Below are 138,811 nucleotides of genomic sequence, written 5' to 3' on the forward strand. Positions count from 1 at the left end.
GAATGCTGGTGAGTGGTGATGAGTGGTGTATTAGGACACAGTTCAGAACTTTGGAGGAGGTTAATCTGCTGGTTATCTAACCTCAGTCAGAGAGAGAGAGTGAGAGAAAAAAATAATTGACATTGATCTTTATTTTACTAAAATAAAGAGCATTTTTTCCCTGGAGAAGTAAACAGGAAAATGTGTTGATGCCACATTACTGCAGAATGACTCCTCGTGCCTTACTCACTTTACAGGTTATGACTGTTGGGCTACTTAGGTTGTGTCTGTGACTGAGAGAGGGAGAGTGAGATATAGAGAGAACAGAGCCAGCACATCAATGTGTGAAAGTGTGTGTGCATGCCTTTTGTCATTTAATCTGTGTCCAGTTAAATGTCTGTTTATATTTTCACAATATGTACAGTACTCGGCAAAAGTCGCAGACACATGATTTAACGGTTAACGTAAAGCAAAAATACTTTCAAGAATAATTTAATTAAATTTTCTAAATATCAAAATGTTCTATACGAGTAATAAACCATTAAAAACTAATTCAAATAAAGATTTGCTGTAACCACCCTTCGCCTTTAAAACTGCATCAGTTCTCTTTGGTACATTATCTTGCAGTTTTATTAAGAAAATTGGCTGGTAGGTTATACCAAACATTTGCCACAGTTGGATCGTGTTTTTTGGAAAATTAATGTTTGGAAATCTCAAATATGCTCTTTTCTACTGACACGCTAATCCAGACAACAAAATATAAATATCTAAATCCAAATTTATATTTAAAAAATCTAGGGTGCCTAAGACTTTAGCACAGTACTGTACTATATGTGTCTGAATTTGTGCTTGTTTGTCTAAATGTGCAGTATGTGTGAGTGATTGTGTAGGAGAGATAGGGAGCGATAGAGGGATAGATAGAGAGAGATAGCTGACAGCTGTAAGTATGGGGGACACAGTTTGGGGCAATGGCAAGCTCCAGCTCTCATTAAGACCCTAATTCCACCTGGGTGCAGCCTAGGCACCTCTGAGTCCAAGCTGCTCTCTCCCGCTGGGGTATCCCAGAGGGGGAAATGGGGGGAGGAAGTCCTGTTTAATGAGCTCCAGATCCACTGACCCATATTATTGTGCTGTCAGTGCTCACGCAGCAGTAGCTTGCACAGGGCCATGTACAAATCAGAATATTCAACAACATTTGGCCCTCTTTCTCCTCTATGAATCTGACCACCATTCAGAATTAGCAACTTCCCTAGAAACCACAACAAAGTTTACCATTTTTGTTGTTTTGATGGGGATGGGGACTAAGGAAGATGAGGTCAGTTTAAAAAAATGTTGAAAAGATTCTAAAAAGAAACTCATGGCCAGTTTTCAATATACTGTATAAATTGCATTCCCTTCGAAAAATGTAATGAATTGTAATGGAATTGTGCCAAACGTTGCTAGCCATAGCATGGCTATAGCTCCCATTTAACTTCCCACTTCCTGCATTAAAAACCCAGAAAAAACGACCTGCAGCAATGTTCTCTTTTAGGACATTTATATGGATCAAAGGAATACTGTGCTGTAAAAAAGGATGCGTGTTGACACAAAGTGAAGTGGAAGGAAGGAATCAAAAAAGAGATAACCTGAGTGGATATCAAAAATCAGACCCATTCTTAGCATCAAATTCTGTTTTTTGCATGAAATGTACCACTTGTGCACTGAACATTCAAATAATAGTGTTTTCACACTGTAGCAATCTGGCTGAAAGTGATTCATATACACATGTTTTGGACTCGTGCAGTTTTAAGACATCTAAAAGTTTTGAGGCCTCACAATGACTTGACTCTCAACTACCCAAAGATGTCTTGGATTGAACTGCAGTGGGTGGTGAGAGAGCATGTCAGCTTCACAGGAGCCTAAATAAGATAAATGTTTCGGAGCAGTGCAATGTCAGAGCTATTAAATAGATACTAATTTGATTTGCGCATAATTCTGTATTGTGATTTGAATAGGGACATTCTGACATTGCCCAAGTAAAGGGCTGAAGCCACTTCTGGATTAAATGTTATATTTTGAATTGAATAATGTGAAACTTTATGCATGAGCAAAGTACTCACACAGCAATGCACAATAAACATACCTGGTGACCCAGAATTAATGTGTTCATTAATCTGTTTTCAGATAGAACTTTAAAATATGCCCTACCTGATCCTTTGGCTTGTGTGGGATGTTGAATCTTGAACAGTGCATTTAGAAACATTCTGCCATTCTTGAAATAAATAATAACTTCTGAGAAAAATACTTGTGTGTCTTTCAGTGGAGGTTCTCTGAACGCTTTCTTCTTTATTTACCTTAAAACTAATGTTTTATGGTTTTTTCATGTCGTCTCCTTGTTTTTGTGCACTTTGGTGGATCCGTGAGGGGCAGATTCTTTGTTTTGCTTTGATCACTGCACGGTACCACGGCTTCACTCTCTCTGTGTAGTGACAAAGAGAAAGAACAGGATGGAAAGGACAGAAAGGGATGTTAGCAGTGCTAATAGCATCATTTTTGTTTGTTGTGTCATCTTAATTTCTATTTCCACGTAATAATGTTTGTTTTTATGTGTATTTTGTGTGTGGCTGTTTTGTCAGTAAATTGACAATAATTTGTTTCAGGCTGAAGGAAAGATTATTAATAAAAAAATCATTTATTAGTAAGCGCTATAATCTCAGGTCAAAATTATTATTCGATTTTATTTATAAATGGCCAATGTGGACAACATCAAGGCAGAGTTCCTTTTAGTAACAATTATTGAAGTTGGTGAGTACTGGGAGATTTAAAGATAATAGATAGTGCAGAACTGTGTCTTGGTTTAACTCGCTCTGGATAGCCTCTGCCAAATTCCAATAATGTAATGTAATGCTCTGAAGTTGGCCAATCTCCCAATCCGAGAAACAGGAATACATAGAAAAAGGGATGTGGAAGTTGTGGACACACAGGGAAAAGAGGTCCGTGATTCCGTGTCCGTTGATGACAGGGAGCAGCGAACGCACGTGGTGTTCCCTGCCTGACTTGCTTTATAGACATCATACGTGATCTAAACACATTAAATATCCATTCAGCTGCTGAGCTAAGAACATCCGTCTACCATTTACTGCAACGCTAATGAGTGCTAGGTTGTTCCTTTAATGTGTGGGTAATGGAAGTGCTCGAAATGGGAGGAGGCAGTGAGGTATAATGACTAGGAAAATTGACTAGCCCAGAGGAAGGACTGGCGTCACACTCTTAAGCAATGTGCTTCATCCCAATTGTTTCAGTAAATCATGACCATGGAATTATAATGTTCTATCTGCATTCTGAGTGGTAAAACAGTATTCTTGTGCAAAACTTCACTTAGTGCCCTATAACCAACCTATTTATGACACTAAGTAATTTTTGTTCCAAAAATGTCATTATAAGATCTCTAAAATATTCAGTTGTAGAAACAGATTCTTTGAAAGGGTATGCTGTACAAAACTCTCTGGATAAGAGTGTAAATACAAAGTAAATATAAAGAGGACAAATCAAAAGAATTGAAAAGGAGAAAGAAGGTAACAGTCTGCCGATTACGGAAAAAAGAACCTCCCATGATTTACTGCTCAGTCTCTTCTTAGTCCCACCCCCAAACAAGAAGCGGTCTTTTGTGTGAGACACCTTCTCTAAAAGAATACAGAATGAAAAGGGATATCCTCTCACTCCCTCTCTCCTTCTTTCTAAACCAACCATTTTTTTTGTTTGTTTTTTGCGGAGTTCATTAACATGTCCATCCTGTGGCTCGGTCAGGCCGAGCGCACGTCTGAATGAGAGGGTGTTCACAGGCAGTGGATTACACGGTCAGTGGTTTCTCACACTCCACAGGCCCCGTCCTCTGACAGGTGCAGGAAACGGTGATGCTGGCAGCACATCGTGGCTACTCCGACGTTTTCCCGGGGTGCTTTGAGGAAGGCCAGAGGAATGCAAAACTGGGCTGGAAAGCAGCGCCACCTCCACCCTCCCCCCAGCCGTACTGGTCAACACACTCTTCCTTTACGACAGCCACACCTCTCCATGCCTTCGCTGAGATGAGATGCTCGTTCGGAAAATCTGTGGCCCCGATTTTGCACGCCTGCCTCCATTCTGAAGTCTCCATGGCAACCCCGGTAGGTCAGCCAATGAGAGGCGGAGGCGCGGCAGTGTTCTTGGGGGGGAGGGGGAGTGGCGGGGGGAGGGGGGGTGGCTGTGTGTGACCTGAGTGCAGAACGTGTACTGAGCAGTGCAGCCAAGGCTTTGTCACACAAACACACGCACATGTACGCTCATGCACAGTCCTATGCCTTGGCAGCTTTCCAGCTGGATTTATAGGATAATCTGCATAAGCATCGCCCTGTGCTTGTCCCCTCTGTCGCTCTTTCTCTCCCCCTCTCATTCTCTACACATGTTGGAATGGAAGCTCAATTTCAAATTCTGTTGCTCTGGACACTGGCATTGACACCGTCATCGCTTATTGTTATTGTTGCATTGCATCAGTACAAAATGGCTGTCGAGGGAGATGACACTTACCTCAGATAAACCACAAGGCTGACCGAGTGCGCTTTAAGCCCCGTTGTGTCACTTCCTCCTCACATTGCTTGGCTATCTGCCTCTCCTGCCCATGGTGGTTACAGCGTGAGCATTATTTCAATGTAAATAATGCATGCCGTACACAGCCCAGTGTGTGACAGCAACAGGACCACTGCCTTATTCCACTCTCACCTTATTACTCACCAGGCAGATGGCTATAATCTCTAATGGCCTCTTCCTGGTTAATGGAGCCCATTAAGTATGTATGTATGTAACTCACACTGGCAATAGTGCACTTGAGTGGTCAGAGACACCCAACTTACTGGTTTGAAGGGCAATGACTTGTAATCCAATGCCCAATTAACTGAGGGCATTGAAACTCTGCACTGTCAAACAAAGCAAAGGCAACCACATAACAATGTCATAACAATACTGTGACAACAAATTAAATAAATCAATGCTAGTTATGGGAACTGGGGTTCCCTTCTCTGGGCTAAGGAAGGCACTCAGTGTGTTTGTGTGCGTGTTTGTGAGAGAAACAGAGAGTATGTGTGCTTGAGACAGAGTAGGCATTTGTGTGAAGGGGGAGTGATAGAAATGCCTGTATGCAATAGTGAGCTCTTTCTCAATATCTACGACTCTATTCATGAACACACTTCCAAGGGTCCCTGTAGTTGCGCTGATCAGGCCTATCTCAAATCTCTGTTCATGGCCTGGTTCCCACTTATCGACTCAGCACTTTTCAACAGCAGGACTTGAAAATTTGAAATTTGACTTGAAATTGGAGGGCTTCAGTGGCTTGAATGAGTCCTATAGGAGGAGGGAAATGGCGGTCAAGCAGAAAAAAGAAAATTCAACTTTTTGATCTCTTAGGCCATCATCCACAATGTGAATGTGAACTGATCTGAAAACCTTTTGGTTACCTGCTGGTAGCTGGTAATTTCAAGCTGGTCATAGCTAATGTTTTACTGCAGGGTACAAAAAGGCACTATCCCTATTCACTCCCTCTTTCTCCCACACCTTCCCTTTCACCCTCTATCTCCCTACCCTCTCTTTCTCCTCTCTTCCCCTCTCACCCCCTTTTCTTTTTCACAGATCTGTGTAGGAGTGCAAAGAAATCCCCAACAGAGAGGGCGTCTTCAGTTAACAAGTCCTCAGTGTGCCTGAATAATGTCACTGCAGTCCTCATTGTGAAAGGGAATAACTTCAGCACAGTCTCACTGTTCATATGTAAGACGGTACTGTCCACAGCACAGACAGGGGTGCTGTGTTATCACACAGAAATGCCACTTCAGGACAGAGGCAGCAGTGTGCTGCCAGCCTGCCACATTAATGCTGTGCGCACAGAACACAAGCATGCTGCCCCCGCCCAGCCCCCAGGAACGGACTACAACGTCAGCCCTGCACTCCTGCAGGGGTTGGGGTTAGAGGTCAGGGCTGTCGTTGATTGGCAGGTGGTGTCTGTGAATGGTAATGCCACAACCCCTGTTTTTTTTCTCTTGAGAACAAATCCATTGAAGCAAGTAACCTATCCATGTCACTCACAACATCTCTTTACAGGATAACCCCTGAGACCCATCCCCCCCTCCCTGAGAAACACAGCCCTCCTCTCTCTGCTGCCAGTGTGGGTGTGTGTGAGTGTGTGAGTGTGTGTGTATGAGTGTGTGTGTGAGTGTGTTTGTGTGAGTGTATGTGTGTGAGTGTGTGTGTGTGTTGGGGGAGGATTTATGGGCCCACAGAGTATAAACTCATAGAAATATGGATGACTAATGACGTCTGCACTAATAAAAACAAGATTTGTTTCTGTACTTCGACACTGCAGCATAAACACCACCACCCCACCCCCCCTCTCTCTCTCTCTCTCACACACACACATTCATACACATACATACAGTATTTATGCCAACATTTACTCCCATGCGCATATACAGTACATGCCTACAAACAGGCATACATGGCCCCCACGTACTCCCTAATCCCCTCAGAGGAAAAAAGCCCTTCCAGAGATGACGGAGCCCCCATATGTTCCACCACGCGATGCAGAGAGGAGCCTAATCTCTGCATGGGTACCTAAATTATTCAGATGCCACCTCTCCAAAGTGTGACTGTGGGAGGATCATAAGAGCAGCACATTTTAAAGCATTTAAACCACAGGGACATAACCGTCAGCCCAAAGAAGCTGCTGCAACCAAATCTGCTCCTCCATTAACACTGAAATATGACACTTCTCATTTTGAAAGGGACATTAAGACATCACGTCTGTAAAGCATTGTACATTTCTTAGTCTAAAATGTGTAGTGTGTTTCCCAAGATGACCTACTTACCTTTCCTCATTTAGAAGCTTAGGTAATAAATAATACAAATTACAATAACAATTTTATAGGCCAGTGGTCCTGTGTGTACGAGATTTCTTTCCAACCTAAATTGCAAGAGCTGTTAATCATTTCAATTAACACACTTTTAATGTCTAATGAGGGAATTGAAAGGTCAGAATTTGGCATAAGCAACATGAATCCATTGTGTCAATGGCTCAAGCTGGTGGTGATGGAATAATTGTAATTGTATAATTCTAGGCCCCTTAATACCAATTGGGCATTGTTTAAATGCCACAGCCTACCTGAGTAAAAGGGACGCATCCCTTTATGGCCATAGTCTACCCATCTTCTTAGCAATTTCCAGCATGTGCCATGTTGCAAAGCACCACAAGCTTCCTAGAACATGACAATGGGCTCATTCCAATCCATTTATTTTCCTCCTTTTCTTGCTCCACCATTGAGACTAGAAAAAAGAAAAAGAAGTAAAGACTGGGAAATCAGACAATGTGAATTAGGCAAATGGAATGCCCTTGCTCCTTCAAACAACAGTTTGAAGCCACATCATTTACAGACTTGGCAGGTGGGGAGAGGTGGATCTACAGTTTGATCATTTATATGTAACGCTTTAGGAAAAAATACTTCCGCAAAGGATGTGCTTGTGTTCCCTCATGACAAAGATTCCTTCTAGAAGCATAAGTTAACAGGTGTCCTTAAAGATGGTAGACCTCAATCTATTTCCGGGTTAGGAGCAAGAAAAAGAAAAAAGTAGAGAAAAATAAGCGCTTGGAATGAGCCCAACAAGTTCAGTGTACTCCAATGGCCTCCAGTCACCAGAACATAATCGAATGTGTGGAATGGGAGAGTCGCAGCATGAATGTACAACCAACAAATTTGCAGTAACTATGCGGTCATCATAACAACATCTACCAGAATCTATAAGAAATCTGTGTAAAAGACTAATGGCAATGAAACTGTGTTGCGTTAAATGTTGGAAAATTATGGAATTACATTTTTTCAACAACCTTAATTATTCAAGAGATTTGCCCTTCATTAATTAGCCCTCTATAGGTCAGAAAATATAGCTGCAAGCACCGAAACCATGCATACCAATCCAGACGCAATTAAACCAATTTGTGGAGCCATAACACATCATTTCAGATTTTTCATAAAAATATGAAATTAACACCTGTAGATGACCTATAACAAATTTCCTACAAATCCTATTTCATGAGAAGATTATGACTTCTAACATTCAAGGTCTGTTAATATTTTTTAAAGTAAACTAAAAACCCCTTGACATTTTGATGTTGGTGTTTTGCTGTTGTTAATATTGTTGTTCTGTTAATAATTGTGCAACAGTATAACAACAATATGTATTCACTTTTACAACCTTTTATACTTTGAAATATACAGTGTGTTGAGATTCCAGTGAAATGTATTTTAAATAAAAAGTTGACTAACCGCAAAGTTGACTACTTTTGGCACAAATTGATGTTTTAGGGCTCTACTCATTCCAGTAAATTTGGGGAACATTATTGTGATGGAACCAGGTGTGTGTCAGATGCAGATGTGTTTGCCTTTAAAAGTGAAATATGGTCAAAGGAAGGAACACATGCAAATCTATACTCAGTTCACTAACAACACGCTCTACATCATGCAGAGAACAGCCTGGAAGAATGCTGGAAATCATAATTAACACAGGCAACAGAAGGAAACCATTTGGCCAATGCTCTCTGGCTGAATGTCTGGCCATGCATGCATGAACAAACATGAAAGCACATCTGTGCATACGTTTGCGTTCACACATTTCTGCTGGTACACTGCATTTCACGTGTACTTCCTGTGTTTATGTGCATGTGAAACTGGTTCGCTCATGTGTGTGTACATGCATGTCCCCATTGGCTTTTACATGTCCGGATCAAAGAACAGAGCCTGAGGTGAGAGATGGGAACTCAGGAAACCCACAATCACCCAATCAGGGCCTACCGTGTTGTCAGGTGACACAGCAGTCGAATTACATAATGTTGAGGAGACGCCCTCGCCATGTTATCGATTTGCAGTATATTTGATTCGAAGCAGGTCAGGCTGAGAAGTGTTCTCAGTGGTATAGTTACAATGATCACATGGAGGCCATGCTGTACGGGAGTACAACTGCTGAGGCCAGATTGATTGATACCACATTTTGATCATCAACAATTTTATCTGTCTAAATATAATAATAATAATTGTTTTTCATTCATTAAGTGAAGGTTTATGTGAGACCATTGTGAAGTAACCTTATTGGTAGAAGACAGAGGACCTCAATCAATCACATGGGATTGCACATACCTGCAGGGAACCAGAAGGTATAATCATAAAGTTTCCAAAAGTGTCCACTGACACTCCATCTGAACATTATGCTATCCCTAGCTGAGAGAACAACAGAGCACTGCAGTGTACAGCCCTCTTTCAAGGGCAGTGGTTTCTGTTCCAGCAAGCTTAGAGCTGGTTCAGGTCAGGCTTTGATCAAGTTTGAAACACACGTATGCACACACACAAAAAAAACCCAAATAAAAATAAACAGACCGATGAAACCATGAGAAATGTAGGATTTATTTTTTCAAGAAGCAGAAATAGAGATGCATGCATGATAAAAATAAGTTTGGTTCATAAAAAAGAGCCACATAACCCTTAACAAAAATATTTGGGATCAAATGAGGCTAATCAGCACCAGTCTGTTGGTCATTATCACAGGCCAATCACAGTTTCCCGCCGAAACAGAGCTGTGACAGTCACCTCCTGAACAAGTGTTCTGTGGTTACATTTACATGGCACACACCTGCAATTATGTTACCTATACTGCCATAGTAGCTATCGCCACCTGGTGGTGAGAATGGGGTGAGGCAGTATTAAAGGCATAAAACAGAAGCCAAACATTGTGTTACATAGCCAGTGCACACACAGTACTGTAATGTAAAGGCCTATAAATACTGAATGATATACTCTAAGCCTAACCAGTCTCCTGCTAAACATGCTCAGGTCACCAACCATTACAGACACTCTAGTTTTGAAGAGGTGAAGAAGGCATAAGCCAAAACGCGTCCACTGTGACTGCTGCCCTTGTGACTGCTGTTACATTGAGTCCTGGCCTCATTTTGTCTATATTACATTGGGCCATAGCACCCACAGTTTCTGACTCTTTTGGTTAGTGAGCATGTCTTTCCCTTTGCCACCAACCAATACAGACTCCAATATAAAACTGTGAACTGATATTCCTGGAAGAAAAATCTGAACAACAATAATACAAATAACAGTAACAATAATAATCAAATACACAGGTTTCAGTCAGAGACCTCAATCAGCCAAACGTCTTCAAATGCAAGTGGGGACCTGGGGCTCATTTATTTTATCACTTATTTTATCCTTCCTTGTCTACTCGGTCCTCGACTCACCCAGAAATCGATCGGGCCTGCCATCTTTAAGTACATTACAATGTTCCTTGAAGGCACTAGGAGCAAGGAGCTAGGAGGCTCCCAAAGGATTCTTGACCAAGGAAACACAAGTGCATCCTTTGTGGTATTTTTTTCTGAATTCTGAATTAAATGTACTTGCTCCTTCAAACTTATTCGAAGCCACGTCAGTTACAGGCGTGGCAGATGGGGGGAGGTGGACCCACAGGTCGGTAATTTATACGTCATTCTTTCTGAGAAAAATATTCTGCAAAGGATGTACTCATGTTTCCCTGATAAAAGGCAAGCTTAGGAGTTCCTAACTTCTACTTCAAGCTCCTAGAAGGAACATTTCACGGGTTGGAATGTCCTTAAAGATGGCGGACCTCAATCAATCTCCGATTACGGAGCAAGGAAAATAAAGTGGAAAATAAGCATTTGGAAGGACCCCATGGTCTTTCACAGAGGCTCTTGTGTGCGTACCTTGACCCCTGACCGCAGTCTCCTACTGCCCAGTAAAATAAGGCACGCTCTACTTACAGGTTAATATTAGAAGTACTTGGTAATGATGTATAATATATGTATTGATCCAGGAAACTGTGGTCCACAGACCATAGTCCCTCCTGTGGCACAGTCTGAGTGATATGCTGTTCTCAGCAAAACACGCAGTGGGACATGGTAGTTGTTTTCTCACCGCCGTTGGCCCCAGGATCATGTGGTGAAAGGTTCACAACACATGGAGTTCTACTCTCTCATCACTCAGACGGCACCCTCTACTCATGGACTCGCACTCACCCTTTCACATTCTCTCTCCCTGCTATCGCTGCACTGTTATTTCATAGTAAAAACATGAATTTGTGAAATGGCTGTAGGATGTCTGAATGAGAAGATGAGGTATGTGAGTGTGTATGTCTGTGTGTGCATGAAGCACATGCCTTTGTATACTTCTTGAGGAAACAAAAACATAGGAGGAAAAACTGAGGAAGATACATGCTCACTCAAATTGAATAGAACCACACTGAAGAAAATAAAGACAACTGCAGAAAGCTAACCAAGAATGTACGAGCCCATGAGTGATACGATGCACACCTCAGTTCCCATAGAGAGAAATGAAAGGAAAGCGATGAGGCCATATACCTTGCTTCCTGTTGAGAGTGAGATCGATTTGGCAAGTCTCACTGGCACTGAATTGCTTCCTGTTCAGGGGCAGATGGCAGGTGCGAAAATCACAGGAGCAAGGCTTCCACATGCGCGGTCTCGTCCCATCTCTACTACAGTCCCAGCCAACACAAAACGTTCTCACAATGTTGCTGCCACGAAGTGGCAATGTTATAACATCATTAAAACATTCCAGTAACATTGCGAGAACATTTTGTCTTAGCTGGGGTTTTACAAGTACTACTGTCCACACAGAGCTGCTGTGGGCAGGCCTCTTCTCCAGGTTCTGCGCTGTGATCATAAGACTAAGCTACGCGTTACAGCTTCACTCTTTAACCCTTCTGTCACTTCCTCCGCCTCAGTCCTCAGGCCCCCATGGGTGTCCATAATAATAAAATAATATAAGGTACTAGCATATTCCACTGAATAAGGCACAAGATTGGAGCCCCCTGGTTATATCAGATAACACAAAACAAGAAGAAAGCCCCTATGAGGACACTGTACTCTTTACAGGAGCAGAGTCTGGCCCTGAGAAGTTCTTGCAGCCCGGTCTGGTCTGGTCTGCAGGGTTTGGTTTTGCGGAGGTGTGGCTACACCATGAACTGGGTGTAGCCCTCAGCCCCGGTGACGATCACATCCATCCAGATCCGCATGGCCTCCGGGGATGGTGCCACCATGTAGTACACGCGGTTGTGTGTCTTAACGCTGAACGTCAGCACCGGGTTGGGGCTCTGCGACAGGAAATGACACCTTCAGACGGCAGTCGTTTCACACGTTCACACAGAAAACAGCACTTTGTTAAAAACACCATTACTGTCCGGCAGCCAGCCCTGCTGTCGTTCTCCAGATGGAACAGCCGCAGGGGCCTTGAACGGCAAAAGAGAATTGGGTGTGTGACAAACAAGCACTGGGGAAACCACACGTATTTATAGACAGTTAAGTTGAGGGTGTACACTTGTGACAACTTGCCTCGTCCATGGGTAACACTAGGGACCTTATGGTTCTTTTCAGGGACACAAAATATCTGAATCCTAAAAGGATTCGTTCAACAATTTTGTATTTTAAATGGTTGGCATTTATATAGCGCCTTTATCCAAAGTGCTGTACCATTGATGCTCTCATTCACCCATTCATACACACACTCACACACCAACAGCGATTAGCTGCCACGCAAGGCACCGACCAGCTCGTCAGGAACATTTGTGAGGTGTCTTGCTCAGGGACACGTCGACACAGCCCGGGCAGGGGATTGAACCGGCAACCCTCTGACTGCCAGACAACAGCTCTTACGGCCTGAGCCATGTCTCCCCCAACAGTTTCTGCATGTGCGTGAAGCACATGCCAGTGCTAAGTTAGTGCCAAGATCGAAATTCCCAACAAATATTTACAGTTGTGTGCAAAAATTTGGGCGACCCTAGTCAAAAAGCCTTTTACAAATAATACTTAAATAAACAGAAGAGAAACTGACTTCTCAATGCTACAAAGTTAAACATGACACATTTCTTCAAAACTTTGTGGTTGTTTCGAGGTATGCTTTGAAGGTTTGTTCAACCTTCAACCTCAAATAAACCATACATATGGATAGAATAGAATGGATAGATATTCATTTGTGCTATTAATTGTGCTAGTTAGATTGTTACAAATCAGAGAAGATTAACATTGTGGTGCATGAAGCTAAAGAAATGTTGGGTATTACTGATTACTGAGGGACAAGATTCACGGAATTTTAAAGAAAGGGTTTGGTGGGAGTCAGATGCCAGGGAAATCGTGATGATTTGGGTTGTGGGTTTATGGTAAAAGGTTGGCATTTATATAGCACTTCTATCCAAAGCCTGTACAATGTATGCTTTTCATTCACCCATTCACCCATTCACACACACTCACACACCAAAGGCAATTGGCTGCCATGCAAGGCACCAACCAGCTCATCATGAGCAATTGGGGATTAGGTGCCATGCTCAGGGACAGTTCCAACAACCTTCCGACTCCCAGACCACTACTATTACCTCCTGAGCCAATGTCACGCCATTTAGGGATGGAAGGGTTGTGTCTGTGGTTTTTGGTTTTTTAAATGAATAAAAAAATTCCAAATAAATGATTACGTTCATTCAGTAGGTGGCAGTAATGTACTTCTAAGTTTGCCAACCTCCGTTAAACAAAGATGGAGGAGGACGCTGGGTTGTAAACAGGAGCTCATGGCTGAAGAGCTAGTTTTGTGAGGTGGCATTTTCAACCTCAACCTCAGCTGTGAGACGCCTGTGGCAGGGAATAAAACCAGGCCAGTTGGCTAGCAAAGCAAGCACTGTGTTTTCGGTCCCTTATTTGGCTTTAGCTGCTGCCACTTGCCACAATACCTTGCATTGATACTGTTCTTTTGTTGATTAAAAAAAACCTATTGTAGCACTTTACGCACTACAAACAAAACAGCCATTAGGAAAGTTAGGTTGCAAACCAAGAAGCCATATCATTGCAGTGTACTAATTCAGGGTTTCCAACTTTGTTCAACTGGCTGGAGTAAGATTTTTATGATGTGGGCTGCCTCTTTAGCATGTGCGCATGTACACAACTTCAGAATTATTGCACCCTTGATAAAAAATGAAGACAAAAGACTGTATGTAGTAAACAACACAGATACTGATCAATAGGTTATCTTCACATATAGGAAAACTATATACTCTAATTTCAATATATTTGCTCACATTTTAATGTTTAATTAGGCTAAGTAATCTATTTTTTCTGAAAACCAAAATTATTGGCACCCCTGGTTTAATACTTTTTGCAAACAGCCCAGGCAAAGATGTAACAGGTGTCTTCCAAAAATGTATGATAAGGTTAGAGAAAATATTTGGAGGGATTTCTGACCTTTCCCCATGCAGAAGCTTTCACAATTATTGATATCTCTGGGTTTGCACGTCCCCCGTTATGGGTTGTAAGGCTGGAGACTGACATGGCCATTGCAGAACATGGATGTTGTTTTCACCTATTTCTGTGTTGATTTTGATGTATGTTTGGAATCATTATCGTGCTGGACAATCTACATACAACTTCCGAGCAGAGGCATTAACATTAATAAGAGAGATTGATTAAAGGACTGTCACACCTTTTTGACTTGAGCTTATTTGAATTAAATGCTTAAATTATGTGAGTAGGCATTTTTTAAATCACCGTCAGTGTAGGCGTTTCCTAGGTATGAGGCAAAACCTATAAAAAAACAAACACGTCCAATGATGTCACCGAGAAAGTAACGGGTGCTCAAACTCCACCCATGAACGCAGAGACTGGTTTATGGGCGGCAACCCATCCAGGCGATCGCATAACACTCCAACGAATAATTCCGCATATTGTATCTTTAACATACAGATGTCAGAGAACCTACCTTGACAAGCCTGAGCGATATGAAGACAACTCTGATTGCGCTGAGTTACGGCACAGCTTCACTGCAGCAATCCACGTCAGCAATTTATTGATGCAGCCATCAATAAATCTGACAGCCTACTGTTGTGTTTTGCTAGCTCACTTTACATTGGATGTCAACAGATATGATGTTTTCACTCATTACACCTAAGCAACGATGCTCTGGTTCAGTTGTAACCAGCTAATTTAGCAAACTAGATAGCTCCAATCTCTCATAATTCTTTTGAGAGACTGGGGCTAGCTCGCTACCTAGCTAAATTACAGACTGTGATAACGTAGCCGATATGAATAGCCACCCACTTTATAATTTATATGGAGTTCAAGCACAACAATGAAATTGCTTAATAAATTAAATTAACTATATGGGAATGAAACTGCGATTCTCTAACTTTGACGCTGCCATCGAACGTGACGCGTTGGCTACAATGGAGCCGGTGTCATTAATTACAATGGATTCGATCCCACAGCGTCCTCCAATTCGGCGAAGTCAGAGCTGTCCGTCATATCGCTCTGGCTAGCCAAGTTATTTGAATCAAGGCAATAGGGTGTTACGATAGCAAATGTTGCTAGGTTATCATTCCTATTCTACAGGCAAGGGTATGAAGGCGATGAATATAACGTTACTTGTATCAGGTCAGAGCTAAACTATTATCCTTCATATGACAGTGAATGTAACCTAGGCTAGGAAAAGCAGACTCTGTTAGTTATGTGATCACATGGATGGGTGGCCGACTGGCCGTACATAAACCAGTCTCTGCGTTCTAGGGTGGAGTTTGAGCGCCCGTTACCTTCTGGGAAACACAGGCTGGAGAGTCAGTGGACGTGTTTTGAAGTGTGCCCCATATCTAGGACAGGGCTACACTGACGGTGATTTTAAAAATGCCTACATACATAATTTAAGCATTTAATCCACATAATCTCAAGTCAAAAAAGCGTGACAGTGCTCCTTTAACTAAAATTGTATTGCCTATTCCACTTTGAATTTATTTACAGTAATAGTTAGGGGTGGCAATAATTTTGGTTTTCAGAAAAAAATAGATTACTTAAAATCATTGAAATATGAGACTAAATGTATTGAGATAAAAATATATCGTTTTCCCATATGAGATGTGTTTTGGTAGCGTGACATCTGTGAGCACCATGCCAAAAGCATGAGAGTTGGCAAGCCTGAATAATTAAACATCACGATTAAGTAATTCCAGCCTGGTGTAGACACGGTCATATTAACATTACGAAATGTATATGGATGTACTTTTTTTTTCATTTCGACATTAGTTTCCGGTGTGTATTTCTACAGCACTTGCATTTTAATGGGTAACCGAATTCACTTCTCTCAAATAAAGTGAAATAGAAACGTTAGTGTCTGAGGTGGCCGGTACACGTCCCCAGGTCCCCAGTTGATAGTTGCTGGAACGCTAACTTCCTCATTCGATTAAATAGGCCTTGTTGAGTCCCACCTTTGAGAGAACAATTTGCGGTTGTTCAAGGTTTGTGATTCTTTTGTTGGTTTATTTACATACATGCATGTTTTCTTGTCTAATATATTAGATCTGTTGGTCAGATTTGTAGATACGCTTTTATTTAAGACCATTTTTCACACTGTAAAGGAAATCCCTTTGGTTTAAAGAAAGGGTCCGCTGTTTGAGTTGCAGGCTTTCTGTTTCCCTGATCTTTTGTGTCACTCCCCTATAAAGAGAAGCTGAATCAAAATGTTTTTATCCCTTTGTGTATATTACATTATATGGGATAGTGTCTCTTTTGGTTCTCATGGGTTTATATAGATGAGACATTGTTGCATACGGTCCTTTATTACAGAGAATAAAATAAGTAGCAATAAGTAGCTTTCTTGGCACAAGAATAGATGGTGAAACCAAAATGTATAAAAATACCCTTTAGCAAAAGCTGTGCTTTGACCACATATGAATTATTTTATTACAAACAGAGATAAGAAATAAAATATGAAACCAGAAAAAGCAGAAAAAGACAAGGTGACAGATATTTGAACGGTAGTGTATGTCGTCATGACACTCAATCAAATGCTGTTTGTGGCCTGTATCCTGCTTCAGTGGAAATGCATTGGCTCCCTGCTGTGCTGACAACCAAGCTTTTATCGTCCCAGTTCTATTTCCCTGGCTAGAGAAATCGATGTTTATATTGCTCTCCCCAGTTAGAGAAAGCAAACAATTACAGTTGAAGTGGCCATTTTCCAGTAACAGACGTGAATAAAACATATTTTATCCTTATCTTATAATACCATAATGACAATGTCATAAGCACTTCATAATGTTTCATGACGTGCCATTATGTTTAAACATAAACAGTCATAAGAAGTGTTGAATTTGTCAAGACTGGTGTGTCATATATATTTTTGAGTCAGAGGGCCACAAGTTTGAGGCCTTACCTTATGAGCATTCTTTAAGTGGTCGTAATACACCTCCTCAATGGCCTGGAAGTAGATGACTCCTTTGAGCTTTGCTTCATGCTTATCTGTAAACCAGAAGCAGCAGAGAGACCTGGTCACCTCACACACCACAGAACATCTGTCTCACAGCTTCAAGCAGACTCCCCCACCCACCTTTTTCACATCATGTCCAATCCAGGGGAAATTAAATGCATGTCCATCCAAAATGGTATCCATTAACTCCCACATCAAGACTGTTGCTGATCTTGAGCTCTGGCCTCTCTCAGAGGCAGACCTGGGTCAAAAATGCAAGTGTTCTGGAATCAGATGCTTTTCTACACTTTACTGAGCTTGTCTGGTGTATTGGTTCATATCAAATACTCTCAAAAAGTCTGAATCCCACCTTCCGGTCATCTTGGTTGGCCCAATTACACCAGGCAAGACCAATCTAGCAAAGAAAAGTATTTGAATCCAAAACAATTATGTATTTGACCCAGGTCTGCTCTCAAGTGCACAGGAGAGGGTCTCACCTGTGTAATAGGATAGGGTTCGGTGGTTGCGGTCAAAAACGAACCAGCGCTTCTTCCAGGTCTTGATCTTGCCGCCCATCTTGACCAGGAAGCCACGGCAGGTCTTCTCCGTCAGCAACACGTGGTAGCACGTGTCCGTGCTGTGGCCAGCAGACTCGATGTGAGCACGCAAATCAAAATCGTCCTTCCTGACCGGCAGGTAACGGGTGAGAGGCCGTGACTGTGCGGGTGGAAGCAGAGACAAGGGTGGAAAAACCGGAATTCCAAAAACGCAAATTCCCAACACGCTACAAGCCAGCTCAATAAAAAGAGGATAATAGGTGCTCAACATCCGGGACAAACAGTCTATAGTGAAAGACTCATTACCTGAGCAATTTGACAGGGATTCGCCTGAAAACAAGGAACGCTGGAGCACACAGAGCTCAGAGCAACGGACACTGTTTAATGGAGAGTTATATCTATGACATCTTCCTCAGAGTCCAAGACAGTGCTTAAAGGAAACCTCTGGAATTCAGATAATTCTTACTTAATTGACCTATCAGGCTATTAATAAATAAATTAAAGCAATAATCTTTTTATTGTTTTTATTTGAGTCACTTTTAATTCGCTTTCTGAAGCACTCCCCGGCTTGTATTCTCTTTCTTCGCTTGAAGAATATTCAGGCTCAAACTGGTGAGATAAAATGTGGCATTACACAATATACTTTGGCAGACTTTTACGTACAGTGATCTGTCTTGCTTGTGACTGCAAATTGACACTTGTAATGCAGCAACGGTGAGCAACCATGTGACGTCACACTCCCTTGATGCTTTGCGAACTTGTAAATATGATGCTGCACAGGAAAGATTGGATAAGGCCCTACTTAAGGTAAAAAACTAAAGATTAAAGGTAAAAAAAGATTTGCATTGCTTGGATTTATGTATTCATAGTCTGATAAGTAAATTCATTAGGAATTATCTGAATGCCAGAGGTTTCCTTTAACACTCCCAGTTAGATGTAGCATTTAAATATTTGTTAAAAAAAAAAAAGAGAGAAAAGAATAGAAAACATTGGTCAGCATGGAAATTAAATGTAGACATTTTGTTTTGATTTTTGCATAACTGCGACTCAGACTCTAGTAAGTGGCAACATATTGCGCTGCCAGGGCCACACATTCCTTCCCCTTTTAGATGAAATGAAGTCTAGCTCTCAAATTCAGAGCAGATTTTCCTCATTTGACAGGGTCCTTGTCTGTTTTTTCATAAAAGGTTCACCTGAAATGGGTGTAAATACTCAAAGATTAAAGCTGACAGTTTGCATTTTAACCTCATATTCATAGTATAATTTATGGCGAAAAGGGAGGAATGGAGGAAAATGCTGATATTCTGTCACTGTGCCTTTTCTTTTTACAGCCAGATCGCAAACCACTTTGTCATTTTCATTTCTCCTACAACTAAGTGTATTTGTTCTGTATGTATTGTTTCCTCTAAACGTGACATTTCTGTACAACCATGCTGAGCACAACACAGCACAACAGGCTATATGACTTTTTAACCATATTTTAATGGTTACTATAATTTCTTTATATACCCATTTGCATTGTACACACCAGCACTGATGAGTAAAGATGGTTATACCACTGACCAGGATCTCGGAATCAGCTGGTTTTCATTGTTCAAGTTGGTTTACCAGCTTCACATTACCAACTTGACTAGTACAACTAACACTGCTCATCTTGGATCAGCCATTGATCATTGTGCCTCTTCAGCAGGGACAACTAGCTTTGTTTCAGTTTATACACTGAAGCTGGATGGTCCTATTTACTGCCAATGCCTGATTCTGAAAACATTCTTCCAGCAGATCCAGGTTCTGTTGATAAAATATATTATTTCTCTGACACGGAGCATGAACCCAGGAGTAGGAAACGGGTCCAAAACTTACCTGAGCTCTCTGCTTCTCACGCAGCTTCACCTCCCTCTCGATGAGTTTCTGCCTCCTGCTGGTTTCCTCCTGCAGACGCTTCTCCAGATCCTCCCTGCGTCTCCGTTCTTCATCCAGAGCCTGTTTGCGCACCTCCATCTCATGCTCCTGTGGAGGGGGACACACAGCTAAGCCAGGCATTACATCAACACACATACACCAAATACAAGCATGACTAGAGCACAATGAGATTGCGGCCTCAGAATGTCGTTTGTTTTGACTTTTATTTGGGGGAACTGCTTTGACTCCAAGAGCCAAAAAATGCCTGCTTTCCAGAATATTAGAGGCAGCTGAGGTGAGTTCCGAGCTGCATTCAACAAGGCCAATATTTGCAAGCATTTATCAACATATTCAATTGCTTGTAAACATTTTAATATTATTTTGTTCGCTAACATTAAAGTAGCCAACAGCCTGAAAATGCAGGCCAAATGAGTTGTGTTTGTGCATCTAGACAGATAAAGCACAAGCAAGTTGATAAGTTGTAACTGTTGTAGCTGGTCTAATAAGTAGCTAATTCTCAAGTTCCATTTTGGTTCTTCAAGCTAGCTAGACACCAGTTCACAAACACTGCAAGGCTAGCTACAGGACCTTTGTTAGCTAGATAATTATTAGCTGATAGCAGGTGGCTATTGATGCCAATACTGTAGATAGCTAGCAATATCTCTTTTTTTCTTTAGCTGTCTTTTAATATGCATCCACCTTTATTCAAACTGTGTTAGTGCAAACTAAAGGGAATGTTCATTTAGCAATGAACATACTGTATGCAACATATTATTGCAATGCAACAGTTTAACGATTAATGCAATATTTTGCAACTATTTTTCTATTTGCCATAATAAATGTAATATGTAATAAATGTAATACCAACATAGCAAGAAATTATTTGTGCTAAATAATAATAATTACACCTTCCTATACTGTTTGCATGAGTTCATATCTACATAATAAGCCATCTGATAGCTTACCATTGGTAATTTTATAACCAGCCATTTATTTCTTTGTCCAACATTCTTCTACACGAAATGATAACAAATACATTTTTGCCATGTATACTTAATTTCAAACTACTGATGGTCACAGAATCTCATTACCACTCATGGTCTAACTGTTTTGAATACATTTTTTACAGATGGAAATAGCGGAGACAAACAACAGGAGAAGAAAGGACACAGATACAATTTTTAAGAGAACATAAGAAGTGTTTCCATAGTTTGTGCCAGTACTTTAGTTTAATGCAAATTGACACCTTGTTGAGTTCAATGCAGCTGTGGTATTTTTGACCTGATGATTTGCGTGTGGGGTGAGGGTTTTAGTACAGTGTGTATGTTTGCCTGCATTGTAACAGTGAGAAAGTGTGTGAGTGTGGTTGGTGCGTATGTATGTGTGTGTATGTACAGTATGTGTGTGTGCATGTGTGTGTGTGTGTGTGTGTATGTGTTTGTGTGTGTGGTTGGTGCCTGTGTGTATGTGTGTGTGTGTGTGTACAGCATGTGTGTGTGTATGTGGTTGTGTGTGTATTTGTTAGGCCTAGTCTGGCAGTAGTACCCGGTGCTCCAGGAGCTTGTCCTTCTCAAGCTGGGCCTCCCTGAGCAGCCGTTCCATCTCCTCAATCTTGGCCATGTTGGACATGCTGGTGCTGCTTGGTGAGGAAGAGACATGATCAGAACCCGCAAACACACTCCTCACAGTCCAGCACTCCTCACAGAACCCAGCACTTCTAGAACCCCTCCTAACAAACGACTTGGTTGACGGGTCGCTCAAGTGTACTAGGCTGAGGGAGGGGCAAAAGCTTCCCGTTGTTTCCTCGTGGTGTTCTTGTGCAGCTAAAAATATTCTGAAGTGAAGAACGGCAACACATTTACAATATAAATTATTGTTCAAGTTCCTGTAGTTGTGCAATGAGACTGATAATGATTATTTGCTGTCGCTAGTTAGTGATATATTCTTCTCGGTTGCTAGCTTACCAGCTACCGATGTTCTCTCAATACTAGCAATATCCATCGTGTGCCGTATAAAACTCAGTAGCCTATGAGTATTGGGGTACATGCGACTGATTTTAGTAGGGTAAAATACATATATAATTTTTAAGGTGCTTGTCCTGTACTCTTTAAAAAAAAAAATTATTATGACATGGTATCATATTGGTTGGACAAATATGAAACCCAAGGTTCTGATTGGCTATTGATGGGTGATACCTGTGGAAAGTTAAGCCATGGGAAACTTTCATTGTTCACTTGCCCAGTTGCTTATGTTGCTGGCCGTCACTCATCTTCATAGAAAATGAATGGACTTCCGGCAACTGTTCGACCAAATCGCTCATAGTGTGAACACGGGGTGACACTTCATGGAAGGAAGGGAGGCAAAGATTCACTTGCTAGCTTGGGACCAAAAACTACTCGCAAACAAACTACTTGTCTGTTTTGAAAAACCCGAGTTGACATAATGATATTTTATTCACTGCTTGCCGCAAATTTGTGATTTTGAAGATACTGATGTGTTTTTGATGAGCAACCTCAAACATTTAACCAATGAGAGCAAAGCCTTACAACTTTGGAGACTGAATTCAGATATATGGCTCTTTTATGGTCAGAAATCTGGTAGTGGTAAGTGCCGTGGTGGCGCACGGCTAAGGCATCGGACCTTGATGCAGGCATAAGTTCTACGCAGTTACACACCGTGGGGGTTTGCGCCCCATTCCTGCCAAAGCCGGCACACAAGGGGGTGGCATAATTTGGCCACCGCTCCGACGGTGGGGGGAAAGACTCAGCAGGGAGGGTTGGCACATACAAAAAACGTGTCCCAGACTATTGCGGTCCAGGGCTCGAGACGATGCAGCTTGAAGAAGGCATGTTGATCTCTTTCCGACTGTCGGGGGAAGCGGTCGTAGCAGTGTTTCCTCAACTAACATGGCCGATTGAATTAAACATGGTACACGGTACAAAATCCGAAAGAAAAAAAATGTATCTGGTAGTTATTCATGTCACCACTCAAAAGTCACAGAATATAATCAACTGAGGTCTCATTAACACTTTCTTGGGGAGGTGCAGGGGTTTGGGTGGCGAGCATGTCCGGAAAGTGACAAATGCACTGGGTTGATAAAATATTAATATGATATGATTCATAGTCTCAGTGTTCATGGCGACAATAGCTAGCTGGTTGAGCATGTCTAACAAACACATAAAGAGTGAAGCTCATCCAGACAGTGTGGTCCCAGTGCTCCCACTCCAAAACACTGAGCCCATTAAGTCAAGCGGCAGTTCTGAGAGCAGGCTCTCTTCTACTGTATATACAACCATCTGGGAAACAGCTGTCCTACATAAACCAAACAGACTGTCCAACATTTCAATTGATAAGTTGTGTGTTTGTGTGTTTGTGTGCACACGCGTGTGTGTACACTCGTGTGTGCATGTGTGGAGAAAACGACATCATTGTTACATTATGTTAGTCTTCAGTTGTTTATACAGGTTAATGTGAGAATACAGCGACAACCCACATACATACACGTACATATGAACATACACTCATACACACAGGCATACGTGCATTCATGAAAAGACAAACGCTCATGCACATGCAAAAAAACAAAAACACATACACCATAACATTTCCGGGACACTATGATGATAGCGCATCTTGCACATATTTTCCTTCTTGCTCATTCTCTCCATTTCCATCCCTTTTCTCTCCGTCTCTTTCCTCCCCTCTGCCACCCTGTCCCTCCCTCCTTATCTGTAGGTAGAGCTCCACACAGTTCTTACCAGCATGGTGTGCCCTGTGCGGAAGACATGGTTGGACTCGGAAAGGAGAGAGAGCAGAGGGAGAGAGAAAAAGAGGGAAGGGGAGATGCAAAGAAAGGGAGAGAGAGAGAGAGGGAGTCGCTCTGGTGTGTAACCGGACTCTCAGGCCGCTGGGAGCGAGCCTATATTCACCTAACTCAGCGAGGGGAGAGACCCAGAACCCAACAGACACTTCCTATTAATCCCGCATGCCTGTCTCATTATAACCATACCACTGCCTGGAGTGTGCACAGATACTGTACACACACATACACACACACACACACACACACACACACACAGGGCATGAGACGAAGTAGGTACACATACATGGTCACGCACATACACATGCACAGACGCATTCCCTCTACTTCCCAGATGAGTATGCCACATTTCAGGCCCTTAACCCCTCCTTGCTCCATGGGGGAATGTCCCCTGCTTAGTCTAATCTACTGGAAGTGACTTTGGATAAAAGCATCAGGTAAATAACTAATTATATCATTATTATTATTGCTAAAGAACAGTTGAGCACACAAGTATGCACCGGAGCCAGCCACCATTTAAAAGCAGTCCTTCCTTAAATGAAACAGCGCCTCCCCCCTCACCTGGAGATGTTATCGGGGGAGCAGGCGGAGATGCTGGTGTCCATGCTGTCGGAGCTGTCGATGCTCATGGTGTCGTAGGTGAGGCCGTTGTCTCCGCAGTGGAAGTCCAGGTAGACGTTGGACTGGGAGGCGGTTCGCCCGCACAGCTCGTTCAGCCGCTGCCTGCGCTCCTCGCTCACGTGGTGCTGACTGTGCCCTGAACAGGAGAAACCAGCCTGCGTCACAAACAGGGAAACCAGCCCAGAGAAACCAGCCAGCGTCTCACACACAAACACACAGACACAGAAACCAGCCAGTGTCACAAACAGAGAAACCAGCCCAGAGAAACCAGCCAGTGTCACAAACAGAGAATCCAGCCAGCATCATGCAGGTAAACCAAACAGCATCACGCTCAGAGAAACCAGTCAGTGTCACACACAGAGAAACCATCTAGCATCACGTGTAGAGAAAACAGCCAGTGCAATACAAAGGGAAACCACCCAGCACTAGCACATGTCACAAAGAAACCACATGACGTTACAGAAAACAAAAACTAATCTCCAGCACCACACATAGCTAAGCCACTGTGCATCACACAGTGAACAAATATAGTGTCATAATCATTCACAATGCAATACTAACGTTTGATGAAAAATCCAGGCAAAGGAAGCATGAATTTTCTGCTACTATACACAAAACAAATTATGTCTGCATGCGCAATACTCCTTGGTAGGCCACCTCGATAGGTAGGTAGGATGTGAGATATGAGAACACTGTCACGTTTCAGGTCTGTCTTGCCATGTTTTATGTTTATTCATTTTGTCTTAGTCACGTATTGTCTTATCATGTATTATGTTAGTCAAGTTTCGTCATGTTGTTTAGTTTATTTCTTGTTACGATAAATTGTCTTGTCATGTCTAGTTATGTTTTCGTTACGATTATTTTACCTTGTTATGTTGAGTGGTTATCGTCTTAGTTTGTTAGTGTTATGTTTTGATTTATGTTTATTGTTACGTAAACTGGTCGTTGTTTAAACATACACTTTTACATGTCTTTCCGCAAACCTTGCATTCCGGCTTTCTCTCTCTCCCTTTCTGTCACTCACACCCTAATTGTTTCTATTTGTCTATTTACTAAAACTACTAATGCTAGATCAGGATTGGGTAATACTAACAGACTAATCATGTGTTCATGTTACCTTACGTTTCTTGTGCATGTCATTTACTAATTTACTAATGCTAGGGCAGGATAGGTGTATTACTAACGATTACTAATTACCTTGTTAACTTGTCATCCATCGCACCTGTTTTCCATTCCCTTGCTGCTCTCTAACTAATTGTCTACACCTGTCTACACCTGCATTTATAGCCCAGTCGCACTTCTGTTCTTTGCGAAATTGTCTGCCTCTTGTCCGTCAAAGCAACGCTTGAGCATTATTACCATTGAGGTCACGTTTAGATCCAAGCCTGTTTATCGACCACCGTTTATTGATTTCTGTTTCGTTGACCATCGCTTGTTTTTGACCACGTCTTCGCCTACCGTTTTTGTACCTTTGCCTCACTGATTGTTTCATGGTTTCGACTTCCGCATCGCCCTCAACTACGACCCTGCCTGCCGCTCGCCTGCACTTCTGCCCCGCTGACAGCTCTCCTGCTACCGGATCTTCCCGCACGTCTACCGACTACGAGTTTGCTTCTTCCCTCGGCACCGTGTTTTCTGATTATTTATTGTTTTATTGGCTGGATCTACGTGTATGGACTTCGCTTTTTTGACTACGCTCCTGGGATTCGTCCCGAATAAAGCCCTGACGGGACTTTATTTTACTATTGTTTCGGAGTCATGCATTTTGGGTCCAACCCCCACGCACCCGTCTCAAACACGTTGCTGTGATGCACTTAGCACCGATGGTCAGCAAATGACAAATAGCGTTTTGTTAATGCTGCCAGTCGAGGGAACTGTGACTCCTAACTTTTCTCCAGTCAAGGGGATAAGTGTCCAACAATGCAGAAATGTCTCTTAATGCCTCGTTTTTGGCTATATTCAACCAAGCAATACGATTTAGGGCTTGGAGACATAATCAGGGATGTGATCATCTGGGTTGTCAGCCTCAATTTCAGTGATTATTCCCATCTACCAGTTTGGGAGGGTGCAGACCATTGACTGTAGAAAAAATATGGACCAAGTGCCTGTTACATCCATAGACTTTGAAAACCGTGGAGCCAGAGACTGCACAGTAGTGAAGCCAATGACACTTCAGAATTCATTTTGCTACTACCATCAGCAGTTATATCATCAATGAAGATAAGTGAGCCAGTACCTTCAGCAGCCATACATGCCCAGGCCATAACACCCCCATCAGTGTTTCTGATCTGTCATATAGGGGATTTAGTCTGAGGAAATATACCTAATGCATGTACATGTTCAGCATGCCTGAACAAAATGTATTGATAGTTATGACACTAAACACTTATGGTCATTTTCAGAACCTTTTATTTGAATTGTAATCGTAATGCACTCAGCAGTACCAGAATGCACCACATAGTTGCCTATGAAGGCAGTTTCACATTTCCTTCATTATGAAGCATAATCCTACATGATCAGCAACATCTTGACAGTCATTTTTGTCATCTCATCCATAATAATCCCTATATTTAGGCCATGAAGTGATCAAGTGTGTCGCAGACTGTTTTAACTATCGCTTCCCCCAGTTAATTTACTGCATGTAGCCTCTGTAGCCTGTGTGCATCATTCAAGTTAGGCCAATCCATACCCTCTGATGCAACCTGTGTGCTCAATTTCCACGTTTACATTTGGCATTTGGATTTTTCCGTCAAAGCTTATATAAATCGGTAAATGATGGGAAATTTTTGGTTAATGGACCCCCGGAGTTACCCATGTCAGATAAGAGCACTGTTGTTGTGAGACATGCTTCAGACAGACCATACTGCCAAGCTCACAAACAATGACCCTCACATTGCAAAGGCAAACAATCCACTATGTCACAAGGAAAGACAGACTCACACTGGGTGCAAAAATAGCAATGATACTCACCAGCCAATGCCATGTTAGTTAAGGAAGTAGCATCACATACCTTTTTTGGCCTTTCCTGAGGGGTGGAGAAAGGGGGAGGGGGATAGAGGAGGAGTCAGAGAGAGGAGGGGATGAGAAGGTGAGGAGAGGTCAAGTGTAGAAAGAGGAGAGGCGGGCAAGAGGTGAGAGTGTGTCTGAGGGGGTGAAGTCTCACCCTTGTATATGCGACAGGGCTCCATGTCTTTAGATGGGAGGGTGAGAGAGCGGGGGAGAATACTGCTACAACTCGAGCTCTGCACCAGGGGGAGGTGAGCCTGAGAGAGAGAGGAGAGAGAACAGAAAAGAGAAGAGGAGAGTGTGTCATACACTCACTGAGTACTTTATTAGGCAGACCTGTAGACCAGCTTGTTAATGCAAATATCTTTTCAGCCAATCATGTGGCAGGAACTCCACACATAAGAGCATGCAATCATGGGCATGCACACGCATGCACACAATGTCCATGTTCCTGACCTTGGAGATGGTACTGCGGCCAAGGGTAGCACTGTTGAAGGGTGGGGAGATGGCCTGTTGGGTCTTCTTGCGGGGCAGAGTGTCACTCAGGTGGGCAGGAACATCCTTCCCTGCCCTCTTCCTCGCTTCCTCTCTAGCATGGAAATGCTGCAGGAGCACACACCTCAAACTCAATCATCTCTCCATCTCACACGCACACCTCAAATTCAGTCATCTCTCCATCTCACACACACACACCTCAAACTCAATCATCTCTCCATCTCACACACACACACCTCAAATTCAATCATCTCTCCATCTCACACACACACCTCAAATTCAATCATCTCTCCATCTAACACACACCTCAAACTCAAACATCTCTCCATCTCAGACAGACACCTCAAATTCAATCATCTCTCCATCTAACACACACCTCAAATTCAATCATCTTTCCATCTAACACACACACCTCAAACTCAATCAGCTCTCCATCTCACACACACACCTCACATTCAATCATCTCTCCATCTCCAACATTGATGGTTTGAGGTCAATGTGTGCTAGATGATCAAGGAATATGATTACCTTGTTAAATTTTACTATATAGCTTATGTCATAACAATGTACCAATCAATGTGGAATTATGCATGTCATTTCTGATTACAAAAGGGGACAGTCCCCCACCTTGTTCAATTCAGGCTTGTCCACCTTCCAGTAAGTGCTGGAATTTTCCTGTGGAAATAAATACTATTTCTTTGGATATACAGTAACTTGTTGTGACTGGTTATTAAACTGTAAGTGAAGAATTTTCTCTGCTCAACATCTCTCCATTTAACCAAGACCACAACATCAGTCATCTCTCCATCTATCTCCATCTCCATCGCACATACCCATGCACGCACGCACGCACGCACGCACGCACGCACGCACGCACACCTCTCTACATCTAGCACATAAACACATTAAGATCAATTCCTCCATCTAACACACACACCTTAAGATTCTTCATCTCACATACTCACACACACCACAAGATCAGTCCCTTCTCCCACACACAATGATTTCCTTAGTAGAAATCATTGGAAATTTTGTCAGATAGTTGGATAGCTATCTATCAAGTTAGTTAGACTGAGCAAAGTTATCAAAGGTGCACAAACGATGCAATCATTTGAATATAGCCAAATTGTTTAATACATTCCATTTAAACTTTAAGAAAATCCAGGGTCAGTTGGAATTTACATTTAAAACTTTGACCCCAGTACCAGTACCTTCAGCAGCCATACATGCCCAGGCCATAACAACCCCATCAGTGTTTCTGATCTGTCATATAGGGGATTTAGTCTGAGGAAATATACCTAATGCATGTTCAGCATGCCTGAACAAAATGTATTGATAGTTATGACACTAAACACTTATGGTCATTTTCAGAACCTTTTATTTGAATTGTAATCGTAATGCACTCAGCAGTACCAGAATGCACCACATAGTTGCCTATGAAGGCAATCAGTTGAATATAGCCAAATTTGGTTTAATACATTCCATTTAAACTTTAAGAAAATCCAGGGTCAGTTGGAATTTACATTTAAAACTTTGACCCCAAGACTGAAAAATCGCAACACTCAAAATCAACAGTCTTGTATGTGTTCTGTTTCGATCTTATGAAGTGTGGCAATAATTTTGAAGACAATTTACACAGGTATGTGTTTATTGCCCAGAAAAAAGAGCATATTCAGGTTTGTGTCCAGTGCACAGGCCAGTGTTTACACAGTGTGTGTGTTCACAGGTAAGATAATGTATTCAGACAAATACATTAAAGAATGTACACAGTTGTGTGTCTGTGCTCTTTACCTGCCTGAGCCGGCGGTGTTTTTTGACAGGAAGAGGAGGAGGAGATTCAGGGAAAGGCGAAGGGTCAACATATGTCACCATGTGTTCAGGCCAGTGTACAGAGGGGGTCTTGGGGACCAAGCGAGGAGAGGGAGGGCGATAGGAGGACAGTGGGCGATTGCACTCATCGCCCACCAGAGGACAGGAGAGAGTGAGCTTCAGAGGAAGAGGAGAGAGTTAACACTGGAGCAGGAGGAATAAGGGAATATCTCACACACACACACACACACCAAATATAGCGGCTACTGCCGACGCTGAGCAATATCCTGTGAGCTTTGCCCACAATTTTGGCATTCCTACCCTTTATCACTAGTCTGTGGACATTACCAAATACCAATTGCCAAATACAGCCTAAAAACCCTGGGTCAGACTTGCTAGCAAGAGGAACCTTGCGACGTCTCATGTCCAAAAAGAATGAAGCTCAATCAAGCTCTCTAACTGTTTGGTTATCGCTGTTCAGCAAATTTAAGAGATGGGGGAGCCTTGTAGCAGTGTAGATCCATTCCACATTTGGCACTGCTATAGGGTCTGTGAGCTGTTTTCCACAGATTACTTGAGTGAACGAGCCACGATACACATTCTTAACAATGTCAATATACATGTCTGTAGATGTATTTCCTTTAGGGAGCTGATCATAACATTGTGAGCCATGCTTAAAATCATCGACCCCTGTTTTAAGACAACATGTGCATGCACGCACAAGCACACGCGCACACGCACGCGCACACACACCTCGGCCACTTCCTGTGGGGGGACGCTGGCTTGCTGGGGGTTGGTCTCGTCAGGGCTGGGGTTGGGCTCAGACCCATCGGAGCGGCTGTCAGAGGAGGGCGTGGCCTGGCCGTGGGGGGTGTGGTTAACCCCGGTCTGCCCATAGAGCTCATTGATCTCACTGACTGTGACATAACCCTGCAGAACGAACCCAGTTAAGAGCGGAGGGAGGGGTGTTAACCGTGAGGGGGAGAAACGGCAGAGTGACAGGCAGATGAGTGAGTGACAAGGGAGAAGACTACAGGAAAAAGGGGGCAGAAGGAGGTGAAAGAGCAGGAAGAGGGAGAAGGCAGTAGAATGGGGACTGGGGTAAGAAAGTGGGGAATGACAGGAGGGAGGAGCAGGGGAAGAGGGGAGGTAAAGAAGAGGGTGAAGACTAGGACAGAGTTTGGGGAGAGGGAGGGAGCGAGAGAAAGGGAGAGCAGGAGAAACAGTTTGGGGTGTTTTTATTATGGTGCTTTCATTGCATCTCGAAAGATGGCAGTTTCCAATTAGGAAAAGTCCTATTGAAGGGCTATAAATATTGTCACCTCCAGAGAAGACAGACATTTGAAGATGACGACAAACGAGTCACAACTGAACAAAGCATCAAAGCTGAAAATCGTGTTCTTTTGTGGTGACACCCATTATTCAGAGCATGCATGAACATGGTATGGTTGAAGTGACCCTGATTATATTGCCCTTTTATCCAAGTTCCAACCTTCCAACAGGAGCAATGTTAATAAGACACTTAAATGGGATAGAGGAAAGAGATCCAGAGGAGATCTTTAGCTAACAAGCTTGACATTATTCCACACAATGGGCCTCGTTTATCCAACGTGAGCCGAACAAAATTCACCATGAATCCATTGGAAATGCATTTACACAAATAATGTGGGATTTATCAAAGCTTTTTCGAAGGAGCCGAAGGAACTTCACGAGTGGCCTCAGCTGTTCGTATTGTGCGCGGGAATGAAAGTGCACAGCTGTAAAATACGTTTTGTTATTTTATTATTCGATTAATTCATTTTTTATATTGATTTAGAGCAGCTAAATTATTTTAATATGCCAATTGGATATTATAATTATTTAGATCATATAAAAACGCCACAGGATTCAACATTAAAATGGGTTTCATTCCGGTAATCTTGATTAATTAAGTGCAGTTGCACATAAATTCCATAAAACAGGTATGGGGCATGTAGCCTAATTTGGAAAGAGTGCATCTTCAATGACCGATTTATTTGGTGAGGCTCACAAAAGAAACAACGAACAATAACGGCACGTTCAAGTTAGTTACATTACATGTACATAATGGTATTTGGCAGACACTTTTATCCAGAGCAACATACAGTTGATTAGACTAAGCAGGAGACAATCCTCCCCTGGAGCAATGCGAGGTTAAGGACCTTGCTCAAGGGCCCAACGGCTGTGCGGATCTTATTTTGGCTACACCGAGGATTGAACCACCGACCTAGCAGGTCCCAGTCATGCACCTTAAACATTACATTACATTATTAGCATTTGGCAGACGCTCTTATCCAGAGTGACGTACAGTTGATTAGACTAAGCAGGAGACAATCCTCCCCTGGAGCAATGCAGGGTTAAGGGCCTTGCTCAAGGGCCCAATGGCTGTGCGGATCTTATTGTGGCTACACCGGGATTAGAACTACCAACCTTGCGTGTCCCAGTCATGTACCTTAACCACTACAGGCCGCTCCTAAAAGTTGCACATGCAAACATCATGGTAGGCTATAGAAGTGACATGACATGTGGCTAATGTGTTTATTTGTTTATTCGTTTTGGTTTTTGCCTCATGTTTAATGTCAGAAGTTGACGTGAACTGTTTTTCCCCAGTCGGAAGGTGGTAATTTGGTAATTCCGATATGACATAAACACAGCATTAGGCTTTGTTGCTATGGCTGACCTCTTTACATTTTGTGCTTTATTAGAAGATTTCAAGCATGGCCAAATAATCACTTTGTTTGAGGCTTGTGACACCTCCGTCTGGCTCTCTGCAAGGACAAGGAATACGTAACTAAAGGCTATTGTTGTCACCCTCCGGTGGGATTCCAGACAGCAGCGTCTCTCCTATAATTTGTCAATGCGTTCCTCCAGCCCAATGTATACTTTCCTTCCCTCAGTGAAGCCTGGAAGGCAGCAGCTTGTCGAAATGGTAAACTAATAGCAACGGGTTTAGCAAACTAGCTAGATCAGTCAAATAAATACAGACACATTTGATAAAAACACATTAAATGAAAGCTGTTAGCGAATTAATAATATCTACACATAATCTATGGTTGGCAGAGCTGAAACTGCTGCCTTGCAGGCTTCACTGTGGAAAGGAAAGTGCCAAATGTGAAACCATTATCCTTTTACCTGTGGCATAATGCGTGTTATTTGAGAAAAGGTGTACAACAGCTAGGCTATATTGCCAGACTTTAGTCTTTCCTAGCTCGGACAATTCACTGCTTTAAACTGTATACAATAGTCTATACTTAATATTTAATTATATGACATGATTATCTGCTTATATAAGTATGCATAAGTGAATTAATTGCATTCAAAAGTTTCATTTTTGAACGAAAATGGAAATCTTGTAAACTCTTAACATATGCTTAAGGACCTGTAGAATTTGTCATAGTTAACAAAAAATAAAGAACACCCACCATATTTAAAAATGCATGGCATGTAATATATATCAGTTTCACCCTTCTTCCCGCCATTGGAATTACATGGTACTGCATGTGGTGAAACTAATGTCTGAATAGATCCCATGCATTTTTAAATATGGCGGGTCTTTTTTTTTTTATATGAAAAATTGGAGCACCTGTTACGATACACGTGATTATGAATACCCATAGTACCAAGATATTTAAATAACAAAACAATGCATATAGTGTATATAGAATTATGTCTATAATAAAGCATTTTTCATTGGGAAAAACCCGTTTTATGCAGGTGGTTTTTAATGTTGTGGCTGATCAGTGTATGCTTTTGGCTTGTTGTACTTCCAATAACAGAACTTCATGCTTCAGAAATCTGGCAAGTTAGTGACAATGTATTTTTGTTAGTTCGTTTCCAATCACACATACATTTGCACACGGATTTCTGAAAATATTGATAAACGACTGTAATATTTCAGCATTTTAAATGTTTTTTGCTGTTTTAAACAGTGCTTGTGTGGTCTATAGCTAGATAGCCTGTGATAAATGTTTGTTATCTGTATGAAACTTCATGTTATATGCTGCTTCTAGACCAGGTCGCTCTTGTAAAAGAGATTTTAATCTCAATGAGACATTACCTGGTTACATAAAGGTAAATAAAAAAAGACTGCCACTGTCATTTTAGCTTTGATTGTCTGTCAGTTGGTCACTAGGTTGGGCAGTTGGCCAGGGAGTCAGACGAGCAGGCATCAAGCAACATGCTTTGTGTGTGTGTCAGCATGTTAATCGGTCTCAGTAGCAGTAGGTACCATCTCAGTACATTTCTCAGTCCCGCAGCATGACAGTTTGTATACACTTCCTTAAGCTAGTGCCCTCCAGCCTATGCATTTGCTGTTATTTTTATTTAACCAATTTTACCATTTATTTTTTGTATTTCATCGTTTTGTTTGAGTTTTTTTTTACTTTTAGAGTGTTTTGAGAGTGATGTATTTTTGTGTAACAGTTTGGATAAGTGCTATAAAAATATAGTTTATGATTATATTATTTTGCCTGTCTGTCGATCTGCTCATGCGCATATGTAGAGTTATGCTCTGTCAGTCCCTCTCGGTCCCTGTAATTCACTGGGCTCATTCCAATCACTTATTCACTCCTCTTTTTTTATTTTCCTTGCTCCTGATCCAAAAATAGGAAGAGGTCTGCCATCTTTATGGATGTTCCAATCCATTAAATGTTCCTTCAAGTAGTAGAAGCTAGGAAGCTAGGAATCAAACCCAGTCTTGGCTTTGAGCTAGGAAACATGAGCTCATCCTTTGCGGATATTTTCTGGATTTCCCCATCTTCACTTCTATTTTTAGCTTCTTTTTCTAGCCTCTCCCTATGGGTGGAGCTAGGAGTAGAAAAAATTGAAATAAGTAATTGAAATGAGCCCACTGTTATCAGCTCAGCAGCAGAAGTGGGCCACAATACCTCAGCGTTCTTCAGAGAAAGAGAGGACAGGAGAGAGGAGAAGGCAAGCGGGGCGACAGTAGGCGGGGCCAGAAGGACGTGGGGGCGGGCTGTCGCTGTCTGAGACGTGCACGTGTCAACCAATGTGGGTGTATCCTGGGACAAAGAGAGCGGGCATGACCTCTTCCCAGCCCGCTACAGAGCCAGACACACCAGGGTACACACAAAAGACATGGATAAGGTGGTTCACGTGGAGGGTGGGGTGGAGGGCTGCCATTAGAGAAGGCAGGAGCAGACTGCACTGGACAGAATCATTCACACATAAACGCACCAGACTGACACTGATACCCCAATGTGGCCCCACTGTGTAACACACTCTGTGTACCTCACATACACACTCACTCACTGACACACACAGACACATACAGTATAGTCCGATGCACAGAATAGTGCGGCACAGCAGGAAAGAAAGACTGTCTGTTACGTCCCAGCAAAAATAACTTTTGGATTGGGAGACAGCAAGGGTCAGAGAGAAGGTAGAGGTGGAGGGTGAGGTGAGCCAGCTGGATTGGTTGTACCTCTTTCAAGTTGAGGGGGCTGAGGGGGAAACCCTTCCCACCAGTCAGCTGAGTGTACCTCTTCTCCAGGCCAGCCAAGTTCTCGTTACCCTGTGAGACAAAGGCTCAGGCTGGTCACACTCACCTGCTGCTGGTAGCTATGCTTAGCAAGCCAACAATACTCTATTTTGTCATCAGTGCCCTCTCACTTTGTCTCCCTACTAGAGACGTTCTACATGCACCAGACTTGGGTCAGATATGCAACTGTCTTGGATTTAAATAGTTTTCTACACATTACTGGGCTTGTCTGGTGTATTTTAACCTATGAAATGCTCTCAAAAAGTACAAACCCACCTTCTGGTCCTCTAGGTTGGCTCAATTGCACCAGTCAAGATTAAACAAGAAAAGTATTTGAATCCAATTGCAATACGTACTTGACCCAGGTCTAACATGCACCCCACATCACATTCAGAATAAAAAATATTCAGCGCCTGTACCCTTTGTAGCATCATCAAGAGGTTGTTTTTTTCCTTCAGGAATGTGTCCTTCTCCAACTGGGCCTGCTGGGTAATCTGGTTTGACTGTTTCTTTAAGGCCAGGAGTCTTTCCTAGGCAAGACAAAAAAAACAAAAACAAAGCACACCTCACATTAAACCTAGATTTCAGATTATACAAAATAATGTTGTTTTTCAACATGGCCTATAACTTCTATATGAAAGGGGACGACTGGGTGAGCCACATAAAAAAATATCTTACAGGTTAGAAAGCTCCAACTCCTACAGGCCTTCAGCAAGAAACATTACAAATAGGAAGAATGAGAATTTTATTTTCTTATTGAATAAGGTGTTTTTCCTTGCATCTGGCATGCACACATTTGCACAGTCCCACTTAGAGGGTATAAATAAGCCTCATTGTTGGTTTTACCTGTTTTTGAGATGGGTGCGTGGGGGTTGGACCCAAAATGCACCACTCAGAAACAATGGTTAGATAAAGTTCTGTCAGGGCTTTATTCGGGACGAATCCCAGAAGCGTAGTCAAAACAAGCAAAGTCCATACACGTAGATCCAGCCAAACAAACAGTAAACAAACAAAAAGCACGGTGCCGAGGGAAGAGGCAAACTCGTAGTCGGTAGACGTGCAGGAAGGTCCGGTAGCAGGAGAGCCGTCAGCGGGGCAGAGGTACAGGCGGACGGCAGGCAGAGTCGTAGTCGAGGGCGATGCGGAAGTCGAAACCATGAAACAATCAGTGAGGCAAAGGTACAAAAACGATAGGCGAAGACGTGGTCAAAAAACAAACGATGGTCAACGAAACAGAAATCAATAAACAATGGTCGGTAAAACAGGCTTGGATCGTAACGTGAATCAATCAGTAAATAATGCTCAAGAGTTGCGTTGATAACAAGAGGCAGACAATTTTGCGAAGAACAGTTGCGCGACTGGGCTATAAATGCGGGTGTAGACAGGTGTAGACAATTAGTTTAGAGAGCAGAAAGGAAATGAAAAACAGGTGCGATGGATGACGAGTTTAACAAGGTAATTAGTAATTGTTAGTAATAAACCTATCCTGCCCTAGCATTAGTAAATTAGTAAATTACATGCACGAGAAACGTAAGGTAACATGAACACATAATTAGTTTGTTAGTTCTACCCAATCCTGATCTAGCGTTAGTAGTTTTAGTAAATAGACAAATGGAAACAATTAGGGTGTGAATGACAGAAAGAGAGAGAGAAAAGGCGGAACGCAAGGTTTGCGGAAAGACATGTAAAAGTGTATGTTTAAACAGTAACCAGTCTACGCAATAAACATGAATCAAAACATAACACAAAACGAAACTAAGACGATAACCACTCAACATAACAAGGTAATATAATCGTAACAAAACATAACTAGACATGGCGAGAAAATAAATCGTAACAAGAAATAAACGAAACAACATGACGAACCTAGACTAACATAATACATGATAAGACAATACATGACTAAGAGAAAATGAATAAACATAAAACATGGCAAGACAGACCTGAAACGTGACAGTTTTCCTCCAAAAGTTCCCAGATTATAAAAAAGGACAGTTCGGATTTCACCCAGCTTTTAGATTTTCTTATTGATGTTTCTCCGCCTTTTAAATGTTTTTGGATTTTAAATCCATAATAGATTTGGTTCTCTGGATGATTGCCATTGTTGGTAAATGAGAGTATGCAGCTTTAAAAGTGGGAATCGTGGGGGTTGTTGTATTGTTTCTGTTTTGAGTGTTCCGATTGGTCCGTGTGTGTAAGTGAGGCTTGGAGTGAGTGGAGAACATAGTCACAGAGAAAAGCTGATAGTACAAGGGAGTTCATGTAATTTTATTCAGTGCAATAAAGGAAGCAAACGCCTCGGGACTCAGTTTTTAAAAAATGTCATTTAAATGTCACGTTTTTCATCCGTTTTCTAAAACTGAAAAAAGAAACCTGAAAAATTCTGAAAATTATGAGCCTTAGGTATAAAGAACCTCTGTAACTAATGTGTTGTGAATCATTCTAGGTGCATACGGTAAGAAGCAGTGCCTCCGACAGGCTTGGAGAGTAAAGGCATCCAGAAGAGCAGCAGCTCATAAGGGGTAATCAGGCCCAGCCGCTTAAGAGGCCTGTGTGGTTTCATTAAACTGCATTCTGCATTTGAGCTCTGTGTCCCCGTTGCCTTGTTGCCTCAGTGCCTCGCTGCCTGATTAGTCACTATCCTTCAAAGGTGTCTTCAGAGGAGCTTCAGCAGCAGCAGAGCAGCACGGAATAGGAGGCAGAGTCAAAGTAAGGTGATTACATGATTACAAGTAATTTAGCTGCCCAGTTCATAGAAAGGTCACAGAGGCTTAAATACGTTTTTTCTTAAACCTCGAGCTCGCTGTATACTTGCACTTGTGGATGAACATGATTAGATTTTTTTATATTGATTGAATGAGAATTATTGTTTGTCGCTTCATTTCTTATGTTTGTATTCATTTCATTATTTTAGATATTGTTTGATTTGGTGGTTCAATTCCCAACTTTTAGGGGCGGCCTGTAGTGGTTAAGGTACATGACTGGGACACGCAAGGTTGGTAGTTCTAATCCCGGTGTAGCCACAAAAAGATCTGCACAGCCATTGGGCCCTTGAGCAAGGCCCCTAATCCTGCATTGCTCCAGGGGAGATTGTCTCCTGCTTAGTCTAATTAACTGTACGTCGCTCTGGATAAGAGCGTCTGCCAAATGCCAATAATGTAATGTAATGTAATGTAATATTAGGCAAAGGGAAACAAAGTAAACACAAAACACATTTTAAATAACCATTTAATTTATTTAATGAAAAAACCTAAATCAAGTAATTGCCACCTTAAACTGAACTGGTTGCACCAACCAATAATTGTAACCGTCTTTGTAATCAGTCTTTCACATCGCTGTGGAGGTATTTTAGCCCACTCTTGTTTGCAGAACTGCTTTAATTCAGACAAATTGGTCAGACAAATCGGTTACCTCAGAAGTGACATAGGAAAAATAAAGGGAGCTGCAGTGACATACCTTGCCTGTGACAGTGCTGCGCTGGTAGTCGGCAATCTCTCTAAGCAATTGCTGGCTCACTGTCTCTTTATTCTCATCGCGATGGCTCTCACGCTCCAGCTGCTGGAACTCCAGGTCCTCAAACCTCTTCTTCCCCACCTCCAATGCATCTGTGTCCTGTATAGGTCAAGTCAAGTCAAATCACCAGACCTTTGGAGGCGACTGTATATATACAGCATAATGGAAAGCTATGTCCAGTTTGCCGGTAGTTTGAATTTGTGTGTCAATGAATAAACATGCAGTCCTCATTGAACCTTAAGAAACGCCATACAATAAGCCATAAGTGAACCACAGCTACAGATTTGAAACACACCGAAATTCTTTGATAACTATAATTATACTGTGGCATTCAATTCCCTGTGGTGTTTGCATTCTTAACTTCCAATTACGCAGCCAGATTGTTTCTTTCAATTGTCAGACCAATTTGTGCATTCTGTCACCGGTGGTGAAAGTGCATTTCTTTTAAACTGAGCTTATCATTTCACCTAAAAAATTCATTTAAAAAAAACTATGTTTCGGATAACGACTGTTTGCACCCCTGTTGTAAAGGTCATCCAATGACTTGTACTGGTGGTTTACTTTCCCTGCCATTTTGACAGTCCTGGTCAGTTTGTTTTTATTTACTAATGTCAAGTGTCCATACCAGACAGAGATACTAAACACAAGGATGCTCTCTGTCAGACCAATGTAGACCTTTTCCAAAACGTTGCTACAGACCGCAAACCACTTCAATGTCAGTCTCTGGCTGGCTTTCTTACATATAAAATCAACATGTGAAACTCAGTTGTTCTCAGTTTGTATAGGTTGAGGTTAACGTACATGACTGGGACATGCAAGGTCAGTGGTTTGATCCCAGGTGTAGCCACAATAAGATCCGCACAGCCGTTGGGCCCTTGAGCAAGTCCCTTAACCCTGCATTGCTCCAGGGGAGGATTATCTCCTGCTTAGTCTAATCAACTGCATGTCGCTCTGGATAAGAGCATCTGCCAAATGCCATTAATGTAAATGTAAAAGGTGCTTATTGATCAAATATTCAGTACATTAATACATTATGATGATGATGCAGATGGACTATTATTGGTGACGCCACAGTCATTATTAAAGATAATGTAATGGGTAGACTTTCTACATAATGTTTCCTGACAATCACCGACTCATTAGAACCAGTCAGACTCCACCATTCATCATACAAAAACCATCAAAAAGATGGAGGTACTGATAGCAGATCACTGCTATATGTATCTTTCTAGCATTCAGGATCCCCCACTCCCAACACTACTGATGCAATGCGCATATCTGACAGCAGAGTCTAGTGGCACTGTAAGAGGATAGGTTAAGAAAGCACCCTAAAGTTTCACCCTTTCAGTTCCAAGCCCAATAAGAAGTGATTCCACCCAAATCCCAAGGGGTTTTGGCTTTGGTTGAGAAAATTGAGTAGGGTTTTAATATGGGCTCAAAACAATAGTATAGCAGTGATTTTAATTGGTTGAAAAGGTATAAGGTTGAGAGTGTTGTATGGCATTCTTGGGACTGAATGGTTTAATAAAAAGGTGAGAGGAAGAGTAGGGGTTAACTAGCAAGATATAGGAGCAGGGAAGAGGAGTCAGGAGCTACTGACCCTGAAGAATTGGAGCTGGAGCTGCTCCTTCTGGGCCTCGGGGCAGGTGTCCAGCTGGATCTTCTGAGCAGAGACCACCTCAGCTAGCCTCTCCACCTTTGCCCTCTCCGCATCCAGTTGGGCGCTGAACTGAGAGAGCTGGCCGGGATGGACACAGCCACAGGGGAGAGAGCGTTAGCGGCACAGCCAGGGCTGGAGGTATTAGGCATTATGTGGGTGGCCGTTAGTTAGTGATGGAAGACATGTCCACATGGGGAAAAGGGGCATAGGTGAGAGCCAAGTAATTTGAAAACCCTTCTCCAGGCACCTATATGTACTCCAGACCTGAGTCAAATAAATAGTTGGTTCGGGATTCAAATCAAGAGGACCAGAAGGTTGGCATTTTTTGAGAGTATTTCATTGGTTCCAATACACCACAAGTTCAGTAAGGTGTAGAAAATTATTTGAATCCAAAACAATTGTGTATTTCACCCAGGTCTGATGTACACCATATGAACCAATTCCACATGTCCAAAAAGCTGAGACAGCTTCAGAAGTACCAGTATGGTATGCCAAATCCTATGTTCCAATATTTTTTGAGGGTCCCTGTCAGTTAAGGCCTTGGAATATTCTGAAATTCCCACCCCCCCCCCATTTGTTGAAACATGCTTCAAATTAATTGTTCAAACAGCTACGTACAGTATATGAAATAGTATAATACAAATTGCTCATTCAGTAGGCCAATAATAATTGTATAGGCGTCGAATACATTCAAAGCCTACAAAGCCAGAAACTTTCCAAGCAGTCTAAGGTGGATATTATTCAAGATGTCACTAAGTACTGGAAAAATTGGCCCAGTCTATGTTCCATCTAATTATCTAGACAGTAATAATAATTTTAAGAAACAAGTTTAATTGTTAACAGTCGATGGAAAATTTTGAAGAATATCATGAGTAGCGATTAGCAGTAAAAAGCAGAGCATGACAGTAGTGTTACTATTAAGCCTTTCCACTATCACTTCACATTACTGTCACTGTCTGCACTCAAATTAGCACATGAATAAACAGTCGCCTATGATGGGATGATACCAAACCACACACAGGATAATTTAATAAGCATGAATATGTTAAACTATGAGAGGAAAAGGCATTGTAATGCACCACAAGATTGAATCTGTTGATAAATTTGTGTAACGTAGGCCATTGCCTTCTATCATTTCAGTCATTATAGTAGCACCTGACAAAATACTCATATCTAAATACTCTAGTCTTCATTATCAGAACCACACCATCATTAGCACTACTGTCATCATTTAATTTAAAACAAAATAAAAACGTAACTAATGAAATTAAGGGTATCACCAAATCGTCATTAATTATTATTTCTTCATAATCATTATCCAAAAATAGACATACTGCAGCTGGAAACAACATTCATGGTCAAGGTAGTAGAAAATGGTGCTATCAAAATAATCTAGACACTGGATTATTGAATGAAATCTGCAGCATTCAATTCTGTCCATAAGGTTACAAGGCAAAGCCTCCTTCAGTTCAATGCATGACATAGCCACATGTCACTTGCATACATGCAAATGTATAAGCTTGCGCTCACTCTGAGCTTTGAAAAGAGAAAAGAAAAAAACAAAACCACAAAATAAAGTTTTTTGTGTGTTCCTTAAGGCCATGTCCTAAAACAGGCCCTGAGCACACAGTAAGAGAGTTAACAGGCTCTCCCAGCACTTTACCAAACATAAGAAAAAAAAAGAAGAAAAAACACTCACCGAGCACTTTATTAGGTTTTTATTAGACTTATTTTTTAGACTTCTAATGCTGTAGCCTATCCACATAGAGTTATGATGCGTTGTGTGTTCAGAGATGCTCTTCGGCATACCACTGTGGTTATTTGCGTTACTGTTACCTTTGCGTTACTGTCAGCTTTGACCAGTCTGGCCATTCTCCTCTGACATCACTCATTGTGTTTCTGTCTGCAGAACAGCTGCTCAGTGGATTTTTATTTGTTTTTTGCACCATTCCTAGCAAACTCTAGTCTCTAGAGACTAGTGTGTGTGAAAATCCCAGGAGATCAGCAGTTTCTGAGATACTCAAACCACCAACAATCGTTCCAGGGTCAAAGCTACTTAGATCACATTTTTTCCCCATTCTGATGGTTGATTATTTGAAGCTCCTAACCCGTATCTACATGACTGTATGCATTGCACTGCTGCCACACAATTGGCTGATTAGATAATCGCATGAATAAAGTGCTCAGTGAGTGTATATATGAACAAAAAATGGAAATGGGGGCCCACTGCAATTTTCTTTCAGGGGGCCCAGAATTCCGATCTACACACCTGTACTCATACCCCACTGGCACCACAAGTCTGTGCAATACTAAGATGGGCGGCCTTCTACACCGCCCCCCACCTCTCACTCCTCTGGAGAGCGTGCCAGTGCAGCTGGCTCTCTCATGTTGCACAGCTCCTGGTGTTATTCATCTGTTACTACTGCTCTGTCTACAAATAGAACAGCCACCCTAATCACACACAACCCCGTAGGTCAATGTTAACTCATAGAATCCCCTCCTTACCAATGCTCAGTCTTTGAAGGCTGCTCTATGGTATATTTAGCCTTGATATCATGTGAAGAGGACCACTTTACCACTTTACCTTTTACACTTAACTGCTCCAAACCGGAGGTGCACATCATTACACTTCACTGTAAAATGAGTCATCCGTAAATGCCGGTATTTGAAATTGTTGAAGCAAACATTACATGAGCTAGCAAGTCATGTCTGTAAATAGCATGTATCTTTACAGCAGCTAATGTAGTTTCCTACCTTGCATCAGTGTAAACCTCCACAGTAAGCTCATTACCCAGAGTACAAAGCTTTGCTATTGCTTTCCACATATTCCTGAAGGGAGGTGGGTGTGGTTACCTGTGATTTCTCCACCTGAACAGTTTTCTCCAGGTTCGCCAGTTTTTCACCAAGTTGTTCCAGCACCTCTTTCTCCTGCTGCAGCTGGGAGGCCTCTGCCTGCTGCTCCCCCTCCAGCAGAGCGTGCTCCACCTCCATCTGGGGGAGAACCAGAGTGTGATTACCAGCTGTAAATGTGTGAAATGGTAAGGACCAGATCTGGGTCAAATAGATCATTGTTTTGGATTCAAATACTTTTCTAAGCTTTACTAAGCCTGCCTGGTGCATTGGAACTGATGAAATGCTGTAAAACAAACTCCTTGGTGGCTCAGTTGCACCCAGGTAAGATTGTAGGGGAAAATTCACAGAACGAAAGATCTCCCTCCTAAAAGCATGATAAACAATCACAAATCAAAATCAGACTCCACCTTAGTGAGCAGGCTGGTTCCTCCAAAACTCTCGACGATGTGTGCTAAAAGTTTATCAATATATCTGTATTAAAGTATGATATGTACCCTGTATAGTTTCAAACTGATTAACTGCTAAATTGTGCTAGGATTACACAGTGAGCCCAGCCAGCTGGCGGGGGGGGGGCCCCGTCTTGAACTGTGTAGACCAAACTGTCAAGGACACGGGCAGAGCAAGATATGACTGTACAGCTGATTTCTCCGGGACTCTCGATGTTTTATGCCAGGAGTGTATCTATTTGACCTAGAACATTAATTATAGCTGAGCTTATGAAAACGCAAGAAACCACAGTGAAAACTGTTGAAATGAGAGCAAAGAATGCTACGTACATTTATTCCCTTAGAAGAGAATAATTAATCAAATGTTTAGTATGTCTGTATATTAGAAAAGTATATTAGAAGTGAATATTAATTAAATGTTTAGTTTGTCTGTATATTTTCAATGATTACTGCTGCTTAGTTCGTCTTATAAAAGCGAAAGATACAGAGTGACGTGTATGGATGACGTGTTAGAGGGAGGGCATCCAGAACTTTATGAGGTCTGGTAGTTTGCCAAGAGCAGGTGCGGGGTGAAGTGAGGACACGTAGTTGGCAGAATGCCCTGAACTTTGTACAGAGTTGGCAGAGCATAAGGACCGTTGGCAATTTGCCACAATGACGTTGTGGGAGGAGCGTTGGGAGGAGTTACGATAAGAAAAGTGTGGGTGATTTGCCAGAATGAGGTTTGAGGAGGAGTTGTAGGTGGAGTAACTGTGTATAAAATGGGTGTACAAATGCCAGTCGGGGTTCAGTTCTGGAGAGCTGATCCGGCTTTATGCACGTGTGCTAATAAAGTCTGATTTTCCTGAAGATCTTGCTGCCTGGTGTCGTCTTTTCCCTCGCGAAGATGTTTTTCGACAAATTGAAGATTTGGACTCTGTCGTTTCCTAGACACGACAAGATCATTCAAGCACAGAAAGTCTTTGAATCCAAAACAATTATATTTGACCTGGTATGGACAGAGCTGACCTGACCCAATGTGTATACAGCTGCTTGGGGCCCCATGACAGCCAGGGGACGCCATAATTACATGCACCATGCATCCAAAATACATGCACACATGCACATACAGGGTGCCGCCTCAGCCCCCCTGATCAGAACGATAGATGTTGTGCCACTATTATTCTAGACTCACTACGCGATTTTCCCGGTAAAAGCCTTGGTATCAGCACTTTCATTCAGCCAGACACTCAAACTATAAACTTGGCATTCTGCCACCAAACCCAGACATACAAACGTGCCTACAACAGTGGGCGATACAGCAGCAGCCTACTGAATAAATGATGAGACGTGTGAAAACATTTTAGCAAGTCCACCCACCCCCAGTGTCCATTAAAATCTACATTTAGGAAAATCAGAATTTTCGGTTCAAAATACCAGGACCAGAGAAAACCTATGTTAGTAACCAAAGGAACTTATGCTCTGAAACTAGCATGCCACCGGGCAGGTTCATTTAAACAAAGCCGACCTACTTCACCATCTTCGGTGAGATTAATAAGGCAGACGCGTCAGATAGCAGGTTCTGCTCATGCACTGTAAAAAATATAACATGCAAGAATATGCTGAAAAGACACAACGTTGTCAGTAAAAAAATGTCTAATGCCAGGGGAAAAACTGTATGAAATCCTGCTAATTTATTGCAGTTAAATTGTGAGTTAGACATGTTGCCATAATTCTACATGACTTTAGCAGTGTTTTGAAGAGAAAAATAAAACGGTGAAATCTGCTAAATCTCGATGAACCTTTCACCATAATGCAGTTGTTTGTGGTGTGTGTTATGGTAAACACTGTGGATAAGCAAATCATTCACCAGGCTTTACACAACAAAATAATTATTTATTCAGCTCTTTCCAGTTTTCTGTTATTTTCAACAGAACAGATTGTGCTGACTGCTCTGCCACTTCAGCCAATATTTTCTGTGACAAACTCCCAGCCTTTTTGTTCAGTAGGCTAATCTGTAGTATTTCCCCCTTAAAATGCACCAAAAATTATCATTTCACAGCAGTTTTAAAAAATGTATTTGGGGGGCATGCCCCCTGACCCCTGTAGCCAGTTACAGTTCTTGGTGTCTAGCTACGTATTTCAGCCCCCCCCCCATACAAATAAAGTTCTGCTGCCTTTGCGCACCTACCTCCTGGACAGACTCCTCCATCTGGTTGTCCAGGTCTTTGATCTTCTGCTCCAGCTCCTCCAAGTTGTGCAGCACTTGGATTCTCTCCTCTGCAATACGGGCTGCCTCCTGCTTTAGCTGCCCATCATCTGGAGTCTCCACCACCCCCTGCTGATACACACAAATGGTCTGGGTCCGAACAGGGCATTTCAGGGCTGCCGGACTCAATGTTCAATCTTAGTTTCTCATCGCACATGAAAATTCATCCTTCAGTCCTTAGTTCCTGCCCTGATTTGCTTGAACAACACACCAGGGACCTTCATTCCTAGTCATGGTGTGCTGGCTTTCATTGTTACTCAGCACTGAATTAATCAATGAAAGCAGTTAATTACATCGTTAACTCGTCTCACCTGGTTTCTTGGGTCTGAACTGGTTGCTGATATTAAGGCAAAAACAAAAACCAGCAGACCAGGGGTACGCAACCCCTGCATACTGGTTTTTGTTCCAACCAATTGCCTTGTTTTTAATTTGCTGACAGCTCTATAAATTACCCTGGTTCAAGCCTGTACTTGAGCACAGTAAAATCATCAGATACACTTGCAGTCTGCAGCTGTAGCCAGTACTCATACACATGTCAGATAATATATGATTAAGTACATTAAATAAGGAATGAAGATCACTGAACTACACTGACAAAGGAGGTTGTAAAATGAGCAAATTTACACCAGTTAAAGAAGTCATGGCCCTCCAGACAAATACACACTTACACCTTAAGGACCACAATGGAAATAAGCTCTAGGGCTTTATTATGTTTTATCCTTTTGACATTGTCAATAAAGAATTTCAATTAATTAAATTAAATCAATCAATCAATCAGTGTCTTCTTTGACAGGCATCCTCCCTGATGTCCACCCACCACTCGGGACACTAGTCCATTTTTCTCAGCTCAGAACAATATGGATGAGAGCAACACTGTAATAGTGAAGCAGCCACTCAGTAACAATGCCTTGGTCACTCTAAACAATGCCGGTGTCAACCAGCGGCTGATGGGTTCCCCTACTGAGTCTGCACGGTTCTGCTCAAGGTTTCTTCCTGTTAGCCAGGGAGTTTTTCCTTGCCACTGTTGCCCTAGGCATACTCATGGGGACCAGTTTCTCTGTAAAGCTGCTTTGTGACAAAGGCCCTTTGTTAAAAGCGCTATACAAATTAAAACGGATTGATTGATTGATGTCCAACAACTAAAATTACCCAAAGGAATTACTGAATAGACTTCATGCACTCATATCTGAAAACTCCATCACTGGATAGCTATTCAACTTTTTTATTTCCTCACAGCAGTCAAATGTTGGTTTCCACTTCCTATTAATTTTGGATATGAGATACGAAAGCAGTATTTAATTAATTATGGGGGAATCAAAGTCGTGCCGCATTACATTAGATGGAATACTGGCTCTGTGAATGTTTTCTGAATTAATTTGAATGACTTTTTAATTCTAGAAGTGCACAACACACCATTCCTCCCTTCACACACTGCTATGCTGTGCCCTCTCACCCAAAAGAAACACTGCAGACTGACTGCTGTGAGCTGAACTGCTATGACCAGGTCAACAGCTGTCCATCAAACAAGCCAGATATACACCCTGCTTATTGGTAACATATATCTGCCATGAACATAAAACACAGGCCCTTCCACTGTATGGATTACATGTCCTTTGAAGTCAAAAATCAAAAAGAGGAGGGGGTTTTAGCAGGTATCCTTAAATCATTCAATACTGCAGAATTATCTGTGTTAAGCCATTACAGATGGAAGTAAAGCTAGTTCCACAGATGTCTGGGTAAGGACTTCAGAATGCACTGCAATCCCTCTATTTAGTTGTGCTACTGCTGTTCTACTATCACACTTTACTTAATTATTTATATTTGTAATATAAATGAGTGTGTGACTGCCATTGTTTTGGAAAATACACTGTAAGTGTAGTTGTACAAACTCAAAATTACAAGAATTTTTTTTCCTGAATATTTTTTCCATTCAGTTCAACAGGAAAATAAAAACAATTATTGTAGTATCTACTGCATATCTGGCAACAGCATGATGGTTTGAGGCTTATTGGACACCTTGGACCCTTGATGACTTGCTATTAAACTTTATCGGATGTGTTCCATACTGTATCAGCATAATTTACAGACTAATATAGGTCCACCCCCAAATCCATCCCATATAGATGCAAGCAGTTTTAGTACCACTTAGCACAACCTGAAAATAAGATATCCAAACTCTGATGATGTTGTTAGGCCACAGACAAGGATATGCAACCAAATACAAAACATGGCTCTTATTTGACATTGTTAATTTGTCACAAACATTGAAATGGGGGACTACAGTAAAAAGTAATTACTACAGTAATTACTAAATGGTGAAACCAAAATGTATAAAAATACCTTTTAATAAAAGCTCTGAGTCTGTGTGAAGCTTGACCATGTGTGCATTTTTTGATTACAAACAGAAAATAAAATATAAAATGACAAAAAGCAGAAAAAGGCAAGGTAATTCCAAACTTTTGAGTGGGGGTGTACATACATTTGAAAGTTCTTTGTATATTTGGAAGGTTTGTGGTGTACCTGCATTTAGAAGCTGTATGGTGTTGCAGATTCTTAAGGGGGCTGGTATGTTGGAGGGTTAAAATAACATTGTCATAAAATATGTGTTTACACTGACAAATGTTACAGCTACAATGTTATTTTAAAGTGAAATATTTAGCATAAATCAATATGCTACGATGGCTTGCACAATAATACATATTTACAGTTCAACTTATACCAGAGGAAGCCACTCATGGGTGAAAGGTCAAGCATGTGGGTGTCCAATTGCACCCCACCAGAGTGCTCCGGATTTTCACCGCTCTGATTTCTCCCTCTGACACGCACACACAGTAAATGCATGAATGACAGATAGCAGAGCAAACAAACAAGCACACAGAACCATGAACACACATAGCATACACATACACATACTAGCACACCCACGCATTCAGAAATGAACATAAACAAATGCACAAATGAAAAAGCAAGCACGCATTCCTGCTTGCATAAACACGTGCACACAAACATATGCATTAAAATGCACACAAATTGGACAAATGCATAACTGTAGACATATATACAAAAGGACAGGCGCACACATACAAATTTATGTAATTCAAAGTGCAGAAGACTTTCAAATCACACATTTCCACCTCAAATGTGTGTAATTTTTCAAAAATGTGCATGAAATGTATGCAACGTGTACAGAATGCATGGTTCCTAAATTCCAGTGTGTACAATTGTTAACTATGCATGGCATGTGTAAAAAAGTGCTTGACCATGACTTCCACGGCTCTCCCTCCCTCCCTCCCTCCATCCCTCCATCCCTCAATTTCCCTCTCCAAGTTAGATCAGCATCAATGTAAGCGCAGTTCTGACCATTTCACCCTCTGCAGTCTCTCTTACAGGCGTATGGCACCTGCCCAAAAACCTGCCCAGCACAACTGCATGCCTGCCTGTGCACTTACAGTAATTATACACTTACAATATTGGCCATATTGTAAGTGTAAATTGATATTCAGTAAGTGTTAATTGCTCCTACTGCTGGGAACAGGAAGTGACATGTTCTCACACAACGAGCCGGTGCTCACCGTGCGGATCTCGGGGGACTGTGGGAAGGGGGCTGAGCCACGGGGGGTGCTGCCCTCCGCATGCCCGCTGCTCCTGCGCTGGCGGTCCGGGGGCTTGTAGCCGCTCTCAGGCGTGGCGCTGGGAGTGTTGGAGAAGACCGACTCATCGTCAGACACCTGCAACTTCTCAAGCTCCTTGTTGATCTTCTGCAGGTCGGCTGCGACCGAGCCTCCCTGGTCTTTCTTCAGCTCCGAGCACAGGTTGAGGATCGTCTGCAAACGCTGCCTCTCCTGTAACACAGGGGGGAGGAAAAAGGCCCGCTTTTTTTAACGCAAACTCTACATACACATGCACTCTACAACAGGGGTCTCCACCCATGGTCCTGGAGAGCTACTGGGACTGCTGGTTTTGGTTTTCAACTTAGAATCAGCAACCTGTTGAGACCCAGGTAACCAGGTGAGGTAATAAACTGCTCTTATTGATGAATTAAGAGCAGAGTAATAATGGAAACCAGCAGACCCAGTAGCTCTCCAGGACCAGGGTTGGAGACCCCTGCTCTACATACACATGCTATGCACACACACACTGTATGCATATGCATAAACATACCACCCACACATACAGAATATAAAGAGAACACACTGAAGTAAATGATCATGTACACCTGTGGACATGCATACACACATGGAAACACATGTTTCTGCCAGTTACTATAGCCTAGCTGTTAACCTTGCCTAATTGAAGCAAGTACAGTATTTCTCAATAATTATATATAAGTTTTTTGTGCATTGCCAGTCACGGGTGCCAATACTTCTGGAGCCCACTGTATATAGCCCACTAACTATACTTTTAAATCATGTATCGCTTTGCATGCTAGCTATAAAAAGAAAACCATTGGTTGGTCAATTCTACCAAGAATTTGTCATAAATTAACTGCAAAATACCACTTTTTGACAGTAGAACCACATATAAGAAATGGGAAGGAAGGGCTTGCAAGACTAGATTTTCTTTCAAGGTACAATAGGTAAGATTTTTTGTGTTAAAACATTGTTATAAGACCATTGTAAATCCCTTCCTATTGTTGAAAAATTCTCACTGACATGTTGACTCGCCCTCTGCCTGTGTTTATAGTCCTTAAATTTAGGTTTCAAAGTGTACATTTGTTGGACCGTCACTCTGTATCAAATCAAGCTCATTAGTTGAAAATTGGTCATAATTGCCACAGCCAATGGCGTGGGGGCTTATTCTGATTATTTGTGTGTAGCTGCCCAAATTGCACTCCAGAGCAGAGATCACTGAAACTCTGTATACTTTTGCTTATTATCCAAGTGAAGACTACATATCTAGTTATAAAACAATACTGGGGCACAGATAAATGAGTGTCAACTGTGTCCACAAACACACAACCATACAAGCATGTACATAAATACAAAACCCTTAGTGACACTGCAGGTCTCACATACACACACACACATTTATAACCCAAATTTCCTGCCCCATTACATAAATTCCATCTCGCTCCTCCAAGAACACTAATCTCTGAAGATCATGACCTCTGAGTGACAATGTTCCAGCTTGACCTTGGACAGGGAGGTCAGGATCATCTGCTCAGCTCAAAGGGGCTGTATAACAGACCAAGGTATGACTAATCTCAAAAATATGTACCATGTGTGAGCAGTGCACACACAAAACTCGGCACGTGTCTAAAAGCAGCAGTCAAGAAATTACTCTGAACCAATGCTCATATTAACCAATTCACCAGTTTCAAATCAAATATGTTACAGTAGGTCAGTAGCACACTTTGACTGGAGTGTGCTCTGACCATCCAAAAAAGCCACACTTGGAAAAAGCTTCAGCAGTCAGTGTTAAACCTGGCTCTGTCGATCTAGCAACATGAATACACACTTGCACACCAACAAACACACACACACTCACTGACCTCTACACCAACATTACTACACAACATTAAACTTGGTTGTGTTTACCTCACAACAATGAGACACACCTGCACACCAACACACACACACTGACTGACCTTTAAACCAATATTACTACACCATTAGACTTGGCTCTGGCAAACAGGAATACACAGCTGCACACCAACTTGCCTCTAAACCATTACTGTGCCATTAAACCTGGCTGTGACCACAAGAGACAACAGAGAAACAGTGATGTCTGACATCAAAAAGAAAAACGGCAGCAATCTAAGCGATGGAAAATGTGGAAGTCAACAATTCGTAATAAACTAAAAACTTCTCTCCTCTCAAAGCATGCCAAGGATTTACAGTGAGCACAGCAAATGGGGCAAACTCACCAGGCTGTCTAACCTGGGCGAAATTGGGTTGAAGCGCATGGCGACCACCTCTCCACAAGAGTTCACCACAATTTGGATAAGCAGGCAAGAATCCCCCAAGATTCCAGAAAGGGGCAAGAGGACCAGGCGTTGGGATGGAATGGGACGTGGGACAGGGGCTGATGTCGGGACTATGGTGACAGCATGAGCAGGACTGAGAGGGAGGGGACTGGGGGGGACAGCAAAAAGGACATCCCGTCCTGCTTTGAAACTGGAGCTGACGGAGAACGCTGTCCAATTGAACAGGATATACAAATATAGGAGCTGGAGGCGATTTAATCCTTCCGCTCCTCGCAGCCCATGCCTACAAGCCAAACACCAGCTGCCCGACACCCCCCACAACCCCCACCCCCACCCTGTACCCAAGGGAAGCGCTGTTTATACAGACGGTGAACCTCTGGTGCAACCAAAGGCAATGAGGCAAACCAAAGAAGTCAGCCACAGAAATCAGACATGGCCCACTTGTGTGGGTCCAAGTCTCTGCCTCTGTCCCTGCCCCCACCACAAGTATAGCACAGCAACAGCAGTTTCAAGGGTGGAGCTATGTGACCAAGGGTGGAGTATAGTGATGGGGAAATGAGGATTTGTGAAGCATTGAGGCATTCCAGCCAATTGTATCACAAATAGGTTCATTACTTTGGGCCTAATTCAACACAGTGCACACTAGTGAACCTGCCGGTAAAGCTGCCAATTAATTTTAAAGCACGTGCCTAATTAAAAAAGATTTACAGAGATAACAGTTTGTTAAAATTATTGGATGGCAATTGGGGTTGGAACAAAAACAAGCACACATAGGGGTACTCCAGGAAAATTGGTCAATAATACAATTATGTTAAATAAACATTTACTACAAAATGGGGGAACACTAGTGGAGCATGTGCAATGCCTCTGCCAGCAGGAGTTAGATTGGTGCTATGTTTAAAGAAGGTGTAGTGATATGGCTGAGGAACTTTGAGAAGGAAAGCAGTGTGTGTGTGTGTGTGTGTGTGTGTGTAAGTTTGGGATGTCAAAAAAATTGCATGTCAGCGAATAGTGTTTTTTCCCCTTCTTTTTTTTTTTAACATTTCAATACAATATTCCATAAATGTGTACATTTTACAGGCCTCTACAAACATAGGATCTCACAAACGAAATGCGGGATGAAGCCAAAAATTTGTCTTACTCCTAGCTACAACAAAGCTAATAAACATAGCGAAAGTGGAACTCAGAAAAAGATAGCCATAAGAAAAAAAAGAAAAACATTTAAAAGCCAACCTGTGACCGACAACATGTCTATCTGGCCACTACAGTAGGGATATAGGAATACTCTTCCCTGCTCAACTGTCATTTAGACCTGTTTTAGATCTGATTCCAAGTCTCCCAACTTGAAAATGCTTATTGAGGAACACCACTTGATAATAATAACTGCTACTTTTGCATGTCACAGTCACAACAGCTGAACACTAGGTTTTCTAACTCAGGAGAGGCTGAGTGGACTGGCTATAGTTTCTATAGTGAGTGACAGAGCATGGGAGCTGAATCTGAAGGGGATTGTAGAAAATTTTGATCAATGCAAGGCTAGTCAGGTGCCCTTCTAATGAGTGAGCAGACAAAGCGCTTGGTGCGGGGCCTGGAATTTGCCGCCATGCAATAATTGTGTTCTTGTTTGCGTGAGCGAAACCACCAAGCTAACTAAACAGTAATGTTTTGGTCATGATTAAAGGTTGATTAAAGATGAGTGTAGTCAACATGTACTGTTTCTATAAGTGAAAGCACCACATAGTTTTCAAGGTTGAAAACCTAAAAAGGTTGTGATACATGAGTGATACCAGATTTCTGGTAATCCTGTAGAGGAGTAGTGTTAGGTACAGTGGCAGAAAATGAACAGTTGTCGAGGACCGGCCCTAGGCCCCCCTGATGAGAGATTGACAGAAGATGGGTTAGGAAGGAATGCATTGTTAACCCCTCGCACACGCCATTGAGGTGGTAGCAAGAACGCCCGTAAGAGGAAAAATATGTGGTTCAAGATAAATGTACAACCGTTTATGGACACTGAGGAGTCTGAAGTTAGAGGACTTAGATTTAGGGTTTTAGAGAGCAAGGCTAAAGGTCTGACTGAGGCCATGCGTAGAATGTGTTCTAGCATGACCGTGGAAGATGCTGAACATGCTGAACGGGAAATTGGTGACCCAGGGAGTTTGGCGTTCAAGGAGACGGTAGACGACATGCTTGGAGCTGTGAACTGCACCTGGAGGCCAACAGACGGGACGCGGGGTTCCTCCACGCTACAGAACACCTTCCTGCTGGACCCACGCAAGAACCTGAAGCCTCCCCCCCTAACCTCAGTGTCAGTGAGGAGAGGCATATGCTGCGGCTGCACTGCAAAACCCCCGACGTGTTCGAAGACATACCAGTGCACATCCCATACAACAGGCAGGAGAAGTACGAAGTGCAAAGTCACGTCTTTCGAAAGTCTGGGTCCTGATCCTGCCCCAGATTCCCAAACCAATGCAACTGTTCAAAGAGCTCATCAACAGCAAGGAGGATGGATCAAATCCCGCAGAAAACGAGATACTATAAGATACTATATACGATATAAATAAGTAGTAGACTTTAGGGGTGTCAGTACCCATTGTATTAATGGAAGTTCAGTAGCTTTTATCTCCGTGAAGGGGGAGCCATAAGATAAGGTAAAGGCCAAAGAGGATAATGGGTATTTGAGGGGTGTACCTTGAATTTTAACATCATGGTGGAAAGGTAAATTAGAAAGAGCTAAAGGGGTATATGTAACTTGCATGTGATCAGCAAACTGAAAGATGATATATATATCCTGTAATCTGTATAACTCTATTCTTTTGATTGATTATAATAAAGTATATCTTACTATAATCATATGTGATGAAGATTCTTTTAGAGGAATACATTGAATACAGGACATCGTATACCAGATTTGCATCACACCCTTCACTTTGAGACTGGGCTGGAACTTCAGTAGAACTTACCAGGGCTCCAGAACGTTCGGAGTACTTGAGTTTGTCCCCGAGACACCTCATGGTGAGGTACTGCTCGTGGGAACGTGAGGTCTGAGCTCGGCAAGGGGTCCGGGCTCACGACACAGTGACTGAGCAATGGGGAGGCTGTAACACCACTGGGGAGCTAGCGTGGAGAAGCTCCGTGGTCCAGACAAGTCAAACCATTCACCCCGGTGGCAGGAAGTACAAGTCGCCCTGCTGCAGTAGAGTGGAGTGGTCAAGCTGGCATGTAGGGTTGAATTACGTCCTGTTGGTAGGAAGGATCTGTTGGCTGCAGTGCATACTATAGTCAGGACATTGAATCTGACCCTGGAAGCAACCGGCAGTCAGTGAAGTGTTCTTAGGAGGGAAAGGAGGTGTAAGAACTTTGGAAGACACAAGCTGGTAGGAGTTACAGTAGACAGACGAGTAACATGGCCTGTAGGAAGTAGCTGAATTAGCTTTGATTTCATATTGCTTGTGAGCAATTGTAGGCCATTTAAATAGGCGTGACGCTAGCATCGCTCCGTCCCAGTTTGTGATGTTATGTCTCACCCCATCCCAGTCTGCTCTCTCCCTCGAAGACCCCCCCTGCGACGTGGGCCTCCACAGCGTCGGAACCCCTCGACCCTCAGCTACCCCCCGCTGACCCCTTGTGAGGACTTTGCTGTCACAGGGGGACTATGGAACTGCCAGTCTGCCACTCGGAAGGCTGATTTCATCCCTGCGTATGCCTCCCTCCAGTCCCTACAATTCCTTGCCCTCACGGAGACCTGGATCACACCTGACAACACCGCCACTCCCGCTGCCCTCTCATCCTCCTTCTCCTTCTCGCACACTCCCCGGCCTTCCGGCCGTGGCGGTGGTACTGGTCTTTTAATTTCCCCCTCGTGGAAATTCTCTGTTCTTCCCCTCTCTGACCTGTCCAAATCCACTTTTGAATTCCATTCTGTTGCAGTATCCTACCCTACTAACCTTTTCATTGCAGTTATCTACCGTCCTCCAGGGCCCCTGGGAAACTTCCTTGATGAGCTAGACACCCTTCTCAGCTCCTTCCCTGAGGATGGCACCCCACTGATTCTCCTTGGAGACTTCAACATCCACCTAGAAGCCTCCCAGGCTGCTGCCTTCCTACCGCTAATCCACTCCTTCGGCCTCTCCCTGCAACACTCTCCTCCAACCCACAAGGCGGGCAATGTCCTAGACCTTGTCTTTGTGAGGAACTGCTCATGCTCCGATTTCACGGTTACCCCTCTGCACACATCTGATCACCACTTCATCTCATTCTCCCTCCCTCTTCCTCCCCATCCTCATCCCCCTCCTCCCACCCACACTTCCTCAGCCCGCCGTAACCTCCGCTCCCTCTCACCCTCTTCCTTCGCCAGCACCGTCATCACCTCACTCCCCCCTCTTGAATCCTTCTTCAAACTCCCCACTAACTCTGCATCTGCCACCCTCCTTTCATCTCTCTCCTCCGCCTTTGACTCTCTCTGTCCGCCTGTCTCAAAGCCACCTCGCACATCCCCTCCCAGTCCTTGGATATCTGACACCCTCCGTACCTCCAGGGCCAGCCTCCGCGCAGCGGAGAGGAAGTGGGGGAAATCCAGAGACGCTTCAGACCTCACGACTTCTCCTGGCGGCATTCTCTTCCGCTGTCACTGCCGCCAAAGCAAAATACTTTCAAACACAAATTCAGAACTCCGGTTCTAACCCCCGGAAACTTTTCTCTATTTTCTCCTCTCTCCTCAATGCACCGCCTCCTCCTCATCAGTCCTCCTTTGCTGCTGCTGATGACTTTGCTGATTTCTTCGATGAGAAGGTCACAGTCATCCGTAGATCCTTTAAAACCACCGCCCCCCTCACTGTGCCCTTCCCCCCCTCTAGGCCCATCCCTTCCTTTTCCACTTTCTCCCCCCTTACAGACTCTGATGTTTCTCAACTCCTGCTCTGCCACCGCCCTACAACCTGTGCCCTTGACCCTATCCTCTCTTCTCTTCTCCAAACTATCACACCTGACATTCTCCCATTTGTCACCTCCCTTGTCAACTCCTCCCTGTCTTCCGGCTGTTTTCCAGCATCCTCCAAGAGGGCCCACATCACTCCGCTGCTAAAAAAGCCTACTCTGGATCCCTCCATCATCCAGAACTACCGCCCAGTATTTCTTCTTCCTTTCCTTTCTAAAACTATAGAACTTTCTTCTTTCTTTTCTAACAACAACCTGCTAGACCCCCATCAGTCTGGCTTCAGATCGGGCCACTCGACAGAGACTGCGCTCCTCTCCGTCAGTGAATCATTCCATGCCGCACGAGCAGCCTCCCTCTCCTCTGCCCTCATTCTTCTAGATCTCTCTGCTGCCTTCGACACTGTGGATCACTCCATCCTCCTGTCTGCCCTGTCAGCAACGGGCATCTGAGGCACAGCCCTGGACTGGATTGAGTCCTACCTCTCTGGTCGCTCCTTCCAGGTTGCCTGGGCTGGTTCGGTATCAACACCTCGGCCCCTCACCACAGGAGTTCCCCAGGCCTCAGTCCTAGGCCCGCTTCTTTTTTCTCTTTACACTCGTTCCCTTGGCCCTGTGATCACTGCACATGGGCTATCCTACCACTGCTACGCGGACGATACCCAACTCCTCGTCTTGTTCCCGCCGTCTGATACGCAGGTTTCAGCCCGTATCTCTGCTTGCCTGAGGGACATCCAGAGCTGGATGGACAACCACCATCTAAAGCTCAACCCAGGCAAGACTGAAATGATATTCATCCCTGCTAAAACCTCTCCCCATCTGGATCTCTCCATTTCCCTCGGGGATACCACACTCACGCCGTCACCCAGTGCAAGGAACCTCGGTGTGGTGATGGACAGCAGACTGTCCCTCTCCGAGAACATTGTGGCGGTGACCCGGTCATGCAGGTTCTTCCTATACAACATACGGAGAATCCGCCCCTTTCTCACCCCCTACTCGACCCAGCTCCTGGTCCAAGCGATGGTTCTGTCCCACCTGGACTACTGCAATTCCCTCTTGGCTGGCCTCCCAGCGTCCGCCATCAGACCCCTCCAACTTATCCAGAATGCAGCAGCTCGTCTGGTCTTCAACCTTCCCAAATACTCACACGTCACCCCCCTGCTTACTTCCCTCCACTGGCTGCCTGTCATGGCTCGCATCAAATTCAAAACATTGGTGCTAGCCTTCCAAGCAGTTAAAGGGTCTTCCCCAGCTTATCTACAAAAAATCATCAGACCCTACACCCCTGCCAGACCTCTTCGTTCAGCCTCCACAGGCCTCTTGGCACCTCCCCCTCTCCGAACCTCCACATCACGCTCACGACTACTGTCTGTTCTGGCTCCACGGTGGTGGAACGAACTCCCCGTTGAGGTCAGAACTGTAGAATCTCTCCCCACCTTCAAGCGCAAGCTGAAGACACACCTCTTCAAGCAGCACCTCTCCCCATCCCTCCCTACCTCCCTGTGAACCTTAATTGTTGTCTCTGTGACTTGCTTTGTGTATCGGTATTTTTAGTTGGCTAGGTAAGCAGTGTTTGGATAGTTAACTTTGGTCACTTTTGTTTCTTTGTTATCAAAAAAAAAAAAAAAAAAAAAAAAAAAGGGCCCTCCTCCTTATTTTTGTTGTACAGGTAGCAGCTGAAACTGTACTTCCCTCTAGGGTCTTTCAGCGAAGTTATCCCGGGTTATGGGTATGCACTTTGTTGTACGTCGCTCTGGATAAGAGCGTCTGCCAAATGCCAATAATGTAATGTAATGTAATGTGCAGTATGTGGTCAGATATGGTTGAATCCCAATGGCTATAACTAAGAAATATATTGAAGTTTTATTAACCCCTTCCTGCAAGCACCCTAGTGGCCATGACGCAGGGGTTACACGACTGCTTGACATTCAGTGCTCATGATTTGAGGGACACGCCTCTCATCCAGTAGAGTACAATGTGTCATGTGTCCCATTTTGGCTTCCGTACAGCTTATTGTGTGTGCTTTACACATTCTTGGCTGGAAGGAAAAAGACACAGTGGTTGTAATTGTCGTTTCTTGTCTTCTATCACAACAAAATATAGATTTTTGAGAATATCTCGACATGGCTAAGGTATATCCTGAATCAGAAGAGCTACCTAACAGAATACTGTTGAGACAAAACAATAACATGGCTTGTTGTTTATCTGCCTCTTAAGCTACCATAAGAACCCACGAAACACAGATGAGGGCAGAGAATTGGGCTGCTTATTTGTCCTGGGCAATGGGATTAAAATTCAAACCCTTAATTACAAATTTCCCTGAGATTCAAATAAATTTGATTATCAACCAAAAAATTGACGCTCACCAGCTTCACCACCTCTTGCTCGCGCAGCCTCTCGTCTCTCTGCCGCTGGTGGTAGTCCTGCAGCTCCTCTTTCCCGCTTAGCGAGCTGATGCTACCCCTCCTCTCCCGGAACGCCCCTTGGCCTGTGCTCGGCCCCAGCCCAGCCTTCCCGAAGGATGGTCTCCTGTCTCCCAGCCCCAGGTCCAAACCCGCCTTCCCAATGGACGGTCTCCTCTCGCCCAGGTCTAGCCCCGCTTTCCCGAAGGAAGGTCTCCTCTCGCCCTGCCAAAGGTCCAGGAGGGAAGAAGACCCCTGCAGGCCAGCCCGCTCAGAGGGCGAGTAGCAGCCCGTTGACGTCAGGCTCATCTTCTTGGCCACGCGAGGGCTGGCGGGGACGCTGGCCGAAGGGTTGATGTCAGAGACAGACCCCCGAGAGGAGACGGAGCCTCTAGAGGAGAGAGAGATGGAGACCACCTCTGTGTGGCCATTTCGGGTGTGGTGGGGGGGCAGGACAAGCAGCGTCAGTGGGGTTTCGGCTGCTTTGTTGAGGCGGGGTAGCGAGCGGCTGTGGTTGCTGGTCATGCCACTCAAGGACCCCGCCGAGTACATCCTCTGTCTGGGGTTTGGGCCTGGGCCCAGATCCCTCGCCCCGCCGCCGGTGTCGTGCCCCATTGCTTGGGGACGGGGCCGGCGGGAGAGGCGGGGGCTGGAAGGCATGCTGGCTGGCGCTGAGGGGGGGCGGTTGCCTGTGGAGGAGCCGTTCCGGATGGGAAAGCCCCCTCTTTCCCTTTCCACTGCAGGAGGGGCAAACAGGTTGTCCTGGGACAGATTCCGTGTACTGGAGTAGGTGTGGGGTGGGTCTCGCTCCTGGCTCTGGTGGGGCTCTGGTGCTAACTGACCGAAAGCAGAAGACGAACACTCACGCTGCTTCCAGCCCTGCTCCTGGTGGAGGCCTGTTGTCAGGGGCGAGCCCTGAGTTGGGCTGGTGGGTGGGGACTTTGTTAGACTAAAATAGGAGGGGCTACAGTCTCCATTGACCCGATGGCTGCTCTCCGCCAGTACTTTCTTGTACTGCAGCGAGTCCATCAGGACCTGTAGCTCCTCCTCTGATCGCCCTGTCCAGCCCTTAGCCCTGCCCACTCCATGGCTGTAGTCCATGCCAAACTTCAGACAGTCTGATGGGACAGAGAGGAAGAGGAGGGTAGATGTAAGTTGAGCAGTGTACTTTATTCATATTATTTTGATTTTCCACATTATACACCCCACATTTGGGGCGTAAACAGCCAATAGTCACGTCCCATGATGATCAATGTTTTCTTTGTAATGTGATCCATTCTGCTTTAATTCAATTTTAGTTACAAACCCTGTGTTGCAGCACTTGCACAATATACATTTGATGACACAGTGATACATTATAAGTACAACTTAAAATGCAAACTTGAAATTCAAATTCTTTGTAAAACACAGAATCAAATGATTCATTCAAGAATATAAATTGGTAAAACACAAATCCAAAGTGACATTATCTCCTATTGATTTCATGGCACAGTTCCAGTTCCAGGTCTTACCAGATACATGTTTGTGCAATTAACATGTCACAGATTAAAAACCACCAATAGGTAGATTACACTCCATACACTACCATATGTCTTGCAAATTGTTTAATGGCTTACATGTCTACATATTCAGACTGTCGTTTACATCTGAGACACACTGTGCACAGAAAGAAAATCCATGAATGATCTGAACAGGAATCCAAGTTATGCCTGGCTAGCATAGCATGTCTGAAATAGAGCAATAATGACCAATGCAAACTCTGTAATTATTGGCATGTGTCTTAAACCTGTTTTTTGCAAGATCTGATTAAAAAACTGAATCAACAAAATGTTCCAAATATGAAACGTCTCCCACAGTGAAGTCCTAAGGAATGACACCAAATTATTTTAGGGATTGAAGACAGCCAACAATTCCTGAAGCATCCACACACAAACACAAATAGATATGAATACAAACATACACCATCTTCAAACTCAATTTTGCAGTCAATATCATAGAAATAACTTAAAATGAAATAACAGCTTGATTAGGGCATTAAAAGACCTGTGATTTTGAAAAGACTGTTGATTGAAACTTGTGTTATGTATGGGAGGCATTACACATCATTTTACGAATTTATATAGCTGGATGATTACTGAAGCACATCTGGTTAAGCGTCATCCATCCATCCATTATCCTAACCCGCTTATCCTGAACAGGGTCGCGGGGGGGCTGGAGCCTATCCCAGCATACATTGGGCGAAAGGCAGGAATACACCCTGGACAGCTCGCCAGTCCATCACAGTGCACACGCATCATTCACTCACACACAATTTAAGACTCTCCAATCAGCCTATCCTGCATGTCTTTGGACTGTGGGAGGAAACCAGAGTACCCAGAGGAAACCCACGCAAACACGGGGAGAACATGCAAACTCCACACAGAGAGGCCCCGGCCGACTGGGATTTGAACCCAGGACCTCCTTGCTGTGAGGCAGCAGTGCTACCCACTGCACCATCCCTGCTGCTCCGGACAACAGTTATGTTTGTGAAATACTCCCTAGATCCTTCAACCTTGGCTCAGACCACTAAAATAAGTAAACCAAAGCAACAATCTGAACGCAAGTCTGCCCAAAAAGAAAGTGATCTTCTTCTTGGCCACACAGAAAAATCTATGAAATTGCATATTGTTTCGATCGGTGGAGGAGTTTAAAAGAAGGGAAGAACATAAACGGACTGCTGATGTAAGTTACCATGGCAAGGGTGCGGTTTGCGGGAAGGAAGCAGGGCAATCAGAGAACCACACCTACTGGGTAAAACCTACTGGGTCAAATTATTCCTGGTTGTTAAAATGTGTGCTTTTTCCGCAGTAGGTGGCTGAGACTGAGGAAGGAGAACTGTGTGTGTTAAGACTGGAAACACTATGGACCTGAAAAGCTCCGGTTTGTTTTGGTTTTGTTTGGTTTATGTTTCCTTTATTATTTTGTAGAAAACCAGTGAATTTCCCAGAATAAATGTCAACTGTGTGTGCAAGTTTAATAGCCTATGTCCATACTCATTTTTGATATGTGTGGTATGTGAACATTTGCCTAATTAAAATTGTTTTGAAATGTTCAGAAATCAATTCAGAGTATGTTGATTCTGTGAAGCAGAAAGAAAGACCAATATTTCTGAGGTAATTTTCTTGACAAAGTGAAAAGCCATCTAATTTCTTCTGAATCATCACATTTCGGATTTCAGAAAATTGCTGAACGATTCACCCCAACCCCCAGTCCACACTCATATAAATATCAATAACAGCAGCATCCATTGAGACACTGAGCAGATGTGCTCATTAGGAGCGACCCAACTGGTTTACATGTATTCTGTACATTGTATCCAGCTGTATAAATTAACTGTAAGTAATTCTGGGTAAGTACAAAGGAAGGCATCACCTGGAAATTTCACCTGCAACCTCAGAGTTATTTGTGGAGCTCTGCAGCCATTATACCTAGAATCCCTCATTCCAGAATGGGCCTGGCCCTCCAACTGCACAGCACAAAACTGGGACCGTGACCAGCCACAGATACACGATATCAATCACACAAGAGACGCTACCAGAGAAACCCAATCTGCTGCAGAGACCATTAGAGAAAGGTAAAACAGGGCCCCTCCAACAGCACAAAAACCACTGTGCTCCTAGAGAGTAGAGTGAGAGAGTAAGTGCAGCTTCCTGGATGGTCACCTGCCTTGTAAGGGCATGGAGAAGTGAAGCAGAAAGTCTCAAGATGGCGTCCAGTGGTTCTGGCAACCCTGAGCAGAAGGGCTGCTGTGCTCCCTCTCCATATATGGGCAGATTTAAAGTCCACGGGTGCTTTCTGAGCGGAGAACTGCATTATGAGGCGGTCACAGGGTGCATGTACCACGGGAAGGGAAGAGAAGGGGGGGGACCTCTGTTTACAGGAGAGAGCATTCCTCATGTGCTGCAGCTCTGTGAGGGGGGAGGGGGGAGGTATGTGGCAGCCAGGCTGACAGCACCACTCCACACCTTCCTCAAATGCATCAATCACACCAGAAATGAGGACAGCACCATATGTACCAGGCTACCCGCAGACAGGAAAGCATTCCACATGCATGATGTCATACTGAACCACGTACATGCAGGTTTGTGCACATGCATGCAGGTACAGTACTGTGTCTGCGCGCCACCGCGTGTGCTACACCGTATGTGCACAGTGTGCTACAGAATGAATGAGTGCATGTTTGTACTTAATGAGCGTTGTGTGTGTGTGTGTGTGAGAGAGAGAGAGAGTGTGCACAAGTGTGTGTGTATGTGTTCATGTGTATAAGTAGGATATTTTGACAAATAGAAAAGGCCTGGAATAAACACAAACACACCTGTGAGCATTATGGGGAGAGATGAACACCTGTGATGGTAATGCAATATGACAGGAGGAGAGCTGGGGGGAGGGGCTCTGTAATATGAGAATATAGCATAGTACTGATTCAAGGGCAGGGTATTTTTGCAGGTATTTTTAGGAAGCAGGAGGGAGAGAGTGAGAAAGGGTGTAAGTGTGAGGGGTCAGCTTTCAGGAGTCGGGGTGGGGGGCATTCAGATGGGGCAGCATTTCCCAAACTCGCTGTGTATGCACTTTTTCTGTTCCAACCTCAATTGCTATCCCAGAATTGAAAACAAGCAGTTAACTTTTATTAATTAGGTGCTTTTCATATTCAGAGGGATTATTCACCCTCTTAAGCCACATTATGTCAGGAATATACAGCCTCCTATTTTCAGTTTTGCAGGGATTGCGGGCCAAATCACAGAATCTGGGTTAAAAAGTAGAATTTACACAAACACAGAATGTCAAAGAAATCTTTTTGTGAATGATCACATGAAATGAAATAGTTTGGGAACCACTGGGTTAATGTGGTGCTTGAATGAACCCCTCCTGTCTCAGATCGAATCCAGACTGTACTAGTGTCACCTCTAGCTGGTAGCTTATATATAGTTATATATACAGTACTGTGCAAAAGTTTTAGGCAGGTGTGAAAGAATGCTCTAATATAAGAATGCTTTCAAAAATAGAAATGTTAGTAGTTTTTTAAATCAAATTTCAGTATTTTTATCAAATAACAAACTGCATGAACAGAAGAAGTTAATGAACAGCAGAAAAATCTAAATCAAATCAATATTTGGTGTGACCCCCCTTTGCCTTCAAAACAGCATCAATTCTTCAAGGTATACTTGCACACAGTTTTTGAAGGAACTGGGCAGGTAAACTGTGCCAAACATCTTGGAGAACTAGCCACAGTTCTTCTGTGGATTTAGACAACCTCAAATGCTTCTGTCTCTTCATGTAATCCCAGACAGACTCGATGTTGAGATCAGGGCTCTGTGGGGGCTATACCATCACTTCCAGGACTCCTTGTTCTTCTTTACGCTGAAGATAGTTGTTCATGACATTGGCTGTATGTTTGGGGTCGTTGTCCTGCTGCAGAATAAATTTTGGGCCAATCAGATGCCCCCCTGATGGTATTGCATGATGGATAAGTATCTCACCGTACTACTCAGCATTGAGAAGAATCCCCAACTCCATTTGCAGAAATGCAGCCCCAAACTTGCAAGGAACCTCCACCATGCTTCACTGTTGCCTGCAGACACTAATTCTTGTACCGCTCTCCAGCCCTTCGGCAAACAAACTTCTGCTAGGCCAAATATTTCACATTTTGACTCATCAGTCCAGAGAACCTGCTGCCATTTTTCTGCACCCTAGTTACTGTGTTTCCGTGCATAGTTGAGTCGCTTGGCCTTGTTTCCACATCAGAGGTATGGCTTTTTGGCCACAATTCTTCCATGAAGACCACTTCTGACCAGACTCCGCACAGTAGTTGGGTGTACTTGGGTCCCACTGGTTTCTGCCAATGCTGAGCTGATGGCACTGCTGGACATCTTCCGATTGCAAAGGGAAGTAAGCATGATGTGTCTTTGATCTTTATTTCGACCCCTGTTATTACTACCCCTGCTATTACTACCCCTGTCTGCCTTGAAATATCTGCCTGGGAGAGACCTTGCTGATGCAGTGGAACTACCTTGTGCCTTGTTGCTGTGCTCAATATTGCCATGGTATATGACATCTGACATTAAACTGTCTTCAGCAGCCTCACCTTGGAAGCAGAGTCGGGCTCTCACCAAGTTTTAACCATCCTTAACAATTTTAACCTTCCGTTTCAGTTAATGATTGTGTTTCAACCTACATATTAAATCTATGATCATTAGCTCCTGTTTGGTATAATTGGTTAATTACACACCTGACTATATGCCTACAAAATCCCTGACTTTGTGCAAGTGTACCTAGAAGAATTGATGCTGGTTTTTCTTCTATTCACTCACGTTACATTTTGTTAATTGATAAAAATAAACTATGAACATTTCTATTTTAGAAAGCATTCTTGCTTTACAGCATTTTTTCACTCCTGCCTAAATAATTTGCACAGTACTAGATATTGTTGTATTGTATTAGATATTGTATTGTCGTACTCAGCGTATTCGAGCTGCCAACCGTGGTATGCTAGGACTCGGAACAGTACTGTCCTCTAGGGTCCTCTTCACACTTGTCCCTTAGTTGTACGTCACTCTGGATAAGAGCGTCTGCTAAATTCCTTGTAATGTAATGTAATGTAATGTAATAATAATAATGATAATAATAATAATAGCTTTATTTGTATGCCACCTTTCATGCAGACTGCAGCTCAAAGTGCTTGACAGGAAAAAAATAAAAATAAAAGGCAAAAACAGAGGAAAATCACAGCAATCATAATCAGTTATAAAGGTTTAAAACATAGAAACAAAGAGAATAAAATAGAAAAAGAAAACAATGTATATTGAAATTAAAACACAAATAAAATGGTATAAAAGAGTCAATAAGTTATCAGTAAAATAAGTAATATAAGTAAAACAAATAGAATAGTATAGTAAATAAAATAGTATGAAAGAGTCAATGAGTAATAGGTAAAAATAAGTTAAAAATAAAAATAATAAAATGAATAAAAAATGAATTAAAAGCCTACTTAAAAAGGGAAAGTTTACAGCTGCTTTTTAGATTTGCCGACTGAGTCTGCTATTCTAATGTTTTGTGGGAGAGCGTTCCAGAGTTTTGGTGCATAATAGCAGCACTCTCCCCACTTTTTTTATGTTTAACCACAGGTACATTAAGTAAGCCAGCTGTGGATGATCTAAGTGCTTGAGTTGGTACATAAGGTGATAGGCTATTTTTACTATCTTTAAAGCTTTATATACAGTGGGAGCAATAATTATTTGATCCCTTGCTGATTTTGTAGGGTTGCCCACTTACAAAGAATGGAACTGTGTAGAATTTTAATAATAGGTACATTTTAACATTGAGAGACAAAATATCACAAAATAATCCACAATAACAAATAATAAAAATTAAATTAAATGGCAATAAATACATTTATTATCGTATTTTTGCATGTACCTATGATTAAAATTCTACACAGTTCCATTCTTTGTAAGTGGGCAAACCAACAAAATCAGCAAGGGATCAAATAATTATTGCTCCCACTGTACAAGTAATACGACTTTAAAATCAACTCAAACTGGAAGCCAATGCAGAGCAGCAAGGATGGGTGCAATAGGTTCTCTTTTTGGTTTTTGTTAAGATTCTGGCAGCAGCGTTTTGGATAAGTTGACTTCTTGGGCAGGCCGTTAAAAAGTGCATTACAGTAGTCCAAGCCGCTAGAGAAAACAGCGTGTATCAGTTTTTCAGCATGTAATGTAGTTATGCTTGAGATTGCAGCAGACCCTGTGGCTCTCCAGGACCAGGAGTGAGGACCACTGCTGTATATGAAAGTTCTTCCTCCGTCTCCACTCTATGCAAGCTTAGCTGACGACACCATGCATTTCGGAGGAGAAGTGCAGATGTCTACACTCTCCCAAATGGGCAGTGAGGATCATGCACGATCACGGCTTCAGTTGCATCGAGCATATTATATACAAATTAGGGTGAAATTTGGACACATGTTCAGCCGTTGGCTGGGAAATGTTGCAAAATAATAATAATAATATATATATATTTAAAGATCTTAGGAGTCAGGGTTAGTGTGGCCTACCTGAGCTGTAGCCCAACGAGGACACGGGGCTCTTCTGGGGTAGCATGCTCTTCATTCGGCTGGCCTCCTCTGGGTGGTTAAAGCGGAAAAAATAGGAATTCCCCAGACATAGAGCGTACCCTGAAGGAGAAACACATACATGCACACACAGGTGAGACATGATAATCCCATTCATGTCTCTGAAATACAGCTGCTCTACACTCAGAGGAGGGACACTGAGGACCCTGTTAAACACAACTCCTGCAGCTCCTGTCCCTTACACCACTCAGAAATCCAACAGGAGAGGGCTAGAATGTCATACTTATCATGTCAGGCACAAATCCATCAGTCTGCTTTTTCGTGTATAAATAATTTTCAGCCGGCCACCTGCATCGACCGGCAGCACAAAAAATATTATAGCTTAAATACAAGCGTTGCCCAAGTTGGATTACTATCATTTTTAACCTCAATGGTGGCATTACTGAGATGTGGTGCTGCATCATAATCAGCACAATGCACCAGGAAAGGCACTACCAAAGAAGAATGCAAAGCTACAGCAGCTGTTTGCACTGAGTACACGATTAGACATAGCTATGAGTTCACAAAGTTCAGACAGGGAGCCTAAAGCTAAACATCAGTCATATGCTTCATGTATTTTGTGTTTGGCCTTGTAAGGTAGGTGATAAATAGTGAAAATATTTCCCCCTCTTTATTCACACAGTACTTGGAAGACACCATCACGTTATGGCTAATCATTACTGGTCGTAAGAAGTACAACTCACATTACTAACAAAATGTATATTCTCAGTTTAAAATTCAGCCAAATTGTGGTAAGATGTGTTAAGGCCTTATTCTGCTGCGAGTTATCAGCAGTCTGCTATCCAGAGCCTCCTCTGTCAGGCTCTTTCATCCTGTTAAGAGGACAGCTCAGAGTGTCAGAGCCCTCTACTTGCACCTAAACCAATGCACATTTCACAGTAAGGGAGACAGCATGCTGCTCCCACTTAACTTTATTATCTACATATGACTGGGTAAGCACTCTTTATTTTATGTGAGCTTTAAATGTAAACAGGCTTTCAATGCACATACACATCTTTTGCATGGGCAGATGCAAATCTGGGCAAGGTTGTGCAAGTCCATTTTGCACCTATGAAAATACAAACCTCCCATGAGACTTTCCAGGTCACATGAGCCCCGGTCTACCAGCACCCTAGCAGGCCGCATGTCCTTCACACACATGCTAGCCATATGCAGCACTTCGACCAGTCCTACATTGCTCAAATAGCTGGAAATAAATGCATGCAGGCTGGAAACAGGTGCGTAAACCAAACCATATCAAATCTAAATGTTTATTAAATACAGTCTACAAAGGATTTGTCGCAATACACTTCCCAAAACACTCCGGCCAAAACCCAAACAAAAACACGCTAGTGGCACAGAAAACCTCACTAGGAGATACATAATGAAAGAAACCTTGGCTGGATCCAGACTCAGGAGGGGGTGCCCATCCTCTCCTGGCCAGCTGCGGGGGAAGGAGAGGACCATAATTGCGCTGCTCTACCCCCCACTGCTCATAAATATGTCATTAGCCCTGGTAGTTAACTCAACATGCAACACCTTTACACACTGGGTTAAGTTTTACAAGTGCTTAACTTGAAAACTACAGTGTACTGCTAGAAGGAAAAAATAAATCTGTAGAGCTGATTAACGAATGAAGTTCAGTTAAGCTGAGCGTAATTGTCTAGAACATAAAGTCACCAACTCGTCTATAGTACAGAGTACTCAAGGAGTTGAGTTTGCCTGCTGGTGCACAGCCCAAGAGTGCCTTCAATTTTGCTAAGGTATGCAATTACTTTGTCCCAGGTGGCCTTCTGGCGTAACCATACATTAACCTTGGCCCCACCCTGAACAGTCATTCACAGTTCAGCACGAGGCAGACATCATGAATGTGAGGTAATGGAACAATGCCACAGACAGCCAATGCACAAATGAACTACTGATGCAATGCTCAGGTCTGCATGAGGCTGACACCTCACACCAACAAGCCCTGTAATCAAGATTACCCCCCCCCCCCCTCGAAAAAGAACCCAACCTTAGGGATTTTACATACTGACTAAACTGTTTATGTACTTTATCTGAGGTTAGCGTGAATGCACGTGGGTAAATTGCTAGTCCTGCTCATCAGTGACCACACAAATGTCTAAATGGAAAATCCTAAATAGCCCATTTTAAAGAACTTTAAAATAAAGTATAATTTTGGCCTAAAAGCAAAATTTAAACACCACAAAAGTCTTGCTTCTATATTAGTTTTGTTTATTTCTGAACACACCTAACTGCACATCGGGGCTGGGTCACTATTTTTTATTAAATCTTCCTTCCAGGTGTACAGGAGACCAATGGCTTGCTTTGTTTATGCACCCATGCTACTACCATGCTTCATTTAACCTAAAAGAAAATGCACAATGCACACATTTAATTATATTTTACAGAGAAACTCCACTTCACTTGTTGTTTTGCCATTTAACATTACTCAATCAGAAAACAGCAGTACACTTATCACAAGCCTGAAGATTTAAAAAAGTTTGCAAACTGCCCCTCTTTAGAATACAATCACTCCCAAGTGAAACACTCCAGAAGATTTGGAGCTTCTCTCAAAAATAAATCTTCATTTGCTCAATAACTGCATTGAGATAATTTATTACAGTAAGTAGCCGGCTAACAATCTGAGATTTCTTAATTTGTTTTTAGTTCAAGGAACTGACCTTGTAAATTCAATACATTCAGTCTTGTGACTCCAAGAGATCACTATGACAAAGAGATCGATTCCAACGCAGTCGCTCAGACTATGTGTATAATCAAATGTCTTATTTCATTCATGAACTTTAGGATAACATACTGATACTAAGTAGGGCCTCACTTTGCTCTCAAAACCATTCTCCATTCTTCCTGTCATGGATTCCAGAAGATGTTCAAAACATTCCTTTGACACTCCATGTTGACATGATTGCACGTGATTTCTGCAGATTTGTCAGCTGCCCATTCTACGACATCCCAAAGGTGTTCAATTGGATTCATATCCAGTGACTGGTAAGGCCACTGAAGAACATTGTCATGTTCATGAAACCAGTCTGAGACAACTTTTTCTCTGTGATATGGTGCATTATCATGCTGGAAGTAGCCATTAGAAGATACATTGTGGCCATGAAGGGATGCACATCGGCAGCAACAATACTCAAATAGACTGTGGCATTCAAGCGATAATTGATTGGTATTAACGGGGCCAAAGTGTGACAAGAAAATATTCCCCACACATTACAATACCACCACCAGCCTGTACTGCTGATACAAGGCAAGATGGGTCCATAGATTCATGTTGTTGCCGCCCAATTCTGACCCAATGTATCTGCATGATTGTATGCATTGCACTGCTGCCACAAGATGCTGATTAGATAATCGCATGAATAAGTAGGTGTACTTATAAAGTGCTCAATGAGTGTATCTATGTTATCTTATTATAAAGAGTTCCTCTAAGTGGTACTAAAAGTGTCTAGCTAAAACCCACCCAAAAGCTTCATAGACCAAATAGGGATGGGGAGAACTGTTAATTAGAAAAAATGCAAGGTGTAGCTTGTTGCTATGAATGACGGGGTTTCATGAACGCTTAACCTCCTCACTATTCTAAATGTAAGAAATAAAAAAGCAAAACCTTTGATATAGCTATGTAAATACTACAATCTTAATGTACTCAAAATATAGGCTATATGCAGCCTATTGCCCAATGTAAAAAGTTCGCATATGTGGCCCTATGAGTTCCGATATACACTCAGTGAGCACTTCATTAGGTATTTATTAGACTTATTTTTTAGACGTATTAAGTCTTCTGCTGCTGTAGCCAATCCACTTAGAGGTTTGATGCGTCAATAGATTTGTAGATATGTGCTCATATTTGTTTTATATATTCTATTAGGAGGCCGATTGCCGGCACTATTAGCCCATTGATTTAAAACCAACTTGAATTTGACCCTTTGTGGCTAAGGGTAATCGTAGGCTAAGAGTTAATGACATTCAATGAACTTTAGTTTGCGCTATGCACCATTAAGAATGAAAATCGCCATTAGACTCCAAAGAAGAAGAGCAGGGTATTTATTTTTGGCACGCTCATTTCAATCGTGTTAACAGGTAAAATTATGACATTTCAAAAATGAACGTCAAGACGTCAAATTTCAACACATCAGTGTGACGTCTTGATACGTTAATTTTCTGCGTCTAAAGACAAAAAAAATGCCGAGTTAACAAAAATAAACGTGATTAGACCCATTTTGTAAGACGGTTTGTAAGACGTTTTGTTCTATACCATATGCACGGCTCATTGATTTGGTCGGTGAGCACCATGAGTTAAACCCGCGTCCATCAGTTTGGATCGCTAAAACTGATGAACGCACTGATGCCCCGAAGGATTTTCCTGCTGCATGTAAAAACGTAATTTTTCTTTATAATCACTGTTGTCACACTGAAATCAATGACAGAATATATGATTATCCACTGTGCTCGCTTTCCCTCACTTCGTTGATGGTCACTTAAGACTTAAAACGCATAACTTCAATATTATTTTCTCCTTTTGTTTACCAACCGCTGGGAGCAAAGCACGATACTTTTCCCTTATGTTCGGAGAATTTGGAACGATTACTCGCGCGCACAAAGGCGCAATATTTTGAGGAGAAGACGTCTATGTTAACATTTATACGTAACAATTAAATTGCGGTTTTACTTCCCCAAAAGACCAAACTCCAAATTTATAACGTATAGTTTCACGTAGGCTGACCATATTCACAAGTTTTTCAAACTGACACCATTACCTTGCAGTAGTAGGGAAGAAGATAAAGACTGCAGAAGCCATTCGCAGATGTTCTCATCAGGTCATCAGGGCTTCACAGCTTAAATACTGCATGCGAATGCTTACTTGACAGCAAGTTGTTTCAGAGACTGTTTCAAGTAAATACACGGCCCATGAGCTCTCCCATGAAAAGTCCTAAGCTGCATGACATTACAAGAAAGCTACATCAAATATACTGTAATTATATTTATTGTCCATAAGGGAAATTTCATGGATACAACATGAATTTATATACAGTTCTGTAACATATTTGGCAAGTATCTTAAAAGTTAATTCCATTTACTATTCAAAAATATTTCAACATACAGTGAATTATTTTCTCTGAAAGAATCAAGTATCATAACACAAACCAAAATGTCCAGACCTAAATAAACAAAATCTCCAAAATAGATAGTTCTGGCAGTCTCTTCAATTCACCCATCTGCAACCCAGGCTGCCAAAGAAGAGTGGAGCCTCTAGTGCTCTTTGGCATTTTCTATTGGCAGCACAGTGTTTTTGCTTGAATGATTTCTGAGAGCACTCATCCAGTGTCATTGTATAAAAGTTTCACTCTAGTGTTTACACACATGCGCACACACACACACACACACACACACACACACACACACACAAACAGACAAACATGCATGCATTCACACACACCAAGTGCACATACAAGTATACACGCAGTCATACACCAAGAGACACGCACACGCATACTTCTATCTTGCTCCAGCTTCTTTCACCCTGGATCTTGGCACGAAGCCAATACGTTTACATGTCAGTAGTTATCGGGCCCTGCTTGGTCAAATAATTGGGTGGTAAATGTGAGATTAGGTCACTTCTACTGGGTTCTAGTCAATTCCATTTCTGCATGGAGCTCACCCCAATGAAAGCTAGCATTTGTATCCAAAACCAGGAAGTAGCAGAGGTACACACACTGTACAATCCCCTCACTTTCTGTTGCATTTCTTTTGTGATGCCTTTCCAAGCTTTTACTGCCATCTGTTCCAGTTGTTTTTTTAGGGGGGGTTTTCCCTTCAATCTCCTCTTCAGGAGGTCAAATGCAGGCTCAATTGGGTTAAGGTCTGGTGATCGACTTGGCCAGTCTAAAACCTTTCACTTTTTCTCCCTAATGAAGTCCTTTGTTGTGTTGGCAGTGTGTGGCAGTGTCTTGCTGCCTGATGAAGTTCCTCCCAATTAGTTTGGACGCATTTCTCTGTAAATTGGCAGACAGGATGTTTTTGTAGACTTTTTAATTAATCCTGCTGCAACCATCATGAGTTACATCAACAATAAAGATTAGTGAGCCCACTTCAGAAGCAGCCATGCAAGCCCAGCCATGACACTTCCTCCATCATGCTTCACACATGAGCTTGTATATTTTGGATCATGAGTAGATCCCTTCTTTCTCCATTGCTTTGGTAGAGGTTAATCTTGGTCTCATCAGTCCATAAAACTTTCTTCCAGAATTTTTGTGGCTGTACTTCTTTGCAAATTGTAATCTGACCTTCCGATTCTTACTACTGATGAATGGTTTGCATCTTGTGGTATAGCCTCTATATTGCTGCTCTCTACATCTTCAACAGTTGATAGAGATTCCTTCACCCCTGCCCTGTGGAGATTGCTTGTGATGTCACTGACGGTTTCGGGTTTGTGGTTTTTCTTCACAGCTCTCACAATGTTTCTGTCATCTACTGCTGTTGTTTTCTGTGTTCGACCTGTTCGATGTCTGTTTTTCCCCTTTATTTTCAGGACATTCAACAATCTCTTCTAAGCTTCAAAATCGCTTGCTTTTCTCCCAAAGACAGCTGGTCTTCAGGTTGGCTCATCTTTTCTAACACAAATGCAGTCTTCACAGGCAAAACCCAAGGCTAAAACCAAGAGTCGACATTCAGAACTATTTATTGTTTAACCAATCAATGTAACTGGACACATCTGGGCAACAAGAAACACCTGTCAGTCACATGTTCAATACTTTTGCTCACCTAAAAATTGGGTCTGATATGTTCTACGTTGTTTAACAAATCTAGATAAAATTACCAGGAAATAAAAGCTGAAATTTGGATCCGTCATCTCAAGTACATCTTTTGACCTCAAACTCACTTTTCTTCAGTGTATAGCAAAAACAAAGGAATTGACCTTGCTGTTCCAATACTTTTGGAGGGGGTGTATGTGATATGATAGTTTAGCTTTTTGTACTCCTATACAAATTTGCTCCAGCTCTGCTAAGTTAAACATACTTCTGCACTTTCAACAGGATTTAGTTCTGGCCTTTCACTGGGCCATTTCAGAATCCAGGAGCTTCTTGTTGAGCCATTCCTTTTGCCTTGGGCCATTGTCCTGTTTAAACATGAATCTTTATACAAAATGGAAATATCTTGCAGGCAAAAGCAGTTTCACCCCCAGGATTTCCCTGTATTTGGCTCCATCCATCTTGCACTTGATGGCAACAGGCTTTCCAGTTCCTCCTGCTGAAAAGCAACCCAATATAACATGATGCTGACACCACTGTGATTGGAAGTAGGAATGATTCTACGTTTACATGAAACAGTGCTTTGTGTTCAAGCCAATTTTAAAGTTCAATTTTAGTGTCGTAAGACCACTAAATCTTCTTCCAGTAGGTCTCAGCATCTGTCACCTGGCTTTTTCAGAATTGCCTTCCATCTTGCCAGAATAGGCCAAATCTGCAAAGTGCTGAAAGGATTGCTGATCTCTGGATAATTTCTCCCATTTCATCTAATGGGCTCAGCAACTGTCAGTGTTGAAACTGACCTCTTGGTCAGTTCTGACTATTGCCCTTCTCCTCTAGTTATTCTGTTGGGCAGCGTGATCTTGGTAGTGTCTACATTTTGTTACAATGGACTTAACCCTGCTTCTAAGAAGGTTGCCTCTTGACAACTTAATCTGAAAGTTCAATGGGCAGTTCCTTGCTCTTCATGAAAGCATGACTGATCCAATCTGCTGATTCGGTTGTGGGACCTCACAGTCAGTGACATTTATTCCGCAATGTCTCATTTATGTTCATACAAAGGGGTGAATACTTAGCAATTAAGTTATTCTCAGGTTTTTATTTTTAACATAATTCAGAAGACATAAAACATTTCATTATGACATTATGACATTATTTGAGGAGAAAAAAAAAAACCTTTAAAATATATTTTAATTTGACCTTTCAAAATCTAAAAGTGAGACACAAGAGGGGTGGATGTGTATTTGTAAGAGTCATGCACATGTGTGTGTGTGTGTGCCTACGTGCATATGTGTGCACAGCAACTGGAACCAGTTGGTTGGCTTGTTCAGAGTGCTATTGTGTGTATGTATACAATACTTAACTTAAGATACCCAAAAACTTAAGATACACACCTGTGTGTCCATGTTCACATGTGCAAATACAGTATATGAAGTACTGCATTAGTTTGGTGGATTTTAACTGTATGTATGTATGCATGTGTGTTCAGTACCTTGTGTTAGCTGAGTGGGCTCAATAACTGGTACTCCATCAAGGGCACACAAGTTGCCGCAGGGGTCCAGGGTGATGATGCCATCCCGGTTTTCGATTTGGCAGTGCTCCGCTTCAATGCCAGGGCCTTCGATGGTGATGTCCTGGGGAATTGACGCATCCTCTCGACCAATCCGGATGATTCCTGTAAAAGTTGGGCAGAATCTAAGCACAACCATGCTTTATGTCAATTTATAATTCTAGCCTGTGCATCTGTCTGCTTATCTCTACACCACCTTATTTAATAACACCACGGCACATGCCAAGTGACCTGTCTACAAATGCACCTCACATCTATTTATTCGGCCTATTCATCTTTTTTTGCTTATTGGTGGAACTGAGCAACATGACAGTTGCACTCTCTTACACTGACACGTGTAGACATGCATGTCTTTACCTTTCAGCAATGCATGTAATATGTCAAAATGCATTCCTGAGGGGTTTGTTCAGTTGGTGTCCATTATACATTTAAATATGGGATAACCTGCAGGGGACTGAATAAGGATTTACTCAGCAATCAGCAAGTAGAAGCTTGTTTTTATAAATCAGACAAGTCATAGACACAGGCCTGTCTTCGAACAATGTATGTGTGTGTGTGTGTGTTGCATATGTGTGGATACTGCCTTGCTACCTAGCCTAATCCTTCATATGACACTAGCTCTATTGACTGTATTTTTTTAAAACCGATAACCATGTGAAACTCCACAGTGTTATACTGCTGGGCCCCAGCAGGGGGCAGATGATGAATGTAGGGACCATAATTTAATCTCTCTCTGTCATTCTCTCCCTCTTTCCTCTGCACATTCACACTCACTCATACACATACTGTATAGAGTGTAAGTGCACCGAGTAGCTTTAATGATGGCATCGGTTTGTGTATATGTCTATGATTAATCTGTAATGACGTCACGTGTTTGTGTGTGCTGATATATCTACAGTTGTATACTAAAATTTCAGCACCACTGGTTAAACAATTAATTTTACAATTAATATCTTGGGGAACAGAAGATACCTCTAAATGGTACAAAGGACACATTTCTTCACATTTTAAAGCAAGATTACTTTTTATTAAAAAAAAAAAAAATTCAAAATAATAACAAAAAGAAAAAAGCCCTGTGCAAAAGCTTGGGAAACTTGTCAGTTAGTACTTAGTAAACTAACTGTGAGTCACCTTGCAAACACTTCCTGTAGCCTAAGAGTCTTTCAATTCTTGCTTTTGGAATTTTCCCCCATTCCTGGCAGAACACTTTCCTAGCAGAGATATTATTCGGTCTCCTTGCATGTACAGCATGTATCGGCCTCTCCACAGATTTCCAATAATATTCAAGTATGGTGACTGTGGTGGCCATTCCAAAACCTTCATCCGTCTTCCCTGGAGGCACTACATGGTTGATTTTGAGGTATGCTTGGCATCATTGTCTTGATGGAATATCCAATGTCTCTTCAACTTTAATGGACTGGTCTGGACTGACCTTTGAACATTAACCTCTAGAATTTCTTCATATTTGGTGGAATCCATTCCTCCTTCCACTCGCGCAATATTTCCTGTGACCCCAGCTGCCACACAACCCCAAAGCATAATGGTTCCACCTCCATTCTTAACATTTGGCAATGTGTTCTTCTCTACAAAAGCTTCACCCTACATTCTACCAAAAGATACCTGGTGGCCAAAAAGTTCAATTTTGGTTTCATCAGTCCAAAGCACATTGTTCCAAAAGGCATCAGGCTTTTCAAAGTTTTATTTTGCATACTTCAGACTTTAGTTTTGTGTTGAGGTCATAGGAAATGTTTCTTTCTGGCAACTCTTCTTTCTGTAGTGTTGTCCTGTGAACTCTAGACCTGCTACTCCTTTTTGCAGCTCACAATTATAAACAATAGGTAAAAGATTTAAAAACAGGTGCACTTTTCAGTAAAAGTATGATAATATTACAAATCAGAGAATGTTTCAAGAGAGAATGGTACTAGTGTCCATTTTAAGTTGGCTCTGTAGATTATTCCATCTTTTGGATATAAATTATCTGTGATGATGTCATGTGTTTGTGTGCACTTGTGCGTTTAGTCAGCAAGCACACAGTGCGTTAGTGCACTTGTATAAATGCTCATGTCATGAATTAGCATGTACGTACCTTCGTTGAGGGGCAGCACAGTAACGGCCACGCTCAGACGGCCACTCCCCAGGCTCACCAGGTGGGGTGTGGCCGTCTGCACCTTCAGTCCCTTTCCTGTGTCAATCAAGTCCAAGGGCGGGCTGAGGGGCGGGGTCAGGAGCAGAGCCTGTGAGACAGGGCAGTCACCATGAAAAGACTAACTCTGTCCTCTCAATCTCCCTTATTTATCACTGTCACTCTATCACTTCACAGCGAATCATAGTGAGCTAATTATGTTTCACAGGCAGTCCCATGGTAAAAACTGCTCTGATTCAAGCCAAAATGTGCACTCATGCACGCACGCATGCACACATGCACTTCACATGCACACATGCACACACACAAAAACAATAAATAAAATAAAAAATATAAAAATATCAAATCATTTATAACTCCATATTTAAAACGTAATCTTACTTTGTGTTGTTTATAAATTCACATTATACGGGAACTCATACACAATGCGGAACCTTTGTTTTATACAGCTGTACTTAAGGTCCCATTTCACCGGAGTTTTGTCTGTCGATTTGGGAGATTTCAGAGAAAATGCTTCTCTAACACTTATTTATACTCTTAACTCTGGTCAGCTCAGATATTCTGCACTTGCCAGACTGGCCATAGGAGTAAGTGCTGCAGACATGATAATAGGTGGACAGTCTTGCTGATTCAAATCCTTCCTGGACAAAGCTAGTACCTTGCTTAGTAGGTAAGCTGCAGAGAATAGTTAGTAGGGAAGGATTAAATACCAGACCATGTGGACTATCCACACCAGACCTGGGTCAATTCCGTAATTGTTTTAGATTCAAATAGTTTTCTGTGCTCAATTGATCTTCCCTGGTGCGACTGAGTCAACCAAGATAACCAGCTTTTTGAGAGTATTTCATACAATACACCAGACAAGCTCAGTAAAGCATAGAAGATATTTGAATCCAAAACAATTACATAATTGACCCAGGTCTGACCCACATACTTGAACTGAGACTTGGCAGGATTAGCCACCCAACAACCCCATTAAATATCAGTAACTATCCAGCTGATGTGGAAGAAAATGTGGCATATGCATACTGCGTGAGGAAAGGTCTCATTCCAAGCAAACCATTAATAATAAGGACTGCACAGAGGCTTCCTGCATCATGCACCTGTACAAACACACATTTGCTGTCAGAATTCAAGGGATCAGCACTCAGCCAGCAAGCATAAGCCTCCAGATCAGAGCATAGGCTGCACCAGAGATAATAAAATCGGACCCCTCCTCTTCTCCATCTACACGAGATCCCTTGGCCCCGTTATCTCTGCTCATGGCATCTCCTATCATTGTTATGCCGATGACACCCAACTCTTTCTCTCCTTCCCCCCATCAGACACACAGGTCTCTACCCGTATCTCCGCCTGCCTGAGAGACATCCAGAGCTGGATGGGCAACTATTACATTACATTACATTACGTGGTATTTAGCAGACGCTCTTATCCAGAGCGACGTACAACAAAGTGCAAATCAATCACAAGAACAAGTGCAAAAGTAGACCTGAAGCTCAATCCAGATAAGATGGAGGTGATCTTCATCCCTGCTTTAACCTCTCCCTTCTCTGATTTCACCATCTCACTAGGGGATACCACAGTGACCTCATCCCCTAGTGCAAGAAACCTTGGAGTGGTGATGGACAACAGGCTATCCTTCCTGTACAACATCCGGAGAATCCGACCCTTTCTCACCACCTACTCCACTCAGCTCCTTGTTCAAGCAATGGTCCTGTCCCGCCTGGACTATTGCAATTCTCTGCTGGCTGGCCTTCCAGCATCTGCCATCAGACCCCTACAACTCATCCAGAATGCTGCAGCCCGTCTGGTATTCAATGTTCCCAGACATTCACATGTCACCCCCCAGCTCAGCAACCTCCACTGGCTGCCTGTTATGGCTCGCATCGCATACCAGGCAGTTAAAGGATCAGCCCCTGTGTATATTCAATCCCTTATCAAGATCTATACAACAACAAGACCCCTCCGTTCTGCCACTTTGTGCCATCTGGCGCCTCCCCCTCGCCACACCTGCACTTCACGCTCACGACTGCTGTCTGTCCTGGTGGAATGACCTCCCGGTGGATGTCAGAACGGCAGAGTCTCTGACCTCCTTCAAGCGCAGACTGAAGACCCATCTCTTCAGGCTACACCTTTCCTTCCCCAACTCACAATCACTGTGATTAGCCTTAGACCGTAATGGCACTTATGTATAGATATTGTTACTTGTATAGGTATTGTTGTTTTTTTTGGCTGTTGTTGTATTCTAGCTGCCAACAGTGGTATGCTAGTTTGAATGTTGATTGTACTCTTCAAGGGTTCTGAATTTCTGTATGTTTACACTAGGACTCGGAACTGTACTGTCCTCTCAGGTCCACTTTTGCACTTGTTCTTGTGTTTGATTTGCACTTTGTTGTACGTCGCTCTGGATAAGAGCGTCTGCTAAATGCCACGTAATGTAATGTAATGTAAAATGGATTTTGCATTGAAAAGCTCCACCAATCAAGGAGTATGTTTGTTGGTCTAATGCAGTGGTGCTTACTCCTGGTCCTGGTGGTGAGTAAACTGTAATTAACTGCTTCAATTGATCAATTAAGTGCTGAGTAACAACAAAAGCCAGCACGCCCTGTAGCTCTCCAGGACCAGGAGTGAGGACCACTGCCCTAGGAGGTTGGGCTGACCATCACAGGGGAGGGGCTTACTGTAGAGGAGGTGGGGTTAGTGGTAGGGGAGGCAGGGCTACATTGGCCAGTCTCTGGTAGGGAGAGGTCCTCCAGGCAGTTCCCTGTGTCCTATGTGAGGGGAACAAAATGGGTTGTTAAGACACACACAAACACTGAAAACACAAAAGGATGCATTTTTGAAGCACATACACAGGCTCAGTGGGTTCATTAACAGAGGCACGGCCATTTTTTTGCCAGCCCCGTCGTTTCACCGTTCTAGGAACAATATGTATGAAAACTCTTTTGGTGAGGCAAACGCACTGTTCAATGAATCATGAAAATCTTTAGTAGTTTTTATTAAAAAGATGATTGACAATATTAGCTTTTTTTTGTTTGTTTGTGCTCTTCTACAAACATTTTAAATTGTTGTACAGTTTCTCACCCAATTAGAACACTACTTTTGAACTACTTTTTAGAGTTCTACTTTTGAACGGACTAGTGCCTTTTGCAAAAAGCAGGTTTTTCATGTGCCACGGTTGTTATTAAAATGTATATTATCAGGAGCCGTTGAAAATTAGCCAGTGACTCTATAATGTATGCCATGGTGCAACTACAAGCCACGTGACTCACATAACATATGCATTATACATTGCCAGAGCTATGTGGGGCCAAAATGGCAGAACAGTAGTGATGTCCCTCCAGCAAAGAACTTAACGGCTCTGTTGCCTCCTGACGTCCAGGAATGTGAATAGCACGCAGGGATTTCCGTGTCATTTACCTTGTGCGTAATTCAAAGCCATACGTTGTTATCTCGATAGGCTACAAGCAAACGAGACCTGGTCCATATCATTGTTTTCTCATCGCTTGCAACATTACATCCCTGTCCAGCTTCACAAGCCAATTTCAACCCCTGCTGAAAAAGACACCTTGAGCTTGGTTTTGAAACAGCTGGTTTAAAAAAATAAAATAAAATAAAAAAAAACAGCTGGTTGACCAGTTTGACCAGGTCCATAGGCTAATCCCAGAATCCCAATGTGTCCAATCTGAACACTGTGTACTGTAACAGTTTTATATTCTTGGCTATTGTCGGTTGCATTGCACATATACGCTAATTCAGAAACATTTCTTTAGATTAGTGAAACGTAGCCTATGCTTGAGTGTTCGCATTGAAAAACAATTCTTTCCCACTGTAACAAATGTATTGGTAATAAATATTTGGAAATGGTTGGTTCAATACAGTCATCCATGCATGTTTACGTAGGCTACTGAAATAATTGTAGCTGCCCTGCTTGTTAACATTATTGGCATTTGGCAGACACTCTTATCCAGAGAACAGTCATGCTGATTTTATGTAGGCTACAACCAAATACATGAACCCACTTCCCTGTTTTAAATTGCCAAATTTGTTTGTCAGATATGACCCACAAAGGTAAACTGACATTTTGTGTAGGATGATATGCTATAATAATGACACAAAATCTGGCTAAATATTTTTGCATGGCCAAAATTGGGGGAATTCAAGTTCCCTGCCATCTCCGCTTTCTGGATCTGGACAGTGTCAGATATTGTGGGTTGGGTTTTCATAGTAGCCTATGTGGGTGTGAGCATGATGAAGTCACCCAGAAAAGTGAAAAGACTTTTGCTGAAACATACATTGTTGTACACTACGCTGGGGGAGTGCAGGAGGGCGGAGTTTTAGCCGTTTTGTTCCTACACTTTGAAGAATGTGGAGGGAGGGAGTCCACAAAGATAGGTTTCTGGGGCATGGAGTGGAGGAGGATGGTAGTGGATTTAAGAAGTATGCACTTTCCGGCTAATGGGACGCACCCGTTGTCATGACAGGCTATTTCTGACCTCTTTCAAGATGGCAGTTAGCTCAGCTAACATTAGCTATTGATAGTTGCTTGTTCGTTACTAGTAGCTAGCGATACAACAGTACAAAGCTATACTTAAGCTATTCAAAATAAATATATTTGTGTTACCCCAACTAATGTGTTACTTACCTAGCTAGCTATCTATCCAAACTTCAAGCTTAAGTTTCCCTGCTGCTCTAGGATCTGATTTCACAGAATAACTAAGTAACATTGTGTCTTTACATACTCATATTTTACACCACAAAAAACAGCATCTCTGGTTAGTCTGTAGCTATTCTAGCCATCAAATGTCTATCAGTGTGTCTTATTGGGTTAGCTAGCTAGCTCTATGCTTAGCTAGCTAGTCTATATCCGCTTGGTGGTAAATTAATGTTAACATTACTAGCTATCTTCTCTGTTCATTCTCTTTCACTGCCCACCGCTACATTATGGATACCTATCATACCTAGCAAGCAAGATAAACAGAGCTAGCTAGTAACTGGCTTTGAGCATGCTGTAACGTTAGTGTTGGAAAGTTGAAATGTAATAACATCATATTGAAATGTTGGAAATATTAAGTTGAAAACCTCCCTCCGGGTTGGGAACGAGTCTTTGCCCCAAGTGAAGGAGTTCAAGTATCTCGGGGGTCTTGTTCACGAGTGAGGGTAGAAGGGAGCGTGAGATCGACACGCGGATCGGTGCAGCGTCAGCAGTAATGCGGGCGTTGCACCGGATCGTCGTGGTGAAGAGGGAGCTGAGCTGGAAGGCGAAGCTCTCCATTTACTGGTCGATCTACATCCCAACCCTCACCTATGGTCACAAGCTTTGGGTAGTGACCGAAAGAAAGAGATCGCGTATACAAGCGGCCAAAATGAGCTTCCTCCGTAGGGTGGTCGGGCTCAGCTCAGATAGGGTGAGGAGCTCGGACATCCGGAGGGACCTCGGAGTAGAGCCGCTGCTCCTTCGCGTCGAAAGGAGCCAATTGAGATGGTTCGGGCATCTGATCAGGAATGCTCCCGGGCGCCTCCCTTTGGAGGTTTTCCGGGCTCGTCCAACTGGGCGGAGACCCCGAGGTAGACCCAGAGCCAGCTGGAGAGATTATATATCTCTCCTGGCCTGGGGACACCTTGGGATCCCCCAGGAGGAGCTAGAATGTGTTGCTGGGGAGAGGGACGCCTGGAATACCCGGATTTGCCTACTAACACCGCGACCCGACTCCGGATAAGCGGGTGATGATGGATGGATGGATGGATTGAAATGTAATACATCATATACCTGTACGGTAATATGTACCTAATATGCACTCATATCAGAAGCCATATTAATGTGATAATCATGATTGGTAGCCACAAATGTGAAATCGACATACTGTTCTGCGGGGACTCGCGGAGTAAAAATAAAATGTATTCTGCAATGATTTCCCAATACTGGCCCAATTGGTGCCAAACCAATCAGAGTGGGCTTATCTTCATCAAACGAATCGGAGTTGACTTATCGTCATCAAGTATTGAGAAATCATTGGGGCAGGACAGACAGCTGTTGGGCGGGAACAAGCCCGTCTGAAACTGTATAAAAGATGGTGTACAGCTGAACAATGTCGGGTCACTCGGCAGAGTTGCTTTATCAGAATATATTATTAGAGAATAAATATTGATATTCTGGAGGATTCTGCCTCATCCTCGTTATTGAAAAACTTTAAAGAAATTCTACACAAAGTCTGGGAATCTTTGTTTTCGTTTGGAAAACCACAACATTACCTAGTTTGAACAGTAAAGTTAGCCAAACTTCATCTCCTATGGTAGGTTGGTCACGTAGTGAGCTAGCAAACATATGTTTAGCTAATCTGTCTCGTCAGCAGCTATGGAAATGATCTTGTGATGGAGCTGTCATGTTTTCTTTTTCTGTTGTGCTCTGGGGTGAAGTTGCCCCAAAGGATCTAGGATCAGATTTCCCTCGCCAAATCCTAACCTTAACCATAAGTAAATTAAAAAAATAACAGACCCTCGATCACAATGAAAAGCAGTCTGACTTTCTTGTTTTTACCTTGTTTTTTTCATAACTTCATATGCTCACACAACCCTACAGAAGTTTCACCACATGCAATGCCATGTAATTCCAATGGGGGGGGAAGAAGAAGGGTGAAACTGATGTAGGATTAGATGGATGCATTTTTAAATATGACAGGTGGTCTTTATTATAAAAATGTTTGTCCTGGAGCACCTGTTAAGACCTAATCATGAACACCAGTACGTACCAAGATATTTAAATAACAAAACAATGCACCAGTACGTACAAACAAAACACCAGTACGTACCAAGATATTTAGATAACAAAACAATGCAAAGGCTTAGAAGATTTCTATTTTCATTTAAAAATTTAACTTTTGAATGCAATTCACTTATGATTATCTGCTTATATAAGTACGCATATCATATAATGAAAGTGTTCATAGACAATTTTATACAGTTTAAAGCATTTTTAATCATGAAAAGACTGGTTTAAGCAGGTGGGTTTAATGTTGTGTCTGATTGGTGTGTATATTTACTGATTACAGACATCTTTATATCAGTGGTCATGCTAATGCAGTATTCTGCATTATATATATGCAGGAAAACAAAATGCAGTTAAAAATGTATCTTGTGTTCCAAACAAGCAGATATTTTAAGGTTAACTTTGTCATATTAAAATATTAACTTTGTCAACTTCGACCGACCCATGATATTTACATGGTCCTGGGTAGCAAGTAATAGAAAGTAAAGCGCATGCATCTCTTTCATCTCTTCTCTTTTTGCACTAGCTTAGTGACCTAGCTAACTAGTTAGTTTAAAACAAACTGAAAAAAAACACTTGCAATGGCACAAGCCAAATGGTAGCTGAAAGTTTTGCAAAATCAGCCATTGCAATGCTTCTGGACAATTACGTTCAACTATTTCATTTTTGACTCATGGGTTCAAGGCCTGTTGGCTACTTCATTGAAGCTCTTTCTGCTGTGACATTCATGTGTAAGGGCCATTACGTATTTCATAGGTAACAGTCTTAAACTACTAACAGTTCTCTTTTCTTTTTAAATGGTCAAATACAAATTATATTTGTCATTAATAGTTCAAGTTATTATGGCAAAATTAGTGGACTTTATTCAGAACGCCAGTGGAATATTGTAAAACACAGATTTTTAAATGGTTTACTTTCTAAAAACACAAGATATCGTCAGTCAGGGCAACCACTGTTTATATAGATATGATTACATTACCTTCCAGTAAAAAAAAGTCTGGAAATTCAACCCAAAAACAAATTAATGCATTGTGTGTTGGAAGCCTTGGCAGTGCATAGGTCAAGATAATGTTCTCGGTGCTTCTGTGAATTTCCTGTCTTTTTCGGCTTTTGCCAATCATTATGACATTATCTTTCACGTTCAACATAGTTTTTGGGTTGAATATGTATATGTTTGTGAATTTTTACATAGATAGCATCATGGTGGTAACATGGGGAACATGATGGGACATGTACACAGCCCTTGTCTACTGGGTTAGGAGGAATGGCGGTGGTGGGGTATGTGTGTAGGAATGTCTCTTTGAAGGATGTAGATACTCTCCTTTAATTAACTTTGAAGTAAAGCAGTTCCTTGGGAGCTGCCTACAGCTGAAAAAATCCTCCAGATTCCAAAGTCCTTCCACTCAAAACTGAAATAGACTTGTCAGAACTGTGTGCATGTGTAAGAAAGAAGCGTATCTGTCTCTGTCTATGTTGTGTGTGCTTTTCTGAATGTGTATCCATGCTATGTGTGTTTATATGTGTATGTTTGCATGATGTGTACATTTTTGTGAATTCTATGTGTGTTTGTGCGCATCCTGTGTATACGCATACAATTGTGCATGTGTGTGTGCGTGTGTGTGTGTATGTATCTGAATGGGTGTGTTTTATAAAGTTATCGTAGAGGGAGTGGAGTCTTGGTAGGAATACAGGTCTGTATTTATCTCTAATCAGTTATTATGGTCAAAGGTTCTCCTCTGACCCTAAGCAAGCATAGACAGGCTACCATTAAGGACAGTAAGCCCATGCAGAGATACACACACATAGCATGCCCATACATCCACATACACACAAAGCCACAAAGCACATTCCCGGAGCATACACACACAGAAACGAGCACACAAATGTACAGTAAATACAGCATACACATGCGTGTACACACATTAGTCTGACTGAAGGCGATAATTCTTAGGGGAAGACTGTGTTTCAGCAGAGCAGAAGAAGGAATGTTGAGGAGGAATGCTTAGTGTGGGAGGATTTCCCACAAGCCCTTTTCACTATCTGACCTGTGACACTGGTACCAACAATATCGCTCGGGGGACCATTGTGCTACAGTACTTCTGACCCGAACACCATGGTCCACCAGACTGAATGTGAATATGAATGTGTGAGTATAGCTATGAGTGTATATTTAGAATGTGATGCAACAAACAAGAACAATAACAGAGCAATCTTCAAATGACCAGCAGCTTCAGAAAATATTCAGACCCCTTTATTTTTTGCACACTTTAGATAGATAGATAGATAGATAGATAGATAGATAGATAGATAGATACTTTATTCATCCCAAGGGAAATTTTAGAAATCTACTTTATTGTAGATTTAATTTGAAATGGATAACATCTTTGCCCATCAAACTACACTCAATAACCCATAATGATAAACTGAAAATATGTTTTCAGAATTCTTTGCAAATTTCTTCCAAATCTTAAAGCTCTCATTTACATTACATTTACAAGTATTAAGACCCCTTGCTGTGGCACTCCAAATTGTGTGCATCCTGTGTGCTTTAATTATCCTTGAAAGTGTCTAGAACTTGATTGGAGTCCACCTGTGGCAAATTGAATGGAGTAGATGTTTAAAAAGGCATACCCCTGTGTGTATATAAGGTCCCACAATTCACACTGCATATCAGGACAAAAACCAAGTCCAAGGAACTCTCTGTAGACTTCTGCAATAAAATTGTGGCGTGGCATAGATCAGAACAAGGGTAGAAAACCATTTCTAAATCTTTGAGTGTTCCCAGGAGCAATAATTGTGAAATGGAAGAAGCTTGGAACCACCAAGACTGTTCCCAGAGTCGGCCAATCTGAGTAACTGTGCAAGAAGGGCCTTGGTCAGGGAGGTGACCAAGAACCCAATGGTCACTATAACAGAGCTTCGGAAGTCCTCTGCAGGGATGGGTGTACCTGCTGGAAGGACAATCAGCACTCCATCAATCAGCCATGCCACTTTTTGTGCAAAAAAAAAAACCCTGACTCAAAAGTTTTGTTTGAGCCATGCCCCAAACAAAACAATGGCGCCATTGTGAAAACCTGCATAAACTTAAGCAAATTAACGCTCAAATGAGACTTAATGCCAACCCACCAAATAATACCGCCACCTTGTTCCAAATTGCATCTTTTAAAATTGTGCAGTGGGCAGAGACTGGGAAAAAGCTGAGATTTTCTTGCCCTTTAAGTGTATCAGGGAATTACATTACATTACAAGGCATTTACCAGATGCTCTTATCCAGAGCGACGTACAACGAAGTGCAGATCAAACACAAGTAAAAGTGTTAAGAGGACCTGAGAGGACAGTACGGTTCCGAGTCCTAGTGTGACCATACAGATACAATCGGAACCCTTGAAGAATACATCAACGGAATGAATGCGTGAATAAGTGTAGGTGTGGTTGTGAAGGTGTGAGTGAATGTTTGAGTATGCACAGAAGTGAGCAAGGTATGTATGTCTGGTAAACTGCATAGCTTGTGACTGGTGCTCCTCCTCAGTGGCAGGGTGATGTGATGGAGAGAATGATATAGAAATACTAGATGGAGTAAAGATAAACAGAAAACAGAGGATTGAATGGAGACCACGAACAAGGCCTGTGTGAACTCAGATCTTCTGCCAAGAGCCACCACTCCTTAACACACCACCCAGAATGGGTAGGGATGATTAGAGAATCAAGAAAAACCAGGAAAAAACCCACAGGGGTGGCCACACACCCCAGGCAGGCTGGAGAGGAAGCTCAGATCACAGGCAAGTGCTGACTGCCAAGTGCTTGCATTTCCTTTCATTCAACAAGGCTTCCCATGTGAAGTTGGAGCCACTGCCTCACAGGACACAAACACATTCTTAGAACACTTCTCTCCTGCCGAAGGAACCTTTTTCCCTGCATGCCATCTTAAACAATGGTCTGTGGATGTCTAGTGGTTTTGGGAGGATTTTCTAAGGTGGTTTGTTTGCCTTGGAAAGTAGTATAAAATATCTTAATGGTAAATCCTGTAAGGAACGTATTGAGCATAGGGCATCTCATCTCAGTTTTGACACATCTCTCTACCTGCTGTACAATCATTTACATTACATTTACATTTTAGTCATTTGGCAGACGCTTTTAATCCAAAGCGACTTACAAGTGCATAGGTTCTACCACAAGTCAGAGCATCACATCCAGAAACTAGCAAAATACACAGGAAATGCTGTTCTAAACATAGTTGTCATCAGAATTTTATTTTTTATTTTTTATTTTTTATTATTATTTTTTTTTGGGGGGGGGGGTTAGACAAGGATAGGGATATCAGAAAGGAGGGGCAGAGGAAGTCAGGAGGGAGGACTACGGTAGAGTTTGAAAAGGTGGGTTTTGAGTCTGCGTCGAAATAGGGGGAGGGATTCTGCTGTTCTGACAGTGGTAGGCAGGTCATTCCACCACTGAGGAACCAGAACGGAAAACAGGCGTGAACGTGCAGCTCGACCGCCAGGTGCACGTAGAGAGGGAACCGTAAGGCGACCAGAGCTGGCAGACCGGAGTGGTCTAGCTGGGGAGTAGGGAGTGATCAGGGATTGTATGTAAGGTGGGGCAGTCCCCTTAGCAGCCTGAAATGCCAACACTAGGGCCTTGAAACGGATGCGTGCGGCAATGGGAAGCCAGTGGAGGCCAATGCGAAGCGGGGTGACATGAGCCGACCTGGGCTGATTGGTGATCAGGCGGGCTACAGCATTCTGGACCAGCTGGAGGGGCTTGATGGCACACGCTGGGAGACCGGCTAGGAGGGAGTTGCAGTAATCCAGGCGGGAAATGACGAGCGCCTGGACTAGGAGCTGGGTGGCTTTCTCAGTCAGGAGATGACGGATACGGCGTATATTATACAGAAAGAACCTGCAGGTTCTGGCAGTGGAGGATACTTGCGGAGCCAGGGTGAGGCAGTTATCAAGAGTCACCCCAAGATTCTTTGCCGTACGGGAGGAGGAAACTACAAAGTCCTCAACAGTCAATGAGAGGTCGATTGACGGAGAGGACTTAGCAGGGATGTAGAGAAGCTCAATTTTGGCAAGGTTGAGCTTCAGGTGATGGGAAGTCATCCACGCAGAGATATCAGCCAAGCAGGCAGAGATCCGTGTGGTGATTTGGGTGTCGGGGGAGAAGGAAATGAAGAGTTGGGTGTCATCAGCGTAGGAGTGATAAGAAAAGCCGTGGGAAGAGATAACAGAACCAAGAGACATGGTGTATAGCGAGAAGAGGAGAGGCCCAAGAACCGAGCCCTGCGGGACTCCAGTTCGTAGGGGTTGAGGGTCGGAGACTGCGCCCCTCCAAGTCACCTGGTAGGAGCGACCAGAGAGGTAGGAGGAAAACCAAGCGAGTGCAGAACCTGTGACACCCATCCCAGACAGCGATGAGAGCAGAATCTCATGGTTGACTGTATCGAAGGCGGCTGATAGGTCGAGGAAGATGAGGACAGAGGAGAGGGATTTTGCTTTAGCAGAGTGGTGTGCCTCAGTGACCGCGAGCAGGGCGGTTTCAGTGGAGTGGCCACTCTTGAAGCCAGACTGGTTGGGGTCATGGAGATTGTTGTGGGGAAGATAAGTGGACAGTTGGGAGCAGACCGCCCGTTCCAGGGTTTTAGCGAGAAAGGGAAGAAGAGAGACAGGCCGGTAGTTGTTCAGGGCAGAGGGGTCAAGAGTAGGTTTTTTGAGGATGGGAGTGACTCTGGCCCTCTTCAGGGAAGAGGGCATGGTGCTGGAAGAGAGGGAGGTTCCATTTCCTGTTGTCTGCTCAGTTGGGTGTCTGTACTGTACTGTAACTCACACTGTTTCTGTACACTTTCCAGGACTTTCATGAAGGGCTGCATGTCTGTTCCTCTACTTAATAAAATAAATCCCATAAAACATTGATTAGAAGCACCATTAAGTAGATTATGTGTTGTTTTAATTAATTTTATTGTTTTATTCAACTTGAAGCATGAACAAAAGCATTTACATTTGGATATGTCCAGGATTGAAGACACAAGGCCAATCACTTGCACAAATTTTCAACAAGCCAGGGCTGCAAAGAGTGAGTTTACATGTGGTGAACACATTTGGTGGCCATGATGGCTGTCTTAAAATTGTGGGACACAGAAAGGATTCCATGTACATCTGTGAATTAAGAATGACAAATGGGAAAAGTCATGAAAAAATAAAGATGTTTATTATCTTTCAGCTGTTCAATGCCTCTTTCGGCTCATTCATTCAATGGCTCATTCAGCTCTTTTCGGCTCAGTGGCTCTTTCGTTCGTTCACTCCTTTAGGTTATTCGTTCACCAGCTCAGTATGGTTCCACGGCTCGCTGACGTAGGTACATACAGTCGTTCATTTCTGATTGTTTGAGTGGCATTTCGGTAAGCCTATCGGGTTAATCACACAATGCTGTCCTGATAAGTAGCCATTGGACACTGCGCAAGTCACCAAAATCACTGTCTTTGGCTAAGCGGGGCGGGCAGATCTCAGCGCTTGGGAAGAGAGCCAAACGAATGAATCTTCCATGAAGAAGCCTCGGTTCGTTCATTTAAATGATTTGTTCGAAAAGATCCATTCATTCGTGAACTGCCCATCAGACATCGCACACACTATGGAAAATAATGACCCAATAACAAAATACAGATGAGAGACAATCTTTTCCCCTCCTTTTTAGCGTGCATTTGACTGGGGTGGGGCTTACTTTGCTGGCATGTACCTGCAGGATGCAAGTCACCTGCAGGCTATCCCCAGGATACAAATACCGTGGCCCACTGCATTCCTGGTCGCCCTACATTCGATCATATCGCCCCATACTGCACTGAACCATTTCTAAACAGGGAGCCAGTGAGGGCTCATTTTTATTTTCACTTTATGGAAGTAATTTCAGTTCCATGAAATTATGGAACTCAGCTATCCATTTTTATTTTCATCAAGGATACTTTAATTTCAATACTAACTTAAAGTGCATCAAGTGTGGCACCAGGGGAAACAAATATGTTGCCATTACATTTTAGTCATTTGGCAGACGCTTTTAATCCAAAGCGACTTACAAGTGCATAGGTTCTACCATAAGTCAAAGCATCACATCCAGAACTAGCAAAATACAAAATGAAATGCTGTTCTAAACATAGTTGTCATCATAAGTGCATTTTCTTTTTTTTCTTTTTTTTTGGGGGGGGGGGGGAATCAGGAGGGAGGACTAAGGTAGAGTTTGAAAAGGTGGGTTTTGAGTCTGCGTCGAAATAGGGGGAGGGATTCTGCTGTTCTGACAGTGGTAGGCAAGTCACTCCACCACTGAGGAACCAGAACGGAAAACAGGCGTGAACGTGCAGCTCGACCGCCAGGTGCACGTAGAGAGGGAACCATAAGGCGACCAGAGCTGGCAGACCGGAGTGGTCTAGCTGGGGAGTAGGGAGTGATCAGGGATTGTATGTAAGGTGGGGCAGTCCCCTTAGCAGCCTGAAATGCCAACACTAGGGCATTGAAACGGATGCGTGCAGCAATAGGAAGCCAGTGGAGGCCAATGAGAAGCGGGGTGACATGAGCCGACCTGGGCTGACTGGTGATCAGGCGATTACAGCTGTGTTGGGCCATTGATCGAGTGAACAAAATTGAATAGGTCAACCAGCTGTAAAACATCTTTAAACAGAGGGTTAGAGGGGCAACAGATATGAATATTAAAATTACCAAGGATCTAAATTCCATCAGATCTTGACATGACTGAAGACAAAGAATCTGCTAAATCTGAAATAAATAGCTTATTTAATTTGGGTGGTCTGTATACATATAGCACCAGATTTGACAGTGCTGCGATGATGCGGCTTCCAGGGAAGGCAGCACAAGGGAGAGACTGACGGATCCGGGGTGATAGGCTGAAGCCAGGCATATCTCAGTTCCAATGATGGCCAGGAGATGAAGCAATAATGCCCGCCAAGCATGAGAGCGGTCGTTATGAGAAGATACGCCCTAATCTTCAGCGCGACACCTCCTCTCTGCCCCTGTCAGTGGCAGAGCATACATGGCGGGCATCAAATACCAGCTGGTATCACCAAGAATAGAGGAGGGGAGTAAAGCTTCTGGCCAGCCAAATTCCTGTTGCATAGAGCTTTGTTGCAATTATGGATATTGAATAAGGCTAGTACGATCGTACAACATTAGAGACGAGACATTACCAATGAGCAGAGACGCAAACAGAACAAAAACGAATAACACAGGTAGGAGACCGCTTGCCAGCACACACTTGGAGACACCCATAGGCGCCATCATCCTTCCTTCCACTATGACATGCACAAAAAGGGGGTCCCTGCCATCCTGCCAAAGCTATGGGTTGTGTGGCCGACCTCACTGACAGATAATTGCCAGTATTGGAAATGGAAACTAAATTATATTATGGGTCTTATGAGGTGTAAAATACTGTATTTTGCTTACTAAACTACACGTTTTATCCAGAAAAAAATTATTTGCCCTTCCCCCTGCCTGCCACCCTCCCCCTACCTGTTTCAATTTCCCTCTCCTTGCACTCTCCTCAGGCAGCAAAAGGTCATGGAGATAAAAAAAGAAAAAATAAGTACAACAATGACAATAATAGCATCTTGTACACTAATATATTAATTGAGGTCCATTTATTTATGTTTTTCTCAAACACCCAACCCAATATTTTGTCAAATACATCAATAAGTCAAACACATTCCACATTCCATAATATTTATTATTCAAAAGGCTGGCTCCTTCAAAGGTGTTTTCACTGTCTTCCTCACAAACATGAGGAGAATGCCTGTACTTGGCAACTGCATTATGGTTACTGGTCAGAGAAGCTCACTCACGGTGTTCCAGAGCGCCTATACAAAACTTAGATAATAGTAGTCCTATGTACAAGTACTTTTGGGGAAGTATGCAACAGTGAAACGGACAACAATTATACTTCGTTCAGAGAAATTGTGTAAACAATGGATATTCTACCAACATTTCTCCGAGTTCCAAAATTTTTAGATTTAGTAACTTATGCTTTTGGTTCGCTGGACCCTTGCCGTGAAAAGGACACTGATATTACCCCATTTCTTGTAGTATGTGGATGTTACAAAATAAGGTACTGAAGCAATGGCATTTTAAAATAGGTTATACAGATATACAGATGAAACAGTCTGTGCACCTAAACATTCAGAAACATAGTCACCCCCCCCCCCCCCCCCCCCCCCCCACGCACACATAAACACTGTCTACAAAATGAGCTGTTAGGGCTTACGTTCCTCTGTAGATGTGACTGGTCAACAAATGTACCATCTTACCTATAATTACATATGTTAGCTCAGGTGGAGAATGATATCATGCATCAAGGTACACAATTTCTCTGAAGTGCACATGTAAGTACTGCTCGTAGAATATTGGAACTAATGCAATATTTGTTTGGTCCACAGAAGTCAAAATAAGGTAGATCTGATCCGTGTGTTACAAGTACCTGCCTTTTTTTATGTTGCGGTGCCGTGCAGTCCGTGATAACTACGATCCAGCTCACGTGATTACCTTCACAGACACAACAAGGCTTTCATCGTGCTTGGGCTTGCATGAGCGACACGGTCCGGAGTGGATTGGTATGCAATGTGCAGCGGCATAAAAAATAAAGAACGCAGTCTTTGTTTTGTCTAGTGAAGGCTGAAGATGCGATTTAAGATGGATTACTACGCTTTCCATCAGATTTTATGTACCGAGAAAATATAGGAATTATACCGACTGTGCCAAAACCGCAGAAATTTTAGACCGTTAAAAATAATCATCGAATTATATTAAATAGAAAAAAACATTACGAGCAGGCATGCGGTGAAACACACGGGTAACTTTCATTTTTAAAATAAACAAGACTTACCATGGTTGAACGCGAGCGGTCAAGGTCGGTCATGAAAGTCTGTCAAAACAATTTGTATCCAGACCCAAGCTCAGGCAACCGCTCTCCCCCCGTCTAAACAAATGAGCTTTCAGTAGCGTTGGAGAGACTTTGGCTACATATTTGTGGACATCACTGCTGTCACATCACGGGGTTCACAATCCGGAGACCTGAGACTGACGGTGCTACCCTCTATCCTCTCCACCAGCGGTAACTCCGTATTTAGGAATGTGCAACAGCTGGAAATGGGGCGAAGGAAGTTTCTGCCGCCTGCGTACAGAAGGTGGCGGAACGGAACGTCCAATTGGTTGCGCTAACAGACACTGTAGAATTAACAATAACATACAGAGAAAAGAGAAACTTTTATAAGGAAAATACCAACATATTCTAATTTCAAGCGCCCATTAGATATGAAGTTGAAGCTCATCCTCCCAGTCAAAGTTAAGGGGAGCTCTAGCTGCAGTTTAATTTTAGACGAGCGCTGTAATTTCAGACTGTGCTAAAGTGCCACAACAAAGGTTGCGTTTATGTAGCTTAATATATTTACTTCTTGTGTGTATTGCCTTTATAGTTTAATAAGCACAATAATTGGACCGTAAACTATAAACAAAGTTACTATTGGCACACATTCACGTTTCAGATAACACGTTACATATTAAGATAACATGCGTACAATGAATAATCGATAAATAAATACAATATAACCGCAAGCGGTAATGTGTCAGAAACAGCTTTCTTGCTGACATATGAATGCTCAAATTTAGACTTTATGGACTTTTGGTCATGACATAACATGCAAATGTTAAAGTTATTTGGTAATTTGGTTTAAGAGTTATGCTTATTTATTTTATTTCCCCCTGTAATAGCTCAACCTTTTGACCCAGTAAGACTAAAGTATACAGGCAACCTTCGTTTATTAGGGCAAATACGTCTATCGGTTTTGCGTGAATCCAACTTTGCTTTCAGAAGTTATTAGCGTAAGATGTTTTTTCAGCCATATTGTTACATATCAAAATTTGTAATAATGGTTTGTAGAAACTTGGCCTCAGGAGGCAATACACCAAACTTCCTGCAGGTTTGATAAATTACTGTAGTGCCCTGTAGTTTTGCCAGTTAGTACACAGTACACTGACCAATAGTACACATGGACCAGATTTCAAGATGATTGATCCTTTTTAAGTCCATCTAATGTGATGAAGTGAACCCACACAGGCACTTACAAAACAGTCCACACAGAAAGGGCCCAGGCTGGTTTTGAACTGAGGACTTTGTTTCTCAGAGATAATTGTGTTAACCACTGGACCAAGGACCACCACGCCAGGCTGTTCAACATTTTTTAAGAAGCTTGGTCTCAGGAGGCAGTACCCGAATATTCATGAAAATTGGTATATTTGTTTTGCAAGAAATGCTAATTTGCCAAAATCCAATATGGGGGACATGGTGAGTCATTGAAGCATATTGTTCTTCAGGCACAGACACATATGGTTAAATAAATGTGATGACAGTACTGCAAACACAGTGAGAAATACAGTCCCTTCCAAATGTGTTGGACCAGCAAGGTCACTTCTTTTGTGTTTGATATACACTGAAGACAATTGAGTTTGAGGTCAAAAGATGTACATGAGATGACAGATCAGAGTTTCAGCCTTTATCTAGATTTGTTAAACAACTGAGAACATATCACTTTTTTTATCAGACGACCCACTTTTAAGGTGAGCAAAAGTATTGGAACATGTGACTGACAGGTGTTTCTTGTTGCCCAGATGTGTCCTGTTAGATTGGTTGGCTAAACAATAAATAGTTCCGACTGTCTACTCTTGGTTTCAGCCTTGGGTTTTACCTGCAAGCCGTTTTGCATACGCATTGGGGTTAGCTTGGAAGTCAACTTGGAATATCCTGAAAAAGAAAGCCGCTGGCATACTGAGCCACAGACATTGAACAGGTCGACCAAGTAAAACAACAGCAGTTGATCACAGACACATTGTGAGCGATGTGAAGAAAACCCCCAAAACATCAGTCAATGACATCACAAACAATCTCCACAGGGCAGAGGTGAAGGTATCTCAATCAACTGTTCAAAGAATACTTCGAGCGCAGCAATATAGAGGCTATACTACATTTGGGCATGCATTTCACCTACTGAAGAGGAGATTGAAGGGAAAACTTCCCCAAAACAAACAGAAAGAAGCTGAAGTGATGGGTTGCAGGCTTGATGCAGTTATTGCAAGCAAGGGATATGCTACCAAATATTAAGTGTTATTTGCTTTCATTTACATTTTTATTTGGCAGACACTCTTATCCAGGGCGACGTACAGTTGATTAGACTAAGACAATCCTCCCCAAAATAAAAATGGTTGCTGATGTTGTTACTTGAGGTTAAGCCATTCATTGGAAGGGGTAGGATCTAGTGATGTAAGTTATGTTTTTTTCCCTTAACAATAGCCATAGGTACACAATTTTTGTTACAGCTGTTTTAGTAAAAATGGCCACACTCATAACAATGTCATGGACAAAGGTTTTGTTCCATCAAAAAGTGATTACTTTTTTCTGGGTTACACCAGTCATGCTCTGTCAAATTTGGAAAAAAGGCAGAAAAATTAAAGGGCTTCCAACATAATTTCTTTAAGCAAACTTGTTCATCTGATTTTCCATTAACCATAGCCAAAGATCTTGGAAATCCTGCATATTTTCTATAGCTGTTATAGCGCCCCCTAATGGTTGACATTACATGGTGGTATCATGATTATTGGGCATTGGTAAGTCTGTCAAATGGCTGCTGATAACAGATTGGCTGATGGCAGCCATGTTTTTTACGATATCATTTTGTCTTTGAACATCCTGTTAGAGACTTGCACAGAATTTGGCAGGTTTCCACAAAATATAGGGTTCATGAGTTTTAGCTGTTTTACAAAAACTGGCCACACCCACAACAATGAATTGACCTGTCATGGACACTTGGTTTGGAACATCAGAAAAAGTAACTGATTTTGGGATTTGTCCCAGCATTCTCTATGTCAAATTTCGTGAAGATTAAATTACATTTGAAGAAGAGGGAAATTATTTTTGAAAAAATCGAAATGGCAGAAAAATCTGGCAGATGCTAATTTAATTGAGAATACACTTTTTGTTTGGGATAAGCCAAGGAATATTTTGATTCTAGACCACACGGTTCAGGAGTTATGGGCTAAAATTAGATGGTTGTGTAACAGAACCACCATCTAGCCATCAGGTGTAATTGCAATAACCTGAGTAGTGGGGGAGGACCATATCTGAAAAGTTTAATAAATCTAGTGAGATACATGAAAGGGCAATCATACTGCCCGTTCTATTTTATGGAATAATAATAAAAAAACAGAACTCCCTTACATATAATACATATTGTTTTAGTTCTGTGTTAATCAAACCAAAGCCTTTCATGTGCACAGATGTCTCAGAGCAGTGATGTTTAACTAAGTGCAGGACCCCCTAAATGCACTGGTGACATGAGTGTAAGTTCAGGAAAGTACCAGCGGCACCCAGCACACACGTCAACATTCCAAGGTCACTTCGGTTGTCTCCCGCAGGGAAAGACTGGTGTAAACAGGAAATATTCTGCACCGGCCCTTGCCATTTAGAATACTGTGCGAGGGCCAGGGGTGTGATTCATTGCTTACTTGAATGGGAGACACTTTCTCTTGCTCTGTGTTGGGATTGGACAGTTTGACACAGGACATTTCCTTCAATGTGCAATGTGACATACATTAAAATACAAAAGTTGTAATGTTCGGAGCCAGAAACCCAAATGCAGGCCACGGAATTCCAAAAACTTTGTTTATTACAGTCCGAGGTCAAAAGCCAGGCAATCCAGAAAACACAGTGCCAAATCAAGATGCAAGAGGGTAGTCACAATACAGTCCAAAGGCCAAAAATCCAAGAGAGCAGAAAAGCAAAGGAAAAATAAGTAAAAATTGCAGCAAACAAAACAGAAGGGGCAAGGCAAACTCGGAATCAGGCAAAGGGTGTCTCGGGAATCTCAAATATTGCAGGCTTACTAACAGTCAGCACTGGAATATTGATCAACGTTCTGACACTGGTGAATACTCAGACTGAGGTTTAAATACACAGAGGGATAAAACATTTAGGCAAACAAATTAGGCAGGGCATGGGAGTGAGGATGGCGGCACGGATGGTGCAGTGGGTAGCACTGCCGCCTCACAGCAAGGAGGTCCTGGGTTCGAATCCCCGTCGGCCGGGGCCTCTCTGTGCAGAGTTTGCATGTTCTCCCCGTGTCTGCGTGGGTTTCCTCCGGGTACTCCAGTTTCCTCCCGCAGTTCCAAAGACATGCATGTTAGGCTGATTGGAGAGTCTAAATTGCCCGTAGGTATGAGTGTGTGAGTGAATGGTGTGTGTGCCCTGCGATGGACTGGCGACCTGTCCAGGGTGTATTCCTGCCTTTCGCCCAATGTATGGCTGGGATAGGCTCCAGCCCCCCTGCAACCCTGTTCAGGATAAGCGGGTTCAGATAATGGATGGATGGATGGATGGGAGTGAGGATGATCTAGCAAATAGACATCAGGTTAGATACATGAAAGGGCAATCATACAATAACAAGGGAAGATGCAGAACTGGATTCACATAGACACACATGTAATACAAACAGCTCTGGATTAGGGAGTACAAAATTGCACAGACTTGAGGAATGTAGTGATAGTGGAGAGCAGGTGTGAACACTTCGCTGAATTAAGGCAGGCAGAGATAGAACAGGGAGGTGGAGAAATAGGGATAATGTTAATATGTTAGTTTACATGATTAAACTATAAATACCCAAAACTCGTGAATGTCATGATCCTGAGTTTTGTCTGTTAGTTTATTTGTTATTTTTGTAAATTTATTATTTTTCATATTCATGTCTGGTTTTCTGTTTAAATTCATTATTCATCACACTCCGCTTCCCCTGTGATGTCTGTGTCTTTATGTAGTTCTGAGTCACTTCCCTGTCTGCGTGAATCGCTTTTTGGGTGTTTTCGGAATTTTCCGGTTTAATAATAAATAATAATACATTTACAAAAATACAAAATGAACTAAGACAGAAAGCAGGAACATAACAAAAATATTGGACATTGGATTTAAAATAAAACAATGAATATTAGGGTAAAGCTTTAATTTGCAAGGTACTTACAACTGTGATCAGTGTATGTACCAGCTACAGCCCTTTTTATATGTAGTCCCCCCATTTTTGGGCAGCAAATGTTCCAGGATATTTGGCAGCTGAGCTATTTCTTTGCCAGCTCTGTGTATTTACATAATTAGTTCATGTGTAAGAAAATTGACAAAAGGCGATTCTAGATTTGCATTCCTGCTATTTGCATTTGCATTTGCTCTCAATATGGGGACAGAAGTCTGAAGGAGTGTACAGAAACATCCTGTTGCAAGCCTGGGTGGACTGACTGTGCTGAACGTGACCCTGTTTCCCCTGTATTAGTGTCCAAAATGGCTCCCTATTCACTAACTAGTAAACTAGTTTAGCCGTCAACCAACTTGTTCTAGTGTCCAAATTCCATCCATCCATTATCTTAACCCGCTTATCCTGAACAGGGTTGCAGGGGGGCTGGAGCCTATCCCAGCATACATTGGGCGAAATGCAGGAATACACCCTGGACAGGTCGCCAGTCCATTGCAGGGCACACACACCATTCACTCACACACTCATACCCACGGGCAATTTAGACTCTCCAATCAGTCTAACCTGCATGTCTTTGGACTGTGGGAGGAAACTGGAGTACCCGGAGGAAACCCACGCAAACACGGGGAAAACATGCAAACTCCATACAGAGAGGCCCCGGCCGACCGGGATTCGAACCCCAGGACCTCCTTGCAGTGAGGCAGCAGTGCCACCCACTGCACCATCCGTGCCGCCGTGTCCAAATTCAAATTTTATTCACATTTTGAGGGCACTAGAAATAACCCACAATGCACCGTAAAATCTAGTGATCAACCATGGTCACTTGAAAAGTGGACACAAACACAATTCTTTGCAACCAGTATTTTCCATAACTTTATTATACATAAACCTTTTTGAATAACCTTTTTGGAGCAATTCAAATAAAAGAGCAGCTCTTCTGGGTTTTGCCACGCTGATGACAAATATGTTTGGTTATATCCTGTTTATCAACTAAATGAGCCAACAGCGTTCTTCTAAACCCGTGTTCTGTTCAATTTTTGGATATAAATGTGTTGGGAGATGTGTTGTAGATGTTTACTCAGTGAAAATGTGTTATTTTACATGTCCCACACATAAAATAAGCCATGGCCATATAGTTTCATTTAAGAGGTAATGTTTTTGGGGTAAAAATCTTGACTGGGGATTGCAAGAGAAATTTTCTTTTAGGTTTTTAAAAATTTTAGGTTTAATATATCTGGAGTAATGTTTTAAGAACTGACTATATGATAGGCCTGCATTGCTGGACTGAATGGCCTGTTCTCACCATTACCTTATGTTATGTTATGATATATTATGTTATATGTTTGTTAATGGTTCTGGCAGCACGTAGCCACATGATGATGCTGTTCAATTGCAAAAGTCTGCTCTCCGAATTCAGTTTACTAAATAGTGCACTATATGGACATTCACTAGTTATGGATGAGTAATTCGTGAATAGTGAGCCATTTCGGACACAGCCTTAGTTTTTTGTTTGACTGGATTATTGTTTCTCATTAGTGTCCTCATGCCTGCTCATTTGTCATTGATTTCAGGTGTTCCCCCATGAATATACACTCACTGAGCACATTATTAACATCATGCAGATACGGGTCACAAGCTTCAGTTAATTTTCAGCCATCAGAATGGGGAAAATGTGATCTAAGTGAACAACACCCCCATGACTATGTCATCACTATATGATGAGCAGTTTACTATGCGCTTGTATGGGGGTTAGGGCCTAGTGAGCGGGCAGTGTTGTCACGGCAGGGGGGACAGAGGAACCAGAAGCAGACACAGGGGTGTGGAAAAAATGGCAGGTTTAATGAAGATGAAGATGAAGATGAATGGGCAGACAGAGCGTAATCCAAAACAGGCGAAGTAAAAAAACCGGGAGGTCAGTCCAAACAAGGCAGAGGTACAGATATCCACAAAAACCAAAGAAGAGTCCAGGGAAGCAGGCAGGGGTCATCAACAGGAATCCAGATACAAAATCAATAAAACAAGATGGAATGCCACAAGGGCAAGGGCTCGGGAACAAGGGCTCAGGAACAAGGAGGCTAGAACAGGGGGACGGAATAAAAGGGCTCGGGACTCAGAAACAGGACAAGACGAACTAGCAAGGTGCAACTGAAAAGGACAGGTATAAATACACAGGGGAATGAGACAAACTAGGCGGGGCATGGGAGTGAGGGCGGTCTAACAAATAAACATCAGGTGAGACACATGAAAGGGTAATAGCACAATAACGAAGGGGAAACAAAAACGCAGACTGGATTCACAAAGACACCCATGTAATACAAACGGCTCCGGACTAGGGAGTAGACAATTGTACAGAATCAGGAGACGTAGAGATACAGAGAGACAGGTGCGAATACTTCGCTGAAACTAAGCAAGTAATCAGTGATAGAATAGGGAGGCAGAGTTACAGAACAGAATTGAAACTGGAGATGAATTAGTAAGTTAGTTACGTGATTTAAATGACAAATACCCATGTGAATGTTCGTTTGTTAGTTTGAGGAACATATTAGTGTGTTAGTATAACTAGTTCTGTACAAATTCTATGCTAGTTGGGATTAGTATATTAGTGCTATGTACAAACATGAAATGGAGAGAAAGCAGGAAGTAAGGAATGCAAGATTGGAAGGAAGGTTGAAACCTGGAACTACCGTAAACACCCGAATAGTGAAGCACGCAGACAGGGAAGTGACTCGGGCTCAGACATCACAGGGGAAGACGAGTGCAAAGACTAATGAATGTAAACAAAACACCAGACAAGACTATGAAAAATAATAAATTACAAAGATAACGATAATAAACAATGATAAACTAACAGACAGAACTCAGGAACATAATAAGTGTTGCACTCCTGTCTCTCCATGTTGAAGCAGCCTTCTTTCTACCTGCTTGGCAATGGCTCATTTCCCTTTACAAGTCTATCACATCAGCAGGGCAAATGGTGGGAAAAACAGTACGCTTTGTGTGCCCAAGAGAGCAGCTGTAAACGCCCCACTCTCCTCTGGAGACCAAGGCAGACGGGGATCCGTAAACACAAATCCACAAGGGGTACAAAAAAGAGAAAGGGAAGGCAGACATCTGCGTCCAAGACCGTCTGCCTTGCTCCAAGCCACACAAGCAGAGTAGGATCGGCGTAATTACCATGTAATTAGCCTCTCTTTATATAAGTTACTGCCACACCACCTCCACACAGTAGTGCCAGTGCGCCGTTACAGGACCTTCACAGAATAGACGTGGCAGGACAGACCCAAACAGAGGGCTCTGGTGTAAAATCCAGCTTGACCAGCTTGAACTGGCCATAAGTTGGTCTAAGTGTGTATGAGCTGGCCAACCAGCATGACTGAGCTGGTCATGAAACTGTTCAAGCTGGTTATGAGCTGGTCAACCAGCTAGCACTGGTAGTTTGTCTGAGCTGGTAGCTGGTTGAACTGTTTCAAAACATAGCTTGAGGTGGTCAAACCATGTCAGGCTGGGAGCTGGTCTGAACTGGTCAACCAGCCACCAGCTGTTTCAAAACCTAGCTTCGGCTGTTTAATCAGCCTAGCATGGGGGTGTGCAGGTGGGGAGTCAAAGTCACGGTCTGACAGCTAAGAGGCCTGAGGGCTGCGCACATAAACAAAGCCGTAACTGTTGACCTGCCCGTGGTCTGGAGCCAGAGAAAATAGTATCCAGTGGGGAGGGCGGAAGCACACCTGCAGATCCCACAGGCCCAAACCACATTTCCTCTCCAAGTGCATCTTTGGCCCTGCCGATGTCTGTCATCAGACACACCACAAAACACTACTGATTGCATATGTCTCTCAACCTATACATGCAATCTCACATACAAATTGAACTTAAACCCATGCAGAATTAACTGTGACTGAAAAACAACTGATCTGTAAGCTCAGAGAAAAGGAGGAGAAAAACAATGGCCCAAAAACAATAGACAGTGACATTACCAGCAGCCTCCAGAGAGCAGGGGTAAAGATATCACAAGCCACAGCACACAGAAGACTTTGCGTTAGAGAGGCTACACTGCAAGGAGCAAACCATTCATCATCAGCAGAAAGAATTGAAAAACCACATTAAAATGTGCCTAAACATACAGAGAAAAGCCTGGGACAAAGTTTTATGGACAGTTGAGATCAAAATAAACATAAAGCAAAGCAATGGAAAGCCAGAAGTGCAGAGAAAGGAACAACCCATAATCCAAAGCACCCTCCCTGTGATGATGTCTCAGTGTCCTTTACTCAACTAAGACCCTCCTCTACTCTGTGTCCCGGAAACCAATCTTTCTATACTTCACATTTTAGTCATTCCTGGACTGGAGTAGACGGCAAAGTGGCTTCAACTTGGCCCTCCTCTACTGCATTTATACATATTCAAAAAATATATATGTATTTATTATACATTTGTTACAGATGTTACAGTGGGAAATAATTGTTTTTCAATGTGAACACTGAAAACACTGGAAAACAATATCTCACAATAATATAAAGCGACATACAGTGCCTTTCATAACGTTTGGGACAAAGGCCCATTATTTCTTTATTTGCCTCTGTGCTCCACAATTTGTAATACAAAAGTACACATTGTCAGAGGGCATGTTTATACATTTTGGTTTCACCATGTAGAAATTACAGCAGTTTTTATACATAGTCCCCCCATTTCAGGGCACCATAATGTTTGGGACACAGCAATGTTATATAAATGAATATGAGTCATATTTAGTATTTTCTTACATTTACTTTGCATGCATTGACTGCTTGAAGTCTGGGATTCATGGATATCACCAGTTTGTTTGTACTTTTTTTTTTGTACTTTTTTTAGGCTTAGACGCACCAAAGCACTTTCAGAGCCGTGGCTTAATGATTCCACTCATTCTCTCAGGCATGCTTGCAGGCGCGCTGAGAGAAAGTGGAAAAAGGATAAACTCCATGTCTCTCTAGAAATCCTGCGTAGTTGCCTATCAGACTACCAGAGAGCTGTTAAAACTGCTAAAACAGAGTATATATCTACCTTAGTCTCCAAAAACACCCACAAGCCTCGGGTTCTTTTTAATGTTTTTAATTCCCTTATTAACCCCCGTGATGTATCCCCCATCATATCTTCACCCACACTCTGTGAAAATTTTCTTAAATTTTTCATTGAGAAGGTCTCTACTCTTAGGCTAGCCCACACGAGTGTTAACACATTGAGTGTTACCATTGACCCTGCTCCATCTCTGTGCTCATGTTCAAACTTGCTGCAGTGCAACCACTGCTCAAAAAGAAAAATCTTGACCCCTCGGTTCTCTCTAACTTTAGGCCTATCTCCAAGTTACCTTTTTTGTCTAAAGTACTGGAGAAAGCAGTTTTTATTCAGTTACAATCATTTTTAGATAAAAATGACATCTGTGAAAAGTTTCAGTTTTTTAATGATCTGATAATAACTACAGACTCTGGTGAGCCTGCTATCCTGGTGCTCTTAGACTTGACAGCGGCATTTGACACTGTGAATCATGAGATTCTTTTATCTCGCCTTGAACACTGTGTGAGTATTAAGGGGGCTGCCTTGGAGTGGTTTCGGTCGTACCTATTGGACAGGAGTTTCTCTGTCCATGTGGGAGATTACTCCTCAGATACAGCCCCACTCACTTGTGGAGTCCCCCAGGGCTCTATTTTAGGTCCTATATTATTTTCTTTATATATGCTGCCCCTGGGGTCAATTTTCAGGAAGCATAACCTTTCTTTCCATTGCTATGCTGATGATGTACAGATTTACTTACCTGTAAAATCTCAATGCAAGAAATCACTGCAGCTTTTACTGGCATGTCTTAAAGACTTAAAAAACTGGATGGATGCTAATTTCCTGCATTTAAATGAAAATAAGACAGAGGTCATTATATTTGGACATCCAGCTCAATTGGAGGACATTGTTGGTGCTTTGGGCCCCCTGGCCCCCAAAAAAGTTCCTGCTGCGAAAAGCCTTGGTTTCACCTTTGACAGTGCCTTTAAACAAATTAAAGAATTAAGAAGCAAATTAGTGCAGTTGTCAAAGCTGCCTTTTTTCAGTTAAGACAAATAGCCAAGGTCAAGGCCTATCTTTCTCAAAAAGATTTGGAAAGAGTGGTCCATGCTTTTATAACATCTCGGCTGGACTACTGCAATTCTCTATATATAGGCTTAGTCCTCTCTCTGCCGTCTGCAGCTAGTGCAGAACGCTGCTGCCTGCCTTCTGACTGGCAAAAAGAAACGGGAATATATTACACCAGCACTGTCATCCCTACATTGGCTTCCTGTCCGTTACAGAATAAATTTTAAAATTTTATTATTTGTTTTTAAGGCAATGAATGGTCTAGCACCTACGTACTTGTCTGAACTCCTCAATATGTATACCCCAGCTAGATCACTTAGATCATGCAATCAGCAACTTTTGGATGTCCCTATGTCGAGGAGAGCTAGGAGGGGTGACCGGGCCTTTGAGGTAGCTGGCCCCAAGTTGTGGAACAGCCTACCGCCACATATTAAATCTGCCCAAAACATAGATGTTTTTAAATCGTTGTTAAAAACCCACCTTTTTAGTGAGGCCTTTATGTCAGACATAAATGGGGAATCCAGATAATGTACATGTATTTCATTTTATTTCATTTCATTTCATTTCATTTCATTTCATTTCATTTCATTTCATTTCATCTCATTTTATTTCATTTTATTTCTTTTTATCTCATTTTATTTCATTTTATCTTTAATTTTATTGCCTGGTTTTGTACAGCACTTTGGTCAACCATGGTTGTTTTAAATGTGCTTAATAATAAAGGTTATTATTATTATAAAGTTTATTATTATTGCAGGGTATTTTCTCTGGTGATGCTCTGCCAGGCCTGTATTGCAGCTATCATTAGCTCATGCTTATTTCGGGGGTTTTCCCTTTTCGCATGTGAAATGCATGCTTACTTGGGTTCAGATCGGGTGACTGACTTATCTTATTTGATTTTCATACATTGGATTATTGATATTTATTGTTTTTTTCTATTATTATACATTATCTTATTATATTTTATTCAAAGAAACCATCAGCAAAAATACATATAGTGGGAGCAATAATTATTTGATCCCTTGCTGATTTTGTAGGTTTGCCCACTTACAAAGAATGGAACTGTGTAGAATTTTAATCATAGGTACATTTTAACATTGAGAGACAGAATATCACAAAATAATCCACAATAACAACATCATATACATTTTATAAATTTAATATCATATTTTCACATGAAATAAGTATTTGATCCATAGAACAATAGGACTTAATACTTGGTGGAGAAACCTTTGTTGGCAAGCACAGAGGTCAGACGTTTGTTGTAGTTTTTCACCAGGTTTGCACAGATCTTGGGAGGGATTTTGATCCACTCCTCTTTGCAGATCCTCTCCAAATCCTTAAGGTTCCAAGGCTGTCGCTTGGCAACTCGAAGCTTCAGCTCCCTCCAGAGATTTTCGATGGGATTTAGGTCTGGAGACTGGCTAGGCCACTCCAGGACCTTAATATGCTTCTTTTTCAGCCACTCCTTTGTTGCCTTGGCCGTATGTTTTGGGTCATTGTCATGTTGGAAGACCCATCCACGACCCATTTTCACTGCTTTCACTGAGGGAAGGAGGTTGTTACTGATGGTTCTCTTCGTGACTGGTCCCAACTGCCTTCAGGTCATTAATAAGCTCCTCCTGTGTAGTACTGGGCTGATCCCTGACCTTTCTCATGATCATTGATATCCTACAAGGCCAGATCTTGCGTGGAGCCCCAGACCGAGGGAGATTGGCGGTGACTTTGTGTTTCTTCCATTTTCTAATAATTGCTCCAACAGTTGTTAACTTCTCACCAAGCTGCTTGCTTATTTTCTTGTACCCCATCCCAGCCTTGTGCAGGTCTACAATTTTGTCCCTGATGTCCTTAGACAGCTCCTTTGTCTTCCCATGGTGGAAACGTTGGAATCTGATTGATTGGGTGGACAGGTGTCTTTTATACAGCTACATAACGATGTAACAAGTTGACACAGGTGTTTTGAGTAATGAGTTGAGATTATGAGTGCTTCTTAATGGAAAACTAACTGGTCTGTGGGAGCCAGAATTATTGCTGATTGGTAGGGGATCAAATACTTATTTCATGCAACAATACGATAATACATTTATAAAATGTATATGATGTTGTTATTGTGGATTATTTTGTGATATTCTGTCTCTCAATGTTAAAATGTACCTATGATTAAAATTCTACACAGTTCCATTCTTTGTAAGTGGGCAAACCTACAAAATCAGCAAGGGATCAAATAATTATTGCTCCACTACTCTACAGCTCCTCACCACTCTACAGGCTCCTCGCTACTCTAAAGCTTCTCCTAAGCTTCTCACTGCTCCTAAGCTCCTCACTGCTCTATAGCTCCTCACTAGTCTACAGGCTCCTCACTACTCTACAGCTTCTCCTAAGCTTCTCACTGCTCCTAAGCTCCTCACTGCTCTATAGCTCCTCACTACTCTACAGCTCCCCACTGCTCTATAATATCTCATAATTGCTGGACTGATGGTCATATGACTGCTGGCCTTTATGGTCAGGTGATTTTTGTGATCACTGGCTACTGTGATCAGGTGACTGCATGACGAGGAAGAAGTAGGTCATTGATCCCAATGACCTTGTTGGCGAAGTCCACCAGGTCCACAAAATCAGATGTGATGATGTTGACCCCATTGACCCCTGGCTTCTGTGCCTCCACCCAGGCCATGATAGTGGGCAGATTCCTGCCAAAAGGAGATGGGGAGAACAGTCACACAAACTGTACACACAGTATAAAAACACTACTAAAAGTAAAAGAGTGCTGTACACAACTTAAAATGCTACAGTCAAACAGTGCTGTACAAACACTCACATAACACTGTACAGTCATATCCTACAGTATATCAGGTCTAATCAACTCCAGGTCCTGTGGACCAGAGTGTCGGCAGGTAGTTGCTCCTGCCATACACTACACCACCTGCTTTCAACAATGAGCTTAATTCCTGGACCAAGGAGATAAAATCAATAGTGAGATCAGGTGGTGAAGCGTAGTTAGAGCAAATACCTTCAGACACTGTGGATTGTAGGACCTGAAGTTGCAAAGCACAGTCTTAAATCATAAATGGATTTTCAATGAGACATTCTGAATGGTGTGTGACACCCTAGAAGTAGCGTGATTAAAGGTTGAATTGGAAACATTACATGCAGTGTGGTCATAGTGCACACAGAAGGATTTAATTATCCAATACGCCACAGGGGTACATATCTTTATTTGTGAGGAGGAGCTGCCAATATGGAAGACATTCAGCTCTGAGCTCCTGTGGGCAGACTACAAGACATCGCCCTGGCTTTATACTGCCTGCATGTCAATTTACTGATGTCAACATGTATACTTAATGCAAGTACATGCACACTTAAATACCAAGTATTGGGACAGTATCAATTGGTTGTTTTCCCTCTGTACTGATTTATATTTGTATTTCAAATAAAACAATGAGTGTGAGGAAAACTCTGCATTTATTTAATGTGTTTCTTTACACAGACATTGAGCTATATTACAGCAATGCCATTCAATGAGTCAAGTCCCCCTATTTCAAATCAGCAAAAACATTGGGAAAAATTGCAGTCAGCTGTTTTACATTTCACAAGTTTACCATATTACTAAATGGAAAGCTATGACTGCTGTGAGTGCATGGGTTATATCCTGGAAGTGCTGGAAAGTGGTATTGCAGAATGTTTATGTATTCCAAAAAAAAGTGTGGAATGTCCTAAAGGAGACCTACTGGAGGATTCAGGCTGTCTGCAGAAAACATCAGAAAGTGGTGATGGGGATTATAAAATGTGAAAAAACAATCCTAATTATATAAATGGCAAATGATCTCCACTCATTGGGGGTGAAAGTATTGTAGGACAGTATGTGGAGAAGACTTAGAGAGGCAAATTACAGAGCCTATGCTATGCAAACAGTCACTTCTACTCATTCTATAGCCTGCCAACTCAGCTCACACCATAACTGTGCCAGCTGCTGAGGTGAATGTGGGGGAGGCATTCTTCTCTGACTTGGTTATTTTAATTTGGCAACACTGGTGGCAGATTTAGCATTTTGCCAACTTTAAAATGTCCCACTGAATGGCACACTTCCTTGGACTTAGATTTGGGCCATTGTTTATCGTAACTAGACCTGTATATCTAGGTTATTATGATCAGGCCAGTACACTCAGCCCTGTGATTAAGAGTGTGTCTAGCCAGAGGCTGTTAGTGTACAGTAGCAGCCAGGACAAAACCAGGAAATGGGAAGTTTGATTTGCATGTTTACCCCTGGATAATAAACAATCGTGTTTCCTCCATTCTGGCCCCCACATCCTCTGAGTTGCTCCATTAAACCACTTCCTCCTGGACGATTTGAGTTTCCTGTGAGGCCAGAACCCCCTGTGCACCCTCTTGATGACCCATACTGACAGGCTCAATATTCACACGCTTCCCCATATCTCACTCATTCAAATCTATTCTCCCAGAACATCACCCTGCAGCTTTAGATAAACCCCACACTAAACTCAGAGAGGACCTAATCCACAATGTCATGGGAGAGACACACGCAAGTGAGAGGTTTTCAGTTACAATGAGGTCTGTAAGTATTTGGACAGTGGTACAATTTCTATCCTTTTGGCTCTGTAGTCCAGCACATTGGATTCAAAATGAAACAATGAATATGAGGTTAAAATGGAGACTGTCACCTTGACTTTGAGGGTATTTACATCCTTATCAGGTGTAGGAATTGCATCCATTTTTATACATCGTCCCCCATATTAGAAGACCAAAAGTAACTGGACAGTTGGCTTCTCAGCTGTTTCTGATCAGTCCGGTATATTTAATTGCTTCCTTGCAGGTGTAAGGCGAAAGATATCAGGATCTTGATTCTTGGCTTTCGATTGCCTTTGGAGTTGGTAATCATAATATCTGTCAATATGAGGACCAAAATTGTGTGAATAACGGAAGTCAAGGAAGCCTTTATGAGACTGAGGAATAAGAAAAAATAGTCAAAAACATTCAGTAGGTCAAACAATAGGCTTACTAAAATAAACTGTTTGGAACATGATGTGAGCTCAGTAATTGTAAAGGGGCTGGTACACCAATTATTCTTCTGAATTATTCTTAATGAAGAAAAAAGCCTAAACACCTGTCTAACAGATCAGAAACAGTCTTGAGCATGTAGGCATGGATATGTCAGTGACTACTGTCCACAGAAAACTTCACAAACAAAAATACTACACTGTGAAATGCAAACTACCATGACTGCAATACAGCTTGCAAAGTACCTAAAAGAGCCAGCAGAGTTCTGGAAAAATGTTTTTTGACAGATAAGACCAAGATTTACTTAAAAGAGGAAATGTCAAGAGGAAAGTTTGTAGGCATTGATAATGCAACTGGTGATAGCAGCAGCAGAATGAATTGTGAAGATTATAGAAGCATCTTATCTGCTCAAGTTCAATCAAATGCCTCCAAACTCATTGGATGAAGCTTCATCCCACAGCAAGGCTATGATCCCAAACATACAACAGTGCTCATAATGGCTTCCTTAACTGTTATTGGCACAACTTTGATTCTCATGTTGAAAAATGTCAATAACAGACTCTAAAGGCAATCAAAAGCCTAGCATCAAAACTCAATACTGAGATATTTCTTATACCTGCAGTAAGGAAGCAATTAAATACACCTGTGTAATCAGAAGCAGCTGAGAAGCCAACTGTCCAATTACTTCTGGTACTCTAAAATTGGGGGACTAAAAAGGGATGCAATTCCAACATGGATCATTCGATATGGATGTTAATACCCTTAAAATAAAGTTAACAGTCTGCACATAAACCTCACATTCATTGTTTAATTTCAAATCTAGTGCGCTGGAGTAGAGAGCCAAAAGAACAGAAACTGTACCACTGTCTAAATATTTAAGGACCTCACTTTATTTTTTTGTTTGCATTAGATTCAAATTAACCAGTTAATCACAGAGTTTGCAATGGCAATTAATCACCATTTTAGAATTTTGACACATTTAACCCAAGTTAAACCTTTAAAATACATAGTATAATACATAGTATTTTAAAGGTAAGTATAACACAGAAATAATTAAAATAAAATAATATGTTCAATAGCCTCTTTTATCACCGAGAACAATGCAAAATATAAAGTAATTTGGTAAGAGAAAGCATCTTTTTCCAACATATGGCATGTATTTTTCCAAGGTAATGGCCTGTAACCAAATATCCAAAATGTAAGCTTTCATTCAAAGTCCCTTGTGGATTACCTGTCACTATTCCTCACAGGAGAATTGAGTAACTATTCAAATCAAATTGTATTGACAGATGAGGGGTTAAACTGCACTCAATTGCTCACTCAGGTAAAGTGCATTTTCCATAATAGAGGGCATCTTCGATCCCATATCTGTACACTGCTTTTTTCAGGGGAAACAAAATTACACTCTACATGTTTTTTGTTTTCTTTGTTAGATATCAAAGACTCCAGACTGAAAAGGATAGGTATCACCTCCAACACATGCAGCACCATACTATCGCATCTCCACTCACTGAGATAGAAGAGCACAATAAACTGTTGCCCCAATGACCAATTAGTATCAGGCAATGGGGATAGGAACCATTGAGTAAGGAAGTTAGACATCGTAATGTAATGTAAGTCAGACATTGTAATGTAATGTAACATCATGTTGTAAATATCCAATGTTGAACACGCATTTCGGTTTCCTGCCTTTGAGAAGGACACTGAAAGGTTATTTACAGCCACCTACTGTAAGTCTCACATCATTGTTCAGTTACTCCACACATCCACAGGGACAGGGCTGTGGGGTAAGACAGGGCTGCATCCAAACCTGTTCAGTATTGACAATGATTTAGTGGTGCTATTGGAACAGTCCGCAGCCTCACAATCCACAACACAGGAATCGATGCAGGGAACCACAATCTGATGTCATCCACAGAACAACGGCTGTTCCAAATTAAACCCATGCAGGTTTTTGCAAAAACATTTTACAAATATACTGTATCTAAAAATTACAAAAACTAAAAATATTGTGCGTGGAGCAGAATTAGGCCAGTTCCCGTTAAAACTGTAGACAAGTGGGGGGAAAAAAGTTGCTTTGAGTGACAACTAATGCACAGAGGATGATATAGCACTCTCCTTTCTGTCTCAAACACACTCTGTATCTGCAGAGTATTGCATACTCCACATAGGCAAGAGTGGAGTACACTTAACTCTTTCTCCTCCTCTGTCCTTCCTCCTCTCTCTGCCCTCCCTCTATCACTCATTCTCTATCTCTTTCCCTCCTTTCCATCCACACTCTCCTTCTTGGCCCCCTTTCCACCACCTCACCCAGAGCTCCTCTGAGTAATGCACAATTGCCGTAGTGTTTATTACTGAAGTGAAGCACACAAGTATATTACAGAGACATCCTATCAGTGGGAAATGGCTACCAGGTAACAGTGCAAAAGAGGTGACCAGGCTGAAGGGGGAAGGCTGTGTGTGACGTAGGTAACAACAAGAGCGGTTACGCTCATTACTCTTTTTAGGGGTTGAGGGGTTAAACTGGAAAGCCACTGTGGTCAAGCGGAACAGTGATTGTGAAGTGCACATAGCAGAGGATGTGATTGTAAATGGAAATTACAGTATTATGATCTCAGGGCTGGGCAAGCCAGCCTGCTGCTGCTCATTCTGATAGAGAGAGCAGAGAGCTAGTCTGCAGTGCAGGTCAAGAGCTACAGTCAAACGTGAAATCTTTCGCCCCCTACTGGCTACTCACAAGAATGACTCACACAAAACATGTGCGCATAGTGTGGTTTGTATTAACATCCATGGATAGATCTGTCCTAAAACATAGGCATTCAAGTTAACAACTGAGCCAAGACATTAAAATATCTCAAAGTGAGTGGACCTATTAAATATGGTGGACCACTCTTGATGCTGTACCTCACATTTTATTGTAAATAAATAATGTGTACCCCTTTTCCCTATATGACAAATGTCTACAAGTCCATAACCTCTAATAAAAGTAATTTTTCATTCATACATCATACGGAAAAAGCATCACCCAAATAATTTGATCCAACAATTTCATACAGCGTTTCATACAGTATACCATGAGAGAGAGCCTATAGTTAACTCCATTATAGGTGAATACACTCCTTATAGGTGAATAGAATAGGTAAAATAGATTACCTTGGTTGCTACGTGATGACACTAGCAACTAGAAGAAATATTATGCAATTTTACAGTTGTATAATATAAAGTCATTATAGACATAAAACTATAAAAACTTATGTGTGAGCTATTCACATTCAAAGCTGTGCTATGTAAGCAGTATTTGGATAGTTAAGTTTGGTCACTTTTGCTTTGTTGTTTGTTTATTTGTTGATTAAAAAAATAAATAAATAAATAGGCCCTGGTCCTTATCTTTGTTGTGCAGGTAGCAATTGAAATTGTACTTCCCTCTAGGGTCTTTCAGCGCACTTAGCCCTGGTTATGGGTATGCACTTTGTTGTACGTCGCACTGGATAAGAGCATCTGCCAAATGTAATGTAATGTAATGTAATGTAATGTAATGTCACTGTTGGAAGACTTTGCAAAAGGAGCTATACACCATCCATGCGTTTTTGGGAGCAGACAAATTTCCTTGCACATGAGGATGAGTCCACACCATTAGCCAGAGCCAGCTTGTCAAAGCTTGCCGAGCAATATATTTTATTGTGCTGGATACAATACTATTGATGGGACTACACAATAGTTGTACTCTTGCCTGCACCTCTGTTAACTGCACTTCAAAGTCACATTCAGAGAATTATTTTTTACTTGCCGCCATTTTTTATATTCTGCCATTATGTTTCCTTATGTTTTACTACAATTATAATTGTGTTATTTGGCATAGATTTACATAGTTTTGGCATAATTTGACAGAAACTTAAATAGCCAAATAATATGCACAAAGCAGGGGCGTCTCTGCGAGTCGGCTGGGGTAGAAATAACCCAGAGGAATTCCTCTGCTCACCCAGCAGAATCATCTGCCCATCTAATGAAAACTCTTGAGAAAATCACCGTTATAGCTATTGACCGTTCATAGTTTTCTGTAATTCTGTCATTTGTCATCAAAAAATGTACTACTTTTCGATTGGCCATTTTTAAGGTGTGGGTGTGCTTAGTCAGTGTACCTCCTTTACATTATCGCTAAACCACAACACTTTTTCACATGGGCACCATATTATTTTTTAATGGATGCCATGTCATCTAAGCCTAGTTTAACCCTTAAGCCTGTGTTTTACCGCAAAAATGAATGAGTTGCTATGGTCACTTGTCCTCCAACACGTCATCATCAAGGAAACTGTTACATGATTAAGAACAATCCATTCGCTTTTCTCATGTTAGTATCAGTCTGAATCAGTCTGGGTTTGCTATTCTCAGAGAAGCCTTTAAAATTTCGTCACATTAATCACAAACTAATTACTCTCCAGCGACCGATTATTTTTCTGAGCCCCACAGAAGAAGATCTAGGATTTATTTGATTCCAATTTGGTCCACATGGTATTACGTCACAGTAGGTGCACTTGCTTCGGGCACACCCGCGCATGAATGAGTATGAGGCTGTCAATGACTCAACGAGTGGCTATGCAGAAAAAGGGCCAAGCTGAAAGAGTTCCCTGCACAGACTGTTTCTCAGCCCAGGAGACAGAGGATTATATATATCCATCTTCAGTGTCGTTAGGCCTGTCTTGATGATATTGTAATTTTGATATTATTACTGTTAATATTATTAATAATGTTACCTGCAAAATCGTGTCCATTGTTCATGGTGATGAATTGTGAAGAATAAATAAAGCTGGCCTCTTAAATTAAGATGCTGTGATGCTGATATGATTCCACCATATTATCTTGATTACATTCTTATTTTGATAATGTAATAGCCTACTGTTATTAAAAATGTTAGATGATATATACTAATCAAATCTGAAAAATAAATAAATAATGTAAATAAATAATGGGACTAGCTTTCATTTGCTTTTTATTTTTGTACAATGCTACGGTGCTGATCAGTACTGTGAAGTGGTGAAAATGAAGACGGTAAACCTGTCAATTACAAAGATGAAAACTTTATGAATATAAAAGAATACCCTATGTAAGACTAATTTATTAACAGAATTAACAACAATTTTAATTTAATTAATTTGCTGTGATAGGCCAAATCATGTCAGTGGGTACATGAGTTTATACCCTGGTGTAAAATCCAGTTATGACCAGCTTGTTTTGTTCGACAAGGCTCATACCGAGCATTACAGTTCTGTTTGCGCTCGTTTGTTCAAGGCATATGGTTCCTGTGAATTGCAAATAGGGGGCAATGCTGTCTTGTTCAGCTTAGCTGTACTAACCTCTTTTCAAGCAGTACTAATGTTTTTTTTCCCGGTTATGTTTCCAGTCTCACTGCGTCTATATCATCATAGTAAAAATGTAAAAAATGAACTGTGCATGTGCCAATTATATCACCCTGGCGATTTGTCTCCGAAATAGGGTAGCTCATCTTAACTTTGAGCTCATTTTTCTGTCCACAGGTATTATAAAATATATTACCTTGTCACTGTGTCAAAAGCTTGGTACGTATCTCATACCAAGTTTTTATGAAAACGGAAGGAATTAGACTTTACATACACAAAAACAGGTGATCTGGAAGTCATTTCTTATTTATTTGCCATGAAAGTTGCAATGTCTTGAGCTAACTTTGTTTGGAACACAGTAAGGTTATGTTACTCACCCAAATGCTTTCAAACCAACCTGCATCACATTTAAAATGGAACTATACTTCAAAATTAGGTTACCAGAGTCCGCTAGCCCCATTAGGCAGTAGAATTACAGGTTTACCTATAGCAAGTCCAAATCCTGTAATTTGTTACCACCTCCTACTTCATGGACATGGGGTTGGATTTTAGGAGGCAAAGAAACATAAAAATATTTACAAAAGTACAATATCGAAAGTAATATGATGTCTGCTGTACCACCAAACTTCAACACACACGTGCACTAAAAAACTGTCCTCTGATATTCTGCTCAGTGAATGCAGCAATATTCCTGTCTGTCACTTGAATATGACATATTGAACCATGTTGGAAAAGGTAAGACATTGGTACTGAAATGACCTAGCAATGCATTTACGCAACAAAAAGTTTAAGAAGACATTTGCTTAGGTATAGTCCAAAGAAATATACAGTGTTCTCAAAAATGGCTGAATGGATTACAAAATAAACTCCAACGTTAGTCATAGCTTCATAACCAGGTAATTGTATATTTTTGTTCATATATTGGAACATGATTTTTGGCATAGAGAAATGGTATTAAGGAGTGTTAGAATAATCCTTTTGTTGTCTGAGTCTGTGACGAGGTGAGGGTTGTAGCCCATGAGTTTTGCGATGGGGAGTTTTATTGCCCTGTTTGGCAAATAAGTGGCTGATAAACATCTAAACTGCTGTTCTCGCTAGCGGAGAGTATTTTTAAAAATCTGGCATTGCCATTTTCAGGTTTTGTTATGTGGCATTTGGGTGAAAAGTTTATGATGTCAACCAGTGTCCAATTTAGGCTAAATATCAGATCAAGAATATCTTTATTAATTATTTCCCCATTGTGTGTCCATGTTTTGTGCAAGGCATGAACAGAACACTACCAACTCAGGTATAAATAGGAAATTCTCCCATCGTCCTGCTTTCTCCCATGTAATGTAAACACAGCAACTTCTACACCCTATTTATAGCAAACATCGTTTGAATGCTTTATGGAATTTACAGTACTGTGCAGAAGTCTTAGGCACCCTAGACTTTATTATATATATGTTTATTTTTGGAGAACTCCAAATATTTTCCAAAAGATTTAATTTTACAGAGACATTTTTGTATTTAATTTATAAAAGTAACATATTACTGTAAGCAATTGACTGCTTTTTACATAAAAACTTGATCAAGGCTGTCTGAGATCAGAAGCAAGGAGCCAACCAAAGTCTGCAGAAGAACTTCTCCAACATGCTTGGAGCTTGGAGCAACCTCCTTGCTGATTGCCTTATAGAACTGCAAGACAGCGTTGGCTATCTCAGAGAAGTGATGCAGTTTTAACACCGAAGGGTGGTCACAAGAAATATCGATTTGATTCAGTTTTTAACTGTTCTGCCAAATTACTCAAATGTAATGAAAAATGTATAGTACGTTTATTTAGGACCTTTCATTGTATTATTTTTTAAAGAATCTTATCTGTAGAGAATGTTATACACGTGCCTAAGACTTTTCCATAGTACTGTATATTCAATTCTAATTAATCATAAATTAATCATGACCAACCAAATTAAAAGCACCTATTTTAATATTGAATCCAGTTGTATTTTTTTTATATGATATGAATCGTTATAATATTATATTCAAGTCAAAATAAAATATGAATGAAAGGAACAACACTGGAACAACAAAAGCACAAAACAAGCTTCAGAACTGTGTGCTTTCATTTCCACATGCAATACGAACAGCTGAGAGCACTTGGAATCCTACAAAAAACTGACATCAGAAAACTTTGATAAATTCCACATTATTTGTGTAAATACATTTCCTAAGGATTTATATTAAATTTTGTTTGGCTCACACTTGATAAATGAGGCCCATTAGATGGATATGAAGAGTAGCTGTCTTAGCAAAAATTGCTAATAGTGTAAATTTGTCAGTTAGAAAATTATTTAGGCTATTATACCACTCTTAGCGAATAAATCTACAATCCCACAAATTGTCCTACAGTTTACTTCTGCTGCGGGAATTAGGCTACACATTCTAGAACTTAAGATATTTTAAATGAGTATGCCTGAAGTTAAAAAGGCTTGTACTTAAACTCACACCACAGTTTATTCTTGAACTTAAGAATCTTATCATTAAGGGAAGTAGATAGGCAATTGGCAAAACAGGGTTCAAGAAGCTTGCATTATGTCAGCTACTGTATTCTCTCTGATTAATTGATCTATTTTACGTTTTTTTAAAGTATAGTTTCGTATAATAACCACAGCGATTTGGTCCAAAAAGCCCTGGAGAAACGTCCATTTCCAAGGAGATGATTGGTCAAACCCTGGATCAAGTTTTCCATGTGGCCGTCAGGATTGACAAAAAGACACACAAGGGGGCACTTGTGCATACAAACACAAACCTCTCCACCAGGTGGTTACGTAGGCCCTTGATGAGTCCACGGGCTATGGTACGCACTCGAGGGGTGAGGATGGCCTGAGAGACGTGGAAGGTTCCATACTTGGCCCGCTCCCCCAACGTGGTCTCCAGGAATTTAATCAGCTTGGAAGCATTTGTAGTGTTGGCCCAAGGGGCTGGAATCTTACTGCCAGGCCACAGGAGTGTGGACTCCTCCATAGCTGAGGGGTGGTGGTAGAACACCAGGACCTGTGGGGTGGATATTGGATTAGAACAGATCTGGTTCTGAAAAATTGTTCCTGTGTTTGATCTGCACTTCCTTATACGTTGATCTGGATAAGAGTGTCTGCTAAATGCTTTGTAATGTTATATAATGAAAACAGATCAGATTCTGGGTCAAAACAATGGGTACAATCAAAGCAACAGCTGCAGCTTCCATATTGGAAGCAAAACTAAATTGCTTTGACCACACTGCACAACCATCATACTATTGTCACCCTCAATAAAGAGGCATATTATATAAAACAACAAAAAAAAAAAACCTTGAAAACTCGTTTTCATGATATGAAATGAATAGCCTATATCACTCCAGTGTGGTTGTTAACAATTGATAAAAATTCAGAGGGCCATTGAGCTCCAATTAAGAACCTTGTGTTTTTACTTGGGGTGCTCATGGTAATCAATATGTACCACTATTTTTTGCTGACACCTTTTTTGATGACGTGTTTACTGTACAACAGGATTACTAATACTGGTCAGAGAAGTTCGTACTTGGGCTCTTCTTGTTCCACAGCGCCTATACAAAATGTAGGCAATAGCATTCATATGTACAAGTACTTGATGAAACAGACAACAATGATTCCTGAGTAAACAATGGACATTCTAAGCATTATTATGCATTTGGTTTGCTGGACCCTAGCTGTGAAAATGACACTGACATTAACTTATTTTGTGTTTGTGTAGTATATGGATTTCCAAAATGCAGAGAAAGTGAGGTCTCCCCACACTTATTTTGCCACCCACGTGGTAGAAAATATGAAACTGTTGTCGCCATTTAATATGTTTATTCAACAAATTTCAATTTCAATGTTTCCATGGCCAAGTCCAACATTTACCATCAACCTAATAAACGAGCAGCCATGTGCACACCGCAAGTAATCTGTAATCATAGTGCAGCCCCTCCATCGGATAATCTTGTTCATTTTTTCAGCATGTAGCTACAGGCATAGATAAATTGTATGTAATTATAATGAATGTCTAACTGGTGGATGTTATATTATTTCAAGATAATAAAGTAGGTGTAATGAGTCAATACATTAAAAGCAGTAAGTATACTTACTAATATACTATAGTAGATTTACTCAATAAGTACAAATCTTAAAATAAAATCTAATTGAGATTTTGTAAAATTGTGCAACTGCAAACTAATTCTGACATTTACTGTTACCTTTTCCCTGCTCTTTCTCCTAGTAAACAACAAAACCGTGTAGATGAGGGATACTACATGCACACCTCAGTTTGCTGTTGCCCTCACTGATAGTATTCTGAACATGCTGATCAAAGATACACTGCTCTCAGTGGTTGAGGATCAGGGCTTCCAGGCAATGTTTCGTGATAATAACGAACCATTGCCGGGAAGCCCTTGATCCTTATTATGCAAAAGGACTGAGATACACACAGTAGTAAAGTTCAATCTTTGAGCTCCTTTAGTCACATTGGGACCACAGTGCAGAGGCCCTTGGAGACACAGACATCCCCCCAGCATGAGAGTTTGTGTCGCACCCTAGTGAACGGGGCCAGATCCTCCGGCACCTGTGATGGCCATTCGGTGTGTATGTAGGTGCGCAGGGTGCAAGGTGCCCTGTTCCGATTCCCACTGCAGCTCCTCCAGTGACACCGCTGTCTCCAGGAGCCCATGCAGCATCTGGATGAGCTCTGGCTCTGCATCATCGTCAGCAGAGACAGTTGGGGAGGGGGCATCAATCGACGTTGTCCCTCCCTGGGGTGAACCTGAGCTGGTAGTTGTACTGCCTGAGCCACTCCCCCAACCTGTGCAGACTGAGGGGCCTGTGACCGCTGCCCGAGGCAGACAGCAGCGTGGTGAGGGCCTGGTGGTCTGTACGGAGGGTGAATTGCCGCCCGTATAGGTAGAGGTGCCACCTCTCACACACCCAGACACAGGCTAGGGCTTTGCATTCACCAAATGAAAACCTCTGCTGAGTGGGGTTGAGAGCCCTGGAAATGAAGGCAACTAGCCGCTCGATGCCATTCTGCACCTATGACAGGACAGCAAAGGAGCATTTGTCGCTGTTCAGGTTCAGATTATTTTCCAGGAGGGCCGCAAATAACCTGTTGAGCCGCTCAGCCGGGGCATGGACCACAATGTCATCCAAGAACACAGCAACCCCAGGGATACCAGCAAGGACGGATGTCATGACCTTCCGGAAGCAGCAGGGGGGCGGAGCTAAGCCCAACGTGTGAGACAAAGGCTGTCAGGTCCCTGCTGGCTGGGTGGAGGGGTACCTGGACATAGCCCTGACGCAGGTCGAGCTTCGTGAAGACCGTGGAGCCATAGAAGTGGGTGGTCAGCATAGGGTATTCATCTGGAATCACCCCCTTGTTGATGGACCGTAAGTCCACACACACTCTCAGCCCCCGATTTCTTCTTTGCGATTACCAGATTCGAGATCCAGGGGGCGCGTTGACCAGCTTCATGATCTCCAGCAGCGTGTCAAGTTCCTTTGTGACATCATCCCTCAGAGCGAGAGGGATTTGACGCAGGGCCTGCATGACTGGTGACACCTCTGTGTTCACCAGGGGTCTGTATGTGAAGGCTGTGAGGCAACCCAGTCCATCAAACAGCACTGGCCATTTCTGCTCCCAAGTGGAGGTGACTGGTTGAATGGCTGAACCACTGTCGTCATGCAGTGTGAATCCTAAGCCCGTGAAAAGGTAGAGCCCCAGCAGGTTGGCACCCCGCTTAGCGATGTGGAATGGGAATGCGGGCATGTGCTTAGATCCATAGTGCACTGGTACCTGGAGGATGCCCACAATCCCTATCTTAGAGCTGTCATATCCACACAGAGCAGTGGAGGGCTTCTGCAGTGGCACATGAGCAAAAAACCTGTTGTATGTGCTGAGACTGAGAAGAGACATGGTTGCGCCTGTGTCCAGCAACAAGGGAAGGCTCACATCTCCAAGCTGCACTGTGCATGTCTTAAAGATCACATAGTAGACACGATTCTGATCTCAGTACAGTCGCTGTGGGCTGATGGGGGTCTGGACTGTGGGGGATGAGCAGCAGGCGCAGACCTGCACATTTTAGCAAAGTGGTTGGGCTTCAGTTCCTACATGTCTGCCCTCGAGCTGGGCAGTTTGGAGCCTGCAGTGGTCAAAGCTATGTTTGTTCCCCTGTTGCTGGCTCGAAGAAAATTACGCAAGAAAATCCCTTCAATAAGCTGATCCCGTATGACCTGATCCTGAAGCATCCCATAGTTGCATTTCCTCGCAAGATCCCTGAGATCTGTAATGTAGCTCAAGCCGTCTGTGAAGCAAAGTTTTCGTAGCTTGTAGAAGCACACGTTGTTTGCCGGTAAAGTGATTTGTTAGGAGGGCAACAGCTTCCTTCTAGGTCTCTTGTAGGGCTCTGAATATCCTCTGACCCTCTGTACCGAGACAATGATGCCATCTTCCTCTTGTCCGAGATGTCAACGAAGTCCATGAGGTCTATGAGGTAAACAGCAAAGTCTTCTAGCCATCCCACCCATGGAATTGGAGGCTTGCCGGGCACAGACAGGAAAGGTGCTGGTGGTGGTAAAGTAAATCCAGCCATGTTCGTCGCCAAATGATATATATATATATACCTATATATATACAGTGGTGTGAAAAAGTGTTTGCCCCCTTCCTGATTTCTTTTTTTTTTTTGCATGTTTGTCACACTTAAATGTTTCAGATCATCAAACAAATTTAAATATTAGTCAAAGACAACACAAGTAAACACAAAATGCAGTTTTTAAATGAAGGTTTTTATTATTAAGGGAGAAAAAAAATCCAAACCTACATGGTCCTGTGTGAAAAAGTGATTGCCCCCCCTGTTAAAACATAACTTAACTGTGGTTTATCAAACCTGAGTTAAATTTCTCTAGCCACACCCAGGCCTGATTACTGCCACACCTGTTCTCAATCAAGAAATCACTTAAATAGGACCTGCCTGACAAAGTGAAGTAGACCAAATGATCCTCAAAAGCTAGACATCATGCCGAGATCTAAAGAAATTCAGGAACAAATGAGAAAGAAAGTAATTGAGATCTATCAGTCTGGAAAAGATTATGAAGCCATTTCTAAAGCTTTGGGACTCCAGTGAACCACAGTGAGAGCCATTATCCACAAATGCCGAAAACATGGAACAGTGGTGAACCTTCCCAGGAATGGCCGGCCGACCAAAATTACCCCAAGAGCGCAGCGACGACTCATCCAAGAGGTCACAAAAGACCCCACAACAACATCCAAAGAACTGCAGGCCTCACTTGCCTCAGTTAAGGTCAGTGTTCATGACTCCACCATAAGAAAGAGACTGGGGAAAAATTGCCTGCATGGCAGAGTTCCCAGGCGAAAACTACTACTGAGCAAAAAGAACATTAAGGCTTGTCTCAATTTTGCCAGAAAACATCTTGATGTTCCCCAAGACTTTTGGGAAAATGCTCTGTGGTCTGACGAGACAAAAGTTGAACTTTTTGGAAGGTGTGTGTCCCATTACATCTGGCGTATAAGTAACACCGCATTTCAGAAAAAGAACATCATACCAACAGTAAAATATGGTGGTGGTAGTGTGATGGTCTGGGGCTGTTTTGCTGCTTCAGGACCTGGAAGACTTGCTGTGATAAATGGAACCATGAATTCGGCTGTCTACCAAAAAATCCTGAAGGAGAATGTCCGGCCATCTGTTTGTGACCTCAAGCTGAAACGAACTTGGGTTCTGCAGCAGGACAATGATCCAAAACACACCAGCAAGTCCACCTCTGAATGGCTGAAGAAAAACAAAATGAAGACTTTGGAGTGGCCTAGTCAAATTCCTGACCTGAATCCTATTGAGATGCTGTGGCATGACCTTAAAAAGGCGGTTCATGCTCGAAAACCCTCCAATGTGGCTGAATGACAACAATTCTGCAAAGATGAGTGGGCCAAAATTCCTCCACAGCGCTGTAAGAGACTCATTGCAAGTTATCGGAAACGCTTGATTGCAGTTGTTGCTGCTAAGGGTGGCCCAACCAGTTAGGTTAGTTAGGTTTAGGGGGCAATCACTTTTTCACACAGGACCATGTAGGTTTGGATTTTTTTTCTCCCTTAATAATAAAAACCTTCATTTAAAAACTGCATTTTGTGTTTATTTGTGTTGTCTTTGACTAATATTTAAATTTGTTTGATGATCTGAAACATTTAAGTGTGACAAACAAAAATAAGAAATCAGGAAGGGGGCAAACACTTTTTCACACCACTGTATATATATATATATATATACTGTATATTGCAAAAGGACTGAGATCCACAGTAGTAAAGTTCAATCTTTGAGCTCCTTTAATCACGTCTGCCACACATTCTGACAACACACACACCGTAAACTAGAACAATGACGTACCCATGTAACGTCGTAAAAATAACAAACAGTCATACATAACACATACATACGTTTGCATATTTCATCCAAGATATACTCTACCCTCCAGATAATTATTCACTAAAATTATGGAGAAGAAATATGAAGAGACATTCCAGAAAATCTAAACTGCAATCACAGCAACCAACAACAAGTTGCCACTGGAAGAGCGACACACTGCAGGAAACATTGCAGTTGGATTGAAGAGGCAGCTGAGAAATTTGGAATTTCAACCAACAAAATCATGTCTGTGGTACATGATAATGTTGCTAATGTAGTGGTAGCTCTGAAGTTGTTAGAACAGAGGCATGAGATTTATTCAGTCCAGTGTGCAGGTCACACTTTGCAGTTAGTTGTTAACCATGCCTTGAAGAATCCTCAGATTACCAAAGCAGTCAGGGCTGCATGATGCCTGATGCATTTTTTAAAAAGTGAGCTGGCTTGTAACAAGTTTAAGACCAAGCGACAACAAATGGGAGCCCCTGACCATAAGTTGATACAGGATGTGAGTACACATTGGAATACTACTTACGACATGACCAGCCGCCCTTGGAACAGCGGTGGCCTGTGACCCAGAGCTAACACGGCAAGGGAAGCGATACCTAGACCTGAAAAGCGAGCAGTGGAGCCTACTAGAGGAACTAGAACAAGCGCGTAGGCCCTTTGAGTGTGCCACCACCTTCATCAGTGGGGAAACATATGTCACAGTGTCTGCTCTACCTCCACTCATCAAAGGGCTTCTGAGGTCTACACAAAATCTCTGTCACCAGAGGAAGGCCTTAAAGTGCAACTTCATGTACAAGCCCTCGCATTGCAAAGTAGGAAGAGTGAGTCAGATCAGGAGGACCTGCAGCAAAATGCCAATGTGGCCCAAGAAGCAGCCAGTGTTTCAGAGAAGCATCCATCTCTACTGGACTCTTTGCTTTGGTCTGATTCAGACTGATTCAGGTGAAAGGCAAATTAAGCAACGTTTCCCACACTGGCTATGGTGGCCAAGTCATTCTTGTGTGTTCCAGCAACATCAACTCTAACTGAGTGCCTGTTTTCAGCAGCTGGGAAATTGAATCAATTGTTTTTTTTTCCCTTGGTAAATTAATTGTTGAGATTAATCGACTAATTGATTAAAAAAAGAAAAGAAAAAAACAGATCAATCCAAAACAAAATAATCGTTGTTGCAGCCCTATCCCATTATCATAGGCCTTGGAAGTCTAACGAACCCAGAGCGAAATCGTTACCCATATATGTATTTCTGGATCAACCACAATTTCTCTATGGGGAAAATGAATGGGCTTGTCACATAATCATCTCTGTCATAGTCTGTGATTTAAGATGGCGTTTCTATATTCAGACATTTTTATCCGGATTCATTGTTCTGTTAAGCGGCACTGTATCCAGTGAATTTCGATGCCGCTTTCCAACCAAAATAACTATTTTGTTAGCAAAATGCTAAGACTATAGCACATCTTTTATACATCACAGCTTGCGGTTCCATGAGAAGGGTTCCCAGGCTCGTCAATGCTACCTTTAGCCAGCAAAGAAATTTAAAGCAACAACTCGAATAACTTAAGGAAATTACTAACAAGAACACCAATGATGACAAGAATAAGGACACTTACAGCAGTATATACAACCGTATTAAGTAAAAAAATGTATAACTACTATGTCTGTTTGCTGGTGTATTGACCCTCTGCCTGGACACTTACTAACAAACTGCCTAACTCCTGGTGATTCTGTTTGCTGGCGATCGACCTCCGCCTGTTTTCAATAAAGTCTCTGAAAGCAACTCCTGGGTTTTGCTACTGGGTCCTGTTATTCTAATTCCTGAAACGGTGTATATTTTGTGTAGTTTAACCGCATATGGGAAGAAATGGATATGAGCGAGTGCTAAATAGGACCGAATATGTGCATGGTACACATGGAATATACAATGTTACATTCCAAGTTATTGTGGCTGATGCATTTATAATAGGCCGGCTGTGCTAGTTGTAATCCTGCATGGCTCACAGTCTCTGCTTGCTAGAAATGTGCCAATACTATCCTGCATCATAACACACAAGACAGTGATTTAAATGATGTATATTTGCAGTCTGTGGTGTTCCCAGATCACCAGTTAAAAACATTATTTTCAGGGTGCTAAAACACAGATGTGTTAATAACTCTTGATGACGTTTTCAAATAGCCGTGCCACTCACTCACAAGGCGTGGGTTGCTATAATACATAAGTGAAAACTAGCCCATCATTCTTGCTCAAATGCAACCATGCAAAATCCCCATGTTTAAACATGCCCCATGTTGGTTTGTCCCTCGGTTACCCCTACATGTAACTAATACCATTTATTGTAACGTCTGCATAATAAAGAGTACTACTACTTTCATTATTTTAAAATCATTTACTTCTGGAAAGTAAAAAGAAAGTGCACTTTAAATAGCCTCTACTCTCTGGAATTTTGTTCAAAAAAAGCACTGACCACTCCCTGTCACCGTCAGCTTTCTTGGGCTTGTCAGACAAAGGAATGGAATAAGCAAACCTTCCGTCCAGATAAAGCGGCAACGTATTGTAAATACTGATTTCATTCAGTTTCCCCAGCCCCGACACAGGTGTCAAGTGAATCTTATATGTACTACTTGGTCTCCCAAAAGTCAATCGATAGTTTGCAAATTCATGGCACTGAGAACCAACACTTATGTGTAGGAATTGATAGGCTATTATCTACTTATCTTTATCTGGGAGCACACACAGCTGCATATGGAGTAACTGATTTGTGTCACTGCTTCATCACAGGTGACATTAGTGATGGATTGCTTCTAGGTGGTGGGTAGGCTTCATTTGATTATTACAAATAGCAAAATGCCTAATGTTCCTATGAAGTGGAGGCTATTAGGTGTACCAGGGAGACATAATAGTTCAAATAAAATACAAATTACATTTTTATTTTATGTAGGCCTATAATTCTAATTTAATCTGACTGCAATATAAATTTTTCCACCCTGTGTTGCTGTGTACAAAAATATGCTACAAAACCAAAATGATCTGGTGGATGAGAATGATAGCTGATTTTCTGATTGCTACATGAATGCATTTGCAACCTGCATTAAAAAATACTCTTTTTGGACTCTTTGGACTAACCAGATGTTCAGTTCCTGCATTCATAATTATCATATTCTTGATAAGGGCTTCAATAGTAACATAATACAGGTAATGAATATTCATGGTACAATATTATACTTGGTCACATCCTTTCAGGAATATTCATGAGATGCGTAATACATGGTTCAGCTTCATCAGATATTCAATGTTAACAATACAGACCTGTTCACCTATAAAACCTGTAGTATTGATCCCATTCATAGATATTCCACTCAGAATAACATACTGCAGCTTTTAGATGGTCAATAAACAGCCGTAGCCTTTTCAATGGTCTGACTGCAAAGAGACAGAAAATATGTTTGGTGGATCTGTGTTATGGGGATGCCGGTAAAGGACCCAAGTGCAGACCAGAAATGGAGCGCAAAAACAGGGTTTATTAAGTCCTCAAAAATAGACAATGCACAACGGCCGACCACAGGAATAAAAAGTAAAACACAAAAATCCAAAGCTCAGAAGTTACAGGGAACGTGGAACAAAAATATTCTCCAAAAATCAGAACGGCGCAAAGGTAAGCAGAGCAAAAATTTGACAGCGTTTCTCACCAGCCTTACGGGCAGATACTGGCACGACCTGACAAAGACTGAACAAAAGGGAAGAACTTAAATAACAGAGGGAAGCTGCTTATGGGCAGGAGACAACGAGGAACAGGGAGGAATCAATCAAAACAATGATTATGTAAATTAACTGAGGGGAGTGGCAGACAGAGGCAGGTGAGGGCGGGGTCAGGACAAGGAAAACAAGAGCACATGGTGAGGCAGACAATCACAGGCAATACTAAGACATACGTTTTACCATGAAAATAAATATGAAAAATAATTAATTACAAAAAATCAAGGATAATAAACAATGAAATAAACTCACAAAACAGATCATGACAGATATGTACAGCAATCAATGATGTTTACTGCCGGCTCCAAAGTAGACCATTATAACTTAGCCCATACACATTCCACCCCCTTTGCTGCCAGTCTGTCAGTCTGTCTGTCTATTCAACATTTAAAAAAACAACTACCAAAATTCAAGCAAGGCTGCCACAAAAAAAAGCTGTAATGAAGGCAAAGAGTGGACACGCTAAATACTGAAATATTTTATATTGTACCTAGAGGTTTTTGTCACATTTTGTGTTTAATAATGACAACATTTTGGTATGATGACTCTTGATCTTTGCTGCAAAATGGAGATCATAGGGTCAAAATTCTGCATAAACAAATGTGCATATACAGCAGCTATATGATGTGAAGGAAGGTTTCCACCACCTTCATGAATCCATATCATGAACAATTCAGGCTGTACTGGTGGTAAAAGGAAGTATATACATACCTGTGTGTGTGTGTGTGTGTGTGTGTGTTAAAACCTCTGTACAATGCCCTCCATAATGTTTGGGACATTATGTCTTGATTTGCCTCTGATTTGCCACAATTTTAGATTTGGAATCTCACTATTAAAATGTGGTTCAAGTGCACATTCAATTTTATTAAATGGTATTTTTATACATTTTGGTTTCACCATGTAGAAATTACAGTGGCAATATAATGATCCCAAACATACTGCTAAAGCAACAAAGTAGTTTTTCAAAGCTAAAAATAGTAAATCCTTGAGTGGCCAACTCAATCATCCAATCTGAACCTAATTGAGGATGTATTTCATATGCTGAAGACAGAGAACTTAAGGGGACTAGCCTCCGAAACAAGCATGAGCTAAAGATGGCTACAATACAGGCCTGGCAGAGCATCACCCAGCAATTGGTGATATCCATGAATCGCAGTCATTGCATGCAAAGGATATGCAACACAATACTAAACATGACTACTTTCAATTACATAACATTGCTGTGTCCCAGACATTATGGTACCCTGAAATGGGGGGACTATGTATAAATACTGCTGTAATTTCTACATTGTGAAAAATGCCTTTTATTAAAATCTGACAGCGTGCACTTTTAGCACGTGATTTTTTTTATTACAAATCTCAAATTATGGCGTACAGAGGAAAATAAATAAATGATGGGTCTTTGTCCCAAACATTATGGAGGGCACTGTAGATATAAAACATACTCAGAGGTAAGCAGGGTTTTAATATAAATGCTATCTGGCCTGGAGGTTCAACACTGACAGCCTCCAGACTCCCACTAATCCTCTGAAGCTCCAAGACCTTTACTCTATTAGCTTGTGTGATTAAGGACACAAATAGCCATACCTGTGTGTGTATGTGTGTGTGTGCGTGTATGTGTGTGTGTGTGTGTGTGTGTGTGTGAGGTTACAACTTAATGTTCTCCACAGCCTGCAGGAACACAGCAGATGCTGGCAGCTATGACAACACCACAGGCCCCCAGATCAAATCACTGTAACAGACCTGCTGTAATGGATCAAGATCCACTCTGACTCCCTCTTGGCGAATATAAAGATGCATAAGATGGGATCAGAGGTTGACTCGGAGAGTTTATAGAACAATTTTAGAGAACAGTCGGGATGGGCACTGCATCTCCAAGTCCTTTTCTAGGGAGAGGTGCAGCCCGCCATCCTCAGCATACAGGCTGGCTGCTCTACACTCCAGGCCACCATCTAGGGGCAAGTGGGACAGAGGCCAGAGCAAGGAGGCTACATGAACATTACTTAGGCTACTGTTGGCACTGGCTGCAACCACAGTCAAGAAGACATTGTGTAGCAGGTGCCACTGGGGCACTTTCTCATGGGTCTCCCAAAAAGTGACTTCTGACTGGCTCCCTTGTTACCAACCCACCTCCTTCAATGAGGTCAGCTGAAGAACCATCTGTCCATTGGAGAGGACACAGGGAGGACACTGCAGCAGAATGAGTCTGTGAAAGTCTCATTTTTTTATTTTCCCCTTCAATGCCACCCCTCTCAATCTCACACCCTAAGCCCCTCACAGCCTCAGGTCCTCATTTTCCTAAAGCACTACTCTGCCCCACCCGACTTTGGACCCCATCATTTACCCAATCTCCTTTTCTAGTCTCAGGTCAGATAGGTATGTCTGAAATATTGGGGAAGAAAAATAAATAAATAAATATTGTGTTTATAACTTCTCTCATAAGTGGTATCTCGGAAAAGACTGTCCCTTGATGGAGGTTAGTATCACTAGCCAGAGTCATTCATCTTTACCCTACTCCACCAAAAATGTGTTGATGGACTCTGGTTGCTATCATACCTTTTTTCCATCACAGGCCATTGATAGGCACACAGTAGTGGGTATTCTGGGTGTGCACATGGATGTTAATTTGTATCTGACGGCACAGAATGAATACTTAGTGCCCAAACCCCCCTTCCACTAATTCTGCGACATGTTTTGCTGGGGTTTCACGAACCGGATGGCCCAATCCTGCTGTCCCTGACTAACTTTGAGCAATCCCGAGAAGAGACACTGAATCAAGTCACCAAACAGGTCATTCAAATTGATGCTTGACTGTTCGACCAGCAGAGGGCAAGGACACACCCTTAGTTTAGTGTCATATTGGATGAGTCAAGACCCACAGGGGGCACCAATCAGCTTGTCAAGCCTAAATTCTTATAATGCACGATCACTAGATGCTCACTAGCAAAATACAAGAAAGTAGCCTACCCGGGGAGATAACTGATGTTCAAACGAAATTTGGGAGGAACATGAAATAAAAAAAGGGGTTCACAGTTGGGCTTCATTGCCAATTTTGTATTTACTCAGACACAATCAGAAGAGCTAGCATAATTATCTGTTCATCAAGTTAGCTGGTATAATTATCTGTTTATATTGTGCAGAACCTGATCTGCAACTGCACCATGCAGTCAGGAAAAGGTGAAATGTATGTGGACAATTAAAACAGATGAACGGTCGTTTCACTGTGCTTTATTCCAGTCAATAATAGGCTACTACACAGAGTATGAACAGCAAATTAATCTTTAAACAGGCTACAAAATCAGCTAAATCTCACTGACTCCCTATGTGTAGGCTATGCCAATTATTTTCAATAATGCAGCAAGCATTAACACAACGAGCTATAGTTATCCATGGTATCGACACCTCGGCCCCTTGCCACAGGAGTTCTTTTTTCTCTTTACACTCGCTCCCTTGGCCCTGTGATCACTGCACATGGGCTATCCTACCACTGCTATGCGGACGATACCCAACTCTTCATCTCGTTCCCACCATCTGATACACAGCTTTCTGCCCGTATCTCTGCTGGATGGACAACCACCATCTAAAGCTCAACCCAGGTAGGACTGAAATGATATTCATCCCTGCTAATACCTCTCCCCATCTGGATCTCTCCATTTCCCTTGGCGATACCACACTCACGCCATCACCCAGTGCAAGGAACCTCGGCGTGGTGATGGACAGCAAACTGTCCCTTTCCGAGAACATTGCGGCGGTGACCCGGTCATGCAGGTTCTTCCTATACAACATACGGAGAATCCGCCCCTTTCTCACCCCCTACTCGACCCAGCTCCTGGTCCAAGCGATGGTTCTGTCCCGCCTGGACTACTGCAATTCCCTCTTGGCTGGCCTCCCAGCGTCCACCATTAGACCCCTCCAACTTATCCAGAATACAGCAGCTCGTCTGGTCTTCAACCTTCCCAAATACTCACACGTCACCCCCCTGCTTACTTCCCTCCACTGGCTGCCTGTCATGGCTCGCATCAAATTCAAAACATTGGTGCTAGCCTTCCAAGCAGTTAAGGGGTCTTCCCCAGCTTACCTACAAAAAATCATCAGACCCTACACCCCTGCCAGACCTCTTCGTTCAGCCTCCACAGGCCGCTTGGCACCTCCCCCTCTCCGAACCTCCACCTCACGCTCACGACTACTGTCTGTTCTGGCTCCACGGTGGTGGAACGAACTCCCCGTTGAGGTCAGAACTGTAGAATCTCTCCCCACCTTCAAGCGCAAACTGAAGACGCACCTCTTCAAGCAGCACCTCTCCCCATCCCTCCCTACCTCCCTGTGATCCTTAATTGTTATCTTTGTGATTTACGTAGTGTTTCGGTATTTTTAGTTGGCTAGGTAAGCAGTATTTGGATAGTTAAGTTTGGTCACTTTTGCTTTGTTGTTTGTTCATTTGTTGTTAAAAAATAAATAAATAAATAGGCCCTGGTCCTTATCTTTGTTGTACGGGTAGCAATTGAAATTGTACTTCCCTCTAGGGTCTTTCAGCGCACTTATCCCTGGTTATGGGTATGCACTTTGTTGTACGTCGCTCTGGATAAAATGGCAAATGAGCGTCTGCCAAATGGCAATAATGTAATAATGTAATTATGCAATGATAACGTCTCCAGCAGAAAACCCTTCATTGGAGCAAGCAATCTTAGTTTGTGTTAATTTGGTATTTTTTCTTCTAATTTTCAGAATTAATCAGAAAAATTAATCACAAATTACAAAAGCCCTGCATGTTGCTAGTCTAGCTAAAATGTAAAAATAGGTTGTATCAAAGCATTTAACCAAACGTAGGCTACTATACTTACAGCAAGAGCGATTTCTTTCAAAGTACTAGCTGTTAGCCAGGGTTTCTTCTGCAACCACACTGAATTAAAACTGTGGGTTTTATCCTTTCCTGCTTGGGTGATGAATATTTTCTGGATGGTGGGGTCCCAACTTTTTGATCACCAGTTTCTCTTCTAAAGGTGGAGAACTGACTTTTGTGGTTAAAAGGTTTTCAACCTTATTCATGGTGATATTTTCAAAGGATGTTATATTTATTACCTTACAGTATGGACTGCTTCAGTGAAAAGCTTAGGATATAAGCGTCAGCTAAATAACTGTAATATAAATCTGTTGGTCGTGTCAGAAAGTAAATCCTGTAGCCATTCCAAAAGCTCCCTTACGACCACTTCCATTAATGAAGGTCTCACTTGAAAGAATTGGCATGGATGTTGTTGGGCTATTAAAACAATGCCAAAGGATATTACTTTGTAATAGCACAAGTGGATTGTGCAATGCAACAGCTTGATTTGGTTCCCCTCTGCAATATATTGGTGCAGACTATTGCAGAAGTCCTATTTCACTTTTTTTCCCATATGAGAATCCCGGAAGAGATTTTCACAGATCAAGGTCCCCTGAGTACATGACCCCAGAACATGAATCAACCATGGCATTTCAAAAATAATCTTCCCCCTAACACACACACTTGGCCAGTACAATGTCTCCAGCCAATCCACACACACAATAAACATACACAGCTGGCACACCTGTCTCTGGACCTGCCCTCTCTACTCACCTGGTACTTCTTCTCCCACAGGAAGTTGAGAGTGATGTCCTCCACCACCTGAGGAGGACACAGTTTGTGCCCAAACACCTCCTGCAGCATACCAATCAAATAGCAGTGGTGCTCACGCCCCATTGCATAGTGGTGATTGAAGTCTAAGAAAACCACTTCCTTAGGGTGGCCATCCAGGAAGCGGTTGATATCGGCCAGCCCTTCCCGCACCCGGTGACCAAACAGACCATGGATGAAATAGATCTCAAGGCCCTTCTCTCCCGGCTTGGACGACACCCTCAGGTCGAAGTAGCGGATGCCACCCTCCAGCTGCTCACAGAACGTCAGGTTCTGTGTCATGGACCACTTCTTCATCATCTTCTTAGCTGGCAACCGGAACACCATTGCCAGGTACTTTACCACCGCCATTTGATCGGGCCCCACGGGGGCCTTTACATCCACCCAGAAGGTGAAAGAGTCATGCGACCCTGGAGAGAGACAACTGAATCCTATTTCATCACAGTCATCATTTATTTTTGTACACCTGCGAAACAACTCAATGCTTCATTTGAGTGAATGGCATCCCAGTGGTATGCTGATTAATGTAGTATCACACATGCATGTACACACACGCACACACACAGTAAAATATCAAAACAAATACAAAGACACCACACACACACACCCACAACCACCACAGACAGACACACACACACACACACACACACAGAAACACACTGTACACTGTACATATTGCCACACACCACACACGTGTATGCAAGCTCTTGGCGCTGTTTTATTCATGACACTGACACAGTGCTGTGTTGTAATGCAGAAATGTGTTCAATGAGTCCAGCACTATGACCACTATGCTATATGCTCTGTTGCTGTGGGGCAGTTAGGGATAAGAAAAACATTCTCAGCTGTAGGCCTAGATGATTTATTGTACGCTCTGGATAAGAGCGTCTGCCAAATGACTGTAATGTAACGTAATGTAATGATATTAGCAGTAAAGAAGTAAAAGTTTTTTTAAGCTCTGCAGGGTGCTGTTGTTTAGGTGTCTCTATTTATGTATGAATTCTAAAATGAAGGGCAGGACACAAAGTAACTGATAGGGCTAACAAATTTTCATTTTCTAGAATTAATAGAACTGGAAACTGCAAATACGTTTGATGCGTTTGAATGAAATTTAAAGAATTAGCCTTTGTTACGTTTCCTCTGTAGACTACTTACTTTAGCCTGAATGGCAATAACAGTACTTTTTAATCTTAAAAATAAACTTCAAAACCAATATAAGTGGTCCTGATCTTGTTTAAATATTGAAACACTTTGAAACGATTGTTGCATATTTGAATGTCAAATAGCCTATAGATATTATAAACATTTTGTATGGCGAAACAGTGGAAAACGAGGAAGAATATAAGCTTTACAGCTGTCATGGTAGTATATCAAAGCGGCCAGATCCCGGCTAGCGCTGGATTGACCAAGACCTACTTACCTGGCACCGCTAGATACTTTAGGGGCATTGAGGTAAGCGTGGGGCTAAGCGCACCCATCCAGTCGGCGTTTGAGTCGCCCGTTCCATCAGCGGACGTTTTCGTGATTCTCATGATACCCACGCGAGCCCTGCGAGACTCGCTCACACTCCTCGATTTCATCCTGAAGAAGTCCCCGGACACCGTGCAACCTCATGCTCGGTTAGAGCGAACAAGTTCCCGGTTTCTCACTTCTTGATCGGGGAGCAAACGCTTTGATTAATGAAGTTAATCATCTTGGTCCTAAATTACACGAATTATCCCAGTCTTCAGTTATTTTAACCCGTAGGTCAAAGGAATGTTCCTGTGTAAAGATGCAATTAGACCACTAGACCAATCAGTGGGCTTTGAATCCAGTTTAATCCGTTTAGTCTTGTAATCAGCGGAACCTCCGTTTCATTCTCTCTACAGAGCAAAACAAGTGGTGACTCAATTAGCTTGAATTGTGTTGGGCAAGTAGCCTATTGACCTATTAAAATAGCATTTATCACCTGTGTATTGTAACTGTAACTTTGACCAGAAAATAGTCAACTGAACACATTAAACAGAAATGAAACATGAATAATGAATGTGTTTGGTTATTTGTCAGTCTTGTCCAGGGGGGTGTAGCCTACTACCAATCGATATTACGGGGTGAGGTAGACTAATTTAAATTCATACCCTGGGTTTCCTGTACAACGAAGCTGAGTTACTTTAAAACTGGGTGTATCGCGGGGTGACGTATGCTGCACGGCTAACCTGGTCCAGGGGAGGTTATGTTCAGGCTATCGGCTTCAAACACATGAAAGCACCGCCCTTTGACCAATCAACTCACTGGAAATGGACGTCTCTCCAGGACACTCCCGTAAACTCTGTTTTCGCTGAGTGGAGACCAAATTAATCGGCTGGCTTTATCTGTGGTTATACTAGCTATAGCAACGAAACGATAGGCTACTAGGCTATATTAGGAAAAATGTAGTAGGCTAAGATATTCTCAATGGAGAGATTACACTGGCCAAAATAATGAACCCTGTGCGTCAATAGCCTATCTACTTCCCTTAATAATACGATTCTTGAGTTCAAGAATAAAGTGTGGTGTAAGTTTATGAATGAACATTTTTAGCTTCAGGCATAGCCTAATAATTGCAAATATCAAGTTCAGTTTTAGGAGTTATATGATCACATTTATTTCTAAAGCACATTTAAAAACAACCCACGTTGACCAAAGTGCTGTACAAATCATTTCCGCTGCAGAAATAGCCTAAAATGTAGGACAATTAGTGAGATTGTAGATTTACTCGTTAAGAGTGGTATGATTACCTAAATTTCTGTCCATTATATTCGTTCATATCAGTTTTTTCCTCATGAGAAAGTGCCATAACTTACGTGCCGCTCAAGTAGCCTACGGCCCAAGCTGTACTGCTATAGGTTCATTTTTGCGTACACCGCCACATTTACGGGGACGCCCTCGGTTAACAAAGCCCGTCTTCACTTAACCTACCTTATTAGTAGCTACCGGTTAAGCCCGACAGCGGTTGTTTGGTTTTCTGAAGCCAGGTTACGCAAAGAAACCCTGGGTATGTTAAACTAAACTCCCTTGGTAGTAGGCTACACCCCCATCATCCCCGTCATTATATGACATCATGGGTGCAGAACGGAATAGAAAGTATCTAATACATGATGTAAGCATGGTCCTCGCTTAAATATCTAGACTAAGTATGTTCACGCGCCTTAACAATGATCATCATCCATCCATCCATCCATCCATTATCGTAACCCGCTTATCCTGTACAGGGTCGTAGGGGGGCTGGAGCCTATCCCAGCAGGAATACACCCTGGACAGGTCGCCAGTCCATCGCAGGGCACACACACCATTCACTCACACACTCATACCCACGGGCAATTTAGACTCTCCAATCAGCCTAACTTGCATGTCTTTGGACTGTGGGAGGAAACCCACGCGAACACGGGGAGAACATGCAAACTCCACACAGAAGAGGCCCCGGCCGACCAGGATTCGAACCCAAGACCATCCGTGCCGCCCTTATCATAATAACATAATAATATGTCACCGTTATGCTGTTTCTCAGCTTCAATGTTTTTACCAAACACTAGGTACACTAGTAGGTTAATAATTATCGTGTATGTCGTGTAAGATATATTCGAGTATAAAATTTAATTCCTGGTGGATCCCTGAATGACGTTATCGATATACAATTGAGGACTCAATGCTATAGGGTATTTACTGAAGAAAAGTGAGCGCCTCGTAAAATTGCATGCGGCACAAAATGGTCACTGCTTGCGCAATACTGCCCCCGCGTGGCAGTCTATGTTCATGTATTTATGTTCGAGGCTATTCACACAACGGGTATCTTCGGTAAAGACTATTTACTGCTCGATATTGAAATTCAGTCGTTTACAAGACACAACCAATCCAGTTTTCCGGCGTTGCCCAATTGTTTAGCGAGATATATCCAGTTGACAAGACACCACATACCCAGTCATCCTGCCTGTTTGATCTGTCGAGCGGGTCTTCTCCGGTCTTATCCAAATGGGTCACTGGCTTATAATATTGGATGTAGCCTATATAAACAAAAGTAGGCTAATTACCAACGAACTATGATTAGATGTTAGCTTGGATGAAAAGACTGATATGCTCCTTACACACCTTTATTGGAGACGTTTCGATCCCAGTGGATCTTTGTCAGGTTTAGCACATCGCTTTATGTTTCTCCACCAGGACAATCAGCTTAATTTCCTAGTCCGTCTTTGAACTGTGGAACAGGTAAAACACAAATGATTTGACATAAAACTGGAGGCATGAAACTGGAGCATCAGCATTGCGTTTTACGCTAAATCGTGTTTTGACAGCTGAAATCTCCACGACTCGCTCGTTCAATACTCCAAATGATAGGCTACCGTGTGGTCTAAACACTCAATAATACAAATAATAACATTGAATACTAACATTAATACCACAATATTCATGAAAGCCACATTTGTCCACATGTATCCGTGCATACCGATTACGAGCGTTTTTACAGTGGGTATTTAGAATGATGGAATAGCAAACTCTTCAGCAAAATATTCACTATTCTATTCAATTCAATACATGGCACAATTTAAATATCCATGGCAAAATCAAATTGAACTCTTTTCAGAAAACACCATGCTATTCTTGAAGACCACTAACCATAACCATGGTATACATGACATTGATTATGTGAATTTGTAGTGTAGGAATTTGGAATTATGGGCAATTGTATTCAATGCATGACACTATTAAAACATATATAAAACATGTAAATCAAATTGTTTTCAGGAAATACCAGGTAGACCTTTAAGAGCATCATGTCAGGTATGCATGCTATTGATTGACTTTTTACTGTATTAATTTGGAATTATGGGATCAATTTGTATTCAATACATGACACTTTTAAAAAAATCTCTAAAGAATTTTTATCAATAAAAAGTTTTTTCTGGAAATAACAAATACACCATGCGGATTGTGCTCCATGTATGGAATACAATTATCATTTTGGAGGATTTGCAATCCCATAATTCCACATTCCTACTGTAAGAGGTCACACAATCAATGGAATGCATACCTGGCATGTGTCAGGTTCTGTGTTTTTTGTTGTCTAGTCTTTTGTCTAAG

General features: G+C 42.2%; 2 protein-coding genes across 3 annotated transcripts; both read right to left on the minus strand.

Moving 5' to 3' along the window:
- Positions 1-9,410: 9,410 nt before the first annotated feature.
- On the minus strand, positions 9,411-94,463 carry phldb2b (pleckstrin homology-like domain, family B, member 2b). Of its 2 annotated transcripts, XM_061238644.1 has the most exons (25): positions 94,235-94,463; positions 80,277-80,366; positions 77,539-77,686; positions 75,375-75,557; positions 67,059-67,178; positions 58,937-60,090; positions 49,288-49,557; positions 45,638-45,787; positions 43,022-43,159; positions 40,109-40,246; positions 38,452-38,607; positions 35,415-35,525; positions 34,939-35,028; positions 34,382-34,516; positions 30,231-30,407; positions 29,460-29,654; positions 27,630-27,776; positions 27,331-27,430; positions 27,178-27,192; positions 24,108-24,303; positions 21,272-21,362; positions 19,688-19,834; positions 17,768-17,987; positions 17,238-17,323; positions 9,411-12,153 (listed from the first exon to the last, which is right to left on the minus strand). In XM_061238644.1, the coding sequence occupies exons 1-25, from the start codon at positions 94,265-94,267 to the stop codon at positions 12,013-12,015; spliced, it is 4,431 nt and encodes a 1,476-aa protein (XP_061094628.1). In that variant the 5' UTR covers positions 94,268-94,463; the 3' UTR covers positions 9,411-12,012. The 2 variants fall into 2 exon arrangements, with proteins under 2 accessions (XP_061094628.1, XP_061094629.1); XM_061238645.1 differs by lacking the exons at positions 29,460-29,654; positions 30,231-30,407; positions 34,382-34,516.
- Positions 94,464-108,039: 13,576 nt separating this feature from the next.
- Positions 108,040-135,268, minus strand: plcxd2 (phosphatidylinositol-specific phospholipase C, X domain containing 2). The gene is made up of 4 exons (XM_061238947.1): positions 135,138-135,268; positions 133,661-134,127; positions 118,662-118,906; positions 108,040-108,193 (listed from the first exon to the last, which is right to left on the minus strand). The coding sequence occupies exons 1-4, from the start codon at positions 135,247-135,249 to the stop codon at positions 108,040-108,042; spliced, it is 978 nt and encodes a 325-aa protein (XP_061094931.1). The 5' UTR covers positions 135,250-135,268.
- Positions 135,269-138,811: the final 3,543 nt, after the last annotated feature.

This window comes from Conger conger, chromosome 4 (genome assembly GCF_963514075.1).
Source record: "Conger conger chromosome 4, fConCon1.1, whole genome shotgun sequence".
Classification (NCBI taxonomy): domain Eukaryota; kingdom Metazoa; phylum Chordata; class Actinopteri; order Anguilliformes; family Congridae; genus Conger; species Conger conger.

What these genes read in the sequence shown, in the direction of transcription:
- phldb2b (XM_061238644.1), bottom strand. Translation starts at nt 94,267, where the DNA reads ATGACCGACCTTGACCGCTCGCGTTCAACCATG. An exon ending in TTTCTCTGAAGAACGCTGAG is followed by an intron (nt 30,408 to 34,381) that starts GTATTGTGGCCC and finishes TTCGTTCTGCAG; the next exon opens with GGTTATGTCACAGTCAGTGA. An exon ending in CCCCACAGGAAGTGGCCGAG is followed by an intron (nt 29,655 to 30,230) that starts GTGTGTGTGCGC and finishes CTTCCTCTGAAG; the next exon opens with CTCACTCTCTCCTGTCCTCT.
- plcxd2 (XM_061238947.1), bottom strand. Translation starts at nt 135,249, where the DNA reads ATGAGAATCACGAAAACGTCCGCTGATGGAACGGGCGACTCAAACGCC. An exon ending in AAAGTATCTAGCGGTGCCAG is followed by an intron (nt 134,128 to 135,137) that starts GTAAGTAGGTCT and finishes GTCTCTCTCCAG; the next exon opens with GGTCGCATGACTCTTTCACC. An exon ending in CGTAACCACCTGGTGGAGAG is followed by an intron (nt 108,194 to 118,661) that starts GTTTGTGTTTGT and finishes TCCTTTTGGCAG; the next exon opens with GAATCTGCCCACTATCATGG.